Source organism: Melozone crissalis, unplaced genomic scaffold (assembly GCF_028551555.1).
Source record: "Melozone crissalis strain CALT ecotype California unplaced genomic scaffold, PUWL_Pcris_2 ptg000005l_1, whole genome shotgun sequence".
NCBI lineage: Eukaryota > Metazoa > Chordata > Aves > Passeriformes > Passerellidae > Melozone > Melozone crissalis.
Window position 1 is genome coordinate 3,248,869 of NW_026535783.1, and position 144,179 is coordinate 3,393,047.

The window sequence follows — 144,179 nt, forward strand, 5'->3', positions numbered from 1 at the left end:
TAAATACCCTCACACAATTCAAATTTTACTCCCACCTCTTGTGAATTTAATAACTGGGAGCAGCCAAGCTGGAAATCAGGGGTTTGCTGGCCAGCTGCGGGGAAATCAGTGTGAAATCAGGAGTTTGGAGCCCTGTGGTTTGTGCTCCTGCAGTGGATTGTTTCCTCAGATGCAAGACCACAAAAGCCAATTTAGATAAGAAGGAACTTTGCAGCAGTTGTGATAAAAGGATCCAGAAACCAGGGCTGGGGAGGCAGGAGCAGAGTCAGAAGGAGGAGGGGAAAGGGGGGAATTTCCTGTTTTACACACAGAGAACAAAACAGGACGAAAACCCTGTGTCTTACCCCAAAGCTGATAATCACTTTTCCTGCTCTTTGAGCAGCAGGAGGAGGCACAGACACATCATAGGGAGGGATGGCAAACCATCCCTCTGCCTGCTGTTAACAGAGTGACACCTGTCCACTTCAGCAGCAGTGGTGTTTTTAAGGAATTTATTGGAATTGTTGGGTAGGAAAACTCCTGTTCCATCCATCAGTCTGGGTGGATAAGGGCCCACATCCTCAGCTGCTGCCCAAAACCATGATTGCCCACACAGATATGCCTCCCCAAAACAAAGCTTAGGTGCCTGCCAGCAAAGTTCCTTCACTCTAATTTTGGACTGGAGATAGGAGAAACATTCCCAGCAACGTTGCTGTGGCACTTGGATCAAAATCGCTGTTGTCAGGGGGAGTGGAATAAGGAATTAAACAGGGATTTTTTTTTATTCCTGGCATTTCTTCTTTTCCTTATCTCTCTCTGACTCACAGCCTGAAAAAGTTGTAGTTAGAATATCTTTGGGGTTTGGTATGGTTTGAGATTTTTTAATAAAAAGATAGGCGTGGGGGGGAAAAAAACTTTCAAGTGGGGAAAAACAAAAACAAAAAAAACCCAAAACAAAACAAAACAAAAAAACAAACTAACAAACAAAAAACCCAAAAAGCAAGCAAGCAAGCAAACAAACAAACAAACCCCACAAAACCAACCAACCAACCAAACCAAAAAAAACCCAAAAATACACACACCAAAAAACCACCAAAAAAAACCACCAAAAAAAAAAAAAACCCAGCCTGGAAAGCACAGCAAACCTTCTGCTTTGGTATTTTCTTCAGGGAAAAAAAAAAAAAAGGTTTTCAGGAAGCCACCTTACTCAGTTGAGAAAATCAGAAAATCAGGCAGCAGCTCCTGCTTCCCCTTCCACCACAGCATTTCTCATGGCCAAAGCAGCCACCAAGGACGACCCCAAAAGTGTTATTTTTTATTTTTATCCCCCTAAGGATTTCAAGTCTTTGAGGTTCTCCTTGCACCACTTTTGATGCCATCACTGTCACTTCCCTGCTCTGGCAGAAGCACCCAGCAGCCCCAATCATTTTGGCAGATGTTGTGCAAACACACAGGTCCCTTTGCTCCCCCCTGAGCTCTCCCGTTATTTGCTGGGATTTATTTGCATTGCTGGTGAGTGTTTCTGTGCTACCTGCCTTTCCAACACCCTTGTCTCAGCCAGATCTCTCACAGAGCTCCTCCAAGTGCAAGGAAGCCAAGACTTGGTGGAGGAATCTCTCTCTCCAAACTGTCGCATTCCCCGAGAGAGTGTTGGGTTGCTTTTGTTTTGTTTTGTTTTGTTTTGTTTTGTTTTGTTTTGTTTTTTCCCCCTTTTCAAAAGTGGAGGCACCAAGGCAGAGGGATGAGGAGAGCTCAGCTCTTTCTGAGCACTTGCCCATCAGCGTGTCTCGTTTATATTCCCCTCACTTTTAGAAACCCTTCTCAGGGCTTTGTTTGCTTTTCAACTGCTGCCAAACATTGTCCAGATGGTCTTAATGTCACATCACTGTGGGCCTTTTATTTTCTAGCCTGTGCCCTGTTTTGTCCTCCCTTCCAAGCCAATGTCTCTAAGACTATTTTGGGCCCCTTACTTCATTTCCCCTCCCTTCTGTCCATCAAGCTGGGTGAGTCACACTCATCTGTCCAGGAAACCTCATCTATTACCCCAATTGTTCTGGGCTGAAAGGAGGAGAGGAACAGTCATCTCCAGATGACATTGTTTATGCCACCCCAAAGCAGCTCACCAAGGGTTTAGGTGCTTAATACCAAGCGGTTGCTCCACACACACACAAAAGGCTGCCCTAGCAGCGCTGAGTGAACCTTCAGGAATGTGCCTTGGAGAGGGAGCATCCTGCCAGGAGCCTGCAGTTATCACATGCCAGTGAGTGTTTCTGAGCAGTACCAGGAGGTCCAGTTCTCACCTACTCACAGGAGGATGCTGAAGGAGCCCACCAGTGCCAGCAGAGATGCCCAGGCACAAATTTTGGGCTGAGATTCAGCTCCAACCCTCGGGGAGGGTTAGGAAAGATACACACAATGCTTGGGTCTTTAATTCAGACAAATGGGTGCATTTCCTCAGTGTTTTCCTCACCAACATGATCATTAGAAATCTTCATTTCTCTCCTGAGCTTTTCTCTTGCACTGTAAGTAACTGTCTGCCCTGAATTTAGCTCCATCACAAGAACATTTCTGCATTCCTTCAGTCCCATTCTCAGGGAAGAAAGCTTTCCTGATTTCTGCCACTTCCTTCCAAATCCTGAGGACATTTTTCCAAGGCTATTGGTTTCATCATTGCCCTGAGTTTTTGATGCTCTCCTGCCTGCTCAGTCTTAAAATCGAATCCTGGCCAAACATTGCATTCCTCCAGAACAGGCAGCTCCTTCTCTGCAATGTAACCATCAATATCAGCAAACACGAAGGAAAATAAATTACCAAAGCCTCAAGGAACAGCTACTCCTGCCCTTCAGAGGCACAGCAGAGGAGACATTTGGGTTTTGGAAACAAGGCTGTGCAGGGTGACAATGTAAAGCTGTAGAGCCCTTGGCAACCTTTAGTTTAACACCACTCATTCCTGAAAGGAGTGGGAAGTTTCTCTGATTTTAAAAAGAAGGGGGGGAAAAAAAGCCTAACCTCACCTGTGTCATAACAAGCTGTAACAATCAAGGGAGATGAAAATTTTATAAATAAAGGACTTGACTGACAGCATCCTGGGAGTCCCCAGGTTTGGTTCAATCCATCAGACTTTGTGAGACGTGCAGCCAAATCCTCATCTTGCTTAACCCCCCAGTGCAGGTAAAATCCCTTCTAGTGCCAGAGGAATAACTCTGGAACCATACACTGGCATTTTCTATCAGGTGAGCTTGGTGTTTTCTCTCCCACCCAGTTCCAGGGTGATGAAAGCGCTGCAGAATTTCTCGTGGGGGGACTTTGTGTGCTCACCAACCTGTGCAGCAAAAAGTGCTGCAACCAGCAAGTTAACAAGATAGAAAGATGCTGAGGGTCATAAGGTCTGCATGGAAATTAATTTAGGGAAAGAAGGAAGTTTTCTTTTTTCCATGGGAAAAAAAAAGAAAGAAAAGAGAGAAAAGAAAAAAAAAGGAAGAAATCTAGTTCACAGAAACTTCAGGTTGACCTCATTTTTTTTCCTAGGAGCACACAATTCCAAAAAATCAAAAGCACCTGCAATCATTCAACACCTCTGCGAAATCAGGGCAAATCTTGGGCTTTTCTTATTTTCCAGAGTAATATAATACAGCAAGTTCAGACCAAAAGATCCTTCCCAGCCTGCCTGGTAATCTCCTGAGAGCCATCCCATACATCCTAACACAATGCTGTCAGTTGGATGATGGGATTAAATAGCATCCAGGTTAAAGCCAATGCAATCCAGAGAACAATGATTTCAAACTCAGCAGTCCCTGGAAGTGGAATGTATGGTGTTCCTCCCATTTTTTTTTGTGCCTTCAGGAATATTCTTCCACACTGAGAAAATGAGAGTGAAACTCTCAAAAGCCACCCTGGCTGCCCACCAACAAGAAGATCTGGGTGGGATGTAGCAGCAATGGTGTCAGGAGCCATCTAGGACCATATTTAAAGCAGAGGTGTATTTTACAAGATGTTAATTAAAGGGAACACAATTTTTTTTTTTAATAAATCTGTCCAATCTCCATTTCTCACCAGGTTATAATGATAGAGGCTTGAGATTGCAAAAAGCAAAATACTCAGGCACAGAAAACTGGCTTTGGATTTTTGATTCCCTCAGTCTGTAACACAGCTTTCATTTTTGGAAGACAGAGTCAATGACCCTGAAAATTTTGGTGAAGTCCTTAAACTCTGGAAATGGTACTGTGTTCTATTGTTGGGCACCTGCTTCAGGGTCCTGGATCCAACCAGGATCTGAGGTTTTGTGGCAGGGTTGCAGACAGCCTGTCCTGCAGCAAGGGTCAATATCAGTGCAACAGAGGAGAGGCATTGTGGACAGGAGAGTGTACAGAAACAACAGAGACATTGCCAACAATGACAATTGCCCAGCTCAGCCAGTGATCCTGGGAGAGCAGCAGCAGCAGCCTGCAAGGATTTTATGTGTATGGGTTGGTAGAAAAATCTGATTTTTGAGGTGTTATGCACGCACTGAATAGGCAAAGCTGAAGCGTGGCCTCAACAGATAAATCTGGTGAGAAACCCAAATCAGAAATTCCTACGAGCAGCTTCCCGCCACCTCCACAACCCCATTATTACGGTTGTTACTGTAATTATTGCGGCTGTTGTTATTATTTCACCAGTTCTGATGTTTGCATTTAATCTCCATCTGCCAGGCAGCTGCTGCAGAGCGGGGATCCTCTGCGAGCGCACGACTGCTTTGGTGACCCCAGTAATTACAGGAGCACTCCACAGCCTCTCCCTTCCCCAGACACCCTGGAGATGACATCCCTGAGGCAGCAGGAGATGGGTTTGCTCTGTGGATCATCACTAAATTGTTTCCTGAGCTCCTGTCACCACCCTGCAAGGATTGATGCGAGCAGAATGAAAAGCAGAGCTTTCCTCTCGGGCCCTTCCACTCCTGCTGCTCACAGAGGAGGGTGAGCACAGCCCCATGGGCTCTCAGCACTTGAGGCAGAGCTCTCAGGAGCCTGGCAGGTGGGGAGGAAGGGGTAGAGTGTAAGAGTGATGGTTGGGATGGATGGAGATGAGAGATCTCTGAAGCCAGATCCTGGAACTTGGGGTTTATTGCCAAGGGCCTGGGTGCTGGGGCCTACTGGAAGCTGCCAGCCACAGCAGGCCCGAGAGGAGAAAGGGGTTGAGAGGATGAGAGGGTAAGAGCTTAAGAGAGTAAAAGGGGTAAGAGAGTGTTATAAATGATCAAATTGAGAGCCAAACTTTTAAGAAAATTTAGCAAAGATTTATTAATTTGTCCGCGAGACGGAAGTTTGGTAGTCAATAACCACCACAGCCAAGGGCAGCGTCGAGCCCAGGATCGGCACTGGGTGAGCACGGATCTGACCCCCGAATGTCAGAGTCTCTCCCTGTTCACAAATGCTGCTTCACACAGCGAATTCTAATACAGTTTATTCTGCCCAAGGCAGAGATGACAGAATGCTCTTTGTGTCTCTTCACATGCAGAACCGAGGCTTTACATGTGCAGAGGTGGACAAAGATCTAGTCCAGGTGTCTAGATGTTGTCAGAGAACTTCAGGGAAGTCAGCATTCACATGCATCAGGGTGGTAGATATAATCTTCGAGGTGATAATCACTCTTGAGTGGTCCCCGTTGACCAGGGGAAACTGGCGATTATCACCCTGGAAGCTTCTATTCTTATATTAAAGAACCCAATTTTATCTCAACGTAGTCCGGGAGCTAGATGTAGATGAATAGGACACTGCTCCCGGCCAGGCTGGTCAAAAGACATAGTTTGGATCTTACAATGTTTTATACATTAACAGCATTAATTATCTCTACCATATGCTACAGAGTAAAAGGGGTAAGAGAGTAAAAGACAAGAGCTAAGAGGCAAGAGGGGCAAGAGCTAAAAGAGTAAAAGCATAAGAGAGTAGAAGGGATATGAACTAAGATGGCAAAGTTCCCGCTACAATACAATAAATCATCTTCTGTGTTGAATATTCTAATTCTCACTAACCAATCTAGTACAACATACAAATCCTATAGCATTTACATACAGCCTATAAGAATCACTACATTACCATACTGTGCTATATTTAAACCATAAAAACTACTCTTTGGGCCCTTCTGCCAAGCTGGCAGGGGCTGCTCGGACCCTTGGAGCTTTCTGCAAGCAGAGGGTGTTGTTTCATCAAAATGGGATTACCTTCAGCTGGCCACACCATTGCTTTCCAGTTGTTCAGTAACTGAGGAATCTCAAAGTTTGCTTTCATTTCAATCTCACTTATAGTTTCCATAGTCTCAAAATCATATTTATAATGCTTTCCTGTTTCATCTTCCCCAACAGTAGAGGACGGTACACTGAGGCACGGAGGGTGGGGATGTCACCAGCAAATTGAGCCTGCACCTCTCCAGGCACTTCAGCCTTGCTTAGAGGCAGCTCTTTGTCAAGAAATACACTTTTATTTTTTCTGAAGGAGGACACCTTGGTCCTTGTTCCAGGTTGCAATGCAAGATGTTTTCTATTACCATCTGTATGGCAGTTGTCTTCTGTCAAGTGGGCAGTTTGCCTTATCGCTCTCTGTGAGTGACCACAATCACTCCTCCCTCGGGAGGGGACATTGCTGATAACAGACTATTGAATGTCACTGCATGGCTGATAAGAACTATAACATCCCATTGGGAGATGCTCTGCCAGAGGGAGGAGCCAAGCATTCCTACCTGGATATACTCTGGACATTCTGGAACACCAGTATGGGTTCTCCACTGGATTCCCCAGAGGAACAGCAGCTGTCTCTTCTTCCACTGGATCTTCAGAGGAAGAATATACGTTTTCTATAGGATCCCTGCTCCAGCAGAACCACCCCTGGCACTGCAGGAGGGCTGCAGCCACAATTCCAATGGGACTGCCACCAAAACCCTGACCCACAGGGTGTCAGGTTGGGTTCTGACTCTGTCAGTGTTGTTCTAGTTTACTGCATTGTTTATTTTATCCTTTTATTTTTTTCTTCCTTAATAAAGAACTGTTATTTCCTTCTCCCATATTTTTGCCTGAGAGCCCCTTAATTTAAAATTCATAACAGTTTGGAGGGATGGGGAGGGTTTACATTCTCCATTTTCAGGGGAGGATCCTGCCTTCCTTAACAGACTCCTGGCTTTCCAAACCAAGACACTTGCATTGATCCTGCCTTGTGCTGAATCCCTTGGGCCAAGCAGGAGGCAGAGCTGGGGCACAGGGGAGCCCACGCTGCTCATCCTGCTCTTCTCATCCCTGCCAGGTGAGGCCAGTCAGCTGAGCAGCAGCTCCAGTGGTCAGCCATGCTTCTGAAATCATGTATGTACTGAGCTCCTGAAGGTTCCTCAGATTTTTTTTTGCTCTCCAGGCAGTAGCAGCAATAACTCCCATAAATCCTCACAAATTTATGAGGTGCAGCTCAACATCACTGCAACCATGGTTAGAAACACTGAGGAGCTGGATCCAGCTACCTGTTTATAGAGGGAGCTTCCAAATCACTGGAAGTGCTCCAGGCTGGCTTGTTTTGTCACTGGAACCAAAAGATGGGATTTCAAAGAATCTAGTTGTGTAAATCTGCACCTCTGAGGACGTGACAGGGCAGCAAAGAACTGTGGCCAGAGCCTCTGGTCAGATTTTTGGGGGGTACAAAGGGGGGTAAATCCATTAATCAGGGGAGGGGTGGTGATGCGTGTCAGTGGAAGAGCTGCTGCCTTGGGGGAAACCTCACAAACACTTCAGTTCCAGTTCATCAGGAAATTGCTCTTGCAGAGATGCATGTGTGTGCATGTGTGAAGCCAGTGAGATTTCCGTCTTTATTTATTTTTTTGCTCTGCAACTGGGTGGAACAGCTTCATCCAAGTTCTTTATGGAACTGTGTGGCAGCTACCCAAACACCAGGTCTTCACACACCTTCTAGTTCCATGGTGTTCCCATCTTTCCACGTTCATGGTCCCCACCAAGCCTGTCCTTGCAGGGCCACCACCTTTCCCACTTCTTCTTGCCCAGTGCATCCCAACAACTTTGTGTCCTGCACCATCTTCCTGCCACAGTTCTGTCAGGCAGCACTTGCCCTGGCAATGGAACCGAAATTTAGAGTCACAGCTGCCCCCACAAGGGATCAACACCTTTGCTGTCACTGCCATAGGTTGGGAAATACTCAGGAGCTCAATGTGCTATGTTTTTTTCTTTATGAAAAATATTTTTAATAGTACCCAGATTGTAATTGTATTTATTAAATCTTTTTGGGGATAATTTGACAGAGTTCATAATCTTCTTTTTCTGTAGCAGCATGAAGTGCTGGAGGAAACAAGGGCTGACCAGTGTGGGTGAGGAAGGAGAAGCTGACAAAGCTTCTGTGGTTTTGTTTTTGCAGTCCCCTTGACAGAGAGCAACAAGCCACAGATGTGCAGTTGAGCAAAATAGGTGTTTTTGTAAGAAAGGGAGCATTACAGCTCTGGGCATCATGTGAGACTCAACCTTTTCTAAACTGAGGTTCAGAAAAACCTGTAACAAGACTTTGTGCAACAAGAAAGAATATTGAACCAGTGCAAGTCCACTGACAGTTGAAAACTCTTTTTATTTTTGCTGTGGTAATACCTCTGGAAAGGCTCAGAGAGGGGAAAATACTCTAGTTTTCAGGCAGCAGCTGGTGGTAGGATACAACAGGGAAACAAAACAGCTACTGTGGGATGCTTGCAAGTCTAAAGGCATGATCCAGCTCCCTGGCACAGGGGAATTTTTCACCAGGAGTGTGACAAGTGCATGCCCTTCTTTAGGACCCTCAGTGAGCCTCCCTGGGCTTCAGGAGGTGAGAAACCAAGCCTGGTGAGGTCATGGAAAAACACCAAGGCAACGCTGGCTGACATGCTCTGCCTTTCCTCAGCTTGTGCTGTTTCTGTAATCCTGACCTCATCCTTTTCTCCGGTGTCCAGCCTGGATCCAGGGACGGTAATTGGAGCTTCTTCTCTCAGTTCCCTGCCGCTCTACCAAGCTCCAGAGAAGCTGTCACTAAAGGCATTGACTCCCTGGCACTTCTGCTGCCTGGCTGAGATGCCACCACTCTGTAGAGTCCCTTTCCTGTCGGAACTCAGTGCATCCCTCCAGGTGTCCAGAGTTGATGAGGACCCCACCAGGGGGCTCGGAGACCCTGGCACGCAGCCCGGAGCACCTGGGGATTTGATTTTGACCCCTGGAGTAAGTTGCCAGCTTTGTATGAGGACCTGAAAGTCACAGAGGTTTGAATGGTGTAATCATAAAATTCTCACAGGGTGAAAATGTAGATTTTAGGATTTTGGTATGGGGGTTATGGGGACAAGATGGAGGAACTTGGGTGTGTCTAGCCTTTCTTCTTTTTGTTCTCCATTTTCTGCAGTGACGTTGGCACTTTGGGATTGGTTTAGAGTAGAAGTGCACTGTCTAACACAGGTGATAGGTATTGGGAATTAAGTGTAAATATGTTATACATAGTTTGTAGTATAAAAAGTCAACACCGCCTCAGGATTGGTCAGAGTGCTCGTGGCTGCTCTGCTGAGCAGATCTCGGCTGGGCAGAGAGAAAATTTTATAGATAAGAGTTAATGAACAACCTCAAGACTGAAAAGTGAAGAGTCCAGACTCATTCTTCAGCCATGCAGGCTGAAGCACAGACACCCTGCACATCTCAGGGCAGTAATATCAACAGCAACCCGAGACCTTCCCTCTGCATCTGTGCTCCACAGGGATGAGATAACTTTAATCCCTCTTTGGTCACCGTGCCCTCATTTGACAGCCCAGCCTACAGCACTAGGTTTAAGAGGAATTGGAGAGCATGGATTCCTGCTTCAGAGTGTGTGTTCAGTAAAGTGCCCAGGTGTTGAAGTCCTCTGGGATGGGTTTGTGGGACTTGGGGGAACAGGAATGCTGCAGGTTCCAATCAAAACTAAACCCTTCCCTCTCCCAACAGCACATTGTCCCTAAACAAAGGCAATTGCTTGAGCAAGTGGCACCCACTGGCTTTGATTTTCCAGGAGATTCCAGGCACAGCAAAGCTGTGCCTGCGTGGCAGGTTTTGCATCCATGGAATCAGCACCTCCCAGCAGAAAACCTCAGCCTCGCCTGTGGAAAGTTTCCAGCCATCACTGCTTTGGAAACAGCGCTTAGGGCAAATCACACTGCCACATCAACACTGAATCATACCTCAGATGCAGATAGAAGCCTACAGGGTTTCCAGAACAAGCTTTATTTTTTTTTTTCACCACACCCTTAATTAAAAAAAAAATCTTTTCCCACTTCCAGTTCTTCCCAGGGCAATGAGTATTGTTAGGAGTGTTTACATTGCTGCTCTCTGCCAAATTAACATTATCACTCTCACCACCACAGGAGCTTCTAGGTGATGCTAGCTACTCACAGGCAGTTTCAGAAGTACCAAGAGCAAACAGGATATGTGGCTACATTTAACTATCACTCTGCTTCAACAGGCAAGAATCTTAAATTCTAAGCTCTGTGGAAAAGCCAGAATATCAGATGCCTCCAAGCAACTTGCTTTAAACACATATTTTGTAGCTCTTTGCTCTTTCAGGTGTCTTTCCACAGCCACTGTTGCATCAGAAGGCAGGTAAAAGTGAAAGTAAAAATGATCTAAAACACCAGTCCACGTTGTGAACCAGGTTCACAGGGAATATTTCACACCCTCTTTGCCCACCTTGAACCTCCTGTGGAATTCACTTTCCCCATATTCCTGCTGCCTGTAGGGGTAGGACAGCACTGCCACAGCTGACTGAGGCAGGAGTCACTCCATGGAGGAGAAAACTGAGGAGGATTCATCCCAATCTTACTCCCAAGCCTGACCTTTAAGATTGTTTTCCCTTTCCCAGCTGCGTGTGCCAAGTCTCAATATATCATCATCAGAGGGGAACACTGCACTGGAGGAGGAGGAAAATAACTGGGAGACATGTGAGCAACTGAGACAATGCAGGGCTGCCAGGTCTCTGACAGCTGCTGAGGCCTGGCATTATGCACATCCAGGTAAATTATTGTTTTGATATGTGTTTTGCTGTGGGCAAGCACAAACACACGAGGGATTTTTCATTATTACCACGTTGTGAAGGGAGTATTGAAAGCTCCATTTTGCCCAGTGGCTGTTTTCTGGAATGGGGGAGAAGGCTGGTGGTGTCTGTCCCAAACACCCTGAAGTGGGTTAAATGAAGGCATTCCTTCAAAAATGCTAAATCTGCAACTCCTTAGCCTACCAGAACATATTTTAAATCAGCTTTTCCAAAGTTTTCCGAAAGCTCTCAACAAAAATAACAGCAGCCTAAACACTGTCAGCAAAGTGTCTCTTCCATGCTGAACATCTTAATAAAGAAGAAAAGTGAGAAAAAAAGATACAAAATCAGAAAAGCTGTGGGATATCAAGGCTGTCCCTGTCTCTGTGGGGACAGCTCTGAGTTGCCTTGTAGCTTTTGCAAATCCTCTGGCCCAAGCCTTGAGCTTTGCCAGGCAGGCTCCTGGCTGATCTCAGCCCCTGGTGCTCTGCTGGGTCTCCATCATCCTGCAGGATAAAGCACTTTTCCTGCTTTTTGTGCTGAGTGAGTCCCTGCAGCTCTCTGTAGCCTCTGGTGAAATGCACAGCGCTGCCTGAGGCACTGAGCTTCCCCAGCCTGCTTGGAAAGCTTTGGCCAAGCTCTGTCAGTGAGATAGGATGAAATATACCATCTTGTGGTGGAAATATTAATTAGTTACTGTTTCTGAAGTGGATTAGATGTTATGGTGCCTCTGTCTCTTCTTATCTGCAATATGGGCTTTCTGGCCCTTCTCTCCACCCCAACCAATATTTTATATAAACCTGGAGTGCAGACTCTGAGCTGACACGTTACAGGATGAGCCAAGTGACTATCATTCAAATATTTATTTCATGAGGAGTAAGAACATTTTGCACTTTTCTCCAGAACTCTTTCAAAATCAGCTCATTTCTTCTTGTTGGAAGAGAGCCCATTGTTCATTTGACACTAAAGATAGAGCTTTGCTGTTTTCTTTTAAGTCAGCATTTGGAGGGTGGACAGCAGAGAGGGAGTTAAGCTTTATTATGCTGCCTTGTCAAAAGGATACAACATTATGCAAAAGGAATGAAGTGGAACAAAAAAAAAAAAAGAATTTTTGCTTTCTTTTCCACACGCTCTCTCTCACTGGCATACAGTCTTCAGATTGTTTCATTCCTCCTTTGCTTTGTCTGGTAGATTGGATTTCAGATGGCTGTGTCAATTAAGCAGCAAGAGCACCTTGCTGCCTCAGGAAGCAGTTTCCTCCTGCCCACAGAATGTCTAAATTAATGGGGCAGAAGGGTGGTGCTGTTTGTCTGGTTTTAAATCTGCCTTAAATAAGCATTTGAACAGCTTACTGCTGGAGCCTGCAGCCTGGAATGAACAATATTCCCTGGGAGTGAAGGCAGGCAGAGGGGCAGGAGGGGCACAGAGGGATCTGCCCAAGGTGACACCAAGCTCAGGAGAAGGGAACAGGGCTCACAGCATCCCTGGCTTCATTCTGGAGGCAGACAGAGAAGGGGCTGCCTGATCCACCCAGAGAAAAGGGGACAGATGGTTGTTTTCCTCTGTGGCTTTGCAGGATAAACCAGGAAATGTGGAGTGATGCCCCTCCTGATTTGTTTTTCTAACAACGCGTCCCTGCATCCCAGCTGCTCTGGGGATGCTGAGCAGTGGAGAGCTGGAGCTCAGAGCTCATCAGGAGCAGCAGAGGGAGCCGGGAAGGGGCTCAGCCTGGAGCAAAGGAGGCTCAGGGGGCCCTTGTGGCTCTGCACAGCTCCTGCCAGGAGGGCACAGCTGGGGGATGTCACTGTGATATTTTCTGCAAAATCCCCTCACCAGGATTTTTTTTCCTGAGAAGCTGGGAAGCTTCAGCTTCTCCATGTTTTGCTGCTCTGGAATGTGATTATAAGAATTGTTTACCCAGCATGTGAATAGGTTTTAATTAATGGCCAATCCCAGTCCAACTGTGTCGGACTCTGAATCTGTAATGAGTTTTTATTATTCATTATTTTCTAGCTTTCTGATGTCTCCTTTCTCTTTCTTTAGTATAGTTTTAGTATATAATTTTCTTTTAACATAATATAACATCATTATATAATAAATCAGCCTTCTGAGAACGTGGAGTCAATTCTTATCCCTCACCTCGTCCTGGGGCCCTCACAACAGCACAATGAGGGGGTCGGGCTGTGCTCCAGGGAACAGGGACAGCAGCAGAGTTTGGAACGGCCTCAGGCTGGGCCAGGGGGGTTAATTTGGATATTAGGAAGAATTTCTTCACAGGAATGGTGAAAAGCATTGGAACAGGCTGCCCAGGGAGGTGGTGGAGTCACCATCCTTGGAGGGATGTAAAAGATGTGTAGATGTGGCTCCTGGGGACATGGTTTAGTGCTGGGTGTCACGGTTTGACGCTGGCACAATGTCAGTGTGTCTGTGAAAATATATTTTGTCTGGTGTCTGCTGTGATATGTGACCAGGAATAGAGCAAAGCAGGCTCCAACTTAGGAATGAAGAAGAAAAACTTTATTAACTTACAACTATATATAGAAAGAAACACACACAGAACTCAGAATGAAAACTTTCTAAAAACATTCCTCCTCCCCCTGCTAAATTTCTAATACATCTACATCTCAGATCACTAACTCTCGGTGTATCACTACTCTTTAGATAATCAATTTTCAGTTTATCAAGGAGAGAGGAGTCTTTCTTATACCATAGGCTTCCCTTGGAAACACAGTTGAGACTTCGTGTGTTTCCATGTCACAGAGAAATGCTCGGAGATCATGTGCTATGGTGACATCTCCTTTCTATGTCCAGTGCTCTCATCACTGCACTACTGCACTTAATGGTTGGACTCACTGATCTCAAAGGTATTTTCCAACCTAAATGATTCTGTGAGTGTCTGAAATTTCTCATGAATTCACCTAACTCCTGATGCTAGTGACTTTTAGTCACTGTGTCCTTGATACCCCAGTCAAATGTAAAGAAGTTAGCAAGATAGGGATTTCTTCCAGCACTGAAAGATGCAATTTGGAAGATTTGTGTTTCAGTGCACTAACATTATACACCTTGTTTCTCAGTCTGGGCAAGCCTTCAGCATTCCCACCACACCAGCACAGAAATTCCACATTCTGAGGAGAAGAAAAGCCTGAGAAAGCTTCTCACCAACAGCCTCAGACTGTGCCAGGGGAGATTTAGTTTGGATATTAGGAAGAATTTCTTCATTTAAAGGGCTATTAAGCAATGGAACAGGCTGTCCAGGGAGGTGGTGGAGTCACCATCCTTGGAGGGATTTAAAGGACATCAAGATGTGGCACCTTAGGCTCTGCAGAGCTGGGTTAGTGTTTGGGTTTGATGCTATCAAGGGGATTTTTTCAGCCCAAACAGCTGTGTGATAGCCAATAAAGTGTTCCCCTGTGTGTTTATCATCCTTGAAAGTGGAATCCCTCATGGCTGGGTGCACAGCAAGGTGCACAGGGAGGAACTCCCAGTGAAATCCAGAGCTGGGTGTGATTAACTTCCCTGCACCTCTGAGGAATTGCACCAGGAAATCGCCAGCATTGTAAATTGTCTCAAACATGCACTTACTGAAGCCCTTAAAGAGCAATTACTATATGTTAACTGAACACCCATCAACTGTAAAAACAGCAGTTATGTGGGTTTAATAGGTATATAAAGGAGGAAATCTCACCACCCTGCAATTAGTTCTAAATAACATTTAAAAAAAATTGTAACTTGTACACTTATTGCTTTTTAATACATAAAACATGTACAGCATGTTAAAACATTTAATTAGCACATACATAACAGGCTAAAAGTTAAGTACCAAATTATCACTAAAATATTGTTGAGCTCTTCATTAGCCATGTGAAACCACCCTTCAAGCATGCAGGGCTGGAATTGTCCTGGGAATTGGGTGATTTCAGCTGCTTCTCAGTGATTTTGGACTGGGGACAACAATGCACTGCCCATTTCCCCTGGCTCCAGAATATTCCTGTATATTTCTGAGGGAGCCGGAGGGCACAGGAGGGGCAGTGGGAAGAGATCTCCTGATCAAGTGTCCTGGATTGACTATATGATGATTTTATCCCCAGTCGTCTCATTCTGTTTATGCTGAATAATAAGTTTTGCACCTTTAAGACTTGTTCCAAGAGTGAAGGGGGAGAGAAGAAGCACGGAGTTTCTTTTCAGAAACTGCACTCACTCCTCCACATTCCTGCTCCTGCACTGTGATGTCTGCGGATGGACAGACAGCAGGACAGGGCTCTCCTTTGCTTTTAGTTAGTTTAGCCAGCTGAGGTAAAGAAGTTCTCTGGACTGTGGGGTTTTCTTTCCCTTTTCTCTGGCCCTGTTCAGACCTGCTCTGGCCTGAACACCAGAAGAGCACTGGCAGCTCACACCTGAGGCCCACCAGGCCAGGCCTGGGCCGCGGCATTTCCAGCACTGAGGGACTGACAGGAGACTGAGTGAGCTGAGCCACAGCCCATGGAGGAGACTTTGTGAGTTTGTCTCTCTTTTGGAGTGGCAAGAGGTTTTATTGTTTAATATTGTTTAGGTTTTATTGTTTAAAAAACAGTTTTTTTCCACTTTGCTCCAAGGAGCTGCTTTCTCCCGGCCCAGTCAGGAGGAGGGCCCAATGGAATCTGCTTTCCTACAGGAGCCCCTTTGGGGGTTCTCTCCCAAATTTGCTCTGAACCATGACAGCAAGGTCTACAGCCCTCACCTCCATAAGGCTATACTTTAAAATTATGGCTTTAAAATGAGGTGTGAACAGCAATTTACACTGTGCTGGCCTCCACCAGGACAGGAAAAAGGGTCCTGCACAAGGTCATGGTGGTGGAAGAGGAGATCAGAGGTGGAGAACATCAACAGGAGGGTTTTTGGCAGAGGCCAGGGGGGAGGGGAGCCAAAACTGGAGGGCTGGAGGCCCCCACATCACCAGGAGGGAAGTGATGGGACTGGATATCACCATGGGAAATAGGAAAAAGCAGGAAAAACAAGGTGAGGGCTGGCAGAGCAGAGGGCAGGACCACAACCTGGACCTGCAGCCAGGATGGATTCTTGCTAGGGATGCCAGAGGGAGGAAAATAATACTTGATGTGTATTGCCACTGGGAACGCCACCCAACCATGCAGTGTGTTGACAGAAGGAAACCACAAGGCAGAATTACCCTTTGTTTAGTCTAAGTCAGCTGCCAGCCTGCACACACACACACACCACATGAAAGGCAAAGCCTGAGCATGTTCCCAGAACATCTTCCTGAAAAAGCCATCTGCTGCTGCCCAAGCTAATGTTGCCCATCCTCCCCACCACAACCAGCTTTGGAAGCATAAAACTCCATTTTCCAAGCCCAATGGGGTTTCTCTGGTTCCACCATGAGGTGGTGAGGATGGGACACCCAAACAGATCCTGATTCCATGGGGTAGGTCTGGAAGTGCTTGGTCCAACAGGAGAGGGTCTTCTCCTGTGTCCCAGACACACAGGTTGCTTCTCCCCAAAATGGGTAAAAAAGCCTTTCTTTCCTCAAAAGTGTTTTTAACAGGCCCCAAGGAGGTGTGAAAATTTGTTCCCCCTCAGAAAAAGGGCATACTCTCACTAAATTTGTTTATTCAATAGGATTTGATTTTATTTGATTTGAAAATATTTGACAATATTGTAGTCATTACTCATCTAGATAGTAACTCCTAATATATGGTACCCCGCCAGATTCAAAGACTAAAAATTAAAACAAAATTAAAACATTTATATATTTTAACATTATATAAATGTTAAAACATATAAATGTTATAACATATATAACATAATAAACATTAAAAAATAAAAATAGTAATAAGAAAAATGTGTGCCTTTCATGCCAGAAGGTATAACTTCGAAAAAATATTTAATTAAATATTTAAATAAGAATATTTTAAATATGTAATTTAAATATTTAAATATGTAGTTTAATATAAAATATTAATTACTAATTAGATATTTTAATTAAAAATATTTCCTTTCCATTTCCAAACATCTCCAGGCTTAGACCATGGACAAGGACCCAACCCACCAGAATTAATCTTTGGGTTATGATAGAATTCCTCAAAACCACATTCCCTCTTCCACCAGTTCTCCATCTGGGAAAAAAGGATGTTAAACCACTTTACTGCCCCAACAGCAAGACACAACTTGTTTGTCCTTTACATAGTAAGATTTTTTTTGTGAAAGGTTTCTGCTCTCTTCCTACTACATGACGCACTACAGAAATATTTGTGTGGCATGATTTCTTTATGCCATTGTCATGAAAAATAGATTATTGTCTTATTCCATTTTTTTCATTCCGTCCTCTAATTACTCTCTTTGAAAGCGCATCAGTGGCTGAGGATAAATACCAACAGACTTCTGCTCAAACTCTATCTACTGCTGGTGAAAAGAAACATTAGATTTAAAATAACTGAAATACTTCATGAACAACAAAAGCCTCTCTGGTGCAACTGATCCTCCTTGAAAAGGACCTTGAAATGGTGACAGAAGATATTTATACATAGCTCTAAGCCCTTGTCTCTTACTGGACTGTAAACAGGAATTAAAGTTTGGGGATTTTGAATGCAAGTTTGTACAACTCTTCCTGCTTTGAGACACTCAAAGTTAAATATTATAGGTTTGGTGAGTGTTATTCCTGACACAGTGAAGTTAGTCAAGACTATCACTACCTTCAAAAGAAAAACATCCCAGCCTGAAATTGGAGGCAACCTCAACTAACCAAAGCTGTGCTGGAAACCTGCTACTGAAGAGGAAAACAAGATTTCCCACTGTGCAGAGTCAGCTGGAGGCAATCTGGAAAACTTGGAGCAGAGCAAAGCAGTCCAGCAATGAAACAGCTGTGCAGGCAGGTTGCTCAGGAACCATCAATTTAGATTTTCTAATTCTCTAGACGTGGATCTGAACCACAAAGTTTTGATCAGGATTCAGACAGGCTACAGGTGAGTCTTCAGTCTGACCTACTGTGGGACTGGGGCAGTGCTCACATCCTGATGTCTCCAAAGTCCTTGCAAAATTTGGACCTGAGAGGGTTCAATTCACACCCAGCTGAAGCTCCCAAATCTCAGACTCATCCTCTGCTTTGAGGTTTGTGTGGAAAACCACTGTGTCAGCATGGGCAGGACCTACAGATAACCCCAAAGAGAGAAAGAAACCAAAGCAAGCTTACTTCACCACTCTCTGCTTTTGTTTTTCCTTTTCCATCCTTAGCTTTCAGATTAGGCATCAAAAAAAAAAAAAAAAAAGGAGCAAAAAAGGAAAAAAAAAATTGTATTGGCAAGTTTTGAGATACTTTAGCTTGATAAAAATGCAAGCCACATTTGTGTGCATAATAACCAGCCAGGGGATGGAGTTCCTGGTATTTGCAGAAAATATGAATGAACTCAGAATTAGTAATCTCTCACAAAGCAGAAACTCACCTGAGTGCTGGAGAACTGCCCAGCTGCACTGCACCCTTGATATTTCATTTACAGCATTTGCTGGTGCTCATTTCAGGATGGGAGCTCCCTGAAACTTCATCTGGACATTTTTAGCTGAGAAATCTTGGAAACTTGCCTTGCTCAAGGTTCCAGTTTTACATGGAAAATGAAGTGATCACCTCTTCCTTGGGCACTTTAACCACCTGTCGGCACAGCACTTTTCCACTGCTGTGGAAGGAGAGGCACCTGATCATGCCTCTATTTGAATTCAGTGTATAATCACAAAGTTTGCTCTCAAGGATGACACTGGGGGGAAAATCTGCCTTTTTTTTTTTTTTTTCCCTACAGGCAAAAACCAGGTGAATTCTCTCCTTTTAAGGCTCTCCCAGAATGCAGAATGCCCCCAGGAACAGCCCACTGACTCAACACCCCTTTTGATATAAATTAATAGGAGCGAAATAAACATCTCCTTCTCAGCTTTCACAATTAAATTACAAGGAAAGAAATCTAGGTTACAGCATGAGACCCTGCAGAATGAGGTCCTAATTGCTAAACATGAACTTCTAAATGGATTAAATAACAATACACATTTAATCTGGTGTTAAGAATATAATTATACTCTTTTTTTCTGCTGTTCATTGACTCATTTACATGGGATAGGATACCAACACCTGACACCAGTCCTTCCTGCCTTTGGTTAACAGCACAAGAGCACAAACAGCTCCTCAAGGATGCATCAGTGATATTTAAAGCTGTTGATCCCCAAAAATCTTTTTTCTGCCACTAGGATGAAGAAACACAAATCCTGTTGGCAGCACCCCAACCGATAATCATAATAATGTCTCCTTAAACACACCAACTCCTACCAGCCCCATCCTGGCCAGCGTTTCCCACTTGGCCTCCAGAGTAATACCATGAGGTAAAAAGGAAAAGAGGAGCTTAAAGGAGCAGCTGAGGAACAGGGGGAGCAAACAGAATTTTCTAACTTATTTTCCAGGAAGGTATTCCTGTAGTATTAGCAAGAAATACTCTGCAGCTGCAGCAACAGCTCAAAGGCCTGGTGCAGTTCTGCAAGCAGCATGTTTTGAGTGCTGGATATTTATTTAGCTATGACAAACCAAACCCTTTCCACTTCTGAATTACCATTTTTATTCAGATCATGTGTCTTCAACAATCACGTGCCTGAAGTCCTGAGGAGTCTAAGCAGAGGAAAAGATGGGGTATTTATCCTGGAGAAAACACATCAAAGGCCTAGTGCTTTACAGAGCTTGCCTGCAAATTTTCTGTTGGTTCTTCCAGACAAAAACTACCTGCAACAGTTTAAAATTCCTTTAACTGCAGCATCTCTGCTAGAAGCCTGCAGTGGCTTTGGTCTAAATGATTCCACAAGGAATACTTGAAGCAATACTTGGCACAGCAGCTAAATACGGTTTTCTTCAGTGGCAGAGAAAACTTTAAATTTCATTCCAACGTTTTCAGCGCGAGCTAAATTAATTTGAGGCATTGCTGGTGAATACCCGCCTCTCCCTAAATGCTGCTGAGAGCACAACAGAACAGCTGCAGGGAGACAGATTTCACTTAGATTTGGAAGTCATGCATGTACAGTTGGCTAGACTGAGCTAAGCTCTTCATTAACAGAAGTGTAAACTCCACAGAGAATTCAAGAATCGAGCTGAGGCGTATTTGCTGCTGCTACACCAAATATTCAAAGAGAGAAATTATTTGAGAAGGAAAGCGTGTCTCTTCTCATTCCAGCACCTGACTTCATCTTTTCCCAAAGCATCCTAGCTGAAATTAATCAATTGCAATTCCTGACTGGTTATTTTATGAAAAATGCATTTTATGAACAACGTCAGGGTAATGCAGCTTCACACAACAAACTTTTAGGAAACATTTCTTTTTGGGATATTGAAATAGCAAAAATTTTTAACACATAAGTATTTTACCTCTCAGTTCTCATCTGAAAAACTAAGTGCACAGTCAAATCTAAAATTGAATTGGTAGCAAAAGTACTGTAACTTATATTATCAGAACACAAAATGAATGTGAAAGAAGCAGGATTTCTTCTATTTCCATGGATAAAACTTTTGTCAGAATGGATGAAGGTGAGACTTTCCTTAGGGACAGATTATTCCCTTCTTGCTCACCATGGGATTTTCTTTTTTCTCCTTCAGGAGTCAAGACATTGAGCCAGAGAGGGAACACACCTGATCTGATCAATGCCCACATTCAGCTGGAAGAGAACAGATCTCAAATGCAGCAAAAGGAAAGTCAATTGTGCTACCGGAGTCTTACTGTCTGTTGAGGACAATACAGACAGTATTGTCCACAGTGGATTGCACGAGAATTTGTTATATTTTTCTTATTTTTGGGGCCTTTTCCCTCATTTTTTTGTGAGCTGACAGAACTTTGCTCCAGCTATAAAGAGGGAGAACATCAGCTCAACCGCAAGAGCAAAGCAGACCCAAAATCTCCCCACACTGGCACCATTTTGGGTGTTTTGCTTGATTTGCAGCATATTGTGTGGGTGGTGGAGAGAAGGGATTGTAGGACCCAAGCTGGAATGAATTAAATCTGAAATAGAGATCAACATCTCCTCCTCTGTGATGAAAATTTTCTACATGTTAAAGGCTCTTGTGTGCTGTTCCTTGGCAGTGATGCCTACAAACCTAAGAGAAAATCTGATAAAAATCCACTTTGATTCTGCTAAGAAATCACTGTCTCAGTTACATGTTGTGCCACTGAGCATACATTTGGATGCCCATTTTTTTGCTCCTACCTTTAGATGTGCCTTTTGGTCAGGAATGATGAGACACAGGAGAGGCAGAAATGCTGTTCAGAGTCAGTGAGCACATCCTCAAAGCAGACATGGGCTTGCAAAATGAGACAAAGCTGGAGAAGCCAAGGGTTTAGAGAAATCAAGGGTTTAGAGAACACCAAATAAATAGGAATTGGGAAACAGGCTCAGGAGGGAGATCTGGAGATCAAGAGTTTCAGCCTCCTGCCAAAAGAAGGATTATTGCTGACACTAGACCAGGCCAGCGGTGTTTGTGATCTCTTTGCTTGCGGGCCAGACAGCTGACTCTCATGGAGGGAAAGTCCTGTGTGTTCTCAGAAAAACACTGAAGGAAGACTTCAAGGTGAGGAAGAGAGCAGAAACTCGGATCAGCTTCCACTGAACTGACCACCAGCAGTTGTGCTGAGATGTTTCCTCCTAGCCTGGAGACTTTTGCTGTGCAGGTTCACATGAAGATAAACGATCCAGGAGCACCAAAATTTCACACCCACTTCCCAAAGAGTGGCTTTTCCTCTGGAAAATGCCACAGATCCAGCCTTGTAAGTGACTCTGCCAAGCTTCAGTGCTGTCCCTGAGTCACAGGGCAGCCTCAAAGCTGAACTCTCCTCCAGGGAGGCTTTTCTGTTTGGAAGGGAGGGAGATATCAGCCTGATATTCCTATTCCTTTAGCAACTCCTGCAAAGCCTTTGCCCCAGGGTGGATACAAAGGCAAGAGCTCTGCATGGGGAGCATTCAGCCACCGTAGCTCCAGGCTGGAGGGAAATGCCAGCAGCCAGGATAGCAATAATGAGGCAAACATTTACCCAGGCCCCATTGGCAAAGGGAGGACAATGACCCTGGGAGCACAATGTGTGCAAAATCCCACTTGTCCCATGGCACAAACGTCCCCAGGGCTCTCAGCCCAGAGAAAGGGACTTGCCCATGGAGGCAGAGGGGTAATAATGTGGGTAAAGGATCATTTTTAGTAACCTTTTCCTTTGATGCTTCCCTCCCACTGCTGTGACTTCAGATCAGCCAACACAGGCGATCATGAAGGGAACTGAAGGAAAGACAGGGGTGAGACTGTCCCTGCAGTGATAGCACAAGGGGGAGAGGGTTAAAATCAAAGAGAATGGGTTCAGATGAGATTTCACAAAATGAGATTTTAGGAAAAAGTTCTTGGCTGTGAGGGTGGTGAGGCACAGGTTTCCCAGAGAAAGCTGCGGCTGCCCCGTCCCTCAAGGCCAGGTTGGACGGGGCTTGGAGCAACCTGGGATAGTGGAATGTCTCCCTGACCATGGCAGGGGATGGAACAAGGAGATCTTTTAGGATTCCTTCCAACTAAAACCATTCCGTGATTTTATAATCCAGTCACATCCAGCCTGATACCTAAAGATGGGGATATCAAATGCTTTGTTTCAAACTCACACAATCCTGACACTAAGCTGGGTGGGAAAATGCAGCTGCAGGGATCTAGAACTCACCCCAAGGTCTTCTATTATTGCATCAGTGGTGTAATTATTACTAGTGATATATCACTGAGTAGCCCTTTCCTCTTTTAATTTAGTGAAAGTGGAGGTAGGCTCTGGGCTAGAACACATAATGTGCAAATTACTTGTAGTCCTTTCTGAATAAACGTTTCCAGAGATCCTTGAAAAATGTAGTGTCTATATCATCCCTACCCTTTTCCTGTAAACTCAGGTTAAGGAAATAAGCATCTTAACAGGCAAATAAAGTATTTCTCTATTTTTTGACTCCTAGGGAAAAAGGCATGAGCATGTAAAGAAAGCTATGAGATGATCAAAGGTTTCTTGCTGTTTCACAGCATACACATTCCTTTGAGATTCAACTCCAGAACAACCAAAAAGCTGCTTAAACTGAGGACAGGATCTGATTAAAACACAAGATAGGGAAAAAAACCCCAAAACAAACCAACAACCTTCTGACATCTTACCAACATGCATTTAAAAAGGTGCATTTGGCAAAAGAAGATTCTGTGACAATTCTGTGAGCATCACCTTGGGTTTTTGGAGGAGAATGAGTAAACACACCCAGCTCCAGACCAAGAACAGCCTCAGTGCTGGATCCAGCAGGTCATCAGAAACTGGGGAATGCAATATTGCAGCAGATCATGACAGGGCTGAGTTGGTAATCCAAACACCAGCCTGTCTCCATCTATTCTGATCTTTCTCATACAGCCTGCAAAATTCCCTCCTTTCTCTCTTTGGGTTCAGGAGGAGTCAGCAGAGCTTGGCAGGTTGCCCCGACCTCTAAAGGATGTTGGGCTGGGGCACACTCGAGGCATTTTTGGGGATGTTGTAGACCCTAGACCTGTGTGAGCTGGGGCAAGCCACTCCCACAACCTACAAGTCAAAAATTCCCAGTGAAGCACTGGGGGAAAGGCTGCAGGAGGGAAAAAAGAGGATTTTGCTCTCCCCCCAGAGCTGCAGAACCAGTAACTTGTAGGGGCCCACCTCCAGAGTAATATCAATATAAAAACCACACAAGACGAGCAAGCACTCTTAAAAAGTTTTTATTAATTTTCATTGTTTTTTTTTTTTTAAAAAAAACAAACCCGTCAGTGCAACAGTTCAGTATCCCCTTCCTATCCCCCATCAGTAAGCAGTAATTTTAAAATCAGGAAATACCGAGTGCTGAAGCCAATGGGTTAGCATTTTGCTATTATTTCCTTCTGTCAAACTCTGAAAAAGTCCTCTGTATAAATTAAACAATGAAAAAAATGTTATTTTCAATTCTATGTCATTACAGTCAACAGAATCATAATAATGCACCTAAAATGTGTGTCCACAATATATCAGGTATACATTTTTGGGAAAAGAAAAAAAGGAAAAAAATATGACATTCTAAGCTTGTTAAAAGGATAATGGTCCCATATTTTTTTATTACAGGTTAGCAAAACAAAATCCAATGGATTACAATATTTACATGTTATTTGAAAAATTAAGTAGTGATAAAAGCATGTCACAATCATTGTTTCTTTTTTTTTTTTTTTTTTTTTTTCTTTTTCCTTTTTGGTAACCATTACAAACACCCAATCCAGGTATGGAACTGTTTAAATATATTTGAAATGAGGCCAATTAAAAAACAAATACAGACACAAAATGTGTACTTATACTTGTCCCTCCAATGTGTCTTTTTCTATGATGTTCCCTCCCTATTAAAAAAAAAAAAGAAACCAAAACAAAAAAAAAAAAAGAAAAAACCAAAAACAGAACAACAGAAAAATTGAAAGAATCCCCCTAACACACAATTGATGAATCCCCAAAAGCAAAACACCATGCTTCTCAAGTAGCACTTATTCCACAAATGCAACATTTTTGCCATCGCTTTTAAGTGAAGCTCTCCAGGACACAATTTCCTGGAGAGCTTCCTATTTTCCCCCCTCCCCCTCCCCCAGATCCCCCCCAAAAAACAAAAAAAACAAACGAAGACACATGCATTTCTAAAACTAGGTTTCAGTCAAGTACTTTCTACTTTTTGGAAAGAAACTTTTTTTTTCAGTTTTTTTTTTCTTTTCTCGTTTTTCTCTTTTTTTGTTGTTGTTTTTTTTTTGTTTTTTCTGAAATAATTTTAATTTTTTTTTTCTTTTTTTTCTCCTCTTTTTTTTTTTTGTTCACAATCGGAACATACCGTGGGCACCAGATCCTGTGTTGGCCGCTCAGGCAAAATCCCCAAATTTGAGTTTAAATAGGCTTTCTACCCAGGGGGGTAGTTGCAGGATCAGCCACTTAAGGTATGAAGGTTCCTATCCATTCTACACTGCTCCCCTCATGCTAAAAAGCTAAGGAGGAGGGGAAAAAAAACTCAGCAACTCCATCCACTGAATCGAGTTTAAAAGTAGTTCTCCAGGCTCAATGTCGTGTGTAACCAACTCACCTCCGCTTGCAAAAAGATGTGTTAACAGACACCCCTCCCTCCCACCACACCAAAAAAAACAGCAAAAAAAAAAAAAAACAAAAAACCAGAAATACAAACAAAAAAAAGGAGAAACAACCAAAAACCCACGCACAAACCACAGACGGAATTAAAAAAAAAAAAAAAGAGAAAAAAAAAAGGCAGCCAATCTCAACGAAAATTTACAGTTGTGAGACTGATAGATGTTAATATGACAAGCAACAGAACGGTTATGAGGACCCATGTGTTTGGCCCATGAGCTGCATAGCTGTGCTGTAAGTTTGGTTCTTTAGTTTTTTTTATTTTTAAAGTTAAAACTTCTTTGTTATCTCCATTATGTTTAAAATTAACGAGGACAACAACGACGACGACAGCGACAACAAAAAAAGGTTCTATTCACAAGATCTAGTCTCCTTTCCCTGTCCCCCACTCAAAAAGAAATACTCATTTTTACATGAGAAACTTAATTGTGCTGTATTTGTAACACCTCAGGCTGATAGAAAACAAAACGTGTGGCAAACAAAACCGCACAATCAGTCACATGAAATCTACCAAATACTAAAATTATAACTGAATACTAACAAACAGCTTACCTGGAATAAAGGATGACAATTCACAAACAGTTATCTAGGAATTAAAGTATCTCTCTCTTTTTTTTGTTTTTTTTTTTTACTAAAATAATTAAAAAAATCACAGTATTTTAAGAAATAAAACCCACACTGGGATTTTAAGCACAATTTGTTTTTCCTTTCTTTAAAACTTTTTTTTTTTTCTTCCTCCATTCACCACCTTGCCCAGCAGTCTCTCTACATTTAACCACAACAACAACAGGTAGTACTGACAAATGCAGAGATCTCCCTTGGTTAATTCTGAGGTACTAGGAAACAGGTGACTGTTTTAAGCAAAGCAGTTTCTGTTTTGTTTTTTTAAATTTTTTTCTGTTTTCCATTTTTTTTTGTTTTGTTTTCCCTGTGGTGGTTTTTTAATTTTCCTTTTTTTTTCCTTTTTTTTTTTTTTTTAATTTTCTTTTCTAAAGCAATTGCTTTCAGTCTGGAAAAGCGTTATGTATTAAAACTAGAAAAACGCACACAAACTTGTGCGTCCAAAAGTTGTCCCCCTACCACTTCTTCCACGCTCACGACGCTTCCACTCATAAAACAATCGAAGTCTCCACTGCAAAGCACGATGTGAAATGTAGGAAAAACACGGGGAGTTTTGCTTCATTAGTCCAAAGATGAGCGTAAACTTCCCATCATCAGATCCGGGAGGAAAACAAAGATGCAGTGATGTAATGGAGCCACTTATTCCATCACTTAAATAACTTTAATATACACACACTCACACAGGTACCAGTGCTTTGAAAATAGATCATTCAGTCCTAAAAGCAGCTTTATTTCTTCCTTCTGCCCGCCCTGCCCCGCCCCGCCCCGCTCATCACTGTTCAAGTACTGTCGATTAGAACCACACCAAACTCGCTGTTTTTCTTATTCGCTTTTGGCCTCCGGGGTGTCGAGGAGAGGTTGGTCAGCAGCCACCATGCTGACAGCTGTTTCCCCAGTGTGGGAGTAGTCCAGCACCATGGCCTCGATGCTTTCCTTCTCCTCTGGCAGCGTGCTGGCCGAGTCCTCCACGTCCTCCTTGGGCTGGCTGTCCTCGCTGCTCCGGAGCTTGCTCTCGTTCAGCGCCCTGCAGGAAACAGAAACAGTCAGGGCACACAGCAAAGCCAGCCTGTGCCTGTCACAGGAGGGACAGCAGCAGATCACTCTCCAAAAAGGCAGCCACGCCACTGGCTCCAAAGGAAAGGAGGAGGAGTGGAGTTGCTGGTGGGATATTCTAGCCCTGAAATAGAATCTTTGTTTGTTCTGCGCTGGGACAGGTTTGGGGTCAGAAGGAAGAGCTCAAACTGTGACACCTGAAGTTTATTCCCATCTCCCAGGTCCCTTGTAAACAAGACTTAGCAGGCACCTAGCAAAGGCACAGAAAGAGAGTGCTCTTCCCAAAGAGTTAATGAAATCCAATAAAACTTTTCACAGGTTGCAGCATTTCCAGTACTTATGCTCAGACTTATATTCTCTTAAGGGTAAGAGAAGTTGTTTCTCATTCCAACGCAGTTAACCCACAATGTTGTATTCAGATGCTTCCCACATGTCAGCAGCCTTGAATGACATCTACTCTTTGAACAAACTCTGGCTAGAAAAGAGGTCTCTGCTACCAGTGAGATCTACATCAAAAGAAGGAAACAGATTGCTCCAGAGATTCCTATCTGTGATGTGTATCATCCCACAGTGTGCGAACTGCCCTAGAGAGGAAAAATTTTTTAAAAAAATCAACAGCACACTTAGGGGTAGTTAATCCTGGCCAAGAGGCATTCACCTAGGGACAATCTTAAGTTTTAGAATCACAGTTAAACCCTACAGTTTACAGCCACCCTGGGCAGCAGAGTTAAAAAGGACGCAGAGACATTCAATGACTATCCAACAACAAATTTGGTCTTCACAGAAATGTGTTGGCATTTACAGCAGGTTTTTGGGAGGGCAGGGATGGGTTTGGGGGGAACACAGAGAGATCTACTGGCACCTTTGTCTGCTTGGCAAGGGAACAGAACACAACTCACATGCCATGCCTCAGCACGTGCCGCTCCCACTCGGAGCCCTCGGTGAAGGATCGGCCGCAGAACTCGCAGGGGAAGCGTTTCTCTGGAGCACTGCTGTCAGGAAACATCATGGGATCTGGGAAAAAGACAGCACAGCCCATGAGCTCAGAAATGCCAGGGCAAGAAGGGAATTGCCACCACAGTGATCCTGCTCTGGTCCTCTCTGCTGCATCTCTCGCTCCAGAGAAGCAAAAGGAGTTTCTTGTCAAATAACTGGGAAAATGGAGCTGCTGAAAAGAAAAGTGACACTGCAAGTGACAAATCCCACCCTAGGTCTTAAAGCATCTCTGCAAGTAAGGTTAACTAGTTACTAGACCCTGCTCCTCTATTTCAACAAATGAAGAGACTGTGGAATTTAAATTCTGTACCAAAACCTGCAAAGCTTAGGAAAGCAAAATCAAAAATCCCCACTCGAGTCCATCTATAATTCTGGAACCGGTAGTAGAAATTTCAGGAAACACATGGATTTGGTACATTTAATATGTGATTCTTGTAATAGATCATAAAGCTTCATGGATTAGGTGCTGCATCTTAACTGCATAGGTGTTTCATGCTCATCCTAATCTTTCACACAAAGTGCTTGGGGCCTCATTTGCAGAAGTGTCAAGCACCTTGTAATATGAGTGAAGTCACTGGCAGCTCAGGGAATGACATTCCAGAAAGCCAAGCTCCATGTGAACACAGCCTGCTCTGACAAAAGATGAAACATTTTCTCACAAATTAAGAAGATCACCGCACAAGCCATTGAAAATAATTGCATGAACTATCTCACTTGATTCTTTTGCTGGAAATGAGACAGCACCATCTGCTCGGAGCATTAATTCCTTAGCAGGGATTATCTTAAGCAAGAAATCAACAGAATGTCTTTCTGACTCCTCCTGAACTACATAATAAAAGAAAAGGGATTTTGCCTTATTTTGGTTCTGATCTCTGCTCACTTGATTTCTTCACTCTCAGACTTAACTGTGGTTCAGGATCAGCCTGTGAACTCAAAATTGCTCACACATCCCCTATTACCCACACCTAAGTCCTGCAAATGCATTTTTGTGACACACTTCTCACTAGTTAACCTTTACTTCAATTTTATATGGAATGGTTCTTGACACAAGTTTTTGACCTCTTCCCATAAAAGGAAAAAAATCGACTTGTATTTCTTATTGTTGGGGGCTCATTTATTATGTGGTTAAACACCATAAAGCTGCTCTGTTGGGGAGCACCAGAATGCAAGCAGCAAATGCCATCAGCTCAGTTTACATCTGGATTTTTAACACCTTGAGCATGGCACAAATGTATAAACACACTGCAACACACAGACTAGTCATGACACAGGGATAAACATTTTTGGTGGGTAACAGTTTTGGAAGCAAATGCTGCTGATGTTCTACATTAGAGTATAGCTATGGATGGGGCTTGGAGCAACCCAGGATGGTGGAAGCTGACCCTGAGCATGGCAGGGATGGGACTGGATGCTCTTTAAAGGGCTCTTCCAACCCAAGCCAGCCCATAATTTATACCTGCAAATCCCATTAAGTTTAGCAAGTGTTACTGTGGTAAATCCACCACCCCTTCAGACAACACCATCTTGTTCATCCTACTCCCCAGTAACTTTTGCCTCTAGGGATGTGAATTTGGGCTGCTTCCCTGGAAGATTATCAGAAGCTGCTCTTCTCTGGGTCCTGCAGAGTCCCCTCTGATTAGTAACAGATTGCACACATGCCTGACCTCTCTGTGGTTTTGCTGTCACTCATGGACACTTAATTTTTGCCCATTATGGAAAAACACCTCTTGATCTGCTGAGACCAAGACATAAAGATCAGTAACAGCCTCTCTGAGGCACAGTTCTACTTGGAAAAGCTGTTCTTGGCACGGTCTTTTATTCTCCTTTTATTCTATATCTTTACCACCCCTTCCTTTCCCATCCAAGAGTGCTGCCCAGCTCAGCCTGCCCACATGGACAATGGCCTTTGCTTGGTCCAGCAGCCCATGTGAAGGAGCCACAAGTTCTTATTTGCACCTTCAGTGCTGCACAGAGCAGCTCGAGTCAAAGTGGTGAATCCAGGGAAGAAGAAATCCTGATTCTCCCAAAGTCACAGACCTCAGACAGACACTTGGAGCACTCTCAGCAAATCCCACCTCCTGCTAACACCACAAACCTGGAATTGCCAGATGCACCCCAGCAGCACCCAGGATTGCACAGTGTGAAGTGGTTTGGAAGCTGTGACAGCATCAGCCACTGTGACAGGCTCTGTTTGAAACCACAGGTCTGGCTCTCTGCTACCAGGGCAAACCATTTCTGGGTCAGAAGGATCTTCTGAAAATGCCCAGGGAGATGCCAGCAGGCATCCTTCAGTTCCTGTCTCACTGGGACATTTTTCAAAAATCTTGCACCTTATGAGTGGTAATTCACACAACTTACCTAGAAAAATACAATCAATACAACTGGACCTTTTCTAATATCCTTGTTGTAGTGTTTTCTGCATTTTCTACCTATTATACTATAATCTATTACAAATGGTTAAGAGGTTGAAAACGACAAAAAAAAACCCTGAAAAAAACAATGGTGAAACATCAACCCTACAGGCCAGAGAAAAAAGAAATGCTGCAAAGCAAACCTGAAAACACACCTGATTTTTTTAAGCTGGTCATCCAAACAAGCATGCAGAAATCATTTTAGCCAGCCACAGATTAAAGAAAACAGAGACAGAGGTGAAAATAAAAAAAAGGTGCAGCATCATCAAAATGCTGCCTTGCTTAACTCTGAAACATGAGGACAGCACATCTATTAACCCTTGCACATGTAATACTCCAGCATGGAAGGTGATGGTCTTTATACTTCCAGGGTGTAACCCAAAGCCAATTTAAACAATGAACTTCACCTTGGGCTGCCCCCCCTGCACATGTGGCACACGCACAGGGATTTGTGAGGCTTGGCAGAGAGCACTTTCTTCTCCTTGGTGCCTCCAAGGTGACCTCAGCACCTGTGCCTGTGTGTAACGCTCAGGTAATCCTCGCAAGGACAGCTTGACTCCTCACCCCCTGCTACCTGTGGGTCCACACAGGACATTAATCAGCCTGCTGCATCTGCAGCTGAGGTGAGCTGGTGCTTTAGTCAAATCATGGCACAATCACTGCTCCAGACACAGAGGAGGGCTGGAACCATCCCTGAGGAATGCTGAACTCTGAGGTGCACACGTGGAACTGGCATCCCTCCTCTGATTTTTCTACCTTCCAAGACCTTGTGCAGGGCATTTTTTCTCTAAAACATAAATGGTTTCCTATCCAATTGGCTTGAATTCCCATTCAAGTTAAAAGCCATCACTAACTGCTCCTGAAGCACTGCTGACAAGCACAAACTGAATTCATGCTGCAGGGACACAAAATAAAATCCAAGATGCTGGGGTCTTGCTGTTATAAGGTAAGAAGCATGATCTGAACCCCCCCCTAGTTCTGTAAACCATGTATGATTCCAGAAATGGGAATTTTTCAATGCCTGAAAGCATGAAAACATGTACAGAGATGCCTTTTTTTCTTTTTTTTTTTTTTTTTTTTTTGTGAAAAGCTCTTGGGTGGGTTTGAAAACTAAAAAATCAGGAGGAAAATGTTTACTGAACATGGTGGTGTACCTTCAGCTGAAGTACACAGAGCTTGGCTAAGTGGAGCTCTCAGCATCAAGAACTGGGTGGCCTGTCCTTCAAACCATGAGGGGACTAAAGATTTTAAAAGGTTATTGCATTATATGATGCATTGTTGCACCAGAACAAAACACATTTCCACCTGATATTGGAATAATTTGCCTTTCATGGGAGAAGGTTGTTGGAAAGGAAACCCTTCATTTAACTATCAAAGAACTTTCATCCCCCACTTGGGCAATGCCAAGTGAAAGCTGGAAACTGGTTACCAAAACCAGAAAATCTGACAGGCCACTAAAATACACTTACATAGTTTTCCAAGCCCTTATAGATGGTATCTGAACAGGCAGATTAGTCACAGATGCTATCTCATAGTATGTATTCTCTCTGAACTGACAAAAAACTTGTCAGGAGGATTAGAAACACAAGATTCCCACAGGAGCTGTGTCTTCAGGAAATGCAGTAAGATTCTGTTAGTATTTCTGCAGAATATGTGCTGTCCACTCAACAGCTGACCTGGCATGGTTAGATTGGTGAGGGAGGTTGCAGTGCCCAAAGAAATCCAACAAAAACCCCCCCAACACATCAAAGAGCTGCACTGACCTCTCTCTTGAGGCTTGGGGCTTAACTCTTCTTCTTTTTCCTCTTCATCACTGCTAGAGCTCTCTGTTTTCCCTTTCATTTGCTCCAACTGGTCCAAGTTAACCCGTCCAACCAGCTCAAAATTACGACTCACCTTTGAAAGAAACACTTCTGTTAGGACTCAGCACAATCACCAACCAGCCAGAAAAGTGGCCACAAATGCAGAATAAAACCAGGTACACCCCAAAGCCTGCTTAGCTCGAGTGACATGCAGCCCCCATAATCAAATTAACACTCATTTATTTCCAGGGGCAGTGATTCTTCCATTGCTGTTTATTCCGCATTTCACATTTCTGTTTTTTTTTTTTTTTAATTAATGAGATTGGGTAAACCCCCTTCATTTCTTCATCCAAGAGATGTAAAACATCGAGTCATATCCTCATTTTTATGGCATTATTCAACTGCTGTGATCAAACACTGCTACCACACATCCACGCTGAAGGGGAACTCTCTGTGACGGGTTCATTCAGCTTTATTCATGAAAGGATGGTTCTTTTTTTTGCCACCGAGCACATGGCTGCTGTGTGGCACATACACTCTCACTCATTAATAACAGATTAATTTTCATTACACCCAGGCTGCGAAGTGCTCTGCAAACTGATACAGCAGCCTATAATGGGAACACTTCACCCAGCAGTCAAATTCAGCTAACCCTGGGGTGAAATGCACCCAGCTACTTAACAGCTCACAGCAGCAGTATGAAAGGGGCAGCTCAGGGCACGGGAGTCAGGAACTGCTCCACATCCAAGAGGAGCAGCAGCCCAGATTTACAGCGGAGGCGGAGAGCGTGGAGCGTGACCAGGACACCGAGGCTAATACTTGCTGCATGACAAGCGCCCCCTGAGCTCATTGATCGCTGCTGGGAAGGGTTTTGGATTCATCTCTCATGCAGAGAGACGGCCCTCCAGCAGCAGCAGCAGCGCAGGCACTGAGCCAGGCGGGCAGAGGGGATGGAGAGGCAGCAGCGAGCATCCTGCAAGGGGCTGAATGAAATAGCAACACCCACTGGCTGCTCTTTGCCCCTCTGTGGGAAAGGAAGTGAGAATGAGCCCAAGGAGGATGTGGAGCGGGCTGCAGGACACATCCAAACAGCAAAGGATCCTGAATGTGGAGGTGTGAGGATCCCTGGTTCTGGGTTACAGACGGTTGTGATCAGGTTCTCGAACTTAACACATCACCCACAGAGGTTTAAACAAACAAATAATGCAAGGCACTCGATTCGACTCAGCTCATGTGAAGGAAACTCTTTTAAAGGGGCATTGTACAACCTGGGTAGTATCTGAGCCCAGAACTAAAGACACAAATTGCAGAGGGACAATTTACCCCACAAAAAAGGGGAAATGATACCTTAAACTACCAGCACCACCACTGCAGGTCCAGATCAGAAGGGAGAGCTAAGTTAAGGGAATAACTATCCCAGGCTGAAGCACTGTGTCTAAAAAACCCCAAGCAATAGTTCCTCCTGGACACAGCAGGCACCTGGAGGTGTGGAACTCCTTCTGTACCATTTGAATCACAGAAGATTCTCCAGAAGTAATAAAGATGGCAGAGGAGCCTTGCATGCCAACATAAATTAACAAAGTTTGGTTGTATAAGATGGCCAAATATTTTTTGAGCATGAAAAAGGTTGTTTTTTTGGGGTTTTTTTTTCCTGGGATTCTGCTGCTAATACCTTCCATATATATTTGGCTTTAAGGAAAAGTCATTCAGTCAATGAAGCTTTTAGTGAGGACCTTTAGTGGGCAGCTAAGCTCCAGGAGGGGAAGGCATATAGCTGCCTCCCCTGGAAACCTGCCAAGGAAGCACTCCAGGAAATACTCCAAAACACATCTCAGTTCTAGAACTTAAACATTTCTCAGCTACAGAAATTCAAAGCTAGCAGTCTGTGGAGAGCCTGTAATGACTTCTCAAAGACTGGACCTGATATGTTCTCAGGTAATCCACAAAAACTCCAAAGCAGCCTTAGCTGAGGACCTGGTTAAGACTTGCTGTTTATCTTTCCCTTGTTAAAGGTAAAAGGGGATGTATAGAGACCTCTTTGTTATTAAAATATGCGTGGCATGTCATGCTGCTGAAGTTACCAGAGCAATCCTGTGTTTGGAATCTCCTGCCTTTCACAGGGGCTGAATCACACTGCCCTGGCATTGTTCCACAACTCTTTCCCCACCCCCCTTTAGATAAACCCAGCGTACACAAGGGCCTTCTCCAGATAATCACACTCTGCATGCAGCAGCAGTTTGCCAATTCTGATCAATCTGAACAGAAACAACAACAACAAAAAAGATAAATAGAAAAATGAGAAAGGAGGGCGCAACATGGGATTAGCTTTCATATTTGGGGAGGAAGAAGAAAAAATAACCCAAAGGGAAGCACAACACGGGATTAGCTTTCAGATCTGGGGAGGGATAAAAAAAAAATAACTCCAGTGTCAAGCTGGCTAGCCAGACATGCAAATAAACCAATTCAGTATTTGCAAAGACTAGATTGCCACAAATTAAAGCCAATTGGGTCCTACCTTGTGCTCATCTCGAAGGTGAGCGTCCAGCTCCTCTGTGTGTTTGGTCTCATAGTAGCAGAGTTGGCATTTGTAGGGTTTCAGTTCATTGTGCTTCTCTATGTGCTGCTGCAAGCTCTCGTCACTGGAGCAGGTGAAGGTACACTTGTCGCAGCGGAAAACGACTCCCTGCAGGTACTTGGACAGCTTGGAACGGCACACCTCGATGGGAACCACCCTCTCCTCTGTGGGGACAGCACAACACTCACTCAGCAACACCAGGAAAATCATCCTCTTAATCCCCAAAAGCCACAAATGCAGGTGTCCTCTGTGACTGGGGGGGTGAAGAGGATGAGTATGAAAGGTTTTGGGCCAAGCCAGACTCCATCTACGAGTCAGAGGAGCAGAGCCTAGGAACACAAAACCCAGCCATAAATCAGCCCAGACCAAAAGTTTGTTTTTGTTCAGTACTTGACAGCAGCTGGGAGCTGCTTCTATAAAAGCAATAAACAGGGGAGCTGCAGGGTGTGCTTCCCAAAGCATCACACACTGCTGGCTCTGCACAAATTGGAGCTGGTGTCCGCACCACCACACCCAAACCTGCCCTCTGGGGATTGAGAAGGTGAGCAAGGCAGCACTTCTCCCTGGAAAAAGGCTGTGCAAGTTCAGCCAGCAGCAGAACTTCCCGATTTACCCAAAGCCCAGGCTCTGCACGCAGGATGTACTGAAAATGCCCTTGCTGAGTTTTTAAACTCTGCACTCCCTCTTACAAAGCAGTGATGTTCAACAGAGCAGCAATTAATTTCGGTCATTTGACACAGCCAGAATCTGATGCGCCTCAACACTCATCCACTGTGGTTCCCTCCACGCTGTGCACACCAGAGAAACCCCAAATCTCACCCTTCAGCTGAGGGTCACCAGCAGATCCTCATTAAGGCTTTTGTTACCCAAACTGGCATTTTGAACTAGAACACTCAAAACTTAGCACTGCTCCTCCTTATGCACTGCATCCTAAGGGAGGGTTTTTTGATCCTCCCCATCCAGGCTCATCCCCAAGGACAGGAGGAAAAAAAAAAAAAGAGGCCTGAGTCTCTTATGGTAGACATGAAGGCTGAAGGAATGTGAGACGTGGCAGTGCACACATGGATCTGAGCCAAAGGGCCCTTTCTTCTAGTGAGGAGGGTAAAATTACATCCAAAGACGACTACAGAAACACACACTCCCTTTACAGCAAGACCTTTCTTTTTCTGCAGCTCAACAAAATATTCCATCCTGCCTAGCTTCTCCCTGAGCACAAAACTTATCTATCTCCTGACTTCCTCTTTTTGAACTTTTCCCCAAGGCTATGCCTTAACCCCCAAAAAAACCCAAAAAAACAAACACCCAAAGACTTAGGATTCTTTTCTACACCAATAGCAGCTTCTCTAACTATAAAGAAACAAAACAGTGGCCATTCAGAGTGGAAACAGGGGAGGGGAGAATAGGGTTTAAGACACAGCAGAATTCAAAGCTGTGCTGCTGAGATCACCAGAGAAACTTTTTACAAGGTTGTTGCAGCTGCGTGCTTTTGGGCTCTCAGAAATTAGTGACACAGCTGGTTTCAGAAGTGAAAAAGCCAAGGGAAGTTTTCAAAAACAGAAATACTGATTAAAATATTTTAACATTCACCTTTCCTCTCCCAGCTGGCACGGATTAAAAAGGCTAAAACATGCCATGGTATAAAACTTTAAATCTGTCAGCCTGAAGTAAAGCAGCATTCTCTTATTCATGTGAACAAAACCTATTACCTCACAACCACACACACAGAGCGCCCAAATCAAAGGCAACACACCAAGAGAAGGGCAAAACAGACACAAATATCAACTCTAGATTGAAAGATTTCTATTTCATGGAATGATTTGTAATTTTTACATGATGTGTTCATGTCAGTGAGCTTCCTCCAAGCTACGATTTTGGAACTTGCAGGGCTAGCTGGACCTGGAATGTTACATTTCTTAAGGTGATGCTCTCACCTCCAGCTTGCCCCTGCAAAGCTCTGTTTATTTAATTACTCATTTAGAATGCACTTATCATGTCTGGACAGCCAACAAAATTGCAGCAAACCATAAACCCCACACAAAAATTGAAGAGGTAGCTTTGTTACCCTCTGTGAGATTTCTTCAAATCTGCGTCTAATCAAAGATTACTGCAGAAACCTCACAAAAAGACGTCCCAACTTGTGGAACAATTTTGCAAGAGCGGTAATTAAAAAATTAACAACAAAATAAACACCTAACAAAAGCATCATCTTGGTTCAAGAAATCCAATCCTTCCACTAGGCTGGAATATTCAGGCTAATTGTACCAGGGAATGAACCGAAAGGACATTAATGACTAACTATTCTCAGTACTGTAACTCAAAGCACACATACATTTTTTGGCTCAAGGCTAAGGATTCTATTAGTCCTTAGTTGTAAGGAGAGATCTTTGTTCAGCAGCACATCAAAGCATATATAACTCAATTCCTTCCCTCAAAGGTAAACAAAAAAAATAGAAAAGCAGTCCTACTATCCAGACACAGACCAATTACTTGGTCATCCTGGGTTTTGAAAATACACATTTTTGCCTGGAAATCCAAACTGCACCCACAGAACCAGCAGTGTTTGGATTCCAGTAGTCAAAAGCAAGCACTGCACAAGGGTTCTGCATGTATCTGTGAGGTTGTATGTACAATGGAAAATGCCAGAAAAAAAGCATGTGCAAGGAACTAGGATCTGCAGCAAGGGAACCTTTGCGGAGATGGGTAAATTTGAAAATTTACCTTAAAGGTAATTAAAGGTATTTAAACATATGGGTGGTATTCTCTTATATGGAAGAAAAAAAAGATTCAGCCCTGGAAAAACACCAATATACTCCAGAATGCATGAGGGGAATGCTGCTGGCAAGGATAACATCAGGAGAGAAGGTGGTCAGGCACTGTCAGGGGCTGCCCAGGGAGGTTTGGAGTCCCCATCCCTGCAGGTGGCACCCAGAGCTCTGGGCTGGGCACAAGGTGGGGATTGGCCACAGCTTGGGCTCGATGGTCTCAGAGCTCTTTTCCAACCTGATTCTGTGACACACTAATTGTGCTGTGCAGCATAAATTAAAGGCTAACAGGCTGCTAGATCAGGAATTCCCTGTCTCCCCTTGCCTGTAATAAAGACCAGGAAGAACCAGAGAGCCAAACTTCTCCTCAGTGACCTGCAGCACGCTCTGTACCCACAGGAGGGAGGATGAACTGCCCTGGCACTGCTCAGGGGCAGGTGGGGCATGAGAGAAGCTCTTGGAACCTCTCCTTCTCCATGGAAAGCAAATTCCTTGCCTTATATATATATTTTTTTCTCACTAGGCATTCAAGCTTCTAGCTGATACTGCTTTCATCCTGTGAAATTCAGCCTCTGTAGCCGCTCATTAGGAGGCAAATATATTCTCCATTTCAAGCACATGCTGCTTCACCAAGGATTAGGGGTGCAGCAACTTGGAAGTAATGTAAGAGTCATGCATCTGTAAACATGCCTTTTGCACAAAAGGAACATTAACTGTGAGTGGATCGAATCCTTCACTCCTGATTTTACATACTGCACCACTCCACCTACCTCAAAACTAATTTTCTTGGGCTGCAGCTCAGGGTTATGCCCTTGCTTTGCCAATGCAATGGCCATAAAACAGGAAGGCTATCTCAGACTACATTGACTACCCCTCAGTCTCTTTTCCAGTGCACATTAAATCTTGTCAAAACCATCTGCTTCAGCTGCCACACAATTAAGCACAACAGTAGAGGGCTGTTTTTCAGCTGGATGTGTGCACAAGAAATCACTCCAAGTATGAACCCTGGATGCGTGATGTCAAAGAAAACCCTTTTGTGGCCTCTTGAGACTCCTCATCAGCTATAATCCCATTTGCATTAAAACTTCCTTTACTCTGTTTTTTCCTCCCCCCAGCACTGTGGTGTGTAGATCATTACGTCCTTTTGGCATAAGGTTTCTTTCAGCAGCAAAAACTCTTTGAGGTTGGTTTGTGCAACTGAAGGAAGTCCTACAGAAGAAAAGATTCACAGTTTCACTCACCCAGGAGGTGACAACCTCCTTTCAACTGGCCAGAAACAGCTCTGCACAAGCAGTAGAGCTGCTTGATGAAGTGCTCTTCCACTTCTGCAACTGGACATTCCCAACGCCCAACCTATGCATGATGGAAAATACCCTAAACCCATCCAGTTCCCTCTGTTTTAAAGGCCTGGCATTGTCTGCTGGAGGCCTGGCATGGCCACAAAATGGAGAAAACCAGGCAAAATCTGACACAGCAACACGTTCAAGGGCAGGAAGTAAAAGCCAAAGCATCGGCAAAACCCTTGCAACCAAATATGTCAGCTTTGTATTGTGCTTTCAGGTCATTTCCCCAGATGTTCCCTCACAGAAGCCCTGCTACACCTGCCAGATTTCTTTCTAGCCCTGCTAGAAAGAAATCTGAATTCTGCCAAGCTCACTGAGCTGGTACAAGAAGGACTTCAAGCTACCAGCACTGAGAAGTGGTATGCTACATGGAATTACGACAGCACTTGTCACACCAGAATCTCCTCCAGGAAAAAGATGGCATGCAAAACCTGTGTTTGCTCACCAGCAGTACCCCACTGTGAATCTCTGCCCAACCTGCACGCAGGCAGAGTGCCATCCCAACACATGGGTTTGGGTTTCGGCAGCCAACAGACCATCCACAAGCATCAAGTGTGATAGCTGTGGGCAGGAATCCCAGCCCAGAGAGCCCAAACTGCTGTCTCTTCTGAGCCACCAAGCCCACAGTTAATAGAATATAGAAATCCCTACTCCCACTTTTAGCAGGCTGGGAAAAAAAAAAAGTATTTAAAAATGGAGAGGTGTAGACAGAAAAGGAGCCTTACAGTAAAGCGAAAAATGAGGTAATTATTTTGTCCCTAGGAACACGGAGGAGAAAATACTCAAGGAATTTATCAAGGGATATTTTGAGGCCTCTAGGGTTAGCTGATAAACCTTTTGGGTGACTTTATGATAGCAAGGCCTTAAAGATAACAAGGACATGGTCAGGGCACAACTCTGGCCTAGATCAAAGTTGCAAATTAGGGCAACTCTTTCTAAACAGCTGTTTGATAGCTTTTCACCTCCCTTGAGGAAAACCTTAAAAACTATCCCAAACCTGCCCTGTTTCAGCATTGGCAAACTTTGAAATTTACAGGAGATAAATCAGTTGCATCTTATAGAAATGAAATAAAAAGACAATCAAGGGCTAGTGACTCTTTTGACATATTTGACATCCTTCCTCCTGTATCGAGAGAGGAAAAATTTAATGAAACCAGACTGAAATATTGAATGAAACCAGAACCAGGGCCCTGTCCAGCACTCCCCTCACTGGACACAGACACGGACATGGATGTTTTTACCTCTGTGCAGAACTATGTGGTCGATCATGTTGCGCTTGTATTTGGTGTGGTAGAGACAGAGAGGGCAGCGAAGGTCTTTGGGTCCTTCCTCGGGGACTGCCGAATGCCCGGCCTCCACGTGCATAGTAAAAGCAGATCTGTGGGAGAGGAGGGAGACAATGGCAGCAGTCAGGAGGGCAGCAGCGAGGTGCCACAGCTCTCTAAAAGGGACGTGTGGTGAAAAGAGGTGCAGGTGCCACTCAGCCCTGTCCGCGTGGCCCCGCAGAGGGGCTGCTCACATGAGCGGCACGTGAGCGGAGCAATCTGCAGGCTCCTGCCCTCAAAGCAGCAAACACTCCTGGCGACAAGATATTCTGCTGCATGGGCTGCTCCATATAGCCACACTGCTATAGTCAAGATAGCAAAAGAATTCCCATCCTTTCATGCTCACTATCTGTCTTCAGGCTGAAGCGTTCGGCGCGCTTTCTCCGGTGAAGGTTGAATTTTTAGCGAGTTGAACAAAATCCGTCAGCTGTTCTGGGCTTGCAGAGGGGAGGACAAACTTATTTCAGGCAGAAAACATCCTTAACCATCTTGATCTAACCAGCTACACAGTTTAGATTGTGGGTACCAAAGGGATTTGTGCTCACAGCGAGTTTGGCACTGAGTTGTTTAACTTTCAAAGCATCAGCTGTAATGATCTGAAAACCCAAGACTTAGAATATTGTACTTATTAGTGTGGAAGAATGAATGAATACTTCACAGTACTTCTGAACCAAAAATTTCATGCTGGCATTACACCAGCTGCATACTTAGAAGTTGCAAGAGATATGCATAACAGAAGAAATTAACTGTACATCCATTTAACCACAAGCCCAACTACTGAAATCAAGAGCTGTCTCTAGACTTGGGGCACTTGGTTATTTTTCACTAATAGAGTGAAAAATAATTTATTTAATATTTCACTAATACAGTGAAAAATAATTATAGTGGTAAAAAAAATTATCACTAATACAGTGACAAATGTTGCAAAAGCTAAGGGGCTTGACACATTGAACTAGAGTAAAAAGTGGCTTTGGACCCAATATCACTGAATTCTGCAGGTAAATTTCTGCCAACTTTGGTCACTGCTCTCATGCTTTTAAGTTTTTAGGATGGCTTGAAGAGGGGATTGGCATGTTTTTGGGGGATTTTTTTGCCTCTTCCCTTTCTTAAGACAGAAAATACGCTGCTATGAACGTGTTTAAATGCTGCCTAATTTATTTCATAATATCAAGGTGAAAGAAAATGGCACTTGAAAGACACAGACAGATTGGACCTGTAAATTTCTGGTAGTATTTAAAAGAGCAATCAGGATACTAAACATTAGCAGGAAATTTTAACATGGGGAGAGCAAAGATGAAGCAACAAAGGGAAGACCGAGTGGATTCTCTCAGGTTTGTGCTCAACATTTTCTTCAACAGAACTCCTCCCCTAATCCAGTCCTACTGTTTAGTGTCACTCTTAACAAGTTTAAGACCTCAAATGTCAGCTCAGTGTGTTATGCTTAAGGGCCCAGCACATCAGGAGGAAATGATGAACTGCACATGTGCCTTTTTCTCTTTTCTTACAGAACAGCAGCTAAAAACACACACACAAACAAACACACAAGGCACCGAGCCTTTAAATTTAAATAATTGGATTTTCTGAAATGTCTCTGTATGCTATCAGATGTGCAAGAGAATAGCATCTTTCTATCATTTAAGCTAGAAAGACTGGGGGGAAAAATAAAATTACATGAGAAGGGTTTCTTCAGTAAGGTGAAATAAATTCCCCTGTCGCCGCTGGACACTTGATTGTCCCACGTCTCGTGCTGGCTGCATGTGGAAATTACATTATTTCTGCAGAGAAAATTTTCACACTTAAGGACAAAGGGATTATGATATGATAGTTTTTGATTCTCAGAGAATCTCAGGGAAGTAAGGAGGGGTGCAGCAGAATGGCACACTAGACTTCCAGAGGGCAGAACTTTGGCATGGCTAAGGGACTGGTTGAGAGAGTCCCATGGGAGGGCATCCTGGAGGACAAAGGAATCCAGGAACACCGGATGTTCTCCAAGGAGAAAATCCTAAAGGTGCTAGAGCGGATTGACTCCGTGTGCCAAAAGATGAGACTGGCATGGCTGGACAGAGGGATGTATCTGAAACTCAGGGAAAAATGAAGAGTTTATGAGTTTTGCAAGAAGGATTGGGCCAAGCAGACAACGGGGATGTTGTGAACCTGTTGGCCTCAAGTTGCACCGGAGGAGATTTGGATTGGATTTAAGGAAAAATTTCTTCTCAGGAAGGGTTGTCAGGCACGGGAACAGGCTGCCCAGAGAAGTGGCTGAGTCACCACCCCTGAAGGGATTTAGAAGATGTGCAGATGTGTCACTGAGATTTAACACTGGGCTTGGCAGCACTGAGTTAATGGTTAACTCCATGATCTGAAGGGTCTTTCCCATCCTAAACAATTCCATGATTCTGAAACCCTCTGCAACTGTGCTGCTGTCTGCAGCAGATGGTCCCGGCTGTTGCAGGAGAGGAGAAAATGGATTACATGGATGCTGCTGTGATCTGGCATGGCATTTCCTACGCTCCTCGCCCTGGTCAGCAGTGCCCATCCATGTTCCTGTTGGCCATCAAAGACCTCAGAAGTCTTTTAAAGCGCTGAAAAAAAAAAAAACCCTCACCAGTTCAGTTCATCTGTTCAGCAGAGTACTTACTTAAAGCCTGTGTAAAAGGAACAATCTTTGCACTTGAAGAGCTTCTTCCCTCCGTGCTTGTCGCGGTAGTGGCGCCGGATGCTCTGAATGTACCCCGAGGAGAACTCGCAAAATTCACAGTTAAGGATGGCTTCCGCTTTTTCCACTCCTGCAGCACTCCCAGAAAGTGGGATTGGGCTGATGTTGTTGTTGTTCCTGGCCAAAGCTGCGGACTGGTAGTGGTTCAACTGCTGCTGAACATCGGGAGGCTCCGAGTATGAAGAGTCTGCAGGGAAACAGAGCGGAGTTGTTATTCCAACAAATCTAAAAAAGGTTTGATGATGCCGGCTCCAGAACCCATTGGCTTTTGGAGGGGGTTGACCAAGCTGCTGGTTATGAAACTAATCCTGCTTTCTGAAGGGATTAAGAGGTGCAGCACTTCTTAATCTAATTTAATGTGTATTCTACAATTTATAAGGTGAGAAATAGAAATGACGCTTTTTTAGATCTGATTCGGGGAGAAAATGAATGACACATTTAAATTAAAGTAGTCTAAAAAAGAAGCCTGATTTTAAGACACTTAATTTTTGAAGGTAAAGCCCTTTAATCATACTGCCAAATGTTTTATGTGTTTGGCACATAAAATCAGAGCAGATCCTCTCAAATATCTTATGCCAGTTCACACAAGGTGAAGATCTGGAAGAGGGTACATGTAAATAACCTATCTATATGGGGAAAAAAAAGAAGAAAAAAATGTAATCCATTTTCTATCTTATGCCAGTTCACACAAGGTGAAGATCTGGAACAGGGCACATGTAAATAATCTATCTATATGGAAAAAAAAAAGAAGAAAAAAAAGAAGAAAAAAAAAATGGATACTTTTCCCTGCTCATGCTGATGATGTCAGAAATTAAACCATCATTGGAATATAAAGATGCTCAATCATAAATTGAAAAGCAAACTTTCAAACTGCTGCTTTGCCATACTGAGAAAAGAGATCTCCAAAGACACATCCCTTCTACAAGCCAGCAGAACTCTGCCACACCATTTTAATGGCATGTGGAGGAAACAGAGATGTCTCAGTAGTGAAACTGAAAGCTGTAATACGTTGGTTGGATACCCCCAAAAAGGAGTGTGGGGGGAGGGAGGGTGGTGTTGAACCTTTCCCAACACACTGCTTGAATGTGGAGGTTAGGAATTCATCTGCTTTGTTCTACATAACCCACAGCTGCCCATGAATGGCACAAATCAAAGCAGATGAATAAAGCACAGATGAATTTCAGCGCAATTTTCCTGAATAGAAGACAAAAGGCTCTTTTCCTAAGCTTTCTAGAAGGGGGAAGAAAAGCCAGGGGAGGGGGGAGGTGGGAGGGAAGTCAGGACACAAACTGTACCAGCCACCTCCTGCTTTGATGTGCTCTTCATTTTCCAAAGCCGAATTCCCCAAGGCCAGATATATAAGAATTCCCTCACATACACACATTTGTGGGAACTTAACACCATCCAATCCAACCAATTAGTATGGGGAAACAAAAGGCAAACAGGGCTATACAACACTGAGTGTGGGGACTTCCCCACCTGTCTTCAAAAGAGCAAAATGCTTGCTTTCTTTTCCCACTACCACAGGCAGGGGGTTACACATGCCCAAGAAACGAGTAACAAATAATGACAATTAAAAAAACCAAACCAGACCATGAAACAAAACAGACACAGCAGGTAAATGTCTCCAGGCTCCCCTGGCTTCGCCACCAGGCGTACACAGCAAAGAGGAAGGCAGAGACATGAAAGATTCTGGTAAAACGAATGAAAATTGGGTTTGTTTTTCTTATCCAAGCCCCATCAGCTGAGTGAGGCTGGATAACAAGGCTGCATTTATCATCCCTTGCTTCCACCACTTCCACAGCACGTTTGTTCACCAGGAGGGCTCCCGGTGAGCTCCACCTGTTTAAATGTCAAGGCTTTCCTCCCCCTTGTGTTTGAAGCAGGCTCCCCACATCCTTTACTTTGGCACAGGGCAGCCCTGAGGAGCTGCACAGCCTCTGCAGAAGCCTCTCTCTCTTCTCTCAAAGGCAGCAACTGTGTGCTCACCCCTCCTCTGGAACAGGACCTTGAGGGCTCAGATGGGATTTGCTGACTCACTTCTCTGGGTTACCAGGTTCAGCGATTCTAAAAGCTCAAAACACTGTTAAAACAGATCTTCTGGCAAGGGCAAGGCAGCCTGAATAGAAAGTTCATACCATTCGAAACAGGGTTTGGGTGGTTTTTTGTTTGTTTCTTTTTTCTCCTTTTTTTCTTTTTTTTTAATGTGCTCTAGTCAAACTAATCTTTGGGTATTGAAGTCTACTTTGTGGCTCACTTGTTCCCCTCCTCAGGAAGAAAAAGATCAAAAATTTCCACCACATCACCAATATTCCTGGCCACAGTCCCAGAGATATCCATGGCTAAGAAAGCTACAGGTCTAAAAAAACCATTCTTTCCAGGAGAAGGAAGTTCTGCTGTTGTCTGCAAGATCTACTGTGCTTCAGATGTTTTTACTCCCCCTATCATCTGGTGTCTATTATTCCAGCTTTTGGACTTTCCATCGGTTATTTACACAGCCCTGTGCAATCTGGTATGTGAAAACTGCAGAAGCAGACAGCTCCATGTCAATTCCCCACACACAAAACCAAAAAAAAAAAAAAAAAAAAAAAAAAAAAAAAAAAAAGGCACATCAAGTAGCTTTTCCCCTGTCATCATCAATAGCCAGAAGAGAATTCTACCTTTCACACACAGGCCACCCCTCGGTTTTTAGTATGTTGCTTCATTACACTTGAAAGAGTCATGACATTTAAAGGAATTTCAAAAAGCCATCTGAAGAGCTTTTCCAGCGAGTTGTACCCTTGAACAATGGCAGCATGCAGGACCTGGTGTACTCCTTGCCTTTTCCCTTGCCAAATTCCCTCACTGCACTTGCTGCAGCGCAGGATTCAGCGCTTCCTGAAGGAAAACACTCAGGATTAACACATGTGCACAGGGCTTCTGATGGTGTCCGAGGAGCAGCTTGCCAGGCAGCTCCCCCGGCACGGAGGGGCAGCCCAGCTCCAGCAGGAACACCCTGGGCAGAGCCCAAAGCTGGCTGAAGGCACGGGAAGAAGTTTTCCACTGGGTTTCAGCGAGCCCCACCTTCAGTGTGCCCACTCCAAAACCAGCAGCAGCTGACCACAGCCTGCCTCCAAAGACGCCTTCTGGCACACAGAATGCAAACTGCCAGCAAATGAGAAACAGTGGATGGGGGTGAGCTTTGGGATATTTTTTTTTTAATTTATTTTTTCAAAAGCAGTGTCGTAGGGAAGGGCCAGGGGATGCATAGTCACGGTCACAGAGCACAGCTTCAAAAACTTAATTTTTCTTTGCTCTACTCCTGCTGGAAGAGTGGGCTGATGTTCCAGACACCTTTTGGAAAAGCTGCCCCAACAAAGCAGCTCTTCCTCCAGGAGCAGAGCTTTTCCTCCAGAACTGACCCAAAAACTGAGTCATGGGTGTACACAATGCAAGTTCCACCTCTTCTTTTTCCTGCATCCCAAGCAAAAAGGGCTGGGTGCACTCTGATAAGGTGTTAACAGCCTTGGCCTAGAGCAGGAAGGGGGTTTAGCCATCCACGTCTGAAAAAAGTAAAAAACAACAAACCTAAAAGCCTAAAAAATCAGAAATCAGAAAACATTTAAAATAAGCAAAAGGAAGATTTAAGAAAATTTGTATTAAGTACATGTAAAAGTACAGCAGCAGCGAATAAACACGAATGGAAGGGAAATTAAGAAAAAATAAAACACCAGGAAATATCATTTACATTTTAAGGAAAAAGGCACTTTTTTTTTTTCCCACTCAACAGCCTTGAGGCAGCACAAGAAAATAAAGCACATTCATATATGCAATGAAAGGGAAGAAAATGGAACACTTAGCCCTGACTCATTTGAAACAATCAAACAAACAAAAAAAGCCCACACCCAAAACACTGAGACTCCTTTTTAAAGACCAATTTTATTCAAAATGAATGGAAGGACTTCACTGTGCAACTCCAAAATCAAGATAACAGCATAGGACAATCTGAGATAAAATGAAGGACACCTACAGTCGTGTCAAGAGGCAAAAATTAACAGTGATTGCTGCTAAAAATGGAAAAAACAGTGGCAATGCTGCGAATCTCAATTTTGAGATTTTACATATGGACATACCTACAAATTACCTGCACCGGACAAATAACAAGGCCAACAAATAATGTAACCCCTGCCAGCACCCATGCACCTAAAAGGAATTATCTTTGCTTAGATAGGAAAGATACAGAAGAGAGTTTTTATACCCAAAGTTCCAGAAGTTGAAAGGAAAGCAGGAGAAATGATTGTCCACGGGGTGATTTCTCAACACAGCTGTATCTAAATTACTGCTGCATTCTGGTAAGAACACACAAGCAAGTCTCACTGTGTCCCTCCAGGGGCATTTCCAGAATGCTTAGAACACTAAAGTCCCTTGTGTGGAATGCTATCACTCCAAAAACTTCATCCAGAGTACAGTCCCAAATACTGGGACAAACGAGTCTGCCAACAAATCTGGAAGTTACTACCTCAGCCAAAAGAGCAAGTCATGAAAATTCAGCTTGATTCCCTGCATACCCCAGGGTCACACACTGGGGAAAATATGTACAAAGAAAATACACAGTGAAAACCCACCACAGAAGCAAAATGAAAACCCAACGTTTCTTTGGATCCTGTGTGGCGTATGACATGTTTGAGATACCTAAACGAAAACAAAACTTTGGAGGAGGAAAAAAAAGGAATTCAGTTTCAGATCCCGAACTGAAAACATAAATTTACACAGAAATTCAGTGATGTTTCAGCTGTTTGTAGGTATTTTCAGAGGTATCAATGAACACAATATGCAACAGCAAAACACTTCCACAAGACTCCTAAACCCAACAACAAGAGGCCAGAAATTCACCCAGACACGTCAAAGTAAGAGCAACAGCTGAGAAACAAGAGGGAAAAGGAGTTTTTAGAGGGAGGAAATTGAAGCTCTGCTCCATCCTTTTAGGGTGGACAGAACCAGACATATGTAATATAAACACTTTCATGCCTGCAGAGTGATGGATAGGGGTGGAGGGAGGAACCCTGCTCAGGAAAAGCAGCTGTTGGAGTGCACTGGAAAGTGATGCTGTTGACTTTACAGAATTTTAATAATTTAATAGCTCAACGACCAGGAGGAGCCATTGGGAGATAAAAGTGAAGACACCATGCCCCTCCTGGTATATTCACATAGAAACATCAACCAGTCAAAAGACACCAGTATTTGTAAAAACAGAAATTAGGGACAGAGATGTTTGGCTCATGAGATAAGGAAAAAAACCCAAAGGGAATGTATAAATAAAAGAAAGTGCTTAGTAACACTTTGGGAGAGGAAAAAAGGAAATTAAATATTAATATAGGCCCAGGACATTCTGGGTCTGCGAGGAAATGTTCTAGAGAGACTAAGAGGAAAATATTTGGAGTGCTATTTAATTTTATCCAAATTCATTCATAAAAAGAAAATTTCTGTGAAGAACGACAGGAAAAAAAAAATCCAAGGATTTCAGAAAAGCAGCAGTCTCCTCTGGATAAAAAATTTGTAAAACCAAGTAAAGATGCAATTCTGCACCAAAGAACACCAACAGACAACATAAGGCAAATTGCTATTTTGAAATGCTTAAGGAATAAGCGTAAGGGTGGAATTTGGGAGATTTAGGAACACGATCCCTTCCAAAATACAACGGGGCTCAAAACCACCAGCTGACTGAGTGGCAGGATTGCACATAGCCATGAATGGCAACAGCTTGAAAAGTGGGAAGGTGGCGAGGCAGGGTGCCACACAAAGACTGTGAAGACTGCACACATTTGTTCACTTTATGCCACGCAGCACTGACCTGGAAGGAAGAGTATGTGGGAGGGTGAAATGTTCTGGCAATAAATTAAGCTGAGGGGAGGGGAAGAGACTCAGGCCCAGAGAGTTGCAACTAAACATTGATGAGGAAGCTCAGGGGAACAGACAGTGCAAGTCGTGTTCACTGAATGCTCAAAACCAGAGTGTGAGCCTAGTCCTCCACCTAAATTCTGATTTCTGCTTAAGAACCTTTACATTGCCAGAATGTTACGAGTGAGAGATAACAGACAAAAGTTTTGTGTCCCTGCTTGCACACTCCCAAAGAAAAAAGCAAAGAGTAATCACAAAGTAAAGAAAATAAAGCCATGGAATAAAATCGTCATTTAAGGGATTTATACACCACTACTACCCCCCAAAAAAAACCCCACAAAAACCAACAAGCCCAAACCAAAACAACAAAAACAACACCCAACCAAAAAAAAACCAAAACAAAATCAAACTTTGTTGGTGGAATTTATTTCAGCTTTATCTCTAAAGACCACTTCTTAGATCATGACAGACCAGCTTTTGTGAGAAGGATATTTCATGTATTTCAGAAGAGAGCCACGCAAAATGCATATGAAGAATGCAATCTTGTTTATTCAGAAGAGGTGAGAGAAGCTATATCCATATTTCTCTATAACTTTGAATTTCCTCTGAATTTGTGTGCATACCACAGCTCTGACTGGGACTGAGACAGCACAGAGGCTACGCAGCTTCTTGTGCTAATATCCAAGAAACTTCCAAGGGACATAAATTTCACCTCTTAAGACAAAAATAATAAATAATTTTTATCATCTGAAGCACTTCCACAGAGGGACTCTCACCCTGCTGCCTGTACAAGAATTTTGGCGCTTCATAGTTGAGATCAGGAGTGCCTACAATAGTCTGTAAAAGATGAGGCATTGGAAAGCAGCAGGAACTAATTAAGATCTAAGGAGGAGCAATATAATTGATGAAAAAAAGTTATACCACAGTATTTCTGTAAGAAGAAAAAGATCAGTCCAGGAAATCCTCCAGGCTCCTCTGTTTAAGAGTATTCAACACCACCAGAAATTCCCATTTGCTTGAGCTTTCAAGGCACGCACCACCCTGCTCTGCTGGTGCTGTGATTTGGGAGGGTCAGTTTAGTGCTCAGGAAATGCTTCACCATAACTTCCAGTTATCCCTTGTTTTCATCTCTTCTCCCCACAACAATATTTATTTCCTGCCCTCAAATCAATCAAACTTTCCTGTTCTTTAGGTGACTTGGCTGCTTACTGGTCACATTTAGGCTGCACACAACCCTCTCACTGTCAACAGAATTAAATTCCATTGCCTAAATACAGGATTGCACTTAAAACCAGGATTTCTGCTACATATCAAACACTGGGACCTGTTTCCATAAAACGCATGAAATAAAAAGTTTTTCCTTATTCCTTATTCTGTTGAACCAAACTCAAACTTCATAAATGGAAGTGCATTTGCAGAAGAGGGGGACACAAACAGAACTGGACATAGTTTTAGCAAGACACTGATGCAACCAATCTGCTAAAAGGACTTACTGGTAACAGGCTCTTTTTGGGATTTACAAAGTTCTACTTCAACTGATTCTTCACTCAAGACAATAATCTACCAATCAACTTTTTGCTTTTTCCTCAGTAGCCATTTGATCCTCATGCTGTTGTGTTCGATAATTTCCTTCTCATTTTTGAGGACAATTCATCAGGTAATTTTCACATTTCCTTCCCCATGTGATGCTCTACATATTTGTATTAATACAAACACAGTGCCACAAACACTCATGTTTCTGTCACCTAAATGCTCACTCTCCTCTAAGGCTTGAAATGAAGAGGGGGAGAAAAAAAATCAGTTTATCAAGCAATTCTTATTGGCATTCTGCTTTAAAACTGGCCCTAAAAATTAAAGTGGCAGTATGTGGGCACCAAGGATTCATCCTAACCACAGAGCTCAGGAACCTGAACTTGTGTAATTTGTTCTGGAGACCTCCAGCACACACCTTGACATTATTTTTATTGCCAACAGAAAGTCCTCATCTCTACCACCAGCTCCGAGCCCAGAACACTCCGGGCAGTGTTTCCAAGCACTTGTAGTAACAATGTTCCTTAAAGAAGAAACAAAACCAGCTACTTAAATGTCAAATCTCGGGCTGTCAACTGTGATGATAACACACATCCATTTCAACAGAGCTAAAATGAGCAAAGAAGTTTTTACCTCTCTGCCAAGCACCAGACCCCTCCAGCATGTTTTAAATCAATGGGATGAACTGGAGTCCCAGGTGACAGGGAGGATATCAGTGAGGCTGACAGAGAAGGCTGTGATGTGTGGGCATGATGCTCTGCAGAAATGCCCTCTCGCACACCCTGCACCCCTTCCATGCCAGCAGCATCCTTTTCACTCTGTGCTGAGTGATCACAAACTCCCCAGGCACACAAGAGATCAGCATCTACCACTCTGCCCTTTATCCTGAACACGAAAACCAGAGCCAAAAGAAACCAAAAACCTCAGGAAAAAAAGAAACCAACAACAGAATCCCAACCCACAACAGGAGTCAGGATTTGCTTCCTTCTTTCTCTGTGGGTGCTATCAGGTAACTTCTTTCTGCATCAGATGTTTCTTCCTTCATTAATTTCTTGACCTGCCCAAACATTTTGTCTTCTCCCAAGCCTAGGCAAGCCTTCCAGGGCCACAGCAATTCCGCAACAGCAGGATGGCCAACTCCACACAAGGCTGACATCAACCTTCTCCAGCCTCAGCTTTGCCTTTGCCCATTCAGCTCAAGCACAAAAAACAGCACCAGGAAAAAAAAAAAAAAAAAAAAAAATAAAAAGTACAATGAACAGCGAGCTGACACTCCCCTCAGCACAGCCAATGACATCTCCCTCTGTTCCACCAGCCACAAAACAGCTCTCAACATGCTGCAGGAAAAGGCCAGAAGCCAAACAACTATACCCCAGTGGAAGAGAGCTTCAGAGAACAAGGTCATCCCCCCAGTGCCTCAGGACCTTGGAACAGTGAAGAGTTTGTTCAGTAAAAGTGGAGGTGAACAAGCCCTGTGCTTGTTCCACCAGTCCCTGCCAATCTGATGGAGGAGGAAAGTCCTATCTGATCCAGCATCTGATGTTTGGCTTAACGCTGACCACAAGGAGTGAGACAAACCAACAATTACCACAGAGCTTTAAAAGCACTGTCAGGCAGCGTGGCCAATGTGGGAAGAAGAGCAAGGGCTGAGGGGAAAGCAGGAACTTGCTCTAGGTTAGAGAAAGAAGGAGCACAGCTGGGGAAAACAAAAAAAAAGCAGCCTGCAGGTAACACAGGTTAATCTGATAGCTGGGAGTGAGCATGAGGCATCACTCCTGTGGGGCACAAAAGCAGGGAAACAAGCAGAACAAGCAGACAGCTCCTTGCAGCCCAAGTGTAACTACAAAAGCAAAAACATCTTCTGCTCGGCAGTATGCAGATCACCACCCTGCATCCTTAGCGTGGATGCAATCCTTCCATCTCGCCTGGCAATTAAAGCAATTAGCTGTGGAAGCTCTGCCTGGATTTGCCCTGCAGTCACTACTGGCTCTCTGCCCTTCCAGCCAAACTGCAGTGAAACAAAAAGGGCCTGAAACTTCAAAAGAGTCTTTGTCCAAACCCTCCTCCCAAAAAAAAAACCCCAAACCCAGAACTAAACCACATTGGGCTCTAACACCAAGTTCTCTGGCTGTGAGGAATGACCACTGTGATTTTCCCCAGACAGCAGCAGCCATAAAACACAAAGACACACAAGCAACAATAACAGAGAAACAGCACCAAAGGGGAAGGGACCATCTCAGGAACTTTCTGCCCTGATTGCAAGGTTAGAAAAATATCCCTTATCAAGAGTAACAGTGCACGTGAATAAAAATAAGCAAGTCTGCCACAATCCATTATATGGATTTAAAAGACACAACAACAACAAAAAACAGGAGAACCCAAAAATCAGGGCAGTATGCCTGGCCACATGGGAAGCCTGCCACTCTCATCTGGAAGGTGGAAGGCAGAATCACGGCTCACTGGCACCAGATTTGTGGATTTTTCTTGAAATGGTGCCTTGCTGCCCATAGCTCTCCCCTCGTTCTGGTATTACATGAAATTGCTTCAGCCAAACCTGCCAAAGGCCCTCTGCACCCTTCAGGAGGCCAGCTGTGAGGCAGCACAGAAGAATACATCCAGTCTGATTATGCACTATCTGCTTTGGAAAAGTGTGCAGAAATGGGAAGGGATTTACAGCTCTGGAACACCAGTCCAAGAAACAAGACTTAGTCAAGCAGTTCTGCGCCCAGCCTACCCCTGGCAAAGCAAGCAGATGTATTTATATTTCAGCCTCTAGATGAGGCAAAGTTATTTTCCACTGGCAAAGGCTAAAGTTCAGGGAAAAAAACCTGGAACAGGGCACTGGATGTTTCACTTAGCAGTTTTCAATGCATTTGCTGCTGCAATTAATTAAATTTAATTAAGATGTTGACATACCATGTACTGGGAGACTCAAGAAATCTTCTAGTCCTGACCTTACTTACATGTGTTTTGTGATGGGTGCTGGTATTAATTATAAATCCTGTTTGGTTTGCACAGCAGTGAAAAGCACTATTATTGAACTTCATCTGCACACAAATAGTGTGCTACTTTCTATAGATCAAGAACTGGTGGCCAGTAAAAAGAAATGGACTTATACCACAGCAGCATGACTGAGGACACATCAGAAACCACATCCAGGTCTGTTTAGCCTGGCACTTTGCTGTTTTATTTTGACAGCTCAATATTCTCAAACACTAAAATTTTAAAAAGCTGTAATTTTGAATTACTGCACGCAGCCATGGCACAAGGAAATTTATGAGGCTCCAAATCTGCCAGCCATATGAACAAAGAGCAGGGCTTTACTCTCTACAACATGCCTAGGCCCAAGGGGTTATTTTCAAAAAAATAAAGAGCTACTCCAAAAATCAGTAATAGCAGCCAGGGCAATTTAGGACAGGTATTTCACATGCTCTCAAGAAGCCTTTGCTGTGTTTGAAGGCACAAGACGAAACTGTTTATCAGTCTGTTAAGTGACTCTGCTTTACTTTACGGCAAAGAGTTGAGCTTGTGTGTCCCTGCAGTTTGTGAGAGGAGGGCAGATCACCATCCCCTGTGACCACAAACACACTGATTTTAAATTTACAGGCAGTGTCTGTGGCCACGTGCTCTGCCCTCAGCTGATGATCCCTCTGCACACAGCTCCTGCTGCTGCGCCGTGTCTTCTCACGCTCAGACACACAATTTCTGTGTGTCTGCTCTGTGTCTCTGCAGCTCTTTCTTATGGAAAGAGATGGGAGCATTCCAGCGTGGTGCCTTGGAAATGCAGATCTTTATTTATTTATTTTTTTTTAATTTTATTTAATTTTTTTTGGATTCCATTGCCTTGCCCTCAACAGGAGCAGAGCTGGCAACACTTACCTGTGACACACAGAGCCCCACAGGATGACACCACCATCAAAAAAAAAAAACCAAAAACCCTTTCTGGGCAGAGATTAACATGAATGCAACCTGCTTTTGTTATCACAAAGGCTGAAAGAACATGGAAGCAGATCCTGTGAGGAGATCCATCCAGTCCTCCTAGCAGTTTGCAGTATTTCCATTTATAATTAACTTTTGCTGCTCATGCTCTCAGAACTATTAATGAACATTTTAGTGTAAATTGAAAACAAGTACATTCAAACAAACAAGCCAAACACTCATGCAAATATACAGCAAACACCCACCATTTCCTTCTTGCAAGACAAAAAATACCTGTGAACTATCAGGAGAGCCAAAGAACATTTTACCACAATGGCAAGTTCATTGTCTCAACAAGAGCTGGACACTACAAACCACTGAGTGCCCCTATACCATGAAAACCAGAAAAACAGCACTCATGACCAGTATTTTCTGGGAATTTTTTGTGTATGTCTGTAAGAAGAACACCCACAAACCAAAATATCATCACTCCACACGCCCCCCAGTAAACCCACAGAGCGCCTTACTTTTGGTTAGAAAAAGATACAGTGAAAACAGGTTTTTTATGTATTAAAATACTGCCCAGCAGCAAAGAGGGGTAGGATAAAAAAGGCAGGATCTTTGAATGATGCATGTGTAAAAAAGCCTTCTCTGCTGACCCATCAAGAGTGACACCAGCACCTTCTTACACTACTGCCCTGAGAGGAGCACACACGCTCTGAATTACTGTTATTAACTGGACTGAAGATGTTGTTATGCTTTCAGATGACACCAGAATTATAGTTGGCAAGGATAGATCTACCCAAAACATTCAGCACCCACTCCACTTTAGCTTCAGTTCTATGAAAAGCCTACCAGGCACCCCAAGAACACCTCTGGGATGTGCAGCTGAGTACTCCAGACTAGGTCTGACAGAGATGAGCCAGAGAAATCTGAATTCATTCACCTCTTTCAAGAATGGATGGATTCAGAAGAACAAAAGGAATGTTCTAAGGAAAGCCCATCAGGGAACAATTTTTTGCAGGGAAAAGAAGCATCACAGAGGTTCCACTGGGCTGCTGTTGCAGAGCAGCTCTGTTCATGCACTTTGCTGCTACAATCCAGCACCATTCTCCCTCTTCCACATTTTCACAGAGCTTAACAATCCACAAGATGAGTCCTGCCAGCTCCCCAAACCACCCTGCTGTATTTCCTACTCCAACCACAGCATCCATCCACGGGCAGGAGCAGCTCCTTTCTGCAACCACTTCAATTACACAAGCCTGCTGCACACCCACCAGCCTACAAAACAAGCTCCCTAACAATGGGATGCAGCTTTTTGTCTGCCTCTCACCCCAGCCCAGGTTCAGTGCTGCCTCCCTGGAGAACTGGCTTTGATCATGGCTCACACTGCAGGTTATTCACACACACCAACAGACAAAATCCAGCTACTCCACACCACGCGAGCCCTTCCTAATACTCCAGTGCCTGCATTTCCTATTATTTCCTATTATTCCTATTATCATTGACCAGTTATTTCATCTGGTCTTGCACACCACTTGTGACTCACAGGCCTGGGCCACGGAGGCAATGATTTATTGCCTTCTAAAAACCCAAAAAAACATGTGATGCCACAAGAGCAGCCACCATTAACCTGATCTGCAGCCAACTGTAGAACGTGAAAAGACTACTCAAAGCAGGTTATTCCTTCCTCAAGCAATGCTGAAAATGCTAGCACTATTATTGTAACACCTGTACTTGTCTGATGAGCTCCCCAGTGGGTGGCTTCTATTATTGTCAAAGTGACTTAACCATTAACCCCATTTAAAGATGATCTAGCTAACTGGGACAAATTTGGCCTTGGTCTCAGGCTGTAATACAGGTCTAGGTAACAAAGTCAACCCAGTGAAATGCTGTTGTTAACAGAGACATCATTTTAACTATTTCTAGGAAGAGTTCTTAAAGGCTGCAAAATTATCCTCTACAGGATGCAGCAGGTATCCTGAATTTTAACTCCACTAATCAAGAGTTTGATCTCCTGGGATAAGGACAATAATAATAAAAAAAAAAGGTAACTGAACCATCCTTCCCAAAACTGAGTATTGTCCACACACCAACAACAAAAGACGGCTAACACACAGGAAAGGCTTGGAGAGCCACTGAAATTTATTCTCCCCTTTTTAAGTCAGTAGTGGAACATTTTATTTTAAAAGCAGGAAAAAAAAATAAAGCAGTAGAACACATCTCAAGATGTACTCAGCTTGCTGGATTAGCTTAAGCTAGCATTAGCGAAAAAACTCAGTAGTTGCACTGTTCCAGACAACCCATTGACAAACAGGTTGTCTGGGAGCAGCTGGTCAAAATCTCTTGTTAAGATTCTGACTCTGACCCAAAAAGTGACTTGCTAAATCACAAAAGTATTTTGCCTTTTATTTTTTTCCTTCAATAAGGTATTTTTATGCTGATTTACTTATTTCAATTATTTTTAGCCGTTTTCTGAACTTCTTTTCTTCCACTCTTTCTGATTTCACTTTCGGTTTTTTTTGTTGGGTTTTTTTTTGGTGAGAAAGAAAGGAAAATAGGAGACCAAAAATGCTACAAAATGATTACAGATAACATCTACCTCCCATCCTTAGTTCACCAGTTTCCCAAGAAAACCAGCAAACAACAAAATTCCTGCTGTTTAGCAGCTAGAACCACTCAAGCTTCTGGAAAATAAGGAAGTATTTTCCCCTCTTCTAACACACCTTCCATACATTCCAGTTCTTTGAACATCTGCAAACATTCTCCCTCCATGTCAATGAACCTCATCCAGGAATTAAGGTTTGTTTTTTTCCAAAGAAGAGCTCTCCTCTTAACTGGCAGGAAGTGACACCAGAAGATGCCTCATAGGTTGCTACTCAAAAAGCCTTAAAACTTGCTGTGATACCACACACCACCTCTTCTATTTTCTCTGTTTAAACATTGTCCCTTCCTCTGCTGCTTTCCAAGCATCTTCTACACACCCCCAGCACAAGCGGATCAACAGTTTTCAAAAGGAAGAGGAAACAGTGCTCAGGTTCTCCTTCCTGCAGCTGAGTATCTGAAGGCACTTTTGGTATCCTCTGTACAACAGACAGCAACAGTAATTACTCTTCCTACTATTACTGGTTCACATTTTAAGCTTTATCATGCGGTTTCAACAAAGTGCTCTACTCAGGAAATTACGAAAAAAATTGTTCCCTGTGAGGATGGTGAGGCCCTGGCAGAGGTTTCCCAGAGAAGCTGCGGCTGCCCCATCCCTGGAAGACTCCAAGGTCAGGTTGGATGGGGCTTGAAGCAACCTGGGATAATGGAAAGTGTCCCTGGTCATGGTACAGGAGTGAAAGGAGATGATCATCAAGCTGCCCCTTCCAACCCAAACCACTCTATGATTCTGTGAATATAAAAGAAAATCAGGAGCATGGATGGGATTTGAACACCCCTTTCCTATGGCTACAAATGGAAATTATGAGTCTGAAATATTTTCTACAATGTAAATCTCTGCTAGCAAAGCCAGCAGTGACATGTTCCAAAGTCATCTGGTGCAGTGAGGGGACAAATAACTGTGGTATGAACTGGTGAGGACCTAAAGCAGATCACCTCCTACAACACCACGTTTAACTCTTGGGTCCTGATGCAACTTCTGGTTTCCTCTTAATGACCAAAGGAAGATGCTTTCGGTGCAAAGCTGCCTGCTGCCATTTGGTTTGCAACAAAAATATTAAGCGGCACCTTAGACAATCAAATTCTCGCTCTGAGGCACCTCTTACCATTAGAGTCCTCCACTTCTTCAGCAGGAGTGTGGTTCTTGGAGGTGTGGTGGGCGTGTGAGGCTGCAAGGTTGACAATGCGGGGTCTTGGTAGTGTCAGTGCTTTCCCATGCACTTTCAAGGAGTGCTCTTTCAGCTGGCTGATTGTCATGGTGGAAAATGAGCAGGAGGAACATTTGTAGGCATGTTCACCTGGGTGAGCGAAATACAGGCAAGTCATCAGCTCACAAAAGAAACAAAATGGGGCCCTCACACTTCTCTTACTGAACTTGGCAGTAAAATTCCCATGGACTCTTCAGAGAAAAGACTGATCCCAAAGGAAACAAGCTGTGCATGTCTCCTTGTTGGAGCAGTCTGGAGTCTGTGGGTGTAGACACCTGCTTTGGACCAAAGTATCACTTTCTGGCAACTGCAGATCCTTGCACAGCGGCTGATGTCAAGAAAAACAGAGACCAGACTTTCAGCATGCCTGTGTTGCATGGTATGGGAAGAAAACAGACTCTGGGATGAAAATGGAGCAACTTAACCACAGCACTTCCAAAGTTGTTTGGGAGCACAGCAACTAGAGATGGTGAGGTTGTTTGTTTCTGCATGCAGCACATCCAGCGTCATAATTAATGAAGCAAGAGGGACACTACAAAACTCTTAACAAAGGGCCCTCCACAAACAAAAAAAAAAGGAAGGAAAAAAAATAGAAAAAAAAAAAAAAAGTGTGTGGTGTAATTACATTTGGGAAAGGTTACAGTTTTCCTTAAGAAAAACCTGCCATAAGGCAGCATCAGTCTTCAAAGAAGTGGCAACCAAGTCAAGGCCGGTGAACACGGCAATGCCAAGTACAAAAGGGCGCATCTACCAGGCTGTGTGGAAGTGTGTTATGAGAAACCACTAAAAGAAGTGAAAGAACAGAAGTAATGCGCAGTAGTGGATTTAATTTTGAATACATTCCAAGCCATAGAGACAGCAAACAAGGGGAAACAAATCCTGATACAAGATTTGTTTTGCACGGAGGCATGGAGGCAACTGGAACACAAAGTGAAACTGTCCCAACACAAACAATGTGATATTATATACAGGTGCCAAGTTATTGTTTTGGAAGTGCCACTTCCACGTACAAGATTAACACTGACCACATATGAGTTGTACAAAAGGTGCCAAAACTAATACAGAAGCAAAATATTCATGAACAGCAACAGAAGAACGAGAGTTTTGGTAATGGATGAAGCAGAAAATGTTTTCCACCTCTTGACAAATCCAGCAAAGAAGGTTCTCAAGCAGCACTTTTTCCCACACCAGAAATAAGTGAACCAAAAGAGAATATAAAAACACAGCAGCCATTCAGAGTAAGCACACCTGAAATGATTAGCAACCATCCTCCACAAAACTCCCACCCCTGTCCTCCAGAAAAACCATGCTAACCATCAGGACAAAATACAAACTCTTAGAACGCCCTTTTTTGGTGCATCTGAAAAAGAACAGATCACTCAGAGAGTCTGAAGTGGTGAAACAAAAAACTCCCCTTTGTGTTTTTTCAAGTGACATTCCTCATCTGTGCATTGTACAAGTTACACATTTCCTTTTTGCAAACAGAGATACAACGTTTCTTGAGTGGCACACACAACGAGTTGCTCAGTGGAACACAATAATTTAAGGACAAAAGATATTCCAAGGTGACAAGATACCAGTGGGATACAGATTTAGACCTCCATGGCTTTGTCAGTGTAAAGAGATTCCAGGATGACAACGTGCACCAAGCATGAACTTAAAAGCACCACAAGGCATTAAAGCAAATAAAAGATGATTACGTACCAAGCAGCCTGGACACACTAATAAATATGCCCAGTATTCATTTCCAATGGACATCAAAGCATGAAAGGATGTGCCTGATTGCAGAGGAAAAGCTAGTTTGGCCCAACAGAAGTCTCCTGCACTTTTTTTGACTGCTAGTTTGGCGTCTCACCAAGTGGTCATATTAATACACATGCAAATAAATAAATGTAAGCATTTATGTAGTGGGTCTCAACACTTGATATGTACTCAAAGCACTGTGTTCCAGAATACACAGAAACTGAACAGGACCAATGCTCTCATCTTACAATCACCCATTTCTGCATTTCCAGAGTAATTGCTGATTAAGAAATTGGTAATGAGGATTCCTCAAAAACACAAGCAAAAAAAAAAAGGAAAAAAAGATAAAGAACGGGTGAAAAAGTTCAGATGAAAACAACAGAGAGCCCGTTTAGAGTAACTGTAAACTGTTTTGCTCCATGCCAAAGGAGATGGCACACACACTGGATGAAAAACAAATGCCAGAAACACTGGTACCAGCTGTCACACAAGAACGGATTTTGTAGTTCACTGAATTTTGATCCACACCCAGAAAATGAGGCAGAGAGGCAGACTGAGTAAAACACTTCAGGATTCCGGATTTTATGGACTTTTAAAGATCTCCAGGAGAGTTCAGGGAAAATTCAGGAGGACTGAAGTTTTAAATTCTGAATAAATGCATAATGAGACAATTGACAATTGAAAAAAAAAAAAAAAAGGTAACATAAGAGAGGTTGGAGAGGTTCAGAGAACCACAGTGCCACTGAAAAACTGGCGAGTCTGAGGAAGCCAGACATGCTTGTTCCGTAAAATATATTTCTGAATGACTGAGTCAAAACACACCAAAGCAAAGTTCTGACTGAAAAACATACAAGCAACTTTTCTGTGATGTGACCATCCACTTGGTAGAAATGGGACTGAGGCAGAAACATCCACAAGCCTTTGGAAACCCTATTACCCAAGTCACTGTGCAAGCACTATCTAGGCAACCATGAAATTGTGTTCTTGTAGAATGCAAAACATGGCCCTTCAAGGGGTGTCTGCCCACCAAGCAAAGCTCAGAAGCATGAATTCCTAATAAATAAATCAATGAATTACATGAAGAGAAGTGGGAAGAAAATATTAGTTGCATGGTAACCTTGGGTCTAAAAGTCTGGCAGGTTCAAGCAAGGAGCCCAGCTGTGTAATAGCATAAAGAAAACATTACTTAATGGTTGGTGAAAATAAAGAACCATGGCCCCTCCACACAGGACGTGGGATTCTGTGAGCTGGAACTGCTGCATACAGTTGGATTTCCTAGAAGGGACAGAATGCCACGGTCTTCCCATACAAAAGGAAGGTGGCAAAAGTTAAGCTAATCTGTTTTATCCCTCCAAGTACAGAAACTGGCACATGCTCTGTGAAAACCAAAAAAATAACACAGGAAACAAAGTACACAAGACCATCAATCCCTCCTGCATGTCTGCAGACGAAAAATGCCTTTGGATCAACGGCAACAATTTTTCTTTTGTATCTGCAGACAGCTACAAATTTCTTATGCCTTTTCTCCCCATTTTTCCACCTTCCTCTTCCACCCCAGAGTACATGACTTTGAGTAAGCAAATAATAAAAGAAGGAACATACTTGTGGGTCCTTTTTATCAGAAACTCCTGTTCAAGGAGTTTCTACTCATAACTTTTAAACAGCTGGGCTAGTTCTCAGGTTTTCAAGACTGGTCACTATCCTATTATTTGCACCAGAGTCCATGTTTGGACTGCAAACCAAAAGATAACCTTTCAATGCAGGATGTGTGACAGTGCCAAGAGTCTACGGCCAAGGAATAAAGATGAGGAAATCCTGAGTCTCGCTTTTTAATAATCAAAGGTGCAACAATTTCAGGTGACCTACTCTGGGTGACACATCACCTTCCCAATTCCCTGTTCCTCAGAAGCATGTCTTGCTTGCTTGCTAGTATGGATTCCATACTGAAATAGAGATTTGCAAGACAAAATTCCACGTTTTGTAACGCAGTTTTGACATTCTCAGTCTGCTGCACACAGACCTGATTCCCAGTGCTTACAGGGTTTGGTTTTAACAGGAAAGCCAGCATTAGCTGGCATTACCAAAAACCAAGGTGCTGTTTATTCACAGTCGTTTTCCAGAGTCACCTAAAGCATAAGCAAAAATGCAAAGAGCAGAGCAACGCTCACTGCCAGTTATGTTATGGCATCCATGGTATAAGCGATGAAATCCACTTGGAGAGAAGCAGAAATAAGGAAAAAAATATCATTCATGTAAGAGAAAAGAGAAGAAAAAACTTCTTGAAGTACCCATCAACTTAAATCCTTGCCCTTCCCACTACCCAAACTCCCACTTAGCCCCACAGATTCCGTCGGCTGTCCAGCCACACACGCGGCCCTCGGAAAAAACCTTACCCAGCTCTGGTGACAAAACACGTGGTTCAACCCAGCACCTGTGACCAGCCACAAGAGCACAGTGGGCCATTTCAGCTGCAGGGCTGAGAGGGCAGGACTTACCAGCGTGAGCCTTGAGGATATGGGTTTTCAGGCGGCTGTTGTAGGAGGACTTGAAGGGGCAGAGCTTGCAGCGGAACGGCTTGTGGTGCCCGTGGTGGGTCTGCATGTGGCGGTCCAGGCTTGAGGGGAGACAGAAAAAGGGAGACAGAAAAGGGTCAATTTTGTTTCTGCTGCGCCTTCAGAGGCAGAGCAAAGCACTCTACAGCAACAGCAGTGCAAGTAAAGGTCCTTTCTCACACTCTCTCTTCAGCAAATTCAACAGGTCTGCTCGCACAATGAGTCAAATCTAGTGTCAAGGAAAGGAGCAGAGCTCACACCAATTCTGTGCATGCAGAGAGCAAGCCACCTAAATAAACTTATAGGGCAAGATTAGTGTAATTGAGTTATGCATGATCCAGACTGAGAGGACCAGCTGAAGAAACAAGAAACAGGCAAGAAATTATTTTCTTATTAAATTGTCATGACACAATTTTTCTCCTGCCAAACTTTTTTTTTGTGAAAATATGTATGTCCCCTTTTGTCCTGGTGATCAAGAGTTAAAAAAAAAAAAAAAAAAATTTTTTTTTGTTGACCAGCTTTACTGAGGAAGCCTTCTTTTGGTTAGAACAGCAAAAGCAGATTAGAGATCCTGCTCTGGGGAGGGTGCCAGCAGGCTACAGTTGATGAGTTCCAGGATTAAAAGGCAGCAGAGTTTCAGAAGCAGCAGTGTAGGAGATTCTACATGAAGCTCAGCAGGAGAAGAAGGGGTGGCAAAGACCAGCCTCTACTTTCTTCAGGGAAAATGGAACTACCAACAGCCTGAATACTGTGAAGTGATCAAAAACTGCTCTCGACACAATTTGTCCTAGCATCTCAGTAAAGTTTGGAGGAGAAAAAAGGATGCTTCCCACATTTTCTAACAGAAGATCAAATTCATTCTAACTGAGTGAATCCTGCAGAGCTCTGCAGTTCCTACGCTGCGGCTGACAGACATGAATTCACTGTCTCTGGGTGGCAGGCAGGTAGTCTGAGCCCAAGCTGTAAATATTTCCAGTACAGCCCTCTACTTTGGACACATTTATGCTTTGTGATCTGGTCTTAGCTTGAGTCATCTCATGCACAGTGATGGAACAACAACGGGGCAGAGACACTGCAGGAGCTGCAATTTGCCAAAACTGCCCTCCACCCCCACCTCAGTCCTAGATGTATTTCAGGCGTAGCTCTTTTCATTTGTCCCAAATTGTCCTGCTCTTTCACAGAGTGTCAACACGTAGCTCAAATAGCAGTTATTCCAGCCCTGTCACACTACACAAGATTTCACGTGATCTTCAGTCCCACACTGACAAGAGCCCGAGCCAGAAAATCCCTGTTTACCAGAGCTAACACTGAAGCCTGTGTATTCAAACATCTGATAACAGCAAAAAAATAGAAAATGAACTTGTATCTCCTCTCAGGGTCACTTCATACAAATGCAACCTAGCAGAAATCCAGGATGGAGTTTGGGACAAGACAACATGCACAGCTTTTCCAGAGAAATGGGGGAAAACGTCTCCTAAATGAGTAAGGCTTTGAAGACTCGTAGTGAATACTTCATAAAACAAAACTTGTTTTAAACAGCCTCCAGGGCATGAGATTACTTAACAATTAAAGCAGACTGCCAAAGAGGTATGTAATACATATTAAGCTATTATAAATATACATACCTTAAGGTATTCAACATGGCAGTAATTAAAACTGTATTCACAACCACACAGTTTGCCAGCTGCACTCTTGCAGGAGGAGGTTTTATAGTTTTGGTCAGATTTGGGAGAATTGTGGGCTGCTTAAACATTTGGCTTGGGTTCCTTCACCGACCTAATCTCCCAGGGGAATAATTGCATCAGAAACAAAAATAAAAAGAAGCAAACAACTTCAACAACAGAGACCACACCTATCATCACGTTAGGTGGTGAGTTCTTCCCAGCCATCCACCACTTTTTGATTCAACCATCCTGCAGCTTCTGGGACATGACTTATCCTCAGCGGGAAACAGAGTGACCAGGCACCAAACTCAACAGAAGTCTGATGGTTGAAGCAAGTTTACCAGGCAAACAGCAAGGCCTGCAGGGGCTCCCCTCACTTGCCAGCCTGGCCAAAGCAGGGTGGGATACACCCAGCATGCACATCCTTCCCCCAGGTCCCTCTCCTAGCCTTGGCTGCTCAACCCCGTGGACCTTCCCAACTCTGGCATCGATTTGCAATGCTGTGACACCAGCAGAAACTTTGCTTTTTTAACACAAGGAACTAAAAAGTGTCTTCTCTTCCACCTGCATTTGATTGCAAAACGGTGACATCATCACCAAATTTAAGACTGCTGCATCAAATGAGCACCTGGATCTGCTTCCTCTTGTTAAAACAGTCAACAAGCAGCTCTCTCCCCAGAAATTAAGAGGAAACACAGACCTGTGAATCAGGTCCAGGGTGCCACTGGAAAATGTATCACAAACCTCATTTTTTGGGGGGGGACATATATATTTTTATTATTAAAATAATTTTTAAAACTATCAAACTTTAAGCTAAGTCAAATCTCAGGGAAACAAATGATAAGAAATGTGACTGTTATTATGACCATATATCAGACAAGGAAGCAGGATGAGGAAGTCATTCATTCAACACACTGTTATGAATTTGAAATATTTGACTGAAATTGCATGCCATAATTAAGAAAAAAAGCCTGATTTAAGGTAAATTTATGACACTGTTTCAACACTAGAAAATGAAAACTCAGCCCACAAAAAAAGGAGCAATTACAAACAAGGTAGCAGAAGTTTCTTAAATATGCAAGATTAACTTTTCTCTTTTTGGCTTGTTAATTCTCATGCATTTGACAAAGATTGCATAAGTGGTGGGGCTGCACTGTTTGCATACTGAAATAATCCTTATTCTTTGGCTTGCATGCAAAAAGAAGGCTGACACGAATTCAGGAACACATAAAGGTGCAATCTTTTGCAAACAGCCAATCATAACAGCCAAAGACTTTGCAGTGTGGGAAAATAATGTAAACACCACGAGAAAAGTGTGGCTCAACATCAATTCAGGTGAGCTCTCCTTCAGTGTCAGCCCACAAACCAGCACCGCTAGCTGGCGGTTCTTTAGGAAACCAAAAATAATTTTAAAAATTTAAAAAAAAAGAAAGAAAAAATTTAAAAAAGCAAAAGCCACAACTTACTTGTGCCTGAAAGCAGAGACAAAGGAGCAATACTGGCAGCTGTACTTGTCTTCCCGGGCAAACATGGCCAGAGCCAAGTGACTCCTCTCGTGGGACCGCAGACCCTGCATAGACATCAAAACCCGGTCACACTGGCTGCAGTGGTAGCCCCCAGGCCTGGCTTCATCTTCCAGGGATGCTCCATATTCAGCTTCTGTAAATTCCACCATGCCAGGGTCTTTGGCTCCCTCAAAACCCTCCATCAAAGTTGTGTGTGAAGGATCTTCAGCTTCCTGCTAAAAAAGACATATCCCCCCAGAGCCATCAATTCTCTCTCTCCCTTCTGCCCCTCAGTCTCTCCCCTGTGTTCACCAGAACGTCCGGGCTTCCCACTGCTTTATTTCTCTAAACATATCCCTACACAAGCTCCACATCAATGGCCTTCTGGAAAAAAATTACCTATTCTTGGGAGAGAAAAACATAATTACATCTATTATGTACATGCATGCATATGTAAAAAAAAAAAAATCTCATTCCTTGAGCAAGTTTGTGTCAGATCATGCAAAAAGCCAAGAAACTTATGTTTCCATGGTCTTGGTGTGAACCTTCTAGACTTGATCAGATAATAATTAGTAAGTTACAGAGAAGTTAATTTTAGTTTATTTTGCTCTAGCTGACTGTAGCTACCCTGCAGACTAACACAGCTGTCTACTCTTCAGCAGACTCTGTTCATCAAACTCTCAAGGAACAAGCTGGTAGACTAAGACCCTAGAACCCTCTAAAAATATAGAGCAAACAGAAAGAGTCCTTTTTTTAACTCTCTTTCATAACCTTCCTTTCCCATTTCTAACCAGAGCATGCATTTGTGCAGCTACTTAAATACCCTGTAAGAGGCATTTCCAGCACATTCTTTAGGCCATGGCTTTCAGCTTTTGTTCCCTCATGCAAGATTTTATTTACACAAAAGAAAGCACTGACCCTACACAAGCATCACTTGAGAACTGAGAAGAGGGAAAGGACTCTTAGGAGAGAAGCATCTGAATCTGTCAGGAGCACCAGGTGAGAAGGCAAGGAAAGGTCAGTGGTAGGGCAAGGAAAGCTCTCTTACGTGGGGAGAGGTAGGCTGTGGAGGACAGGGCTTCATCACAAAAAGCAGATTATGTCACCAAAAAAGGCCTGTCACTTATGCAGCAGGAGCCTCTGACAAGAGCTAATTCCCACAGCCCTGCTTCACTTTCACTTCCCCTGCCACTAAACATCCTGGAAATCGGACTTTGGAACACCACCTGTCCTTGGAGATGTCACAGGAGGCACCCCCATTCCACGGGGAGAAAGGAACAACACATTTTCACCTAATCACCTGGAGGGGATCACTGGATCAGCTGGCCATTGAATGTTTTGTCTGGAGCCAGCGTGCAAATTCCATGTGGAAAAGTGCACCACAAGCAGCTTCACACATTTGTATGTGCACGCTTCCTCTTCCTAAATAAAAATCATACACATACAGAAAAAAAAAAAAAAAAAGGAAACAAACTACTCTTTTTGAGCTTAACTAAGTAGAAATGTAGCCCATAAAGCAGCTGAGAGAAAGTTTCCCGCTCATAAACCATCTTTAGGTCATCAAGGACACCAACTCCTTTGTGGCTGGGAAGAAATGAGAATTAAAGAGTCTTCGTGCCCCTGGATCGAGAGTGAAAAGAAGTTAAAAAACATCTTGAAACGAACCAAACGCACTTCAGAAACTCAGTGTTAGATTAAACCATCACGCTGAACTGGAATGCCCAGTTCAAAACCCATCCAGCTTCACGAGAGCCCTCCACAGGTTATCAAGGAGGCCTTTATTTTAAAAAAATACAAGTAGTTTCAGTGCCTTTCAGTCACCTTTCAGGAATTCTTACCTTTACAGTGGCCGACACAGAGGAGACATTCCCGTACTGGACATGCTTGCGGAGGTGATTACAGATGGCTCTGAGTGTTGGATGGACTTCCACGCAAAACTTGCACTTGTAGCCAACCACCTTCCTCTCCTTGAGCTTTGAAACATCCTCCAAGTGTCCAAAAGCCTGTGTGAGCACACAAGCACAAGCCACTGAAGCAGGTTTTGCCACCTCATTTTTCAGGAGCACAGACCAGACTTTAGACCTGATGTTACACTTGATGTCCAGTCTTGCAGAACTGCAATGTCAATTTCTGCTGAGATCATTAATTCCCACAAAGTACGTGGACAAGGCATCTGTGCAGAAGAAATATCCATTTTATGGCTAACAGTGGTCTTCTAGAAGACCATTTTGGTTTGGCCTGAAACTGGGCCTCCTCCTCCACGACCCCAGAACCTCCCCAACTTCTGTGCAAAGCTTTTCCTGCGCTAGTGCATTTTTTCAAACTGAAGCAGAAGGAAGGGGGTAAGTGGGCAAGAAATGGAGAAACAATTTGGTCCTCTCCTTATGAGGCACCTGCCCAAAGCTCCTGTCACCAGACAGATCCGTGTCATGCTAACCCCGAGTGCTCAATGAGACAAAGGACTGAGAGAGAGAAGGCTGAGTAGAAAACTGATGTGTTATTCAGAGGGACATGGGAGAAGGGGATGGGACATTTTGTTGAGAATCTGAAAGTACATGGCAGCCTTGCCACAAAAGAACAAGCGAGTGTCAGACACAGATGGCCCTCCAGAAGCGTGGGAGGGAGGAAAGAAGATAAAGAAAATACTGAAGGAAGCGGTAGGAAGGAACAAGGTTTCCTACTGAACCTAGGGAGGATGGATGAGGAAATTAAAGCAGGATGTGTAATTGACTTATGGCGCTCACTGGCACTCTGAGTCATTCATTAGCCTGTGGTCATTTGGCTGTCAAAGAGAACATGCAAGTGGGCATTGGTGGGCTCCCTGGTGGGGAGCAGGGGGCAGAGAAAGAGACCAGACACACAAATCCTTACCCTCTCTTGTTTGAAATCTGCAAAAGCACCATCTGCATATTTCTGCTTGCTCAAAAGCTGCTTCCTCCTCTCCTGACGTTTGGCACGCTTCTGGAATTCCTCATTGTGACCATTCAAGTGTGCAGTCAGCTCTGCCGTGCTATGCAATTTTGTATCACAGTGCTTGCACTGGTAGACAGGGCTCTGAGAGCGGGTGCCGCTTCCAAGTATGGAAAAGTCCCTCTTCAAATCCTTGCTGTGGTGGTCAGTGTAATGCATGCACAGCAGCTCCGCCGTGCTGAAGGACAGCTTGAAACATTTAATGCACCTGAAGGGAAGCCACTCGATCTCCTGAGCCTCAGCCTCCACCTCAGGCTTTTCAAAGTCGTTCCTCTCCTCGGCTGGGGCCGGTTTCTCGTGCTCATCAGCGTACACGGCAGTGAAATATCCCCCCAGCTTGCTGGCGTGCTGCTTCTTGGGGAAAACACCGGGGTGACGCTTCATGTAGTGGGACACGATGCCCTTCTTGCTGAAGGACTGGAAGGAACAGAGCGAGCACTTCTTCTTCTCCACAGCCCTCCTCAGCTCCTCGCTGAGCTGAGGAGTGTCGTCCTTGGGAGGAGATGGAATGATCACTTTATTGGGTTTGTCGCTTACTGTCCTGGAGGCTGCCAGGCAGTGGGTGTAGTAAGCATCAATGTCATGTCTTTTCTGGTAGTGTGCCGCGAGCCCTTTGCGGATGGGGTTGGTGTAGGAGCACAGGGCGCACTTGAAGAGGTTGTTCTTGCCCTCCGGCTGCGCCCGGACGTTGTTGTGTTTGATGCGGTAGTGTCTTGCTATCCCCTTCCGGGTGGAGCAGAAATATTTACAGAGCTGACACCGGAAAACTGTGTGAGACACTAGGTGAGAACTGGAGAAATGAGGCGCCGGCATGGAGACCTCCCCAACGTCCTCAGCAGCAATTTCTGGGGAGGCCTTGATTTCGGTCACCATGTCTGGCTCCACTGAGGCAGACACCTTTGGCGGTGACTGGGCAAAAACGTCGAACTCGGGCTGGTTGTGGTACTTCTCATAGTGGATTTTCAGCTTCTCGAGGGTTCCGTGGGTGTAGGGGCAGAGTTTGCAGCGGTAAGCACCATAGCCCTGCTTGAAAATCCTGCTCGTCTCTTCCACGTCGTTCTGAGCTATGTCAGTCGACTGCTCCACATCGTGCACAAAGTCCTCAGCAGTGACTTTCACTGACGGGTGACGCTTCTGGTAGTGTGTGAGGACGCCATGAATGCGTGTGTTAATGTAGGGGCAGTGCCTGCACTTGTACACAGCTCCTGGGTTAATGTCTATATCCTGAGCAAAGTCTGCTGCCTTCACTTTCATGCCTGGATGCTTTTTGCCGTAATGTGTCAGGAGGCCGTGCAGGTTGTTGTACTCAGACTGGCACACTGTACACTGGTATGGAGTGGAGGAGATGGCAGGATTTGCAGAAGCCAGCTGGACAGTTTTCTCATGGGAAAGGCTGGGGTCCTCTGCACACTCTGCATCCTGATCCATCTGTGGTGTTGCTAGCTGGTCTTCAGATTCCATCCTGACCCCACCTTCATCGGGCTGTGGCATGGTTTTCTCAACAGTATCTTTCTCCTTGATGATATCTAACAACACAGATTCATCTCCATTCATGGCCCAAGGGTGAAATGCTTGGTAGTGATTGGTAATATCCCAAATAGAAGATGCTTCAAAAATGCAGTCTCTGCATTTGTAGGTCTTCATCTCTGTTGGCATCACTAGGGCAGGAGGGGAAGGATCGGGACCCGCCCAGAGTTTGGTGGCCATGTAGGTATAATCAACATAATGCTCGGGATGCCTCCTTTGGTAATGCACAAGCAAGCCACTCGGCTCTGTGTGTGAATAAATGCACCATTCACAGTGATAACCAGCTTCTATCAAGCCATCCAGAAACGCCCACCTCAGGATGGATGTCACCGTGGCCTTCAGATTCGGGTGGTCCTTCTTGATATGCTTCCTCAATGCATAGAAGTAAGGGGAGGTGTAGCTGCACTGCCTGCACTTGAGGGCTCTCAGCTTGGACTTGTCCCGCTCGGCGCCGGCGGCGTGGGCGGGCAGGCTGCCAGCCGATTTCTTCTGCCCGCGGTCACAGAGGCTCCTGATGGTGGCCGTGTGCTGCCTGATCACGTCGGCGTTGGCCTTGAAGTCGCGGTGCTTCTTCTGGTAGTGGATGAGCACGCCCTTCACCGTCCTGTTCCCGTAGTCGCAGTGCTGGCAGAAGAACATCTCGTTCTCCGGAGGGTTCACGGAGCCCTCGCGGCCCAGCTGCTGCATGGACACCGGCGGCCTCTGCATGCCCGGGGGCAGCTCCCCTGCCCTCATCATGGCTGCGGTCGGCGGGGCCTGCCTGATGTACTTGGCCGTGACCTTGATCTCGGGGTGCCTCTTCTGGTAGTGGACGAGCACCCCCACGACGGAGCGGTTGCTGTAGGAGCAGTGCTTGCAGTAGTAGAGCTCCGTAGAGAGGTCCGGCGGTGGTGGAGGGGGTGGTGGAGGCTGAGAGCCCAAGCTGGAGAGTTTTGGGGAGATGGGAGCCCCCAGCTCAAAGGACATTTGGGCCAGGGCAGAGCCCCTGTCAACAGAGACTACGCGCATGGTCTTCTGGATCCTGAAATACGAGGCCTTTTCTTCGGGGTGCTTTTTCTGGTAGTGCACCAGAACTGAATGCATGTTAGGGCTTGCAAATGAGCACACGTCACAGTCATAAACAACCACAGTGTTGACTGAAGGTTCCTTCTGATTTTCACATTCAGGACTGAAACTCTTGGTGGCACTTTTGTTAAAACCAGCTGGCACACCAGTCCCGCGAGCCACGGGGGTGGAGGTTGCCATAGTTTTTGGAGCAGAATTCAAGATCTCTCTCAGTGTCTGAGACTCTGTGTTCAGCCCTTCTTGCTGCTCGACAACATAGCTTGAAAATATCATTGCATTGTTAATTTTCACTGTGGGATGCATTCTTTGGTAATGTGGCATCAGGCTTCTAACATTTGGGCTTGTGTAAGAGCAGAAGCGGCAGCGGTAAATCAGATCAGAATGATCAAAGTTCAGTACATTCATAGCTTCAGGATGATGCTCCCCATAATGCTGCTGCAGGTCTTCAAAATTTGTGTAGTCGATGTAGCACTCGAGACACCGGTACACTGCGCTGTGATCATTGGGATCCAGGATGTACCTAAAGCTGAATTTGATGTAGGGATGCATGCGCTGGTAGTGGGTGCTAACACTCCTGGCAGATTTGTTGCTGAAATCACAGTGTTTGCAATAGTAAAGCCTGCCAGAGTCGCTGAACTCCGAGTTCTCGTTGTTCTGGTCGGTACCGTACATGTTGGACTGGCTGCCCAGAACAGAGGCATTAGGGCTCTGATGGTCCTTCATGCTGACAGCAGAGTAGTAGTCCTCCTCATCCTCAGACAAAGTGAGCTCAATCTCCGCCCCGTTGGTGGAATTGTAGTCGTGCTGCATGCTCCTGAAGCTCGCCTCCTTCTGGGAATCATTAGCCTCCCTGCCCCACATTTGCTGGGGTGCGTAAGAACTGGAAACCTCCATCATTGGTTCTGTTTGCTCTTCCTCTCTGTCCAACTCCACCTCTATCTCCACCTCATTGTCCTCCTCCTCCTCCTCATCATCCTCCACGTTAATCACAGCATCCTCCTGCTGTTTGTTTTGGCTGATCTTGCTCTGCAGGTTGCTCGCTATTTCGTCAATCCTAGTTCTCTTTTTCACGGGAGAGAGATCCAAAGGGAAGTCATTTGAGACCTTCCTGGGGGCTTTTGCAACGAAGTTATTTTTAGATGAGAGCCCAAGGATGGAGGTCTGGCTCTTCTTCACCGTGCTGGCAGAGGGGTGAGCATCTGCCTCGCTCTCCTGCGGTGCGTTTGACGGCTGCCCATCGTATTTTGGCAAGTTGTCACAGAAGGAATGCTTGTGCTGCTGATGAACTCGGAGGCCCTTCAAAGTGGTGGTGGAATAGTTGCACAACGTGCACTTGTATGGATGCTGTGAATGGGGCTGGGGCGACTGCTGCTGCTGCTGCTGCTGCTGCTGCTGTGGTTGCGGCTGCGGCGGCTGCGGCTGCACGGGCTCCATCATCCCGGCCGACTTCCTGCCGTTGATATTCCCGCCCTCGTAGGACACCGTGCTGTCGTTCAGGGACGAGGCAATGCTCTCAGCCTGGGAGTTCATGGTGTCCCAGTCGGATGTTGCTCCCGTGTGGCACTGCTTGTGGGCACCGAGCTTCAGGGAGCTCTTGCAGGTGAAGGGGCACTCGTCACACTTGTAGACAGCTGTCTTCCCAGACAGGTGGATGTTCTCGATGTGACGGGAAATACTTCGGCGGTGCATCGTCAGGAAAGGGCAGAAAGGACACTGGAACCTGTTCATGTATCTCCTGAAAGGAATCCCCTTTGTTTCCAATAGTTTGTTGCCATCAGATCCCATCAGCTGCTCTGCAGACATTCCTGAGGTCTGGTGATCCATGGAGTTTAAGCCATTCTCGCTGTCCATTTCATTTAGCTCTTCATCTGAGCTGGAGTCATTTAGCATACTGCTTGTTTCCAGGTCAGCAGAAGAATTCGTCATATCAGCAATTCCATAGCGGGATCTGTCAGACAAATTAACCATGCCCGAGTTGTGAGGTGACTTAGGCTTCATTTGAGGGTAAGACACAGAAGAAAACTTCGAAGATGTAGAAGAGTTGGGCCTGATGAGTGAATTGCCCATAGATCCCCTGAAGTTTGAGACATTAGCACTCGACATCTCACGTCCTGCAGTGTTCATGGACATGTAATTCGAGTTTGGAGAGGCACTCTGGGCACTCTTACTCTGCACCTCGGGTGCGCTGGTTCCATCCTGCTGCTGCCTCAGGCTCGACAGGATTTTCACCATGCTGCGGTGCTTCTTCATCATGTGGTCACACCAGCGCTCCCTCCGAGGTGTCTGGTAGCTGCACCACTCACAGCAAAAGTTGCCCCTAGACTTGGTCAGGGGCTTGACCATCGACTCCAAAATGCTCCGCTCCACCACCTCTGCCGGCAGCTCCTTGCAGGGTTCCTGCACTGGCACAGAAGCAGACGTTGATTCAGACACAGCAGCAGCAGCAGCAGCAGCAGCAGCAGGAGCTGAACTCTCTTTCAGGTTGTTTTTGTGATACATTTTCTGGTGCTTAATAATCCTCGCACGCCTGGGTGACTTGTAGGTGCAGAACTGGCAACTGAAAACTTTACCAAACCCTTCATGCATCATGATGTTGTAATTTAGGGAACTAGAAGCTGGTGGCCCCACTGAGCTCCCCCCAGCCTGTGCTCCATGAACCTTCCGTGTGTGCTCTATGAGGAGGTTTTTGGAACGGAAGTAACGCACACAGAACTTGCACTGGAAAAACTTGCTGGTTGGTTTAGGGTTTGGAGCCATATGCTGGCCATAGAAAGTCTGGCTCTGGCTATAGTAACTTCCAGTCCCCATCTGACTTGTTGCATTTTGCCCTAAAATGAGAATTAAGGTGTATATGTAAATTTGTAAATAAAATAAAATTTAAAAAAGGCTTTTCCTTCACCCACCCTGTATGCTTAAGAATGTAACCACACACTGAACTGACAACAACCATTACAGGATTCCCTCAGTTGCTTATGGTAATATCTACAGACCTGGCAATGGTCAGAAAAGTGACCATTATGCATAATTTCTACATATAAATGACTGCGGTGTACAGTTTTGGGTGGATAGTTTCCAAAATGACCTTTCGGGGGGAAAAAATAAAACTAGTTTCAGTTTGAAAACTAACTAAAGTTGTAATTTTGAGGTGGTTCATGGTAGTGAAGAACAACCATGAAAAGCTGAAAATAAAAAATCTGTATGAAGAACCCCATGAAAAGAAGCTGGGAAATAAAACCATCCTCCATGCTTGCATTTGCAGGGAAAAAAAAAAAAAAAAGCCATGGTCAGAGCCAGTTTGGCTGATGCCAGATATCTGCTTTGCTGACACAGCCATAAAGATAATGCAGATTTTTAAGCCACAATTAAGGCAGAAATCAAAACACACTGAAATAAGACACATGTAAAATAGGGGGGTAAGAGCTGAGATCTTAAGAGCTGAGATCAGTCTTGGAGTTGAGATTTACCTGCTATGTCATCTGCAATTGCGAATTCATCCTTTACAGAAGAAAATTCAACCTCGGTCTGGTTGCTGGCGTTGATGGAACCAGACCTTGGCTGGGTAGGGCTCTCCTCAGAGACATCAGTTGGCTGCAGGAACGCAGTGTGAACATCCTGAATGTGAGCTTTTAGGTCTTCGTAGGATGGAGCTCGAAAATCGCAGCCATCACACTGCAGGACCTCCATGGTTCAGGATGATCTTTTACATTAGAAAAATCTGCAGGAGAAACAGGAGAAGGAGAAGAACGGTATGAGTTTACAGCAGCTTTTGGAACAAATCCTGGGAACACCAAGGTAACACCAAGCTTTTGATGACTCAGTCACTTGCAGAGATTCCACAAACACAGCGGCGTGGAACTCAACCTTTCTTTGCCCTATTAAGAAGTGTCTGCTCAGATTCACAAGAAGTCCTATCTAGGTAGCTCACAAGCTGCTGACTCAACTCCCTGACAAGTGACTACTGATCCACTGGACTTTGTCCTCTTGGCTTTTCCATCGGGCTGTTTTTTCAGAATTTGGTCTTGTTCAAAGACCACAGCCCATGTGCAGAGAAATGCACTGGAATTTACAATGAGAAGACACCAGCTTCTGCCTTCAGGAGACACACTCCAAGCTTCCTGGAAGTTGCCAATTCCTGCCTCACTCAGTACCTTGCATCAAAAGGGGGAAGTCTGTCTTTCTTCACAGCATACTACTATCTGTCCTGATATTGAAAACCTAGAGCAAACAGCAAGGTTAGATACACTTACACGAACCCAAGGCACAATATTTTGCTCTGCCCTACTTCCACCAAGCTTCTAAGGACACCTCCACTCTTTGTTAAAAAGTTTACAGTTTCATCAGTCTATTCTAGGGACAAGACCTTTGTGCCTTAGCAGTCTGGGGGATGGAGACAGCCCGAGGAAGAAAAGGACAGCAACGGGAATAACCACGCTGAAAAAGTACAATGGAAGCATGAGTTACAAAGACTCAAGAGCCATTACGATGTCCCTGATTTATCAAAAAACCCTGCATACCTTCAAGTAGAAAGCAACACAAGACACAGTGAAGAACAGCGGTTCAGTTGCGACAATTAATCCTGCGACAGAGGGCTGCACTGCCATGAAGGACAGGAGACACAAAGCACAAGCCAAACAAAAGACTTAGACCCTCCTACCCTGTGCAGTGCTCAGACACAAGATCCACCTTCCTATGCTAACGCAGCAATTCCCTCTTTAAAATTCCATGCATCTGCTGGAAAAGGATGAGCATTTCAGAGGTCCAAGACACAACAGCAGCCCACAGCAATTTAAATCCCATGTGTTTGTTGTGTGTGGAGTATGAAGGAAGCAACCTAATAAAGTGAGGAGAAATCTCCAAAACATTAAGGCACAGAAACAAGAGAGGGTACTGCACCAGGATTTTAGATGAAAGAATGCTTCTCCTGATAGCCTGCTAAAATAAACTTCTAGCTGGTCAAATTCCGGACAGTCTGAGCACAGAGGCTCTCCTCACATTCACCTACACTACTTTGCAGGCTGCACGGTATCCCTTCTCTCCCCCCACTCCCTCTCACCACCAATAAAGAAAATGAACGCTGCACCAGCTTCTTTTCAGCTAACAAAGTTACAATAATCGAGATACTCAAGCTTTTATGTGCAAGCACCAGACCAAATTGTGTGGAAGAGGTTGCTATCTGCTCTGGATCAAATTACAGCAGTGAGTGAAGCCCCACCCCACGTCTCCTTTAGCACAGTCCATTAGACCTGAAAACAAATTTTTCCATGGAGCAGACGACTCCTGCATTTAGAGCACTTCACAGAAAAGCAGATCATCCAGTTTTCACTACCCATCCCCCAAGCTTAGTCCTTTCATCTCAGCCAAACAAGCCACAGCTCCACTGAATGTGTTTATCACACTTTCAAGAGATATGAGCCCCTGCGTCACTGAAGCTTTAAGACTCACTAAGCTGCCCTAGTCCTCTGAGCTTTGGGAGCAGCCATTTTAGCTCAGACAACTCCTGCACTCAGAGCCTCGGAGCTCCTTGCCTGTGCACAACATGGCCTCACTTATCTCAGCTTCAGCTCAAGCACACTAGCCTTTTTTTTCTTTTCTTTTTTTTTTCCTCTTTTTTTCCCCCCTTCCTTCTTTGAACTCCTCCTCCTCAAGGTGATGCTTTAAAAACCACCACCCCTCAGAATCACATCTCCCTCACATTTCTCCTGCATGGCTTGCCCTCCAAAATCGTGTCCCTGCTCTCCTCCTCCTGCACCTTTCCCTCAGAGCTGCACCTTCTCTCCTTCAGCAGAAGGTTTCCCCAAAACATCTCCTCAGGGTTGGGTTCCCCTGTCCCATGGATGACAAAACGTGGCTCCACAAAACGCTGCAATCACAGCGTCAACACACTGGTCCAAGCTGTCCTACAGGCAGAGGCGACACGCAGCTGAGCCTCCCAGGAGCAGCAGGAGGAGGAGGAGGCGCGGGGGAGTGAGGGGGGACAGCAGGCGGGAAGGCTCCAGCCGGGCCTGTCCCTGGGGAGCTCTCCTGCTTGGCGCAGAAGACACACCACCCCACTGCCCTGCCAGATTCCAAAGTCTAATGACCTTTGTTAATCACCACCCAGCCTGTCTGCATCAGCAAACCCTGCCAGCAGACACACCCTTCACACAAAGGCTGTAGCTATGCCTTTTAAGAGAGGTTCTCTGAAAGCTCCATTGTGTGGGAGAGATGAAAAACAACGGCGCGCACACACAAAAATCTCACTCTTCCCCCCGCCCTCCCCTCAGCCCTCGCCCCCCTCAGCCCCCCGAAAACTTCAGACCCTTGAGAAACATCACCACAAAACGCTCTGAGCTCTCTTTTGGAAAACCTCAGGCCAGCTTACAAAATAGAAAACCAGAAGGGAGACCAACGTTTTTATGGGAAAAAAAAAAAGGACAATCCTGGTAGCTCCAAGAGGTGAAAACCACCACCATCTTCAATCATCTCCAGCAAGCATTGCTGCTTGGAGAATGCATCCTTGAGGATGCTGGTTGCTCTCTACCCAAGCTTAAATCAACCATTGTGTTGAGAGATATCATTAATAGCTGCTGATTACAGAACCGATGGAGACTCTCCAATGGATTCCAGCTCCAATCTCAGCAGGGTCTGCACCAAGCCCAAGAATAGGTTAATTTCTATTAATCTTGTTGTTCTTCCCATGAGGAACAAGCTCTACCTCAGCTCAGGTAGAGCTGAGTGGACTTCAGTGTGGTGTTTCCACCACCCATTACCTGCTGAGAGCAGGATGGAGCCTTCCATAAGGGATTCTGCTCCACCATTTCCATGTTCTTTAAAATCCCAACATTCCGTAAAGGCTAAAAACACATACTGCCAGTTTGAGCTCATATATCAGAAGAAACTGTAACACAAGTGCATCTTTCTTCTTTTTTGTCCACATGGGAGATGACACCAGGAGAGACTCACTCACTGAAAAGAGCAAAGAGCATTTTCAAGGGCAGATGTTAAAACTCTGTCAAACCACATCCCAAGCCATGTAGACAAAGCAAGGTTCACATGTCTCCATCATGGTCAGCTAAGCTAACTCATTCCATAACTCTTTAGATTTTCAGTAAAAAAATTTAGAGGGGAAGTGGAGGTGGAGTGAGACAGGAGTTACCAAATCTAGTAACTCAGCAGCAGAAGTGTGGGAAGAAAAACCTGAAACAACCAAACAAAACCACCATTAAATGAATCCATAAATCCCAGAAGCCCTTGAACATATTCACAGGCAATCTCTTGAGACCAAATTGTGTATAAATAATATGTGACTTCTAAAATATCCTTACTAATGCAATGCTAACCTCACAAAACATTATTAAAATGGCATTGTCTGGCTAATTTGCATTTACAACGTCTTCTTAAATATGGAGGTATTCTCATTTTTCTTATGAGGAAAAAGCTTTCAAAACATTGAGCAGCAGAGATTCTCAAAGCCACAGTTTTAAAGATATGAGGTGGTCTCAAATTGTCTACAGCATCCTCCTCTACACTCATAAACGCTTGAGAACATCTGAGACACAGTTGCATTAGATTTTGAGGTTTTTAAAAATCCAAAACAAAAGATAATTGTGCTTGTTGAACAACAGTAATTACAGAATTTGGCAGCAGCCAAAGTAGTACAAATCATTATGTTTAAGTTTGGTTTTAAAGCTTCAAAATACAAAATTAATTGTGAAGCCCAAGGCACTGACCTCAAAATTGAGCTTCTGTGGTTTGACTACCCATCCGTTATATTTTGAGATGGAGTCAGCAGAGCTTCTCCAAGTTAAGAATATGCACATGCACAACCACAACTAAAAAGGTCAATCAGACCACACAACACTCCACCAGCTTCCAGCTCAGCATTAGTAACACTGCATGTGAAACAAAGGCATTTCCAGCTCCTCCAGCCCTTCCTCTGGTCAGATAATCAGAGCCCTCTTCATCCCTGCAACTGCAGGTTGCACTCAGAGCGCTCATTTTACTCAGAAAAAGGTGGAGCTGAAGAGAAAATCTCTTCCCCCGAGCTTGGAGCAGGGAAGTGGTTGAGTCACCCTCCTTGGAGGTATTTAAAAGATGTGTGGATGTGTACCTTGGGGGCACGGTTTAGTGGGTGAACATGAGGACTCCATGGTCCTCGAGGTTTTTCCAGTCTTCCCCACCCATCCAGAAATTAACTATCAAACACCACAACAAAATTTGCTGGCATATAATTACAGATAAGACAAGTTTTCAGAATTCCCATGAGTAGCACCTCAGGCATTTTTCCTAGCTAGAGAAGCCTGGGTTTTATACCAGTGCCTACAGCTGGGCTCCTGGCCAGGTTCAGCCCATGTACAGTGGAGCTGCAGTCCTCATCTTTGGATTTGGGGTTTTGGGCTTTTTTTTGCCCCCAATTTTTTCTTCTTAAACACTTTCTATAATGCCACAACAGTGAAAATGAGGACTAAACAAAGAAAATAATAGGAGTAATGCAAAAACTGACACATTTGAGAAGCTGGAAACCTGATGGCTATTCCAACTGGAGGAAGCCAACCTCTGCTTTCATTTATGAAAGGAACCCCCATAATTAATTAAGAATTCAGAGAATAAATTCAGCTATCCGCTACAATCAGGTAAACCTGCTCAACTCATGGGTCTTTTTCAATGACTGAATTCCAGTCAAGCTGTTGGAGTTTTTGGTCCTCTGAGGACTGTCTTTGGAGTTACTTCTCTGAGCTGGTAACAACATAAACTAAACTGAAACACCATTTATTTTTTCACTATTTTTTTTTTTATTTGATACAACCAGATTTTAATAGAACTCCATGGGTTGGGTTGCAACTCCATAATATACACATACTTTGTGGATCATATTTTCTTGTGAAGGAATTAATAATAAAACTATATCACTGGTTACAGCTTAAATTCTCCATATATCCAGTTTTGGGTTGTTTGTTCCATTCTGAAACTCAACAGTTAAGGACATAAGAGAGCTGATGCTTGTGATTCCAATCTTCCAGTAAAAATTTCCCTTGATTTACATGGAAAGGTATATCAAAATGTAAGGTATTTTCAGGAAGAACTTTACTATTGAAGATTCAGTACAAATCAATAATAAAAACAGTCTAAACTGAGAAGACACAAACTCATTTTCTTCCCAAAATGTCCTTATCCAGCTACCTGAAAGACTGTTTGAACCTGAAGTGGGTTTCAGATCTGACTTCACAAAAGGAAGTCTTCTACACATGCTTTGCACATTATTTTCCAAACTTTTCAGAAATCTCCCTGTCTTGGAAAATAGGATGGCTAACCCATACAATAAATATTTATTTATGTCCCTGAATCCAGACACCAATACCACACTAAATCTATCACAGCTTGCAAAATCTTCTACATTAAAAAAAAAATATAAATCACATTATTCTTAAAGCTCATGGAAGAGATGATTCTCGTTGCTACCAGCAGCAGGGTTGGGTTTTCTTTTTTTTTTTTTTTTTCAGTTCAAGAAAGCAAGGATTCACAGAACCTCTCACATAAATGAGATTAAATGGGTCCAAATGATTGATACACTGGTTTCAACTCAACTGGCTCCCCACGACTATGACTTCTCAAAAATGGGGGTGGAAAAAAGGCAAAACAAATAAACAGAAAATCCAAAACTCCGGAAAAATGTAGTTATTGAATATTAATACCTATTAACCATCTCACTGAAAGACCATGGATTTTCGAAGATGAAAGGAGAATCACAGATAGTTGCAGCTATGTGTCTGCTTCTGCCAGAGCTTTACTGATTCATAAGCTACCTAAGTGCTGATGACTCCTTCTTTTCTCACAAATAATGTTTCTTCTCTTTCTTTCTCACCTGGGGTGTACATATACACCTGATCTGTTAAAAAAAATTACATTAAGAGGCCACCTGAATGCCTGCAGGGTACTTTCAAACTTCAAACTTCTGAAATAAAAGCAGATTGCAAATAAAATGCCACAGTCTTATTAAATGACAAACTTAGACTGTCATACAAATTACAATTCTGGCCTTTTTTTGTCCCTTTCCTTTGGGTTAGCTGTGAGGCAGTACATGATACAGAGCACAGGCAACAGAGTCTGAGGATAAAGAACTTCCCTGATGAGAAAGGCTCTCAAACATTAAATGCTCTTGCTCCAAGCAAGGCTAGGATGGGTTCTTCTGATCTTCTGAATTACTTTCATGGCAAGTTATTAATCCCTACAGAATTCTGAAAGACACTAAATATATATATGAGAATCTGAACAACTGGATGGTCAGAGTAGGACCTTTTCCCTTATTAAGTACGACACTTAATTTGCTGCACAAAACTAGTTTAAGAGGGAGGTGAAGCAGGATGGGGCAAAAATTCAGAGCAGAAATGTGGCTTTGCCACTTGGTTCCCGTACTAACAGGACACGAGCCAAGTCATTCACGTCCCCAGCACAACCCACAGCCCCTCAGTGCCCTTCTCCACAGACACAAGGGGCAAGAGGGCTGGCCCAGGCGAGGAAAGCAGACACCAGAGCCAAGCAGCTTGGCTTTTGTACCCTGCTCATTAGTGCTCCCCATATGGCACAATGGGCCTGAATGCACTGGGGTCTGGGGTTTCTAATTTCCAGCCAAGAGTGTATTGTTAATTACCTCGTGTAAGAAGGAGGTGCAAACCCCGGTGTGTGTGCTGAGTTTGAGAGGGAGAGGGAGAAGATGTCAGTAGGTGGTGCTGAAGAACACGGCAGCACCGGTGCCCGGGTACTCCAGAAAACAACCTAATTCCTTCTCATGCATTTGCAAGTACCTTCCAGGAGCTTTCGCACAAAGGATGCATTACCAGCCTCACCCTGGAAGGAGCAGGGGAGGAGCAGGCTCCTCAGCTTGGCACAGCCCCAGCAAAGACCTCGTCCTTGCCAGGAAAAGCTGTTTAAAAGGGGGTCCTGCCAGTGGCAAAGCAGGTATGACAAACTCCATGCGGGACCGTGGACTGAAAGAACAGCCACAAAGTCTGAAGAGAGAAGAGATTATCTCCTGATAGCCATCTGCCCTGAAAACACCCTGCAGTGCCTTCAGAGGTAATCTTGCCATTCACCCTGAACTCCCATGCTCGGTTCCATGGTCACTGGCAGTGCTGCGAGCTTTAAAGAGGACCAAATCTCAGTTTGCAAGAAGCACAGTATTTTTACAGAGGCTAAATACAGCTTTATGAACTGGTGACAGGGCTAAACCATGGGAACACAGAAACTGCTGGATTATTTTAGGGGCCACAGAATTTTAATCTTAAGAGATCTGAGATTAGACCAGCCAACACAGCTGGTTCAAAACACATGCAGGCACTCTGAGTGTAGTCACAGAGGTGAAAACCAAGTCACTAGCACTCAGAAACCACAAATGCAAAGGGCAAAGCTCTGCTTTGGCCCTCCAACTAAAAAAATGTGATGCCAAATAAAGCCAGAATAACACTATCTTGAAAGATGTATGTCAAAAGTTGTTTTTCTGGACTCATGTTCCTCCTTTAGGTGCAGAAACTGAACTGGACCTCTTCTAGCTGTGGTGACAAAGACTGAACTTGGCTGGTGAGGGGAGTAATCTTCCAGCCAGAGATCACTTCCCTAATTTGGCACCCTGTTACCCTGTTTGGTCACTCAAGACTTGCTAAGAGAAGTTCACAGGGCAGCTGGGAACCAAAGGAACATTGCCTGGATCAGATCCAAGTGAGCCATAGCCCTCTGCCTGTCTGTCACACCCATAAGAGCTCCGCTTCCTAAGGACCCTGGGGAGTAAGAAGCCCTCTCCCTCAGTCCATCCAGAGATCTTCCATGCTCCAGAAGTACTTTAAAAGTACAAGAGAGCTTGTGGAGAGGATGGAAAAGGACTTTCAGAGGAATGTTTTTAACCCCACAAAACCAAAGCACCAGAATTCATGTTCTGTACCAGCCAGCAAAGCTGAGTGCAGCAGCACAACACCTCACGCAAGCCCACCTCATGCATGACTCCAATTATAAAGCAAAATCCGCTGCAGAAACCCTGCTGGAGGGTAAGAAAATGCTGATTAACGAAGCCTAAAGATTGTTCAGCTCTCCCAGCCCACCCTTCAGAAGCACATGTTTGTTTGAGGAGCTCCTCTGACACCCTGGCTGTTTTAACACTGCCTTTGTCTCCAGCTATCCCTCCCCTTCCCCCAAGCTTTCTGCTATATTTGACATTTGCAGGGCAGCAAGCAGAAGCTTCTCTGTCCGCCAGTTCATTTCCTCAGGTAATACAAATCCATCACTGACCCATTTATAATACCAGACAGAATACACAGTTTTATTTGCCCACTGACTCGCACGCAGCATGGCAGCCAGCATCTCTGCCCCAGGTAAAAGAACATATACTTTTCCAGCGCTTGACAGATCTCAGACCAGTGATTACCATTAGGCTGACACCTTTTGTCCCTGACAACCCCTCCCAAGAGTTCTTTTCCACCTGGGCAAGTGAAGGTCCCCTGTCTGTTTTGTGGTGGTGGCAGCAAGATGCTGGTCCTGCCAGCTGAGGAGGGATGCTGCAGAAAAGGAGGAGCAAGTTGCTGGTAGCAGATTGCCCAAAATAACAACTTATTTGTCCCAGACACCTTCAGATATAGATATAATCCTTTGGATTGCATGTTGAGGTGCACTATGAGTGCAGTATCCTGGGTCTCAGTGAGAACCTTGCTCCTTTTACTCCCCATTTTCACTCCCTTACTCCTTCCAGGAATCAGATTTTTGCAGTTGGTGTAATAATACAAAGCCCAAGTCTTAAAATAGCACTCTGGCTCATAATCATAATCATTAATGTGATACATAGATGGCAGACAGGCTCTAGAAGAAACCAAGTGGAACATCTACAGTGCACTTCAGGGTTGGAGGAAAGGGAATTCCGTGTGATCCTGCAATTATGGATCACAACATTTGCGAATCGACCAGGGTTAATGACAGTTCTCCAGCCAGAGAGTGGTTTAATCAAAGAGGAATTAGAAACTATGACATTAAAACAAGGAAAAAGCTGTTAGTCCCTGTCTGTAAAAAAAAATATACTTCATTATGCAGGTAATAATTAAGAACAATCTCCTCTTGTTAACTTTATTTCATGTCTGTCCAGTAATAAACATCTTGTGCCCCTGACTACCATGAACGCATTCAAATTAAGGAGAAATCTAGTACTATGGCTCAGTTGTATCAAAAATGGTAAGAAGTTGAAGCTCCTAATGGAGTTCTTCTGTCCTACTTTAATTCTCTTTGCTTTAAATAAGCTGTTTGAGGGTCAACCACTGACACCCAATTTCTTTTTCTTTCTCCTAAGAAATACTCAAACAGGAAATGGATCATAAAGAGTAAAAAAAACCCTGATTTTCCTTGTAATAAGGGCTTAGATTATAAGCAACTGCATCCTTCAAAAGCTACAATCCTTGTAAATATGTGGACATTACAGAACTCTTAAGAGTTTTTTTTTCTCTTCTGCAAGTCCATTACACAACACCTTAATTTTTTTTCAGCTGTTGCGAATGCTCTGCACTTAATGATTTAAAACTCAGCAATCTTCAAGCATGTAAATTTATCTAGGAAGGTAACAAAATCTAATTTTAGAACAAAATAATCAGTCTCCATTGTCATAAGACGACTCTCATTTCTGAAGAACCATTCTCACGTGGCCTCAAAGATACAGGATGACACCTCATAAAAGAAAAAGTGAAGCAAAAACTTCACTCCAGAATATGTAAACCATTGCCAAACCACATATTTAACCCCCAGTGTCTATTGCCACAAGGAAAGTTCTGTTCAAGACTAGGCTGTCAAGATAAAAAGTATCTCTTGAGGTAAAAAAAAAAACCAGCAAAACTAAATCATCATTACAACAACTGAGTAACCAGGAATTTGCGCCCAAATCTGCACCCAAATCTTTCTTTTTGTAACAGAGGAGACTGGAAGAGATTTTCAGTTTTCCTGGTCTAAAAGAAGAGAATTCTTGAGGAAATTCATTTTAAAAAAACAATTACATGTGTGCCTATTAAAAATTTGAACACTCTCCAGTTAGGAGAAAACAAAATGCACTTAAAACCCCACCAAGAATCTTAGACAAATTCAAGGGAAGGCAGCCCAGTGGCAACTCAGGCTTTGTCAGGATTTTGGTTTTGTGTAAAATAAGAAGCAATAAAGACAAGCCTCAGGAGAACTGTTAAATTAATGGCCAATAAATGGTCTTCTAATAAGACCTGGCCTCAGAAAAACCCTTATTTTGCTGCATTATTGAAAATTGGTGAGGCAGTGGCTCTTCAGGACCGGTATTCTGCTTTTGGCTACGTGCTTTGGGACCCAAAAAGGCTGTTTGGAACTGCAGAGCCTCTGTCTAAATAACTCCATGGCTAGGCAAACCCTGACATTTACTCTGCATGCAAAAGTGGACAGGAGTGGGTTAGATGTTTTTAAGCTAAAAAAGATGGAAAAAAAAAATTTCAAAATATGCAAAAGAAACCCAGAAGACTGAAGCCCTGTGGTAGTTTAAAATCCATCTGTAAACCAAATAGAACGTTCAGCCTGATGAGATACAAACAGAATTATGGAATTTAGCTTGCCTTTTAATCTGGGGAAGTTCAGAAGTAATGTTCTGAAAGCAAAGGAAGGGTTTTCTGGCTCTGGTAAATTCAACTATGATAATGACAAAGGCACATGTGCTGCATTCCACAGTTCCAAAGCAAATGGGTACATAATTCCTATTATCTTTACTGATTATTGTAGAACCATTAAAAAAAAAAGGGACTAAATTTGACTTAAAGGGAAGGTACTTAGAACCTTCCCAACTTGATGCTTTTCCAAGATCTAAGTACTTTCAATAGATCAAGTGTCTTTGAATCCTCCAGGTCAAGCAAATTTTAAAATAAAGCAGGATTAAGTTCAAAGCAGAACCACATAAAGAATTTTATCTTGTTCCTACTAAAGGAATAAAGATGGAAACAAGCAAAATGAAAAAAAGGAAACAAACAAGCAAAGAAAACCAGAAAGCAAAGCCTAAAGCGCAAAGACCTATGCTAGACTCAACTGTTGAAAAATAAAAAGATTTGTGGTGTCTGAAAGGGACAGGGTGCATCTTTTCATTTACAAGTGGAAGGGAGACAAGGACAATCACATATATAAACAGCATATTCTCCTTGCATTAAGAGTCCAGCTAAGTGAACAGCTCTTCAGACACAGCATTCAGCAGCACCACTTGCCAGCCAGGTGGGTGTCCTCCCTGTTTCTTTCGTCCCAAAAGAGGCATACATGACACCAGAATTCATACAAAGAGTGTTCTGAGACATTTGATTTGTTTTTAGCCAAACGTCCTTGAACGGTATGGAAGGGAAAAAAAAAAAAAAGGACATAATGTGGTTTGCAGTCCACTCTAGACTTTTTTCCCTTTTAAAAGTCATTTGAATAAGAGGTATTTGCGCTTTTTTTTTTTTATTCACTTCAAGCAACAAGCATTCATTCAGGCGTGGGTTCTTGTTTGCAGGAATGCAGGCAGAGTCAAAGTTCCACATTAATTTATGACCTCATTGACAAAGTGTCTATGGGAGAAGTGTACAATCAGTTCTGCGCAAATTTCATTTTCCCTTCTGCTGTTTATGGAACACTCGAGCATGACAAAAGACAGGATCATATGTTTCAGGTTTCCATTCATTTATCACAGACAAGTCATTAAGGCCAGCAGAAGCCACTCTCAGAGACGGCAGAGGCTGAAGTATCTCCCTGGTTTTCAAATGGCTGCAAATTCAAAATGAAATCTGAAGGCTCATGGTTTACAAATTGCAGATAAGAAACAAAAAGTCAGATATCCGTAAGCATTTCAGGCAGCAATACTGACAGTCTGCTCCATCCAATCACACCCTGTTTATTTGACTCACTAAGTTCAGGCCACACTTGTTGGTGGGCTCTGTCTGTGTGAAAAGCAAGCTGGGTGAGTCTGCACCACAAAAAAAAGCCTTCCTCCCTTCCCTGGCAGTGGAGAACCATGAAGAAGTGAAAGCAGCCTGGCTCCAGGTCACACAGCTGGTCTGTGGCACAGCCAGCAGCACAAAGTGCCTTTCCAGACCCCAGCCCTGCCCTGGGGTGCCTTCCTGTGCCCCTGGAATCCCAGCACTAACTTTCCGCAAGAAATTAAAAAAAGCTCTCCAGCACGGCAGAAGCTGTAGTTCCAGAAGGAAGGGTAAATCAAAACACCACACACAAGGATACAAGTGATGCTCTTTATTTATCTGTGTGTTTATTTTCTAGCTGGAGTTGCCATTTCCACCCTTCTGCACAGAATCCAGGCCTTTTGCTGAAGAATTTAGGTCAACTTGGCAAAATGTCTGCACGGCTGCAGAGAAGAATGCCAGTGGAGATGGGGTTTGGGGTTGGTGAGCAAGGTCTAACCCTCGTATTACTTGACACTGCAGTGGAGGATGCACATGGTAAAAAAAAAACCTGTTTTTTTAGGGAAGCTTTTTATGAGGGTGAGGAAGAATATTTGTTTTGCAGGGCTGGCAGCTAGAAAAACTGAAATTCTCAGATGATCTGAGAGGCTTTTCTCTAAAGAGGTCTTTGCCCAAACTGCTGAGTTTTTCTTCTCAAACTCTTCTAAATAATCAAAAACATAATAACAATTCTGTTCTATCAAAGAATCTGGACATAACCCCATCAATACTCACTAGCAGCCATCAAAGAGAGTCTCCTTTAGAGCACCTTCATAAAGATACCTGCAAGAGGAACTCTCTGGATCTTCCTTAGTGTCTTTTTCTTTTAAGCAGGAGATATTCAAGGACATAGAAGAGGAAGTTTGATTTAATCAGACCTCTCTTTCACACATGCTAGCTGGAGCCACAGAAGCATGTGCACACTTCCACTCCACCCTAGCTGACAAAAATTTATGACAGCAGCAAACCAAGCAATTAATTTTCACATGCTGACAGTTGCAGCTATCCTTCATTGTTTGTATATCACCACAAGCAAGACAAAGGTATTTTATAGATTTTTTTTTTTTAAAAATGCTTAGATTGCATGAGAATCATGTCCTGCAGAACCTTTAGGCTACACATCACCTTCAGCCTATGTTCAACCAGTACGTGAAGCTACTATGGTTTTTCTGAAAATAAGGTTTTTCAGTAAAATAAGTGTTCCCTACTGAGAGTCTGGATGTCTGAGAAAACACATCTTTCCAAAAGGCTCTGTGCTCAGAGCCATGCACAGCCTACCAAGGACTCCTGATCCCATTTCATGTGAACCCAAACTCTGCAAAAGGAGCTTACGGACACAGAGCAGCCTCTGTAGTAATCCAGGATACTGCTGGCATTCCTGCTGAAAGGAAGCACACTGAGCATGCTTCATCCTATGTCTGCAGAGCAGAGCCAGCCTGAGCCCTGCTGGAAGCCAACTGTGTCATGGGCAGCTCTGACTGCTACTTTGCCTGGGCAGAGATGAAAAACACCTCTCCTTTGGGTGTTTTGGTTTGTTTGTTTTTGGGGGTCTTTTTTCTGCCTGTAGCTGTCAACTGAGATACACAGACATTCTTGGTGCAGTTGGAAGACACCTGGCTGAAAACTCAGCTGGCATTTACCACGAGGTGCACCTGGGCAGTCAAAAGCATGGGCTCCAATCTTTCAGCACACCTGAGGTGGCACACAGGCTACAGGTGAGGCTGTACACAGCTGCCTCCTGCACAGTTTCTGCCAGGGTCACCTGAGAGAAGAACAATCCCAGCTGCTCCACACCCAGACCCCAGAGGAATCCTGGCTTCCCGCCCTGGCCAGGAGTTGGTGTGAGATCACATCAGCCCTTTGAAGCAGACAAAAAAGGGTTAAATCTTTCGCCTTCCTCATCCCTCTCCACATTCATAATTAATGAAGAATTGTATCTTCCTAGGTTCCTAGACTTGTTTGTCTGAGTAGAGTCACCTTTTCTTTCAGAAGACCATTCCTTTCTAACGTAACTTGCCTCGCTTTCCAGGCTGTATTCCTGGCACTAAGCCATACCTTTCTGCTTTCCTGCCACAAATTATTCTTCCTGGTCTATCCACTATCTCCTCTGTATGCCTCCAGATCTTCTAGAAAGATGATCTGATCATCTGCTATTTCTGCAGTCCAACAGATAAACACGTGAGCAGCACGGCTCTGAAGCCAAAATAGTTGGTCCTTCCTTTCTTCTGAAGGTGTTTGCCATCCTGGTCACTCAGCACTCAGCATGACATAAAAGCCACTGCTTTTCTTTCTCAAGAAAGCAGCACAATCTCAAAAAAAGAACTGCTCAGCTCAGACCCCCCTACTCAGTAGGGCAGAGAAAATGTGGGAGAGAGAAGGCAGGGAAGGACCTACAGCAAACATCACCAGGAATGACTTGGCACTTGTCTGTCCCTCCACCTTCTGCTGCTGAGGGGCCTCCTGTGCACACCAGAAACTGACATCTGAGGCTACAAAAAGCCTTGTATTTCTTCCTCTTTCTTTTTGAGGAACAAGGCTCCCCCTTTTTGGTTCTCATTGTCTGCTGCCCTGGGCTCTGTAACTGATACAACCGTGGCCAGCCGAGGTCCTGCGTATGTGTGTGCGTGTGTGTTTGCTATGTCTGGATCCTCAGGAAGGCAGCCTGGTATTTTATTTTTAAACCCTGGCTCCTGTTGCACAGCCCCACATATAATGGCTCCACTCCTGAAGGTTGGATAGTCTTCTGCTATCAGTTTTCAAAGAAAAACAAAGCCACCCAAGCCAGTGCCACCAAGAGAACAGGAGCAAAGTTCTCGCCTTAGGATTTTCGCTCTCACAAAAAAAAAAAAAAAAAAAAAAAAAAAAAAAAAAAAAAAAAGAAAAACACCCCAGGAGATCACAAAAATATATTAAGCCATCAGTGTCATCCCAGCTTCATGCTGCTGTATTGTTGCAGGCTGTAGAATATTGTGCAAGCCCCAGCAGCAACTGCTGTGGTTTTAGAGACTTCTCTAGGTTTTTTATTTCTAGAAATTTGCTGGAGCTCTGCCAGTTTTCCCCAGCTGAGGACCAGACCTTTGTGTGGATCAGTGCTCGCCACAGCCTTTTATCATCAAGTGGAGGGCTGAAGCAGGAGTTTCTCCTCACCTGAAAGCAGAACCTGCAATGGATCTCTCAGGTCTCAGAAGCTGAAGGAGGCGGAACCCAGACATGCTAATCAGGGGCTGGTGCTATTGTTCGCCCTTCCTGGAGAGCCTTCAGATGTGTTGCAAAAGCTGACAAAATTACTGATACCACGTACCTCTAAGCCACCTGCACTACAGGATCATTTCAGCAGTGAAGGTTCACTGTGAAAAAAGGAAAAAAAAAAATTGTTTCCTATTCAGCTGAGCACACAGGGCCCATATCTGTAGGCTTGATTAATAGAAGAAAGGAAATGTTCAAGCTGAAGACAAAAGGACTTGCAACTCATGCCTGGGAGAAAAGATCTGACACAGAACATGGGAGAGAAATGGAGAAAAAGTGGTTTGTCAAGAGGAAGCAATCTTTTTATATCTTATCTTATCTTATCTTGCATTTCATGATGGGACACCACTAATCAAGAGTGCTGTTTACAGGTTAAAAGAGTCACTCATTCCAAAAACAAGGGGAACAGCTTCAACATCTTTCTCCTCCTTCAATCCTGATCTCCTTCCTTCTCCCATTGGCTTCCAGCTCTTTTAGTCAGACTGCTGCCATACAGAGTTCTGAATTTTGAAAGAACCCTTCCAAAACTGAAACTATAAATTAAGAATTGAAAGCAACCTGCCAGTTAGGGAATCAAAATTCTCCTTCATCCTGCTGTAGTAATTGGTTTAGGGGAAAAAAAAAAAAAAGCATTTACAGTGAGGCCTCTACTGCTGACCTTCAAAACCAAGCTAATGAACTATTTTCCCCCTGAAACTGACTTGTTTTTGATCAGTTATCAAAAAAGAGGATCTAATGACAGTGCTAACTGTTGAAGTCTTTTATAAGCACAGAAGACAAAATGGCCTAATCTCTAGGTTTCCTAGATTTATCACCCTTGACAGACCAAAGCCTAAGATTTTGAGAGATGACTAACAAAGAAATGAAACCAAATTACTACTGGAATTGCTGAGACCCTCAAATTTACTGAACAGCATTTACAATAATAATAATTCTGCTGCTAATAATAATTTCAGGTGGCTTGGTTGGGCCATCTATAGTAGAATGTTGGGTTACCCCAGGAAACTGACATGTTGACAAATTATGATTGGATCTTTTGGGCAACAACCTCCTCTATGGTAACTACAGGACAAAAGCCTCTGGTTGCCACCTGTACAACCAGGACTAAAGTTCGGGGTGACTGAAGTGCTGCTAAATTCCAGAGGAAACCAGAGATGGTCCTTCTCGGGCTTTTATTTATCCTTTAGAAATTACTGTGTGAAAATCTACAGTAGCTCTATTAGACTAAAAAAAAAAAATTCTATTTCTTTTTTTCCCCTCTGTGGTAGAGACAACAGAAAAATGTGAGGAGGAAAGCAGCTTCCACCAACCTTCTGCACAGATTCCACTTGGAGAACCCTAATGCATATCACTCGTCCATAGTCTTAAGCCTAAAATGGAGATATGGAGGAATGCCCAGTACAGATAATCAAGCCTTAACTGATAACTACAGACCCACAGTCAGCCTTATCATCTCACCTAATTTGGTTTGTTTGCTTCCCGTTCCTTTGCCAGGTGTGGAAGAATCTTCTTGCACATTCTGGTAGATCCCAGCCACCTCCCTGGACTCCCTGCAGCTCCAGGATTCTCTTCAGAGGGGCTTTAATCCCTGAATTGAGATAGCAGCCCTGGGAGTCCTCCTGCTGAAGGTTCTGCTTTTACAGCTACACAGTTTGTCCACAAACAACTCAATCAAGCCTTTTTCCCCACCACAGCATCTGAGGAGAAGCTACACTTGACAACTTTGGACAGTCCATCAGAAATTCCAATAGCTCTTAATTTTTTTTCTGCAATTCAGACAGAAATTAGGAATTGTTTACATAACGAGCATCTTTCTAGTCTCAGGTTCCAGCCACTGCATCTTTTTACAGCTTTATCCAGATTCCTGTAGCATTATACACAGACAGGCAAATTGACTGCTTTTAGTCCTCCAGATGTCACTCCTGAAAACCTCTGAAAGGGAGGAATGGACTACCTGAGAGCTCTCATGGTGAAGCACAATTTTCCAGGCTTCAAACCTTTACCAGCACAAGCATTTCCAGCCTAGTCCACTTAGCTATTCTAACAATTTTAAATATCTACTACTTTGCAGGATCACTTTTTTTTTTTTTTTTTTTTTTTTTTTTAATTAAAAGGAAGACAGGAGTCTTCCTTCAAGTCCACACAGGCTGCAAAGCCAACACAGTGACTTGAGTGAGTCACAGATTATTTTCTGTTCCACATTTTCTGTCTTTTACATATAGAAACTGAATGATGAGCTTTTAGGTGTGACACATAAAAAAATATAAATTACTGGCACAGAAAACAGACAGAAAAAAAGGAAAAGTCTCTTTAAATCCTGTCAGATACCCTTCTTGTTTGACCTGTGGGATGCTTTTGTTTTGAATGGAATGGGTCCAAGATACAAAGGAAAACCCTTGCTTATCTCTTTGGGATCAGGGCTCTCAAAGGCACAACACTGGTGTTATTTGTTTGATACATCAAAGCAAGGTCATTACTTATTTCAGTCTTGGAAAGATCCAAAAGTCTTCTGATACACCAGAAAAGCCAATGGCCAAGGAGACCTATGGCCCTCCTGCACTTTCTGCATGGTCCCCTTCTCCCAGAGCTGCAAAAAACAGGTTCCTCCATCTGGATGATCCCTGAGCCACTGACCCATTCCCAATCCCTTTTAGACCAAAAACCAACCAAAACCAAACCACAAAATATGTCAGACGTAGCTCTAAAGATGGTAGAAATACATGTTTTTGTTGTTTGTCTCCTTCAGCTCAGCTCCACTGAGAACATTCGATGGCAACCCAAAACTCTGTTGTAGTCTTTTAAGTGTAATTGATAAATTCCAAAATTCAAGTTTTGTCCACAGGAACTTCAGACATCCACTTTGCTTCACCTAATAGATGCCAAGCATATTGCTGTCATTCAAACTTTCATGCAAGCCAATCCTCCATGCTTCCCATGCTTCCTCCTTGATTCAGGCCACAATATAGCCTTTTTTCCTTTTTTTTTTTTTTTTGGCCAAAAAAAAGGATCAACTTTATGACTGGCACAGTGCTCTGAACTTTCAGAAAGCAGAGATTGGTGTCCAGCTGTCTTACTATCTCTAGGAGTCATATTACTAAGAAAATAATAAAAATATCCCACAAAGATAAGATCTGCCCAATATGAATTTGGGAATGTAACAGCTTCAAAGGATACTTTTCTCAAGATCTCCGAACCTAGCCAAGATCCTCTGCTCTCCCTTCCTATTTCCTGAAGAGGTGAGTAAGTAGAAGATTGTAACAAATCATTTTGCACCCTTCACTGATACACAGTTGACCTTTTAATCTCTGCTTAGTGCCAGGCTGATACTGTTCTTTCGCTTTTAGACCCAAAACTTTATAACTGGAGAGAACACTCTTTTTTTTTTTTTTTTTTTTTTTTTTTTTTTTTTTTTTTGAGAGAGAGAGAGAGATTTATGTGCAACCATGAGATTTTTCTCCTTGTGCTCACACTCAGGCATGGATTGAGAGCTCAATGAACTCCTTCCACTAGACATTTTTGGAATATAAACATTTTTGATCACTCTGTCCAAATAACAGTGTCTTAGTTTAGACACAGTTTTCAACCATGGTTGAATAAAGGAGCAACACTAGTGGTATTATTTCCCATCCCCAATATTATTCCCCTTAGGTCAAAGAAGCTGGAAACACATGCTGGTGGTTTTTGGGTCAAATCCAGCACGGCACATCCTCTGGGATGGCTTTTTAGCCTCTGGTGAGAATAAACAGAGGGAGCAGTGAGGTGGGCTGAGAACTGGCTGAAGGGCAGGTCTCAGAGGACGTCACCAGTGGCACAGAGTCCTCTGATTTGTGGTGTCCCCAAGGTTTGGTACCGGGTCCATGATTGTTTAATGCCTTGGGAGAGAGTGTCCCCTCAGCAGGCTCACTGATGATACAAAACTGGGAGTGCTCTGCTGCCCTTCTCAAGGGTATGGGCACAGCAGAACCTTTTGAAATGCAAAAATGCAGGGTCCTGCAGCTGGGCAGGAATAACCCCAAGCACCAGCACAAACAGCTCTGCAGAGAAGGACCTGCAGCTCCTGGGGGACAAAGAGCTGTCCCTGAGCCAGCAGAGTGCCCTGGGGACAAGGAGGCCAAGGGGATCCTGGAGTGCCCTTGGGAGGGCATTGCCAGCAGGTCAGGGAGGGATCCTGCCCCTCTGCCCAGCCCTGGAGGCACCTCTGGAGGGCCGTGTCCAGCTCTGGATCCTCAGGGCAGGAGGGACACAGAGCTCCTGGAGAGGGCCAGCCCAGGCTGTGGGGGTGAGGAAGGGCCTGGGGCATCTCCCTCACCAGGAAAGGCTGGGGGAGCTGGGGCTGCCTCTTGAAAAGAGACAAGAGGAGCTCGGACCAAAAAACCTCCAATGGTCACTTCCCAACCTGACCCTTGCTGTGATCCTGTGAATTTTCACAATTGCTTTGGGACACTGAACATGCCAATCGTGGCAGTCCAACCATCACACATTTAAAGTTTTCAACAGAGGCTTCCAATCAGGAGAGTCTGATGACTTTCTGATGCGCTTTTTTAAAGTGGGACTCTAAAGCAAAAAGCTTTGTTCCCAGTGCATGCTGATGATGGACTGTCAGCATCCTGTGGAATTAATTTATGTCTCTTTTGGATTGACAGCATGGTCTAGGCTGTACGTGGGAAAACAAAGGGCAGAAGGGCTCTCATGGACGACCAAGACTGGTTCTGTTATCACAGACACAAATCTAATCTCCATTAACTTAAAGAAAAATAGCCTGTTTGCTAAAAAAAAAACACAGCTGTTGATCCCTGAGCCAAGGAATGCTCGATTTTAAAGAAAACTGGTTCCATATGAAAGCTTTCTGATCATGGTGCACCATGGTGCTAGCATTTTCTAGTCCCAGTGACCACGCAAAAAGGTAATATACAGAAATCTAACCAGCCAGATCACTGATATAAATCCTACACCCCACCCTCCAAAGGATTCATTTCTCAGATTAAATACTCCTTGAGGCTGGAAGTCATATATTGTAGTTCTGAAATGTGAAGTAACCCACAATTCTACCCAGCTTATCAAAAATCCCTGTCCTGCTCTCTCCCTTCTCACATTTCCTTGGCTTCATTATGCTTTTAAAAAGGGAGATTGCTACTAAAATCCCAGTTGGGTTAATTTGACAGCTGGAACACGAAAAACCACAAGAATCTCCCAAGTAGAAGGTCCTGGCTGTCCCAGTAATTTGATCAGTCCAGCCCTTCCTATGCAAAAATCCCATCAGGAACACAACTGAGAGGTATCCCAGAACACACAGGCTATTCAGGGGACACAGGAAAAAAAAAAAGAAAAAAGAAGTATAGAAGAAGTCTCAAGCAGGAGGTCAGAGTTCACTGGATTTAAAGACCCACTGACCTTCCTTCAGGATAGGCTTGGTCCCATACTCCAGGCCTGGAACATTTCACCAGTTTCCTAATTACAGATCAGATTTTCTAGGCAGGCTGCAGAAGGGAAAGTGCTCCTCCAACACCAGTAGTCCACTGCCACATTTTCCCATTGCGAGCTTGTCATGCTGCCAATGCAGAGAACTTCTAGAACTCCTCCTTGCTCTCTTCCCACAGAACACAAAGCAGCATATTCCTTCAGAAGCCCTATTAAAACTCCCTTTCTTCTCCACCAGCCTGCATCTTTGAGACAATGGATAAGAGGAGGCGGACCACTTCCGCCATTCATTTGCCCAGCCTGCTGAAACGTCAGATCTGTCTGATCTTGCAGCAGAAGCATTATCCTTTGTTCTGATCAGGTTGCACAAATAGCTGTGCTTGTGTGCTTGTGTCAGTCGCAGAGATTTTTCTTTTTTTTTTTTTTCTTTTCTTTTTTTTCATGACCAATATGATTTACGGCTCACACAACGCGCCGTGTCCTGCTAAAAACATTGTTGCAGTTTTGTTTTCCACCAGGCAGCCCTCCTACAAAAAGCTCAGTTCAGCCTTAAATGCTAAGGCAGAAGTGGAAACTGCACAACGCTGTTGCTGCATGTGTCCTACACCAATGAGCCAAAATACTCCCAAGCCTCACACAAAAGATCCCAGAGCCACCAGAAGCACCAGAACAGGCTCGAAGGAGTTGGAGAGGCACAAGATTATTGCGACTCCCAGGACTTCCCACCACTTCTCTGAAGGTTGGGCACTCCTCGTGCTCATCAGCAGCAGCTGCCTCTGCGTGTCCTGACAGCTTTCTGCTTCCCACACAGACAAATGGGGCTGGCCCCAGCCACCCCCACCGCTGTGGTGACATACCTCTGCCCAGAATTCACACCTGGGCTGCTTGCAAGCCATCTGCAGCCCCAGAGACAAAGGCTGGCCGCTCACTGCCAGCTTGTGCGAACACACAGCCGCGGTGCTGTCTGCTGAGCAGATCAGTTTCCCACACTTGCCAGAAGAAAAATAAATCGCCAGCCTCTACTGATAGGGAGTCCCGAGCTCTCGAGAGGTTACAAAACGTGGCTTTAATTTTCCCTTCCCCTTGTTCTGCCATAATGCGCACTTGCTTATGAAAACAGTTGTTATCATACATCCTTCCTCTTCCTAGGGCACAAAACCAAATCAACCAGAAAGCACAGACGGTCAAGTTCTTCAGAACTTCAGCACATCCAGGCTGGAGGTTGAGCTTTACCCACCACCTCCAAATTTCTTATATTTCTGCCTAAATATGTACATAAATATGCAGTCGCTGTTATCAGGTAAAAAGCTCAAATGCCAATTTCTGGCTTCTAGCCAGCATTTAAAAAGGGAAAAAAAAAATTGCTAATCCATGGTTGCAATGGAAAAAACACCTACCACAGGGAAAAAAATCCTCCTGCCTTTAGCCAAATCTAATCTAATCTTTTCTCACAGCTGTAATATCACTCTGAATGCTTCACTACCTAACTTTAGCTTCACATACGGAGCACGGGGGAATTACGGACACAAACCTTTTGTACAAGGCCAGCCTGAAAAAAAAAAAAAAAAACCCAACATGGGTGGCTGGGTTTAACATTCCTGAGCTTGCCATCAGAATCAGCACAGTTCCATGAAGATATCGCCATTTTTAGTAACTACGATCACCCTCCAGAACGCAACAGCATTATATGATTTCTGTTCCACAGAGGCTCTGATGTTCCATCTATTATCCCAGTCTTGCTTTAGCACATATTTTATATTAGAATGCGTTCCAGGAGGCATATGGCAGTAGAACTAGGTCAACCATTAACCAAATAACAGGAAGCTGCTCTGCAGAGCACACCCTTCAAAGCTCGCTTAATGAGCTGGCTCTTCAGAGTGTGTCCTTCAGTAAGCTTGGAGCTAACAGTTCCACGGGATTTTCCTTAAAGACACAAGGTCGTCCAAGGCAGGTGATTTATGGAGGTGACAGACCCTGAAGAGCCATCCCAGAGTGCAAAAGCATCTGGGTCAGTTGTTGAGATGAAGAGCAATCCACAGACGCTGAATACCAGGAACCTGCTCCAAGAATTCCCTCATCTTAGACGCGAGCAGAGCCCATTCCACCGCGAATCTGCTCCCGCAACTTCACAGGAAAACAGCAGGGCCTTTGTGGAGTTTCTAGGGAAGGATACCATCACTAGATAAAGATTTGGCATCTCTCTCTCTGGATGAGTCAATTCCATGCTTTTGCAATGTTTGGGGGATAAAAAAGGGCTGTTGTTAAGCCTTGCAAGTCAGTGTCTGCCTAAATTCTTCCTGCCTCCTGCTTTCTCATTGAGCTCGTTGAGATACATGGATTTAACATCATCTGCCAAATCCAGTAGAAGAAAAAGTCCATCATCATTGCTGGTATCTTCATTTGTTCCACCTCAATCCCACCAATTCCTTCCACCAAATATCACACTCCACACTTCAAAGCAACCACAGATGCCCAAGCTTTAAAGAGAAGGTTTTAGGACTGAGAAGCATCAAGCACCACACAACAAAATCCATGAGTAACATGGAAGTTAAGAAAAAGTTCTGATTCATATTATACTGTCAACAAAGCAGTAGAGATGGCCTGATCAAGTTGTTTTCAAACAAATAAAAGGCAAACACTTGCCAGCAGTCTAATTGAAAGGAAGTTTGCCACTGATATCCATCACATAACTGTTGCAATAACATGATAACTCAACAGTCATGTACCACAAAGCACTGTAAACTTTTCAAATTCAAAAAAAGCCACAGCCAAACCTTGGCACTAGGTGTATACAGATACTAATATTCGTTTTATCATACTCTCATAAAAAGTGGATATCGTCTCGCATCTCTTTATCATTATCTTTCTTATGGACAGCATCCCTACAAAACTAAACATTCAGAGATCCTGAAGTCATTATTTACCCAAACAAAGCTAAAAAAATAATAATAAAAAAAAAACCCTCTCTACACCACTGCCAAGGGTAGGCTTGCATTTCTCCATAATTTCCAATAGGAATGTCTGCTGTAAGCGTGCATATATATATATATCTCAAGAGTTTCCCCAGTAGTTCACATCCATCCTGGTGACAAAAATAATAGGCAAAAAGCCCATGTCTAACAAACATTCACCTACTAGAGCCTCCACAACTGAGAGCTTCTCTGCAGCCAAAATGTTTGTGAGGTGGGAAAACTCAGGTCCATCTTTCTGGAGGTGGATCCTGCTGGTTCACCAGATAATAATTCCAGTTCCTAATTACAGGCACAGGAAACGATAAGGCATCCATGATGACTGAGAAAACAGTCAGTGTGTGTGATCATATGTCCCTGCAGATTGCTTTGTATCTTAAGCGACAGCTCCTTGCTGAAACAGGCTAACTCAGTGGAAGACTGCCAAGCATGCTGTGGTGAGATTATCATCTTAGTAGTTATTTATAATAAACTATCTTCAGCAAGTAGCACCTTTTTCAGTAGGAAAGAAGTCAAGGACAATGCATTTCCTTCACAGCGCAGAGATGGTTCTATGAGAAAACGTGCAGACAATCTCTGGTGGCATTGTTCATTTGTTCACTTCTGATGAACATTCCTCCAGCATGCTCTGAAAACTGTTCCAACGCCACCAGGAAAAGCACAGAATTACCAGCCACTACAAAGTACAACCTGCAGTGGAAATTACACGGGTAGACAGAACGGAGTGCCCATACTTTATTAAAAAAAAAATAAATTTGTTTGCCTGCATCCTTAATACTTCTGATGATGGATACAGCCACACCATGGCCTATCTATGGGACCGAGAAGAAGCTGTGCCCTAAGAGATGATGTTCAAGTCCCATGTAACTCCTCAGTGCCATTTATTTGCAAGTGCCCTATGCAGAAGTGCCAGAGTGCCACAGCTCCAACCAAAAAATCCGAACGGGGCCAGTGGAGCAGTTTTAGGGATGGAGTTACCGCGGAACAGAACAAGCAGCCTTCGCACACAAGCCATGGTTTGTGTGCACCCCCTCCTCCCGTCACCAAACTGCGACTGGGAAAACATACCTGTGGGCTGACTACTCCCACTCCAGCTCTTAGGAACACATGGAGGAGGTCATGCTTTGGCAGGGCTGCCACAGAACAGCATCCAAGACAAGGATTCATTCAAGGGCATCTGTGGTACATTATCTGAGGGTCCTGCTGAGCAGGCAGTGGGAACCATGAGAGCTCTGATGATGAAGTTCAGCTCTGCTGTGCCCATCAAGGAGCAAGCTTTGGTATCCCAGAGTTTCCCTGAAGCTGCAGGAAGATATCTCCTAATGTTATGGGCGGGGAAAAAAAACCCCAAACCACTTGGCCAAGCATGTAACCAAGCTGACAGAAGCCATGCCACCAGATTTTTTAAGTCCACTGAATGCTTAGTAGATTTATTAATCTATATATAATAATCTATATATAATAATAATTAATCTATATATGATCTTTCTTCTGCAGATTTAGATAGACTAGCAACAATTTTTGGCTCTTCAAATAAAAAAAAAAAATAAATCCAAAAAAAACCACCAACCAACCCAGAAGGGTGTTATGCATTAGCCAAATAGGACAAAGGCGTTCTAAAAGTGCATTTCTGGTAAAAAGAAAGCAGGAACAGTTACAGTAGCTTTCTACAGCTTCCTAGTAATTTCAGGGTTTCAAGGTCTACACAGTATCCCAGCATTTCATACCTTCTGCATTTCCCAGCTGCAGTTGGATGTTCTCGAATGGTTACAGCTTTTGAACAAACTGTGTCTGCAGCAAAGCCAACAGGATCTACAGTGGAGCTTCATCTGAAGCTCAGGACTTGCACATGACTGAGCTCTTCTCTTTCTCCAGATCTGCTCTTCAGCCCTCCAGCCTCCCCCCAGCCCCTTTTATAACCCATCAGACATGCTTTTGGAGCGCACTTCATTGCTATTTGTTTTTTAAAAAGGAAACATACAAAACAAACAAACAAAACCCCCAAAACAAAACAAAAACAAGGGGAAAAAAATCCCACAGGTTCAGGAAGAGAGGAAGAAATGAAACCCTGTTGGGCTGAAGTTTCCAGATGACAAAGCAGAGAAGGTAAATTGTTTAATACGAAGCATGAAAGCAGCACAAAAGGACAAGATGCAGAGGGGGGGAAGGAAAAAAAAAAAAAAATTCTATCTGGGCTTCCTGCACTGGCATGAAATGGCTGCTTTCCTTCTTGCTGCCAGCTCCCATGCTTCATGTTGACATTACACATCCTGTGCTGTAGATCCACCCCCATGCTGATGCTTGCCCAACAGAATTATCTCCTGCGTCACAGCAGTGGTAACAGAACTGCTGGCTCTGCAGATCCCAGAGCACCATTTCAGCCTCACACACACAGCCACTGGACACGCTACCAGAAATTCTGGGTTGGTTTGTGGCACTCTCAGTGCCTCACTGCTTTGCCTAACCTTCTGTTAACCAGATGGCCTGTTCTCTCCCCTTGGGATCAAACCATTAAGTTTTATTTTATTAATCTCTACCAAAACGCAGGGACGGTCTGGAGCCCCCGGATCTGGTTTATCTCCAGCAGGGTTGATGAAATGAAAATGACCTAAAAATAACTGGAAATGCTGCTTCACACCAACAGAGAACAAGCTCTTTTGGAGTAAATATTTAAATGATCTGCCAGATGAAGCACCACAGCAGCGTGAACCACATGGATAGGAACTTGTATTATGTACACACACACAAAGGTACTCACTTCTGCCATTGTAAAAGGACCTAGGTTGCATTTTTCCTGATCCAAAACATTTGTCTTCAACAAGCCATTACCATACGAGTATCTATTCAAGCCAATCCCTTAATTAAGAGGAAAATTGAGGGGGAGAAACAGCTTCCAAAACCACCCCAGTTAGTGATGGGGCTCCAGAACACGTGAGCATCATCCACAGACAACACGGCAGCAGGAATGTTCTCACCAGAACATCTGCAAAGTCACATGAAACAGTACTTCAGGGACATGCCAGCACTAATTGAAGTCAAAGTTGAGTATTTATAACATACATGCTCCTGCTGTCAAAATACAAAGAGTGAGAACGAAAGAAGGAGCACACGAACGAAAGTGAAAGAATTATCTAATGCATATGCTTCCGCTGAATCCTGCAAATCTGCTACAGCCATGCCCTCACATGCAACCACAAATGAGCATCTCATGTATGTAGGTGGAAGCTGTTGAAAGTTAAGGGCATCCTCAATTCAAGATGTAATTTTCAGAACGCCTCCCTGAAAAGCTCCGCGAGAATTACTCCATGCAGCCAAGGATCTGATCTTCAAATGTTTACTCACACAAGTAGCTGCAGTGAAAATTCGGAATCAGGGCACAGAGACTGTTCACATGAATGAGCTCTCGGAGCATAAAGGGCTTTACCTCCCCACCATCTATTATCTACCAAATGCACTGTGGTAACTATGAAAATGCAACAGTGGTGAGGTCTGACCTATTAAAAAGCCTTTGTTAACATTCCTAGCAGTGGCAGTGAGCAAAGTAAATAAATAAAGTGCACATGCCTGCACACTAAACAAAATCCCAGGAATGTAAGAGGAATCCTGTAAGAAGTTGCAGTTTTGCTGTCTTCCAAAGGAAATAGGAAGCAAATCCACGTAAAATCTAACTACAATAAATCACTAAAATCTGTTCTCCGTGGCTGCCACCACAGTGCAGTGCTTCAAAAGCTCAACTGGGTTCACTGCTCAGATTGCTGCTCACATGCATTTGTCTGAGGCTGGATCCTTTCAACCTAAAGCTCCAAACCTCTGCAGGCTGGGGTGTCAAACATGCTCAAAGAGGATGGCACTATCCATCTACTACTGCTACTATCCAACTTCCTACGTGTGACTGACTTCTGATGTGGAAGGAGATCACAGGCCGTCTTCTTCACACCACCTGGGCAGCTAAAATGTTCTTGTGGTCATCCATTACTAAAAGTCTTACTGAGACATGAATAACCCTCCAATCTGGATGTCAACAGATCAGCAGGTATTGCCTTCAGCTCATAAGCAGACTGCTTAATTCACCTGTAAAGAGGATTAGATGTCTTCAGCACATCAAGGAAAAAAGCATGAGAACAGGCGGCGTGACATTTTAGCTCCATCTATCTTTAAAATTTCCCCAAAGAGCAGGATTTTTTTTTTTTAATGTCCCATTTAAGTTACTAACTCATCATCATATGACTGGCCTCCACTGCCATGACATACAAAACTTCAGTATATGGTGACAGGCCCCCTAGAAAGTCATTCCACAACCTGAAACATCATCTACCCTTCAAACACACTAAAAATAGATTCCTCACCCCCTTGAGGTCTCAGCAGCCCATCTGATATTACAGTACAGTATTAACAAACCTATGTAGACATGAATTCTTAAAATAAATATCTTCAGAGATAAGACCAGAATACCAGCAAGCAAACTATATTCCTGTACACCAACCGGAGAACCTGTGGAAACACTGGAGAACCATGGAGGGCAGCGACCATTCCATGTTCACTTTGCAGGAGCACAAACCCGTGCAACCTCTGGTCAACCTGCCTGACATCTTGCCAAGCAACTTCTGACTGGCTTTAAGATATTTTCTGACTACACTACAGCCTCAGCAGGGTTTCTTTTAATGTGATTCCTTAGGAGAACAGCACACTGAAAATCTCTGTCTTCCCCCCTGACCCATGGTGGAAGGAGAGCAGAACACCGGTAGAGGACGTGGAGTGGAAAGTTCATTGCAGGTTCTTTATCACCTCTGCAATCTGATCATTTTTAAAATAATTCAGGTTTACTCATTTTTTTTTCATGCAGAGACCCAAACACACTGACTCACTCTCTCAGCAGCCCCAGTGAGTAATACAGTGAAGCCCTTGGAGCCAGAGATTTCAGGTCTCACACAAGCGCAGGTGCTCTGGCAGGAGAAACCCGCGCGCGCTTGGGCGACAACATCTCCTTCCCAACCCACCAGGATGGAAACACACCAGGAGCCACTGAAGGGTTAAACACACCCATCCTGCATGGCAGGACATGGCCCTGGGTCACAGTTACCTACAGAAGGGCTGCTGGAGTGTGCCCCGGTGCTCTTGCACACTGGGCTGTTTCACACCATATGCTTGATCACAGACAAGAGAACTTGGCCTCTGCATGACCTGACACAGCTGAAAGCCGATATGCTTTCTCCCCACTGCCCGCCCCCAGCAGAGATAAAAGGTCATTTAGACCAAAAGGAACCTGTCCACACTGACTTCGAGTTACATTAATTCAACTTTTGGGATGCACGCTCCTGGCCAGGAAGCCAAACCCTTTCTCGCAGGGCTGCAAGCCACAGCCATATGACAGAGCAGGAACAATTCAGCAGTCAAGGAGCTAATTAACCAGGCTGAGAGCTGTCTGGCTGCTCTCGATTTTCCATCAGCCATTTGTTACATTTTTTTTTTACACTTGTCAAGCTATTTAGCTGAGCACGGTGGAAGCAAGGCTTCGGAGGTCCCACATCCTGCAGCCCGAGCCACCCAGCTGCAGACAAAACTGGAATGCAAAATCAGAGCTTCCAATCAAATACAGAGAGAAATAATTCCAAATTCGTTCACATTCACTTTTTATTTGTTTATTTATTTGTCTTCAGGGCGCCACTTGTCTCACAAGACAGAGGAAAACAAGAAGATGACTCCGTTGGCCACTGCCTTCCAAACTTTGCTGCATCATCAACTAAGTAGGTTCTGTGTATACATAAATATATTCATCCATACTCACCACACGCAACAACACACTTGAGGAGACAGGCTCAGTCAGAACGACAGCAGGGACACAAAAACAAGGTGGCAGGTAACCACAGCTCATCTCTCAAGAGCTCCCCAAAGGAAAAGCAGCTCTGCTCCAGTCTCACACACCAGAACCACTCACAAAAGGAGGCTTTTTCCTTCCTTATCTTGGCTTGTTTTAACACACACAGCAGCAGAGTCCAGCACCAGGGTGGTCATTTCCAACATCCACCTTAAAACCTAATTGTGCCTATTTTACTGAATAGAGGGATAGATGAACAAATGAAAGAAGGAGCAAGACTTCAAGGGCTGTACAGCGATTCTTTGGTCTCCTTTCTTTTTGGTCAGAGAGACCCAAATACCCTCAACAAAGAGCTCACAAATCTAGCAGAGAGTCTGACTGTGACTGAAGAATCCAAGCCTGAGTTAAAATAAATAAATATCCATGGGCCTCTTAAGTTCTCTTCAGAAGCAGTTTGCTCAACTAGAGATGAGTACTCATCCTTGACTCACTGCATCCCCCTCAAGACCAGCACTCCTCAAGCTATTCCAAGTTTAGCCCAGACTGCAGTTTCCACTTTGCTTAGTAAAACCGTGAAAATTAAAAATTAAAACAGGAAAAAAAGGAAATTACAAAGGAGTCGTTAAACAATCACCACTGACACAAAGCACCTTCACCAATCCCTCTGAATTTCTGACCTAGGGTATGTTTCAGCTGTCCATTTAGTAGCAATGAGAGGGAGGCAGAAATGAAAAAAACAAAACCAAACCACCAAGGAAAACAAACAAACAAACAAACAAATACAACCCTACCAAAAACCCAAAAAATCATGAAAAAAAAAAGCCCCACCAAGAAATAAACAAGAAAAACCCCCAAAAAACATCAAAAAAAAAAAAACCCAACCATTTTCAGCATCATCAGCCAGCTGAATTCTGACTTTTGGACCACAGCAAGGCCTTCATTAATGATCCCTCTCCCAGCTACACACTCAATCAAATTCTCCAGCAGCTCAGTCATTAGAAGGGAAATGCACCACCCTCCACATCACCATCATGCTGGACCAAAATCTTCCAGCACAAGTAGTCTCTCCCTTATCTTTGCTGTTTATTTGACAAAGAGGGGGAGAAAATTTAGGAAATTCAAGACAAAAATCAAGAGAAATTCGAGTAAGTGTTATGTGCTTGCTGGAGCACAGGTTCCAAGCGTTACATTCCCCGCCATCCCGCCCTTTTCTTTGGAGAGCTCTGGGAGGAATATGCCTGCCTGGCCCGCTGTGATAAGTGGCCATTGTGCTTTGAAGCATTTGCATGACAACGGTGCAGGCCAGGACGACCCATCTTCTCCCCAAAAGGAACATCCTGTGATGCCTTCTTTCCACAGCCACCATCCCAGGCCTCTGCTGGGACCCAGGGGCTGCAGGCGGGAAGGGAAGGAAGGGCTTGCTCATCCCAGCCACGCAAAGAGAAGCCCCCATTGTCCTGCCAGGCCACGGAAACACTGACCACATGTGCATCAGAAGATTCCATTTTTAGCATCTCTCAAAACAAAGTCTTCTCTTTCACGTTATCACGAGCACACTGAATCCTCAGTCTTCCCACATCGTTCTCTGCAATGTCTGCTTTGTTTTGTCCTGAAAAATCGTTCTCCTGCCTCTCTACCCCATGCCACTGCTCCATTAGCAGCAAGTTTCCACTGCACATAATTATGGCATGCCTTAGCCTACTTTTTTTTCTGTTTGCTGAGCAGCTCTGCCTATTTTCTACTTGTGCTGATGCTACCATTTACTTTTTCCTGCCGCTCTAATCCTTGCATCCTTTGAAGGCCTGACTTCCTCCACACCATGACAGCAGCTGGGGTTCTCAGGCCCCTTTCCAGACCTTTTTTTAATAGCAACTGTAATGCCACTCTGATGAACATCCCACTTCCTAATCTTCAGGTCAGCACAAAGCCTGCATCTGTAACAAGTGCTGCAAATACAACATCCAGGGCTGCTGAGCACCCATTATCTAAATGACTTCAAGTTATTAATTGCATATTCCTGGAACTGGAAGGAGAAGGAAAAACACTGTCACATAATGCAAGCACTTAGCTTCTTCACACATAATCCCAATTAGAAGGTCTTATTTTCCACCAGGAAGTAACAAGTGACACACGTCAAGAACTGAATTCTTAATTTAACAGGTTCAAAACTAACAGAAGTAACCCAGTGATACAAGTGCTTTCCCAGAATTATTTGTCCTCAACACACACTGGCCTTGCAATGATTGCTACCCTAATAAGCTCTAAATAAGTCCTTCCTAATCACTCCTGACATTGATGCTGCGCCTACAGCTCTCTATGGTGACACTATTAAACAAGTATTCTTTAAGAGACTGCCTTTGACTCCACTCAAGAACAGCTCCTGAACATCCTGAGGTCTCCTATTTCCATCTTCTTTCAATTACCTGCTAAACTCAACTTAATTAATTGCCTCTCCTGATGGATCTTAACATCTTCTACCTAAGAAGCTGCTTTCAGCCCAAGCCAAAACCCCACTGAATTCCCCCTGGACAGCAGCTGTGGAGGTCCATAATTATAATTATGGACCACAAAAGCCAGCCGAAAACGATGAGACTTTAGATCAAGGTAAAATACAATGTATAGCACTGCTGCTAGGTCTGGGAGCTATCTTCTGACAGCAAGTGTATCTCAAAAATTACTACAAAGTAGTCAGAACCAATGATGAGGGAAAGCCCTTTGCCAAACATTGCTTAAAGTTCCTTCAAGGAGTGATTAGGCCAGGAGATTTTGAGTCACTGCAGTAACAATTTGTTGCCTCAAGCTGGCCAAAGCAACTGCACCAAGACCTGCAACTCCCATACAGGTGAAAAGAGCCCCGAGAAAAACAAATTACACTGTATTTAAGATTGTGTTCAACTGTAAGACACCAAACACAATGGTTTTCCCCTTTTCCTATCTCAAACTCTCTCCTCTTCCTCAAATCCCTTCAGAGGTACATTTGTGCTGCAACCTCTGGCACAGCTTAATAAAGCTCAAGAGATGAGGAGCAGACTTTTTAGTTCTTTGGCATTGTTTTTAATGTTGAAAGAACAAAACTGAACAGAACCCAAAAGCCCAAAAGAGAACTCACACAACTTTGTGTTTACCTATGTGCTGAACTTCCCAAACACAAGCTGAAAGCAGAAGAACACTTCCAAAACTCAGGATATGCCAACAAAGACCACTTCTATTAAACCTGGTCCCCTAAGTGTGGAAACTCCTACTAAAGACCTTTTTTTTTTTCCCTTTCATTTTTGCTACGACCAACAAGATAATTATCATAAGTCGATCTATCTCCCTTCCTCCCCCCTTTTCTTCTTTCAGCACTGGCATACAAACCATGCTATTTTAACTTCTTTCCTGTTCTCCCAGTTCTTCTGGAACATTTTATTTTCAACAGTCAACTCATTTGGAGAAGTGCCATGCTGAAGTTCAACCGTGTACAATGTTAACTGTGTCTCTGCCAGCAGCTGAGGACTTGCACCACGCCACCTTCTCCAGCACCTCTTGATCAAGCAATATTTGAGTTCCCCTCTCTGAGAACTCAGCAGATGTTTAAGCAACCTTCACTCTCATCACACTCCTCTTATTAATTATTCCCCCCCCCCCTCAAAAATTATTCTCACTCTCTGAAGAGTGAGATGGAATTTCTCATTCTCTCCGCAATCAGCACTCAGCAGACCTCCTGCTCACCTCCTGTGAGATTTCCTGATTGTTTAGAACCCAAATGATGGAAAAGCAAGCAGGCATTTGGGCTGATGAAGTTCAACATCTCTGCTGAAGCCAGCAATTGGAAGCTCATACTCGAACACATCTTGGATCAAGCATGCAAGTCAAGCCAATCATACAGTTCTGGCACTGGTTAATCCATGTTCATCCAGAACAAGTTCATAAAATACATAATCTTCTACTTCAAGGTAAAAAAGTATCTGTTAAAGAGTCAAAACAAGAGAAATACACGATGCTAAAGGAGTATTTCCATGATTTTTCTTCCACAGTTGGTTGGAAGTGTAGCGAAATATAAGGAAACAAAATAACACAGGCATCTTGGCCTTTCCTGACCTGTGGAAAACAGGAACCTCATTCCTCCATCAGCAGCTTCTTCCAATCCCTATTTCACTGGGGACTTTTGCATTTGTTTTTAAGTTTTCCTGGTGAAGCTTCATCATGGGACAATATTAGTTAATGAGTAGCACACAGCTATTCACCAGTTTCACACTTTCAAGTCCTTTTTATGGAGTTTCTTACTTCAAAGCGGTGTTGTTCTGCCCATTTAAGGAAATTATCCACAACACCACGCAGAGAAAGTGTTTCAGTAAACTGAGGTAATCTCAATTTATATCGTAACTCCACACATGTTGTTTGGAATAATGGGAAAACCCAATAGGAAATGCTAATTCACACTGGGTTTCTGGGAGTTCCAGATTTCAAGAGGCATCTTTTGAGCTCTTCTGAAGTAATCTTCCTCAAACTGCAAGTTGTACTATTATAAGACTTAAGTTCTTCCCATTTCCTTTTTAAGGCTAAAATTAAACTTGCCCATTCCTTGGGGCCCAGAGGAACATCTGCCAGATGTCCAGACATCTATGGTGAACAATAGTCATCTACTTGTCAACTCTCTTTTTAATCATCCTTTTTATCGGTCTTCATAAAAGTCAATTCCTCTTTTAAGTCAAAGTGCACAATGCTAACGAATTTTCTTATAAAGGTCACTGGATGATCACATTTTTTTCCATTTCCACTTGCAGTTGCCCTGCTTTCCCTTTCCAGCACCCCATTGTGTACTCATATTCCTCATACTCCAAGCATACATATTATTGTATTTTTAAGTTTTCTTGCAAAAAAATTAATATTTTTAATTATGGAAGGAAATTGTAAACATGACATCTTAAGTTTCTCAACAACATAACCTGGTGTGAAGCTAGTGAAAATGTAAAAGGAAGTCAAATAATCCTTTAAATATTTTTAAAGCAGTGGTTCATAGGCTATGTCTAGTAGGTGTGAGAAAAGTGATGAAGAAAAGCATATTTAAATAGTGGAGAATAAGCTACCAATGCTTACTCTTTCTATTAGAGATTGGACCAATAAAAGATTCTGCGTGCCCCAAACCAAAAGCAATTGAAAGCCATTGTCTGAATGAAGAAATTTATGCCTGATTAGGAGAAACATTCATGTCACCACCATGGCATGAATTAAGATCATCTTTCTGGAGCTTCTTTAAAAACCAATGGGTTTTGGGGACTTTGTTTGTTTGGGATTTTTTTTTTTTTTTTTTTTTTTTTTTTTTTTTTTTGGTGGGTAGAACTGTTTTGTGTTGTTTTGGGATTTTTTTTTTTTTTAAATCTAAGTTCTTCAGCTAGAATTTTAACAGCAAGGAGAACTTCAGTCTGTCTGGGCAGAACCACAGCAAGAAGCACCATCGACAAGAGCGCAATTCTCTGAAGAGGTTTCAGTCTCATAGTGAGGAAACCCAGGAAAAAACCCAAAAAAACCAACCAAAAAAATTAAAATTAAAACTACTGCAACGTTGTTTGGTTTTTTAGGGCGTTAAGAGGCCCTCCCAAAAAGATCCCGATCTTAAATCTCAGAGCTGTTCTTGGATTGCACATGCCACGCTCAAGGGCAGTGTGTCTGCAGGGCACTGCCAGCACTGGGCTGGCCTCCCCAGAAGTCAGAGGAGAATTCACAGCTCTGAACCACAACCACTCTGCATACGGCCCGTGTAGGGGATGGATGTTTGGGATCTGACCCAAATAAGCAAAGGTCAGTGGGCAATTTTTCAGTTTTTCTTCAATGGCTGACTTAGACCTGTGCGGAGGTCTGAAAAATCCATCCAAAAAAATATCACCTCGGGGAAGGGGGGAAAAAACCCAACCAAAACACCACAACAGCAGCAAAAACAAACAAACAAACAAACAAGACCCCAAAACCAAAAGCAGTTAGCCTCTATTTTTGTCAAAATACAAGATTAAACATACCTGAAATGGTATGTTCCATGGCCTTCTTCTGAAAGATGGAGGCAACCAGAGAACCTCAATAATTTGGGTGACACATCAGCAACCAGGACTTAAGAAATGCACAGTTGATAAAGCAATATCCTCCCGAGGTGTATTAGATTACACATTAAAACATTTCTTCCACAGCAAAAAATAAAAGAAGGGCATTGATTTTTAACCTCTAAGACGGATCTCGAGTTCATCACCCCGTCACTGCAATCCCCAAATCCCTTCTGGTTTCTTGCACATCTGGGAGGGTGTTCTGATTCAGATTCACCGGTCCCCCATCCTGCCACTTAGCATCTTCCCACATTTGTCCTCAAACACCTCAGAATAATCAATGTATGGACATCACTGACACCTTCCCATGGAGCTGTGCCTTCAAGCTCAGCAGCACTGCACCCCGGTGTCCCCCTCCTGCATTTCAGGGTGTATTTTGAACTTTTTGAGGAACTGCATCCACTGTGCATATTTCAGTGCGTGGGAAAAGATCCGAGGCCTGCTCTGGATCTACTCAAAATTGCTTCAGATTAAAAGGTGGGTTAAAAACAAAGCACACGGATTCCTGCTCAACTGCTATCTCGCTTTAAAGATCTCAGGTTTCCATAATGACATTAAAATCACAGTAAGAATGCTGTTGTAAGTTTTCAGGAAAAAACAGTATTTTATGACACCAAAAAGACAGCTGTGAAAACTGTTTTGCTTTTTCCAAGAGAAATTATGAATGTTATGATGCTCTGAGGAACCTACTAAAAGCTTGCCAGTATCACTTTAATGAAGCCTAGTGAGTGGGGAGAAATATTCCATCTTAATTTAAAACGCATCCAAAAGAAGGAATGCTCTTGAAAATGAGATGTTAAAAATCCCAAAAATTAGGCATCATCACCTAGGAAAAAAAGAGACATTTCATGATACACTCTGGAAGAACCTGAGCAGCCTCAAGCTGTATGCACTTACCTCCAAATGCTTTCAGAAATCTAAAAATATATGCTTATATACACCATTTACTTGGCCAACTGATCAACCTCCAAAATCCTGTGGTCTTTAACCAAGGAAAAATATCTAGAAAGGTGACCTCCGCATGAAAGCATCAGAGAAAAAAAGCCTGAGGATGTGTTTCTCTGTGTGAAGGAGAATCTGAGCAATTTCCTCCAATCCTCATTTCCTGATAGCATGAAGACAGCGAGAGAAGACCCATCACAATGTTGTGCATTGAAAAAAAAAAAAATCTGAAGGGGGGAAACCTTTAGGGGGGTAAAAAAATCATGATTAAGCCATCTCCTCTGCCCAGCAAAGCCTCGAAACATGGGGAGACATCCACAATGTTAGGAGCACTTCCCATCTCAGCTTTGTCTACTCTCCCTCTCTCCCTCTCTCTCTCTCTCTCTCTCCTCCATTTTCTGGTGGAGCTAGAGAACATGACATGGCTTACCTGACTCAGATCACAGCTCCCTGCCAAACTAGTCACTTCCTCTTAGACATGCGAGCAGCCTTCATGAGACAAACAGACCCCCACAGACGCGCACACAAAAGCAGGAGCAAGGAGGCACTCAAAAAAACTTGGGAGGTCTCTCCCCTTCCAAACACCAGAGAAACAAATGAAAACTTTTTTGCCTTTTTCTCTCTCCCCCCACCAAAAAAAAAAAAAAAAAAAAAAAATAAAATAAAATAAAATAAAAGAGAGGGAGGTGAAGGGGAAAGGGAAGGGAGGAATCCTATCAGATCACAACCACATGAAGCTCCAGGAGGATTCTCTGTGTGAGGAGAATAGAAGCCACAGTGCTGAGGGGAGCCGGGGGGCACGGAGAGGGGGGAGAAGGAAGGAGAAGGTTACTCCAGAAGACATAAAGAAGGCTGTGGACTGTGTGTGTGCATGTGTGCGAGAGCGAGGAGAAGCTTTGTGTTGTGGAGCCTGGACTGGAACCAAAGCAGACAGCTTGCAAATGGAGGACAAGGGAGATAAAGAAAGGGAAAGAGGGGGAGAGATAGGGAGAAACCTGCTCCGGGTGGGCTGGGAAAGGGGCAAAGGGGAGAAAGCGCCTTCTCCCTTGCCTGGTTTAAAGGTAGGGACATCGGGGAGCTGAGCGAGTAGAAGTGGGCTCCTTCCCCTTCCTTTCTTCCCTTCTCGCTCTCCTTTCTCTCAAAGGAGAGCCACAAGCGTGTGTAATGGCTCCTGCTCTCCAGCCGAACGCTGTCCTCTCCTCCAAGGCACCTCCTGCGGGCACCAGCAGCCCCCCAGCCCCGGCTCCAGGCGCCGGGGACCCCCGCATCCCAACTCCAGAGAGCCGCGGAGGGGGCACCGCCGCCGGGGCGAGCAGGGCAGCGACCAGAGGGGACCAGGAGCAAAGAGGAGGAGGAGGGGGAAAGAGTGGCTGGGAGAAAGAAAGGAAGAAAGAAAGAAAGAAGGCAAGAAGGAAAGAGAGAGAGAGAGAGAGAGAGAGAGAGAGGAAGAAAGGAAGGAAGGAAGGAAGAAAGAGGTCACCCGATTGCCTGGGTCGTGCCAGCACGGAGCTTTTCTCTCCTCCGTGTGTCTCCCGTCTCTGATCCAAGTCCACACGCACAGCACCATCCAGACCTCGCACACACACACATATCCTCTCAGGCACCCCCCACCCCGAAAGCTCGGCTGGTATCTCACTTATCTCCCCATATTTCCCCCCACCTCTCCCCCCCCACCACCACCACCGCCCCCCCCGTAATGCAACAACAAAAAATTAATTAACCGCCTTCCTCCTCCTCCCACCACCACCACCACCACCACCAGCACCTCCTCCTCTTCTCCTCCTCCATGCAAGAGACTTCTCTCTCAAACAAAACACCCCGCTCTCGCTCCCCTCTCTTCTCTCTCTCTCTCTCTCTCTTTTTTTTTTTTTCTCCTTTCCTTTCTTTCTTCCTCCTTCCTCCGTTGACCGAATGAATGGATTTCAGAGGAAGGTGGTGGAAAGAAAGACAGACATAAAAGACCAAACAAAATAACACACGCACACACAACAGAAAGAGACACACACACCACACGCACCACACACACACACACACACACAACACAAACGAGAGATGGTCTCTCCAATGCCAAACCAGAGATGGGTTTTAATTGCGAGAACTTACAGGAGCGTCCCGGCACTGCTGCTCTTGCTGCTGCCTCCTCTCCTCTCCTCTTCCTCTCTGCCTAGCTCTTCTTGTTATTGTTGTGGAAGTTGTTTTGTGAGTCTCATGTGCTCCTTGCCAGGTCTCAGCAATGGAGGATCGCCATCTTTCCCTGCTTTTCCCCCCCTCTCTCCCTCTCCCTCTCCCTCTCTCTCTCTCTCCTTCACTGGTTTGCTGCAGCTGCAGATGACCTGAGATATCCGTCTCTCTCTCTCTCTCTCTCTCACCCTCTGTGTCTCTCTCTGAATAATGAGCAACCAGAGGGAGAGAGAGAAAGAAGACAATCTCCTCTCCTACCACACAAAACGCAAGAGCACCAGGGGGTGCAAGAATCCTTTCTAACAACAACAACAACGTGTAGGGGAAGAGGAGGAAAAAGAGAAAGAAAAGAGAAGAAAAGAGAGGAGGAAAAGGCAAGAAGAAAGAGGAGGGAGGTGGAAGAGGAGGGGGGAAAGCAAGCAAGCGAGAGAGATCCAGCAGGCAGACAGATGGAGGAGAAGATGGTAGTGATAGAGGAGGAGGTGTTGAAGATGAAGGAGATTAAGAGGAGGAAGGTGGTAACAAAAAGTTAAGGTTTGGGACACTGAATCACTCACAGGCCAGGGAGGAGGAGAAGAAGGGGGAAAGATCTGAAGATCTTCCCATTGCCAAGCTGTTGCCTTCACCAAGCTCTCGGTGCAGGAGCGCTCAGCAGCCCCTGCGATGCTGGGGGAGCCGCTGGCATGGAGCGCTCTGCTGGGTCATAGCTCTCTTCCAGCCATGACAAAAACCGGTTTCTGCATGCAGATCTGCCCCCGAGGTGATCCCTCAGACACATCCATCTAGAGGCTAATCTTCCCTGAGCAGGGTAAAGAACATAAATGGAGCTGGAGGTTGCAAAGTATAAAACCAGATCTACCACGTGGTTGGTTTTTAATCCCCCTTCCAGCTCGCATTTGATGTGGAGAAAGGACACTCGAATTGTCCATTTCTGGCACGTATTTTGAAGTCTACTCCTGGAAATAAAAGGCAGTCATCTCCAGGTTTTTTGTTTCTCACAAGCGTTTGGGAGAAAAGAGAGCTTGCACTACTATCACCAAAATCACTTCTACGTTGGTGAAACGTTGTTTTTTGGGGTTTTTTTTGGTGGGTTTTTTTTTTTTTTTGGCCGCAAAATAAAATAAATAATTCCACTTAAAACAACTTTTATGCCTCCCAACACCTAGTTGTCTGCCTCTTTTGTGACTGATTATTTAAAAACCGTGGAAACTAACGATCAAGGCTCACAAAGAAAGGTATCTGGGTGATGAAGGCAAGCAGACAAAGACAAAGCGGCTGTAGCCTGCATTTTTATTTAGTCTCGTTTCTTCGTTTCTATTAAGCATTGTCCTGAGCTACTTCTTTTTTTTTTTTCTTTTTTTTTTTTTTTTGCCCGACTCCCCCACCTCAGCCCAAATCCAACCCCCCTTCCCCTCCCGCAGCACCAGGTCAGATTCTTTCTGGGGTTATGTCCAGCCAGGGAAAGGGGGATGGGGGTGGCAGGGGCGGGAGGAATTAGGGTTTTACGTGCAGACTCGGTGAATCAATACGCGGGGAGTGAGGCAAAATCAATTTGAGCGCAAGGGCATGGCTGGGTGTTGGAACATCAGCGGGGCTTCTCCGGCTCCGCATGGCTGGGAGAGGGACTAGAACCACGGAGCTGCGGTTCGGATGGAGCGGGGAGGATGCTCCCCGTGCTCCCGAGGAAAGTTAGCGTGTTGGGAGTGAGTGGTGAACCTGAGGTGATCTCCTGGATTTTTTTTTTTTTTTTTTTTTTTGGGTTTTTACTGGCTCTGGGAGAAGTCAGGCGTGTTAGAACCTCATTGTGTGTGTGTCTCTCTCAGCTCAGCTGAAGACCAAGCGCAGGAGCGCTGAGCGCAGCGGTGAAATGAAATGAAAATAAACGGAAAATCGGTCGCCCAGGTGGTGGTCAAATATTAAACCCATGCATGCTCCGATCTTCCCATCCGCAAGAATGCCGTGAGGACAAAGCAGGATCTCTCCCATTAAATCTTCCTTTTCTTTGAGCCGTGCAAGTTAATGACTAAACAGGAGAAAGATCTTCTCCCTCCTCCTCCTCCTCCTCCTCCTCTCCCCTCTTTCCGCTCCCCCCCTCCACCCCAAACAAGTGCTGTGAGGAATGGGAGGAAGGATAATTCCTGGGCAGAAGGAGCACTGTTGGATTTGGAGAATTCTTCTTAAGGAAAAGGGGAATAAAACACCGCCAAAACTGAGGATTCCTGCTAGGACTCCTGGTTTCATGCAGACAAACGGAGCGGACACCTCCTAAGAAGCTGATAAAAGAACATTAAGGAAGAGGGAGGGACTGTCTTTACGGCTGCCAGAATGTGCATGTGTTCTGCCTGCAATTTTCTATAAATCATCCCCATCGCAGGAGCAGAGCGCCTGGGCTTTGCAATCCTTGACGTGTACCATCAACGCCGAGACAGATAATTCACCTCTTTGTCTCCCGGCGCTTTAAATTCAAAACCCGGGCAAACAAACAAACAAAAACAAACGGGAAAAGGGGGGGGGGGGGGGGGGAAGAAAAAAGAAAATAAAATTTAAATTAAAATAAAATAAATTAAAAGCGAGCGACAAAGACCAACCCACAACCCACAAAACACGTTGCTTCTGAGCAGAAAGAAAGAAACTGGATCTTCACGGAGACACTCTGGAAGTGTTTTCCCGCCCTGTCCCCCCGGCCTTTGGGAGGGGGAGGAAGGGGAATCCTCGCTCGCCGGTCCCGGAGGAGCCCCCGAGCCCCGCGGGGACCCCCGGAGGGTGCGCGGGGGGCTCGGGATGCTCCGCAGGGCTCCCGTGGTCCGTGCTGTCCATAACTTCCTCCCGCGGGCTTGCTGCCATCCCAGGGGGAAAAAGCAACGGGGAGCCCCCCCCGGAGACCCCTCCGAGGTTTCAGAGCGCTCAGGAATGGGCATGTGTGGCTAAGGAGAGGAGAGGGGAGAGCCCGGGGGGTGCAGGACCCTGCGAGGGTGGTGGGAGAGCAGGGGGGACCCTCCCGGAGAGCCCCGGCAATGAAGGGGTTAAGCTCGCTGGCAGCCCCCTGGTGTTGATGGGCCCGGCGGGTTCAGTGTCCCATTGAGGGAGATGGGCATGGTTGGCTCCTCTCGGGGTGCCGGGGGTGTCCCGGGGCTCCGGAGCCCTCGGGAGCCCCGCTCCGGGATTTCAGGGCGATTTCAGGGCGATTTCAGGGCGATTTCAGGCTCTTTCTGTCTTCCCAGCAAAGGTGGTGTCCCACCGCCTTGGTGGTTGGAAGCCACAGTAGAAGGGATGGTCTTTGGGTTTATGTAAAAGAAATTAAGCCTTTGGGTTGATGTTCCACCATGTAGCCATGGGAAGAAAAAGTCAAGAGTGAGGTGAAAAAAGCCCACCAAAAAAATCCCAAAACCAACCAAAGAACTGTTGGTTTTTCAACAAGGAACCCAACACAAACATCTTTCCAGCCTCTGGGATGGACTGCATCTTTGCTCACCCAGAGAACGTGACCAGCCTGAGCTTGATCCCAAGCATTTAATTCGTCAATTTGCAAATGGAAAATCCCTCAAAATCCCTCAGTTTGGGCTTGGCTGTGGTGCAGTGAGTCAGGTTTGCATGGCTGACACCTGTGTCCTGTTCCTGTGAGCCCCAGGGCAGCAGGACCACAGGCAGAGAGGAGAGAAGATGGTGCGGAAACATCAAGATGATGCTGTCCTGAATTTCCTTTCCTCCTAGCCCATTCTCCCCAGCCAAACCTGTTTTTCCATGGGGTCTGTTTATCTTCTCAGGGTGGCAAATTGGTGCATTTAGCATGGACAGTAAAGGTGGTGTCCCACCACCGTGGTGGTTGGAAGCCACAGTAGAAGGGATGATCTTTGGGTTTAAATAAAAGAAATTAAGCCTTTGCTCATTTATCTGGTTGATATTCCACCATGTAGCCATGGGAAGAAAAAGCCAAGAGTGAGGGTAAAAAAACACCAAAAAACCCCCAAACCAACCAAGCTGTTGGTTTTTCAACCAAGAAGAACCCAACACAAACATCTTTCCAGTCTCTGGGATGGGCTGCATCTTTGCTCACCCGGAGAATCCAACCAGCTTGAGCTTGATCCCAAGCATTTCATCCCTCAATTTGCAAATGGAAAATCCCTCAAAATCCCTCAGTTTGGGCTTGGCTGTGGTGCAATGAGTGGGGTTTGCATGGCTGTGGCTGTGTCCTGTTCCTGTGAGCCCAAGGTTATCAGGACCACAGGGAGAAGGGAGAGAAGATGGTGTGTAAAGATCAAGATGATGCTGTCCTGAATTTCCTTTCCCACTAGCCCATTCTCCCCAGCCAAACCTGTTTTTTCCATGGGTTGTAATTATCTTCTCAGGATGGCAAAGAGGTGCATTTGGCACGGACAGTAAAGGTGGTGGGTACGTTGGAAGCCACAGTAGAAGGGATGATCTTTGGGTTTAAATAAAAGAAATTAAGCCTTTGCTCATTTATCTGGTTGTTATTCCACCATGTAGCCATGGGAAGAAAAAGCCATGGGTGAACAGGAAAAAAATCACCAAAAAACCCCAAACCAACCAAAGAACTGTTGGTTTTTCAACAAGGAACCCAACACAAACATCTTTCCAGCCTCTGGGATGGACTGCATCTTTGCTCACCCGGAGAATCCAACCAGCCTAAGCTTGATCCCAAGCATTTCATCCCTCAGTTTGCAAATGGAAAATCCCTCAAAATCCCTCAGTTTGGGCTTGGCTGTGGTGCAATGAGTGGGGTTTGCATGGCTGTGGCTGTGTCCTGTTCCTGTGAGCCCCAGGGCAGCAAGACCACAGCCAGAGGGGAGAGAGGATGGTGTGGAAAGACCACAATGATGCTATTCCAAATTTCCTTTCCTGGGCAGAAATTCCCCCATTCCCATTCCCCCAGCCAAACCTGTTTCTCCATGGGGTGTCATTATCTTCTCAGGGTGGCAAACTGGTGCATTTAGCATGGACAGTGAACACAGCCACAGTGAGCAGGAGACATCAGGAAAGCAATGTGGAAAATAAAGACACTGAAAGCAAAATCTTTGTACACAGTCAGCAGTGAAGCACTGTTGTTAATGTCCTCTCACAGAACTGGAAGTGGCTTCTCTTTTTTCCCTTCCAGATTTGGAAAAAATTCTTCATTTTCCTACAACAACTTTTCATGAACTTGTATTTATTCTCCTCTTCTTCACCAATGTTTTATCCTACCAGAACTAGGCTTCAGAATCCTTATGCAAGGGGCAAGTAAGTATTGCGTCAGCTCCCTGAACAATAAAATACCACTCTGTCTGTAGAATATTATCTTCTCCAGCTCTTGAGAGAATTTCACTTTCCTGTCTAAAAAAGATTAGTGATGTGCTGATCTGACTTTTACCCTGATAACTCTCATATTTTCCTAACCTCTAAGAGTTTCCCTATTGGGAGAGGACTTTGAGGAGAAGCTGGTTGTCTGGAATTGCTGAAGTCTTGCTCTGATCTATGAAAGACTAGGGACAGAGATGAGGCATCATCTCATCAAGAAAATTTTCTTTAAGCAAGTACTCTTAGAGACGGCAGTGTATTCAAAAAGGTTTACCTGTAAATAGTGCAAATCTAGGCTCTTAAGAACTCTTCAAAAAATTCTCCCATTGAAACACAAAACTTTTAGCCTGCTAACAAAATTGGAAATGCTTTTCTTTCAACCTGGCAGAGCTCAGGGTGGGATCTCCAAGAGCAAGCTCTTCACAAGCGAGATCACTTTGTCTGCAAGCACACCCTAGAATGTTGAAAACCCACGGAAATATGTATTTTCATGTTGCTGAGAATGCTTAAGAGAAGTGCACTGGTGAGGACCATGCTGGATGTTGGAAGTCACTTCCTTCTCTGATAGATGCACAAGTGGCAATTACTAGAAATAGAAGTTTTGCTCCCTCGAGGAAGCTGAATCTTCAGCAGTCGAAATGCTTGAGTAAACTCACAGTTGGGTTTTTGTACCTGCCCCCAGCGCTCCTCAGAAACTCTTCACCAGGACCAGGACTCAAGGAATCACTTTGCAAAGAGAACCAGAGAACCATTCCTCCTCCAAAACCTCTCAATCGAGGCGTGGGACAGGAATAATGGATGTGTGTGGTGCTGGCAGGCTGTGGTAGACCGCAAGGTGGGTTTGGTGCCTGCCACAGGTCACACTTCCCCAGCCTCAGAACACGCCTGGAAGTGCAGGCAGCAGGAAAAAAAAAAATAAAAAATTGTATTTGGAGGCCAGTGAAACTTGCAGTGGAGTTAATGAAAAAGAATTCCTCCAGTGTTAAAATTAACTGGGTTGGAACCAAACGAAACACATCCGTTGGTCGCTAGAACGTGAACCACAAATGGCCCTAGATCTTCATTAAGTGATTTAAAAAAATCATTAAGTGATTTGTCGGCGTGCATCCACTCTGCAGTGATAAGTTTGATTTAATAAAATAACAGAATGCAGCCTAGTCAAAAGGAAGTTTTATCCACCACTAGAACACAAGCAACAAACTGACTTTGCAAAAAAATCTGCAATTACCATAACAAGAATTTCTAAGCAGCTAAAGGCACATCCTGACTTCACTTACTGCTAAAAAGCAGTGACCATGAATCTCAATCAAATTCACCTTTTTTTCTTTTTTCACTTTTGAAATCTTTAGAGGCAAAATATTCTTTGCTGTAGGTGCAAATTAAGTTTTATGAAATTCAGTCCCTCAAAAGACACAGCTGGATTTCATTTACCTTCAGCTTGGCTTTAGATGGAGTCAATGAGATTGAAACTGCAGTCATTTTACATCACCTGACCTCTGGACGATGACAACACTTTGCTGGTTGGGATAAGGTATCCCAATATTGCATTGTGCTCACTGCTAAGAAGACTTGAGGAGAGAAACGTTTTGATTTTGTCTTCAGAGGAGAGAGGTACTGAGTGATTTGTGAAATGATTTTGAATTTATGGGTTAGATACAAACGGTTTCTGGCTATATTTACTGGTCATTTTTCAGAGTGTGCCCCCCTCCTCGTGTATTTTACTAGATGTATGCAATTCAATACAAATCTATTTTTGCTTGTACACCTTTGAGAAAAGCATTTCCTTTTTTTTTTTTTTTCCCCAAGACCTAAATAAAACCCTTGCATCTCTTGATTTGTCTCTCTAACACCTCAGTATTTTTAAACCTTAAGCCCTCAAATACCAGCCAATAATTTTTATTCTGTGTGTCCTAACCAACCTGTATAATATACAGCCTCCAAAAAAGCTTGAGCTCTCCTTCCTAGCCGGTTTTTCTCATACCTAATTTTTCTAGACACACCATAAAATTGATCAAGGCCATCTCTGGCTTTGTAGGGAAGTGCCTGCTACCACAGAATAATCTGCCTGGTAGATGCAGTTTGATGACATTTTTATTGATACATTACAAAGTTAGCCCGAGTTTCTCCTTTTGAAGCAACTCCAGCAGGTATTTTCCTTGCCTGTGGAAGGATTTCAGGCGCAGTTGATTTCCCACCTTGCGTGCCTTTGAAGATGTAAAAAGGAAACAATGCATTTTATCCCCTGCTTTTTTGAAATGCTCCAGTTCATAGTTTATTTCCTAATGAAGCTGTTTCTTCGTCAGCTTTTGCTGATGGTCCCAGTGGTGCCCGTGGGTCAATTCCAGTTCATTTTCCCTGGGAGCAGAGGGATGCGCGCTGCAGAAAGTGGAGCACTGCTCAAGTGCCTGCCAAAGCTCTGTTCTTCTAATAATGTCATTTGTTTTGGGCACACCTTTCCTCTCCCTGGGCTTGTCACTGCTGCTGCTGCTGCTGCTGAACTGCTCTGGAGAGGTTTTCACAAAATCCCTCTGCAGATTTTGCTCAGGGTTTTAAATCCATGGCCAGCAGAAAATCAAGTTCTTCCTCATCCATTTGCTGGCCATTCATCTCTGTTAAAACATTGAATTTTCTCTAATTCCATGTATTTATGGCACTTTTAATTTTTTTTTCCCCCTATTCCACATCTCCAAATGATCAGCCAAATCCTCAGCTGATGCAATTTGGCTGGCTTCATTGACTCCAATGGATAAACTGCTAATTTAAACCTTCTGCTTGGCTCTTTCTTGCATCTAATTGGGTTAATAATCTTTACCAATTCCTTTCAGTAATTTAGAGATTTCTCTTTTTTCTTGTAGGTGTTACATATTGAAATTATGTGCTTCTCTCCATTGGTGTTTTATCTATGATTCAGTGATACCTCCTAAAGTCTTAGTCTGTTTTAAGAATTACATTTCTTTTCTGCTCCCCTTTCTGATCTCTGCAGAGTTATTGTCTCCTAATGCCCACCCTGACCTCCTTTATTTTAAACCACACTTTTTGCTGAGTTTCTCTCTGCATTAATTCAATTTAATATGCTGTATTTCAAAGGAGCCCTTCTTCTGCAACATCTCACCTATACTCGTGCTGTGACAATTATGTAGAAGGCATTTTTTTTCCCCCAGTTTTTATCTTCACAGCTGTTGTGTTCTCTAGAATAATTGAGGATCCACCATTTGTGATGTGGGTTCATATTTCCAGTGATTGCATTGCAGACTGATCTAGTCAGGGATAGCCAATCCTGTTGCCATGAAATGTAACTTCTTCTTTAAGGAGATTGGTGCTACATTGCATATTAAAAAAAAACCAAAACCAAACCAAACCAAACCAAACCAAAACAAAACAAAAAAAAAAAAAACAAACAACAAAAAACCCCAAAACAACTAAAAAACCCAAAAATTCAAGTATATATCATAATTTATGGACATCCTTACCTGTCTTGTGACTGCACAAAGTAATGTTTTTTACACTAACATGTGGAAACAGCTGGGCACTTTTTGTTTCCTTTCTTCCAGCACAAAAAAGATGAGGATTTTCCAGCTCTTTTATGGAAAACCAGGCTTTTGAGGTGACTGGGTGGATCCCATTAACATGGAGAAGGTAGGACAAAAGAAAGATGCAGAAAAGAGCACAAAAGAAAGTCCATAAATAGTACCAGCACACTTGGAAAAAAAATCCTCACCTACAACTGCGAAAATATTTCAGCATCCCATTCTGTCTTCAGAAAGGTAACAATTATTTATACATATCAGTCTCTATGTAAATGCCACCTGTCCAATCAATACATTAATATTTGAATTAATTTCAAAAGAAGATGGCAGAAAAAAAAAAGCCATCATTTCCTCAGTAATGAACTAATTTATCTGAAAATCTGACAACTGCAAGTGGGTGGTACTCCTTTTGGTGTAGTCTTTCAAAAGATATAGCTGCAATCAAGCTGGTACTTATTATTCTAATAGTAAAACATGCCGAGCATCAAAACTTGACATGGAATGTAATGAGAAGTGATATAATTGAGCAGAGATTTAGCAGATATGTTATTAGTTATGTTATTGTGAGAGTGATTTCTGCTCTGGGGAAGGGAAGGGAAGGGAAGGGAAGGGAAGGGAAGGGAAGGGAAGGGAAGGGAAGGGAAGGGAAGGGAAGGGAAGAAGAACAGGGAAGAACAGGAAAGGGAAGAAGAGGAAAGGAAAGAACAGGGAATGGTCAAAAAAGGGAAAAGAAAAAGAAAAGTTCAGATTTTACTTGATTGCAGTAGTAACCAGAGAAAGGGATTCAGGAGAAGGCTGAGATGTCGCTGGAACCACGTGTTGGTATTTATTGGTGGTACCTGGGAGAGATTGGAAGGGACATAGTGAGTATTAGGAAATGCAACAGCAAAGACAAAGTTTTTTTCAGAACAGCCACAAAGAAATCAGTAGTTTCATGGAAAACACTAAGGGTTCAAATTTTGGATAGAAAAGGTGAGAGCAATATCAAGTTTGCAGCTCTTCAGAAGGAAAACTAGGTCAATTACATATGCTGGGGATATATTCTGCAGCCAGTTAGCTCCAGTTCCATTGAGTCTGCACTGAAAATTGCTCCCTGTCTCTAGACTGGATTATCAGACCTGTTGCTGCTTGCCTGTTCTGTTCTCAGTGTTTTTTGGTTTGTTTTCCTTTTTTTTGCTGCAGGTGCTCTTGCCTGTGGAAGCTTCTCCCTGGTGCCTGGTCATTCTCCAAGGTCCGAGTGTGCATAACATGTTCTTAGTCATTGTGAGTGCAAATTAAATTCTGGTAAATGTGCCTCAAACACAGCTGATGCAGGTAATTCTGAGTCTGCAGAGAGCCTGGAGCAACAGCTCCAAGAGGTTTGGACCTTCTCATTCGTCTATGTTCTTAAATTGTCATTCTTCACATTCTTCTGACTTAAACATCAGCTTTAGAGCCGGGCTCACATGTTTAACTGTTTCCCTTTTGATCATTTCGTAGAAGCCCTCTGAAGTCCTTTTATTCCCTAATTTCAAAGTATTTCTTGTGCCTTCCAGGTGAGAAAGTCCAGAGCTACAGTGATATCTGTTTTCCCTCTTGACAACTTTCAAGCTGCAAAAGGGAATTTCCAGCAAGAGCCCATGGCATGGAAAAAAAACATGGGGACTCCAACAAATTAATTGGTTTGCCTACCTACTTAATTGTCCCTGGGATTAATGTGCTGAGTGATTAATTGCCTTCATTGCCAATTACTCGCGGGTTTCAATGTCCTCAGTGTAAAATCAAGCTGCCCATGTGGTTTCACAGCAACAAGAACCCTTTGGCACACCAGCTCAGGTGGGGTTTGCTGGTGAGGAGCTCAAAATGTCTATCCCCTCTTCATCCGGCACTGCTGGGGTTGGAGGGCTGGTGTTCTCCAGTTTTGTTCCACCAAACCTGATGGTGCTGATCAATTCACAGCAGTTGGGTGCTCCAGCAGTTTATTTAGAACAATTGCTCTTTGTCCCTTGGGAAGGGAGGACAGCGGAGGAGGGGTGAATCACAGGAAGTGAACGCTTGGCATTCCAGGTCAGTGTGCAGCTCCTGTCCCAGTGTTCACCTCCAGAAGGAGCCCAGTTTCCCAGCTGACCTCTTCATCTGCCATCAGCTGTTTTACCTTGGTCTTCCCCAGCAAGCAGGACTGAAATCCATCCTCAGACTAAGCTCTGAGATAGATTGCCACAGTTTTAGCCTGGTGGGTGAGCCCAGCCAGCTTTGTGCTCTCCCTCTCTCCCAAGGTTTTCTTTGCCTTGCTGAGGTCTCATCTGTCACAGACATCTTTTATGGAAAATCCTTTCCTTAGGATTTTTCCTCCTGAGAAGCTGGGAGGCCTCAGGAACAAAATGTGAACAATGGTTATCTGCTGCTGTGGAATGCAACAGGTGCATCTGTGATTGGGCTCATGTGGTTGTTTCTAATTAATGGCCAAGCACAGTCAGCTGGCTTGGACACAGAGCCCGAGCCACAAACCTTTGTTATCCTTTTTTTCTTTTCTATTCTTAGCCAGCCTTCTGATGAAACCTTTTCTTATTTTATTTTAGTACAGTTTTAATGTAATATATATCATAAAATAATAAATCAAGCCTTCTGAAACATGGAGCCAGATCCTCATCTCTTCCCTGATCCAAGAACCCCTGTGAGCACCGTCACACTTATCTGCCTCAAGAAATGGACCAGCCAAGCTCTTGCAGGATCATAATTTCAGTGTAACCAGCCCATTTCCCGTGTAGACAAGCCCTTAGGACTAATCTCCTTGCCTGACACACAACCCCAGTTGCAGAAGCCTTGGAACACGTTCTGGGAGCTCTCATTTCACTCCTGGATCATGAAGCCTGCCAAACCTTTTCATTTTGTTCGAGGCTTCCTGCCATTTCAGCGTTGGAGCCCATCTGATTCCAGATCTTTTGCCCACCAGCCAAGGGGTTCCAGCCAAGGCACACTCATCCTGCCACCAGGATGCTCCCACCGTGCCAAGCTCAGAATCCTCCTCAGTTCTTCTGCCCGTGGGTGCCCAACCCTGTTCAGACACTAACAGCTTGAGGAGTGGGCATTTTGAGGCCAGAATGAAGGTTTGGAGGTCTATGATTTTTCCTCAGTGTTAATTTTCACAAATGGACACAGAGGCACCTGCTCCTGGAGAGTTCTGTGATCTAAAGGCACCAATACTCTCCACTGTCTCTAATGTTGCCTTGTAAAATCAAGAAATTCAATTTTTCCTATTCAATCCTTTTTGTAGTTTAACCATCAAACAATGATTTTTTTTTTTTCATCAACTTACCTCTGTGATAATAGCAGGCAAAGATGGCATTTTTCTTCCTTGTTTCGTGGTTTTCTACATCCCATTATTCTTGCTTTAACTTATTTTACATATAATTAAATTATATGAAAAATCCCCAAAACACCTAAGAGATGTGCATTGATGCAGATGGATGTATCTTATGAAGACACTTAAGTGCAAGTCCACACCACAGGCTGAATAGTTTTATTTGCATTTTGTAGTTTTCAGTTTTAATAAGTTTCATGCACTATTCCTAATTTTCTTTTTTGTTTATTTTAATTAGATTCCAAGGCAGACCAGCAAAAACAAGTTTATATGGAGTTTTCAGCATTGGGGGAATGCACCATAAAAAGAAGATTGCAGCAGACACAAAAGTTTCACTGTATAGCAGGAATTTCTCTTCTCGCTGTGTAAAATTCAGCAGTACAAAAGAATCCCACTGCTTGAATGCTCTCAGGTAGGAAGTGCAGCAACTCCTGCTCATCCCTTTACTGGAGGGGAAACAAAAATAAAGATGACAGTCCGGGCTGTTTTCCTCACAATTTCGACCTCGCTTCTGCCAGGTTTTGTCGCGGCCTTCTGCTCACCTAAAATCCTCTAAAATCTGAAATATCTCCAGTAGCTGTCAGCCAGGTGTGTCCTCCCTCATTTGTCCCATCCCTTGGGGACCAGGCTGAGGAGCAGCATTCCCGCTTCCTTCCCAGGGATCTCCAGCAGGGCTGGCTGTCCCAGGGCACCAGAGTCACCATATCTCTCTTCACAGGGAAAAGCAAAGCACAAATTCCTGAGAAATCTCTAAAATTCATGTTCTCTAAACCTCAAAAGGAACCAGAAAACCTCAAATTCTCATGTACTACACCTATATTTATTCACAAATAAAATTTGTGGATATTTAATTACATTAATATATTATATATTAATTATATATAATATACAATATTATGTTATGTTATGTTATATTATATTATATTACATTAGATTACATTACATTATATTATATTATATCATATTATATTATATTATATTATATTATATTATATTATATTATATTATATTATATTATATTATATTATATTATATTATATAATATTATATCATATTATATCATATTATATTATATCATATCATATTATTCCATTCCATTCCATTCAATTCCATTATGTATTATTTTATATATTATTATGTTCTTATATTATGTATTATATATTAATTACAATATATTTTTATACATTTTAAAATTATTTACCTAAAATTAAGAATTAAATTATAATATAAATATATTAATTCACTAAACAATTAAATCCATATATATGTATATGTCAAGACTGTCAACTGACAGTCACAAAGTACTGTACAATAAAGTACAATTAAATACTTAACAAATTCAATTTTAATATAATAAATATGATATGATTAATAATATAATATAATATAATATAATATAATATAATATAATATAATATAATGTAATATAATATAATATAGTAGTTAATTAACCTTCTAGTAAAATAAAATCCTCATCATTCCTCTCCTTCATCAAAAACAAAAACATCTGCAATATTTTAAATAAAATATCTACAAAACCAAAAAATATCTACAATACCAGAGGGACGCATTTATCTCCCCTGGGATGTCTCCCTACACCCAGCCATGCCTCTCACCCTGCTCCACCAGCTCATTTCTCTCCACTGGGCACTCGAGGTTGAAATCAGGGCTTGGAAGAGCCTTGGAGACCAAAGATGAGACCTGGAACAAAGTGTGGAACCAAATGCTGTGCAGGGGAGGAAATGTGTGTCTGGAGGGCCATCTAACTTTTTCCTGTCTCAAAAAAATAAGTTGTTTGTGAAAGATAAAAAAAAAGCACTTGTATTTTGAATGTGAATTCTGTTGATCTTGTTCTTTGGTTTATTAAGAAATGCTCTTGGAAGTGAGGACAAAAATCAAATTAATCCCATTCCCTGCCACTAGTGACTCTTTTCCCTGAGGTCTTGGGAGCATAAATCATTTCCTATTCTCTCCTTTTCTCTGGAACACAAGAGAACAAGATGCAATGGCTTTCCATTGATCTTCCTGAGGAGAATGGGTGTATTGGGTCACCTCTGCCATGCAATGGAACACAATTAAACTTACTCTAAAGTATTAAAAACACACTACAAAAGGCCACCAATTAATCTAGGCACTTCTTGTTTCAGGTTTCTTTTCATTAATCAGTATGTTATTTTTAATGGCCACTAAGTAGAGTTGTCAAGAAAACAAACTTTTAAATTCAAGAGAGGTTCAATATTTTGAATTTTCTTTTTGTTCTGTTCAGAAGAGGAAGAAAAAAACTCTCATAACTATTTCACTGTATTTTAATTTAATGACTCATTTTCTGATTAAAAATTACCAAAGACATAAGAGTAGCATTTTGGTAAAACTATATAACTCCAGTTGTAAAAGTATAACTTTCTATATAACTGTATACAGAAAATTAGTATCTCAAGAGTAATTTTTATAATTATTTTGTCCTTCCATGCATTTTTCTAGCATTATTTGCTAAACAAATTGCGCCAATTTTTAAAATAATTAGTTGGCAATATATAAATGGTATCCCAATAACTTATTGATAGATGGAGAGGTTTAAAAAATACTCCTCTCTAACAGAGGCTTGAATGAAAGAGTAGTTGTTCTGAAATATATTAATATTTTATAAATTTTTTTTTTTTGTGAATACAGCGAAAGTAATTTGAAGACTTTTAAAACAGGAATTTCGTATTTTCAGAAGTTCGTAACTTCGTAACTTTCAGAACTTCGTAACTTCAGAAGTTATTGGCATCCTAGATTGAGTAGATCAATTCTGTAGTCTAGGAATTTGGGAAAATTACATCCACATTCATTGAGATTTGCAGAAAAATTTAAGTGGAAGTTGTAACCCATTTTTGTTGGCAAATTTTGTAGAATTTGTGTTTGCATTCCAGTCATATAAACAGTGTTCAACATAAAGGTGGAGCAAGCATCTTTAAAAATATTGGGTATGAATGGCAGACACTAAAGAATAATACTGAACTAAAGTTTTTCAGGCAAGTGTTATCAAAACAGCACCAATATATTATCAGAGCATTCAAAACATTGAGAAGAGGGTGAACAAACCAAATTTTGAAAGACCATGGTAGATCTGTAACAAAGGTGGAGCAACACAAAGGCTTTCAATGCCAGTGTTGCCTGCAGAAAATATCCAATTTACAGGGAAAAAACAGTGCCCATGCTCAGTTAAAGGCACAGGTGAGTTTGGCTGGGTGAAGAAAGAAAGGAAATAATCAGGAATTATTCCAACTCTGGCATGCACAGGCACCTCCTGTGGCAAAGAGGGGCACAAACCACGCTGCACTGATTTCTGCACAAACGCCTCACACCCAGCTCCTGCCCTTCAGCAACTGCTGGGGCTGGCCTGGAAATTGGATTGCCAAATAATAGGAAACAATTTCTGGGAAAATGAGTGCCAGTCAGGTTTGATCAGCCTGGAAACCACGTTTCATAAATGGCCAAGTGTCCTGAGCTGCGGCCTGGTCCTGTTTCCACTCAGAGTTTATTCAGCCCTGTCACTTTCTCACCCCTGTTGGACTGGGGAGGTGAAACAGCAGCAAATATTGCTCGAGGAGGACATTTCTGCCTCCCTGTGTGTGTATTCCTTGTTGCTGAAGGCAAAGTGAGGTTTTCCTTGAAGATCAAAGACTTCCTGTAGCCTGATCGGTATCTAAAGGTGATTTCATATGCATGATGAGCCTGCACCTTTCTGATTCACTCCTGAAGCTGAGGAGCTGCACTGCTCACTGCCATAATTAATGCCACCACTCATTAGTGTGCTGCACTCAAATTAGTGCAAACCTCCCCACCAACCACAACAGGCCTTGACTCAAACCTTGAGGGCATCTCATTTTCCTTTCTCCGAGTGGTGCTTCCCTCTGGATGTGTTCCCACCATCCTCATCCTCCTGCCACCTCTTCCTCAGCCCAGGCACTGTTTTTTCTTCTCTCTGCAAGCACAGGAGCAGAGTGGAGAAGGAGGAGCACCTGCGCATCCTTGGTTTTCAGTCTGGCTTCACTTTACAGGCAGGGGAAGGATGCTTCCCTTGCTCCCTCTCCAAAATTCTGCTTCTGGTCTCACCCAGCAAGGCCATGCTGTACCACAGAAATCAGCCTGTTGCTCTCATTTGTTAGGCTTTTTTTTTTTTTTCCTCATTTTCAGATGGTCCTTTCCAAGAGATTAGCCCCTTCCTGCCACACATCTAAAGAAATAGAGAAAAAATAAAGTTTTTCTGTCTAGGTGTGCTTGCGCTTTGCTCTTTTATGGAAGGATCGGTCAATCCTTCAGCTCAGAAAGGATTTTAAGGAGGGGAACAATATCCCATGGGGCCTCAATCTGCTTTCCCTTTGTTTCCCAAGGTAACAAGTGCCCTTCATGGGCGCTGCAGAGCACAGTGGATCCCCCAACCCTGCACACTTTGTGAGCAGAGCAGAGCATCTAGTCAGGGCTTGAGGCCACGCTAAAAAATGGCAAACAATTGCAAATACAGGCAATTGCAAACACAGACAATTGCAAACACAGACAATTGCAAACTGCACCACTGTTTGAAAAGGAAAATGGGCTCCTTTGAAATTGCCCTGGCTCATGCAAACACACAAGCAATGCGTGCATGTGAAGGCTGCATGCATGGCACACACAGAACTCTGTGAGCGGGATACCTGTGAGCCCAAAACTGCTGGAAAAGGGCAAAGAGAGCCACAGGAGCACCACAGAGCTCAGCTGGCTTGCTCAGCCCCTCTGGAAACGCTCAGAGGCCCAGGTAATGCTCACAGCATCAACCCCAAGCAGAAAGGAACAGAAACCTTCTTCAGCCAGTGCAAAGTGAGTTGATTTTGGCTGAGCTGCTGCAGAACATTTGATAAAGCCAAAGTTTTGGCAAAAGCTTCAGGCTCCTCAATCCAAGCTCAGTACAGTGAGGATTGTGCCACAGAAATGAAGGGATTGCCTGTTCTGTTTTGGCCAAGTTGTTTGCAGGGTTGAGCATTAGTAATAGTTTGCATTAGTGACTGTCATCCCCACGGTGTTAACTCAGATTCCTCTGTGTTTTTAGAGCTTCCACTGCTCGGGCAGCAGCCTGGTGGATTTTCCTCCCGTTATTTAGGTGTGTGCTCCGTTTCATTCCCAATTAAACCTGTTTTGGAGGAGGGTTGGTGGAGGTGGTGCCGTCCACACCTGGCCAGAGCTGAAAATCTGAGCTGAAGTAAAGATGGAAGGCTTGGCAAAGACACCGCTTTCAAAATTTGAAAAAAAACTTGAAAATTTTGAAAGTTAGAAAAAAAAAATTCTCTCTTTAAAAGACGCCATTTTCAAAATTTGAAAAGAAAATTGAAAGTTTTGAAAATTCAAAATGTTCTCTCTTGGAAAGACACCGCTTTCAAAATTTGCCGTTTCAAAGCTCTGTTCTGGGGTCCAGCCTGCCAGGTGTTTTTTTTGATGGAGGTGCTGGCCCTGTGAGCCAACTGCTGTTCAAGGTATGAGATTGGATTGGAATCCACTTCTGGACATGCATGACACAAAGCACAGGGGCAATTACACAACCAAATTCTCACAGCATGCAGTAATACATTAATTCGGTTTTGTAGAGGCTTACCTTAATTTATTTTAGTTTTTTCTTTTCTTCAGAATGTGGAGGGGTATTACACAGAGGAAAGGATCTCTCTGTGGCTGTTCTGACCTTGTATTCCTTCCTCAAGCATCTGCTCTTGGCCATTGTCAGAGATGGGATCAATCTGACCTAACATGACAAACTCTGCATACCTCAGGTAATTGCATATTTTCTTTTTTCTTCTGCTTGACAATGCTGGTGAGTTGTCAAGTAGGATGGAGCCTTGATTTTGTCTGATGCTGTTAAATAAATAATATTAGTGAAGGAGAAGGGAATGGATTAAATTCAAGAGTCTTGGCACTACAACACCTCCACAGCATCATTTTCTGCATTAGGAGCACAACTGGCATGAAAAAAATGATGTTGATGTTAAGGTAAGCCAGAATAGGCCTCAATTTTCTACAGAGTTACACAGGCTCTCTGTTGCCTTGCTTTTTATTTAATCAGGAGTGCTTTATTTTATTTTATTTTATTTTATTTTATTTTACTTTATTTTAATATATATATTTTATTTTATTTTATTTTAATATGTATTTTATTTTATTTTATTTTACTTTATTTTAATATATATATTTTATTTTATTTTAATATATATTTTTTCTTTTTTATTTATTTGATTTTATTTTATTTTATTTTATTTTATTTTATTTTATTTTATTTTATTTTATTTTTATCTTACCAGCTCAGCTAACAAGCCTTTCAGAGGAGGAACCTGAAGGGAACAAAAACCACCTGGGCTGGCTGTGGGCACACTGGCAGTGCTGTGGGGAGCACAAATCTCCATTTTTGTCCCCAAAATTCTTGCCCAGGAGGTAAGAGAGGTTTCAGTGGAGCTGGGTTGACTTTCCCCTGCAGGATTCCAGATGCGTGCAGGCACTCATGCCAGAAATACACAATAATTTGTAATTCCAGAAAATTCCATATGATGAAGGCTATATTTGCATGTCTTCCCTATAGATCAGGTGTGGAACTCTGCATGTAAAGGCTTAGCTGCTTTGCTTTTCACACCAAAGTCTTCTAATGGAAATTTTTTAGGTCCTTCTTCAGTTTTTGATGAATTTATGGCATCAGATATTAACTGCTAGACTGCCATTTTCATTAGTGACTTTTTAATAAAAAATGGAAATTCTGCAACATTAAGTTGTTCACAGGAAGTGACCACTGAAATCTAAAGTTTTTTGTTTGCTATATTACAAATTTTCTCTATTTATCATTAAAAAGTTACCCTTTACTGAAAGAAAAGTGGAATATATTGTCTATGTGAAATATATCTTCATATTGAAAATATATGAAATATAGTTTCAATATATTGAAAAATGTATTTTTCAATATATTGAAAACAGCTATATTTTTCATTAGTTAAAATAAAAATATATTAATAATATAAGCACATTTAATATTAATATTAATACTATAAATGCATTTAAGACTTGAAATGTAAATATTCAGGAAAAAAAAGAGGTTTCAGCTTTTCATTCATTAATACCAGAGAGCTAAACAAGACTATCCACACGCTTTATTTAATCTCATATTACCCAATTTGACAGCGGGGCATGAAAATTTGAAGCATATATTTTGCAAATCTCGTGTTAACAGAGGCATCTCATGTATCATGGAGAAGTTCTGTATGTCTTTAAAGGAACAAATCCTGGGTGAGAGGTGTAGTAGGAAAACAAAAACAAAAAAAAAAAAAAAAAAAAGAAGTGCCAAGGCTGTAAGTGGAGAAATGCTTGGATGGAGTGGTAAAAGTGTATGAGAACAGAAGCCTGAACCAGAGAAAAAGAATTTAAAGCTCCCTTATGCCCTCAAGATAACTCTCTTAATGAAGAAAAAGTCCTCCATGAGTGGCAGAAATAATGAATTTTGGTCTTCAGCATCTCTTTCTCATGTGCTTTTTCCCATCTCTAATAAAGGGTGAGGTTATTAGCCACTCTCAGGGAAAGAAAAAGGAAACATCATAAGCTCAATTATACGAGTAGTTTCTCACTGGGAAAAAGCAAAAATAAAGGGCTGAAGCTCCTGCCCAAGGAGAGCAGAGCCAAAGCTAAGGGCACCCAGGAACCAAATAAAACATCCCAGGTAAAATTCTGCCCTTAACTTCACATTTCTGGCCTTTCACCCCCTGTTTTTGCCTGCTCAAACAGGTATTTTTCTCCTCTCTCAGGGTAAGATGTGAAATTTTTACTAACTCTTTGTTTCTCCATTAGCCAAGGTTTCCTGGCTTGCTGGGGATGATAAAATAAACCTAAATTTACAAAGTGCCCCAGCTATGAGGACACCAGCTGTATCTGAGGGTGAAATATCAGAAGACTGCAGTGCTGTAGGAGAGGCTTAGCACATCGACTTTTCTGTTTAAAAAAAAATAAATAAAAAAAGAAAAAAAAAATAGCACTTCTGATGATGCAGTGATAAAGCTAACATGGTTATGAAGGCAAGTGACTGCAGACTTTCAAGCTTAAGGATTAAGGTTTTAGGTTAAGCAGCCCTTCTGGACAGAAAAGGGGAAGGATTAAAAATCAGAAGGAAGATCAGCTGTCCGTGCTCATAATATGGGCGATAGGTAAATTGGAAAAAAAACGACATTGGAATGTTTTGCCTTTGGAAATTCAGGGTGAAATGGACATGCCAGGCCACAGAGCAATGGAGTGAGCCCTCACAGGTTGAACCCCAGCTGTGTGATAAGGAGTTTCCACATGGCATGGGGCTAATCTGTTCCCTGCAGTGATGCAGATGATCCTGTGGCCTGTTTGTTTTCTCTTTTGTTTTTTTTTTTTTTTTTTTAATTTTTTTCCCCCTTTGGGATAGTAGACTAGCATAATCCACAGATATGAATCTGCAGAACAAAAATTAAAGATTTGCTTCTCAACCAGTCAGGCGTGTTCAGGGTTCCTCTCTGAGCTTCCAGCAAGGAGGGAAAGTTCCTTCAGGAGAGAAAGTGGAGGAAATCTGCCTGATTATTTGTGCCACCACCTTTTTCAGTGGCCAGAAGAGGACAAGTCAGGAATCTCTGTGGTGTGGGGTGATGAACCATTCTTCTTTCTTCTGCTACTCACACAAAAACAACACCCACCTCTATTTCCTCTTAAACTTTGTTTGCAGAAACTTGAAATTTTCACAGAAACTGATTTTATTTCCTTCCTAGAACTTTAAAAGGTGTATTTATGTTTCACATGCCTTGTTGGTGTACACGTGTTATAGAATGGGTTGTGGGGAAGCTGGGGGGTGTGGGACATCTATCGTCTCAAATATTTGCAGGAATAGAAAAATCTATGTCATTTGCACAGTGTTATAGAGAAAAAGAAAAAAAAAAGAACAAAAACCTAAAACCAGGACCATTTAAATTTCTGTTATCAGACATAGTGAGCAAACTATGACTTTTGGGGGGAAAAAAATAGAATGCTACAAAAGGCTGAGTTATAATCAGCTCAGCAGAGGTCACAGCAGGCTGATCTAAGAGCCATCCTCACTGAGGTCCCAGCTCCACACAGCATTTAAATGCATGCTTAATTTTAATCTCAATGAAGTCCTGCATGACCTTAATGTTGAGCAGTGCTGGAGTGAATTGTTGAAGCTCAGGTGGGTTTGGTGAGGGCTGGGAGCAGGAAGAAGAGAGAGCCCCTTGCTGTAGGTTCTCATTTGTGGGACTCAGGCAGGACCAAAGGCTGCAGTGTCAGTTCTGGAGCAGGAAATGTCCCCACAGAGCCATGAGGCAGGAAACAGGGATAAGCAATTTGTAAGGAAGGTGTGGTGGGAGCTGTGTCCCACAGGTCAGCTGTGCACCCTCCTTCCCTCCGGGCTGGATCCCTTTGTGTACCACAGGGACTTTAGGAATTTATTGTGGTCAATGTCTGATGGCTTCAGAGGGGGAAATTCAACTCCTGCTCTGCTTGTTTTGCAGAATGTGAGCCCATACACACACTGCTGGATGATACAGGGTTGAATTTTACAGCCTGGTCCCTTTGCTGTCGTTCCTTTGATTTTAAGAATGTTGTTCTCCTGATGCGAATGGAAAAGTCCACCTTCCAATAAATGATAAAAGGGGGAGAGGATTTTTCTTGTAAAAGCATCAGACCAGTACCCCAACAGTTTGGTTCCCCAATCAAAATCCTCAAAAGTGTCTTGATATCTATGTCTGGATTTTGCAGCTCTGCTGCTTCAAGAAAAGCATTGGAATGATCACTTTTTTACTTTTGTAGTTCTGTCAAATAAACTGAACTCAGGACAGATGAGGAAGCATCTTAGATGGGCTCCTAACATCAGTATTGTACTCACTGAGCCAAATTGTTTTAAACTTGTTCATTGCCTTGTCAAGAACACTCTGGTAGATGCAGTGATTTAAATGAGCCAACAAATGCATCCAAAAGCCCAAGAAATCAGTGTATAAGAGCAACCATAATCAGGAATGTGTATTCTCCTAATGCAGTGCCCAGAGTGGCAAGTTTGGCCTCTCTGGACTCCTGGATGACTCTCCTGGGCAAACAACTCTGCTCCTCCACCCACGCCCGGGGGGAGTAAAAGGCTCTCTGTGCCTCATTTCTGAAAGCCAGCATGGTAAGGGCTATGGTGAGCCCCATATGAAGGAGGATCAGCATGGCTCACAGTTCACCACTGTTTTTGCTGTGATTCTGGCCGATGTGGCTGGCAGCACAGGGACTCCTTTATCAGTCCTGCTGCTTGGCCTCAGACAGAAAGTGTGTTCATGGCTCGAGCAGATGTTTCTGCTTTTAGGAATCAGCCGTTTCCTCCTTTCCAGAAGCACATGCCAGCACAGTCAATATCTGGAAACCTGCTGCTTCACAGTAGGTCCAGAGTCTAAACTGGTACTTTACTAGAAAATGGTAATAAAGCAGTTTGAATTGCTTTTCATCCTTCATGCTCTTAATGGCTTTCAGGTTCATATGAGACCAATCAATTAATCCTGGTTCAGACCTAGAGGAATGGGATGTTTCCTACGCTCTGAACAGGAAAGAAACCCATAACAGAGATTACCAATCCACTTATTAAGACTTATGTTAGCAGTGTAGTCTAACAGAGCCTCCAGCTGGGGTTGGGACTACAGATTTGCAATCTTGTAAATGCCTAATGTTCACTAGTCATATGCTAATTAATTGCTAAATCACAAAAGGCAAATCATAATTATTGTTTCAGGTTAGCAATTCTCCCTGACCTGATTGCATGCTTGCTGTTTGGAAGAATTAATGAACGAGGTTCATTTAGGAGCACTCACCTGTTTTTGGCTCTGTAAGTTTTTGTTTCCAGGTGATGAAAAACACTTTTTGACCTGAATCTTGATCTGAACTGCTCTTGGATGGACTCTGCTACACTTCATCATTCTGCAAGGCCAGTCAAGTAGTGAGAGCTCACAGAGCTGAAGTGATAATTGCTCTGGTCTTGCAAACATTTTCAGGGGACTGAATGTGTCACACTGTGGCCAGCCACACTTGGCTAGGTTTGTGCATTCTGGGGTACTTGAAGCTTCCCATTTCAGGACTCCTTTCTGGAGGCAACTGGGCCACTTGTATATCAAGCCCGAGGTTTTCTAGCTTCTTTCCTTATTTGTCCCATGTAGTGCCAGCACTTGGTAAAAACTTTCTTGCTGAAGTTGCTGGTGAACAGAGGCACAGGAATTGCTAAGCGCCCTTCCAAAAATCCCATGAAGATGAGAAGCAAAACTCCTGTTGATCTCAGGCACACAGAGTCAAACTCGTATTTACAAAAAAAGAAAAATAATGTTAATGGCATATTTGAAGACTGATCAAAGAAAGCTTCTCCTGTTCTTTTGTCACGTGGTCCCAAAAACTGCCAGTGAAGAGAGTCAAGGGGTTATCAGGAAGATTTCTGGCTGACAGTCAGGCACATTCACATGTGAGGGCTGGCTGACGTGGCTGGAGTCATGAGGATGCAGAGGATCCTGCCTTGGCTCTGAAAGCTCTTACTCAGCTTGCTATCTAAAACTGTCCCAATCCATCGAGCCTGATGTGTTTAGATCCCTTCCAATCGTTATCTGTTACTTGTGTGGTGAGAAGGTTGACCTGGCAGCTCTGAAATGACAGTCTAGAAATTGGAGTAATTTCCTCACTGGGATAAGGTGGCTCTGGCAGCCCTGAGAGTAACTGTGCAGGAGGGATCAGGCTGCTGCATAAATCCCTACTCTGAGATGATCTCACCAACAACCAGATGCTGACCTGCTCACTGTTACTACTCATATCTGAAGGATTTTGATGGTAGCCCTGAGCCAGCCAAATCCCAGGGCTGCTGCTCCCTGTTGTTCTGTGTTCTCTGGTTCAAACTGGGGCTGCAGAGGAGCAACCCTGGGCAAGAGCAGCTGCACGGGTTCCTAGTGGACAAAAAAGAAAAGCAAGAGGAAAAGAGGGTAGGAGATGACACAGGAAGGTTGGGAGAATTTTCTAGCAAGCAAGAAGCTGCTGCAGATGGAGAGGCATTCCCTCCAGCCTGCTGTAACTCTAGCCAGCCAGGCAAGGAGCACAGCAGACACTCAGCAGCACTGGCCCCAGCCCAAGTCCCTGTGCCAGGCTCCAGGCACACCTGTTGGGCAGATTCCTTTCACCCAGCTTTCAGATAGTGTTTCAAAGGTGGCTGGTGAGATGTGCCTTAGCGTGCTGCAGTGCTGCAGTCCTAACTCATCACACCTCGATGCACTGGGTGAGGTGTCCCAGACTGGCAGAGAGAGCTGCCACCTGTGTAGTGATCCACCTGCTTGGGGGAATAGGAAGAGCTCAGGGAGCCTGGAGTAGCCTTGGTGTTGGTCAGCACTGAGGAAGGGAGATGTGGAGATGCACAGCAAGCTGGAGTACAACTTATTTATATTGTCCTCCCTAGTGACTTTGGTGCTCTGACCATCCATGCCTCCATGCCTCCATCCATCCATCCATCCATCCATCCATCCATCCATCCATCCATCCATGCCTCCATCCATCCATCCATCCATCCTACCATGATACTTCATCATCCCCATGATAGATGGATGAATGATGGATGGATGGATGGATGGATGGATGGATGGATGGATGGATGGATTTATGATGGATGATGGATGCATGGCTAGAGAGGTATGTGGATGAAGGTGGAAATACATGGATGGATGAAGAGATGGAGATATGCATGGCTGGATGATGGATAGATGATGGATGTATGGATGTATGTATGGATGGATGGATGGATGGAAGGATCGATGATGGATGGATGGATGGATGATGGATGGATGGATGATGGATGGATGGATGGATGGATCCCTCATCCATCCATCCAATTTCCATCCCTCCATCTATTCATCTCTCCATCCATTGATCTTTCCATCCATCCATCCATTCATCCATATATCATCCATCTATTCCTCTGTCCATCCATCCTTCCATCCATCCATACATCTACCCATCAATCCATTCCTCATCCATCCATCCATCCATCCATCCATCCATCCACCCACACATGCATCCATCCATCCATCCATCCATCATCCAGCTATCCATATCTCCATCTGTTCATGCATGCATCCATCCATCCCTCCCTCCATCCATCCATCCATCTATCCATTCATCCATCCCTCCATCCATCATCCATCCATCCATCCATTCCGCATCCATCATCCATCCATCCATCCATCCATCCATCCATCCATCCGTCCGTCTGTCCATCCATCCATCTATCCATCCATCCATCCATCCATCCATCCATCCATCCTCCATCCATCCATCCATCCATCCATCCATCCATCCATCCATCCATCCGTGATCCATCCATCCATCAGTCCACCTCTCCAACCATCCATCCATCATCCTTTCATCGATTCATGGATGGATTGATGGATGGATGGATGGATTGATGGATGGATGATGGATGGATGGATTGATGGATGGATGATGGATGGATGGATGGATGGATGGATGGATGATGGATGGATGGATGATGGATGGATGGATGGATGGATGGATGGATGGAGGATGAGGAATGGATGGATGGGTAGATGTATAGATGGATGGATGGAAGGATGGATGGACAGAGGAATAGATGGATGATATATGGATGGGTAAATGGATGAATAGATGGATGGATGGATGGATGGATGGATGGATGAGGAATGGATGGATGGATGGATGGATGGATGATGGATGGATGGATGGATGGATGGATGGACAGAGGAATAGATGGATGATATATGGATGGATGGATGGATGGATGGATGGATGGATGGATGATGGATGGATGGATCGATGGATCGATGGATGTATGGATGGATGGATGATGGGTGGATGGATGGATGGATGAGGGATGGATGGATGGATGGATGGATGGATGGATGGATGATGGGTGGATGGATGGATGGATGATGGATGGATGGATGGATGGATGATGGATGGATGGATGGATGGATGATGAATGGATGGATGGTGGATGGATGGATGGATGGATGGATGGATGGATGGATGGATGGACGGATGGATGATGGATGGATGGATGGATGGATGGATGGATGGACGGATGGATGATGGATGGGCCCTGCAGGAACACAGTGAATTATGCTCTCCTAAAGGGCTTCCAGGACCTTTTGGAGGTGCATCCCTCTGGGATGTGAGGTTGGGGAAATGGATGGAAGTGGATGAGGGCAAGGCCTCCCTGTGAAAATGCAGCTTGCCTGCCCTCCCTGCTGTTCCTCCCTTGAACTTAGACTTCCTTAAAATTAGAGTCTGGAAATAGGAGTTGGGTTAAACTTGTGATGAATTTCTTGATTAATGGAGGACAAGGATCTCCAAGTAGAATAGGAAAAACTGCAGCAGATATTTGAAAGAACACAGGCTACACTGCCTTTTAGGCTAGGGTCTCTACAGACCCATTTTCTTGTCACATGATGCAAGATTAAGATTAAGCAAATGATATGCTTCTCTTCCTCCTGTTCTTTTGGCTTGTCTGTTTTTCACATTTAGAAAGAAATATGGATGGTGCGTGCCTTAGTTTTTCATCAGTAATTTCCAGGTTTGCCCTAGTTAGTTTTATTCCAATGCAGACAATTAAATTGCTTTCTCAAGTAATCTCTGAATAATCTCTGCACTGCTGGAAAATCCACTGGGCTGTTTTAGTGGAAAGTGCTCACAGCAACTAACATTTTCTTGTGAACTTCTGGTTGAGAATCAAGACTTTTGAAAAATCTTAAGAAAAAGTGTGGACAGGGAGGACTCCACATACAAAAGTTGGTTTATTCCACCCCAATATACAAATAAAACTGCTCCAAGTGCTGTTCCTGCAGCCAAAGTTGGAGTTGTTTTTTACAAACCCAGAGATAATGCCACAATTCTTGCAATATGAGGCAACTCACACGTAGTGATGGGTGAGGCTCAGAGCTGCTTCATTTCAGGCATCCCCATCTGACAGCACACCAAGAACAGGGAGAGTTTTGGAGCTTCAACCTCTCCCCAAAAAACTTTAGAGTAGTTAAGAACAGCCTTAAACCTCTCTCCTGATTGTGATCCAGCTGAGTCCTTGATTCTAACCCAAATTAACAGGGGTGGAACTGGCTCTAAAGAGTTTGGGTTGAATGTTGTTTTGTTGCACCAGCACGCTTTATCTCCCCGTGGTTTTTTCAGAGCAGTGGCTGTTCTTTCATGCAGAGAACACAATGTCTGTGGTGGAGCAGCACAGGTCTCACTCTTTCCCTCAGCAAAGTCGTGTGTGAGATGTTTACTCTGAGCAGCACTCAAGGGCAGCGCTAATTTATTTTTGTAACAGTCCTGTTTAGGCAGAGAGGTTGGTGACAGCCATAATTTATTCGTGGTGCTCTGCAGCTCTGCATAGCCTGTCACACCACAGGCCTGCAGCAACTGGAAGTAGTTATTTTCTTAGGAAAGTGCAGAGACCAAAACTGATAGCACACAGCCACACACAGCAATCTGCTTGCGCTTAAAGGAAGATAATCCACATCAGCAAGAGGGAGCTGCAGATGGAGGAGACTTCTTGTTTTCCTCGTGGCTTGTCCTCTCTCTCAGCTCTCCTCACGTGGGTGTGTGTGCTCAGCTTCATGAGACGATGTTTACAGAGAGCAGAGATTATTTTCATCCATCCCTGCTGGTGTTCACAGCTAATGCACTCACAGAGAAATGTGTTTAAGTCTCCACGACTCCTAAGAAAAGACATGGAGATAAAACCAGGTCTGCTCCTCGGGCAGCAGAGATCCATGTCACATCTGCTCTCATTAGGTTCAAATTTGGCTATGCTGAGCACATGCCACCATCACTGCCATTGCCATGGCAACCCGTGGCAGCATCAGACTGTCCCAGCCATGTGGCAGGAGGTCAGGCTGAAAGGAAACCTGGGCTGGAATCAGCCAACAAAACAGCCACCAGCAAAGTAAATTTGCTTTTTGTGCAGATATTCCCTTCCTCAAGCTTGCCTGAATGGAAAAGCTGCTCTCCAGGGATTTGTCTGCTGCTTTGGGCTTCAGGCTGCCCATTCTCCTACCTAAGGCTGGAGTGCTGGTTCCCACAGGGGTTTTTTGGGGGGGGGAGGTCTGGTGTCATTCTGCATGGCTTCCACCAGATTAAAAAAAAAAAAGGGAATCTTTGGGAACCAGGCACCCAGCTTCATGTGATTCGTGAGAGTCATCCTCTCTGTTCTGGTAATGGAATGCCATAAATTGTGTACTTTATTTTTTATAAAGTTGCCTGTTCTTCTATTCAAAGAGAGGGGGGAGGAAAAAAAGCTTTAAGATTGAGGGGATTTATGGATAATTTGAGACCATGTTAACTTTTAAGAACATCTGGACTAAACAGAGGCTAAACAACAGCATAAGAAATTCAAAATTAGGGTTGTTATTCCTGTTCACACAGTCCTGAAGTCAGTAAATGTTCTTCCTCTGACTTCAATGTGTTTTATCAAGACCTCCAACAACCACAATGTCCTGATTCTTCTCCATTAGAGACAAGAAAAGCAACAAGAGTATCACCATTTGTTACATCCAAACAATTTCTCAGAGTATGCAAGCCAGGGGTTTATTATGCCACAATCTACAACAAGTTTTGGAAAACTTACCTAGCAATATTTTCTTATTAGCTTCTCCATGGAAGTCCAAATATATGATTTAATGTTCTGTCATCGTAAATATGGGGATAATCACTTTTGAAGACAATGCTGGGTCAGTTTCCATTTCAAGAATTAAAGCAGAAGTTAATTAATTAGCGTATTTCACATATTTGTAGTATAGGTTACACTAAAATGAACCAGAGAGAGCAAAGACTTCAATGACATAAATGAGGAGTTAAGATGGCAAACACACGTGTGGGGTCCTTAAAATCCTGTCATTCCTTGGGCAGCCCTTCACTTCTGCTACCATGTCCCACTGAAATGAGAGTGCATGGAAAATTATGGAAGAAACAGTAATTACTGTGGCCATACCCACTCTGTATGTATTTTTTTAAAGAGCTAAGCAGAAAACCACAAAGATGCCCAACAGTCACTGAGAAAAAACACCCAACATGATTTGATTTGCAAACCACAGATACCAACAAGAATGTGTTCCCTTTGATTCTTTCTGCATTTGTAATTGGAAAGGAAAAAAAAAAAAGGAAAAGAAACTGCTGCAGAATATCTTTCTGACTTACATTTCTCCAAAAGCCACACTTACTCTTTATCAGCCTGCATTTTGTGTAAAATAGAATTAGTGCTGTTCAGCATTAGATAAAATTTTATTAAAGCAAAGACGGGAGGAAAGTACGTTTATTTATTCATTAGTGCAGTCTGTTGTCAAAATTTTAATGTTGCTCTGTTCTCTAAAACCCCAGTAGCCTAAACATGTAAGATAATAACTAGATAGAGATTAACAAAATAATTTGGCTCTGGAGGCCATCTGAAGGTTCAACATCTTACTCAGTTAGGTCAGTTTGCTCCAAGTCTTGACAAGTTGAATTTTAAAACCAAGAGGAAAGGTCCCATGAGAACACAGGGCCTCTGTTCCAGTGTTTAGCTGCCCACCCTGTGGGTTTTTCTTTTCCTCCAGGAAAAGAAAAGTTTAGGCAAACCTCATCTTGCTGCATTTCCTTTCACCCTGCTGCTGTGCAGCTCTAAGGGGAGCCTGGCTCCATCCTCCCTCTGCCTCCTAAAGGGCTGAAATCTGCAATTTCTCATACCAAGACTCAAAAAATTAAGGTAAAACTGAGCCACAGGAGGGTTCTGGCAGGAAAAATTTTATGGGAAAGTCAGCAGATGGGACATCTACTCAGCACTGTTTGTATGTGGGGAGATCCTGGAAACTCCACTTGGAACTGGCCTCTGTTCCTCTGAGGAGGAGCTGGAGCTGTAAGCACAGAAATGTTCTGCAGGGATGGACAGACAATAAATAGAGCAGAGGGGAGATGAGGAGCTGGAGCTGTGACCCCATAACTCACAGAGGAGCAAGAGGGTCCAGGTGATTGTGCAAGCCATTTGAGTTTTCCTCCTGGAATGCTGAACTGAGCTGCCAGGGTTATAAATTCCACATTCGAGGAAAAGGTAGATGGGCCCTGCACACCCACAAATGTCAGATGACCCTCCCCTCCCATCTTTATGACAAAGGTACTACTCAAAATGTTTATTGGCTTTATTAATATGTCAAATAATATTAATGGCATCACTAATATGTCTTGGCCCAAGTGTGACTGAACAACTCTGGGCAGCTCTCTGCTCTCAGAGCACCTGTAAGCAAGTCTAGAAGATTGCTATTGGAATTGGCTCTCTGCAGCAAGGAATCTTGTAATAAGCTGCCAGTGCCACTGGAATAGTAGAATTAATAAATTCCTCTGTTGGATTTTTTGTTGTTGTTGTCTTTTGGGTTTTTTTGGG

General features: G+C 43.7%; 1 protein-coding gene across 5 annotated transcripts; it reads right to left on the bottom strand.

The window, feature by feature from the left end:
* Positions 1-26,130: 26,130 nt before the first annotated feature.
* ZNF462 (zinc finger protein 462) lies at positions 26,131-114,211 on the bottom strand. Of its 5 annotated transcripts, none has more exons than XM_054289895.1 (13): positions 114,130-114,211; positions 74,463-74,713; positions 68,308-73,826; positions 67,275-67,439; positions 65,398-65,672; positions 62,211-62,329; positions 57,871-58,062; positions 42,698-42,962; positions 39,976-40,112; positions 34,570-34,793; positions 32,016-32,148; positions 27,745-27,859; positions 26,133-26,816 (listed from the first exon to the last, which is right to left on the bottom strand). In XM_054289895.1, the coding sequence occupies exons 2-13, from the start codon at positions 74,680-74,682 to the stop codon at positions 26,615-26,617; spliced, it is 7,566 nt and encodes a 2,521-aa protein (XP_054145870.1). In that variant the 5' UTR covers positions 74,683-74,713; positions 114,130-114,211; the 3' UTR covers positions 26,133-26,614. The 5 variants fall into 5 exon arrangements, with proteins under 5 accessions (XP_054145885.1, XP_054145870.1, XP_054145864.1 ...); XM_054289889.1 differs by lacking the exon at positions 114,130-114,211 and adding an exon at positions 113,495-113,630; XM_054289918.1 differs by lacking the exon at positions 114,130-114,211 and adding an exon at positions 113,495-113,630 and having other exon boundaries at positions 26,137-26,816; positions 65,398-65,501; positions 68,308-73,400.
* Positions 114,212-144,179: the final 29,968 nt, after the last annotated feature.

Excerpts from the sequence above, each read along its gene's own strand:
- ZNF462 (XM_054289895.1), bottom strand. The coding sequence starts at position 74,682 with ATGGAGGTCCTGCAGTGTGATGGCTGCGATTTTCGAGCTCCATCCTAC. Across the intron at positions 65,673-67,274 it reads CTGTGTCGGCCACTGTAAAG|CAGGAAGCTGAAGATCCTTC; the intron begins GTAAGAATTCCT and ends TGTCTTTTTTAG. Across the intron at positions 62,330-65,397 it reads GTCTCTGCTTTCAGGCACAA|CCTGGACCGCCACATGCAGA; the intron begins GTAAGTTGTGGC and ends TCTCCCCTCAAG.